Source organism: Myripristis murdjan, chromosome 21 (genome assembly GCF_902150065.1).
Source record: "Myripristis murdjan chromosome 21, fMyrMur1.1, whole genome shotgun sequence".
Lineage (NCBI taxonomy): Eukaryota > Metazoa > Chordata > Actinopteri > Holocentriformes > Holocentridae > Myripristis > Myripristis murdjan.
In genome coordinates, this window is record NC_044000.1 from 21,646,319 (window position 1) to 21,782,708 (window position 136,390).

Consider the following 136,390-nt stretch of genomic DNA (forward strand, 5'->3'; position numbering starts at 1 on the left):
GAGGAAGTGGTTTAAGCATAATTTTACCATCGGAATTTCTCAATTAGCATACCACATTTTCTCCATTAGATAAACTGCCTTTAGAGAGCTGGCTGGTTTAATCTGTTTAATGTCCGTGTAAACTATAATCTCCTGATTCTAAAAAGAAATCCCTTAAGGACATCATTCGCATACACTCTATAAGACAGTTTCTGAAAGACATGATCAAGTGCAGCTTTTAAAGAGGGATTGAACAGCGATGGGATGTTATGCCTATCATGCTTTTTTTCCTGTGGCGCGTGGATTGTGCAAGTTGTGGTTTCACTTGCCTGAGTTTAGCTAATCATAACTAATTGCACTTTTACCAGCTTGTCCTTGCTTGACTATCACTAGAACATGCAGCACATCTTCATTTGAGTTTCTTTCAGCTGTTTGTTGGGTGTTTCAGCTTCCTGAGTCTTCTGCTGAGTGATGATATGAGTGTCATGGCAACAGCCTGTTGTCTCTGAAGTCGTATGTCACGTTAAGTCACTCTGTCTTGAAAGATGGCAGTTGCCATTCTCTGAAGGATAGTTTAGAAGAGATATCACGACGTGACGTGATACATGAATCCAACTTTCATTTCAGATTGAATCTGGATTTTATGAGGAGGAGAACATAGCAGACAGACTGTGTGTAAATGTATATCACTGGCATTCATAATAGCTTTTGGCTGTTAGTGTATATGGATATAGAAATCAAGCTTCGGTGTTATCCTATTGAACGATGAGCAGAGAGAAATCAGACCGTTTACATGCATATCATTGCCCTCCATCATACACTGCAGGCTGTATGAATTAGGACCTGCAAACACAGCCTCATTCTCCTTGCATCACGCCAAGAGTCACTCCATTGATTACCCTTCCCCGCGCCCAGGAAATGGCTCATGCATCTCGTGTACATTATAACAAATGTTCTCTTTGCATTACAATTGAATTGTGATTGTTATGTTCAATCAATGGGGAAAGGTCACGGGATCGCTCCTGCCAGCGCTTTAATGGAGAAGTCGATGGGGATTCATTTTAATCACTGCGGCTGTGGCAGAATGAGCACAACACTGAGAGACTGTCAATGGCCCGGTAATTACCGCTGTTTATACAGGTTTCTGCTTTAGCAATTTAGATATCCACAAATCTCTCTGTTTCTCTCACCGCAGTTATATTGGAAGCTGCGTGGCATCAAATGAAGTACTGTAGGATGTGGGCCGTGACTACTCTAATTGTGGGTCTATCGGTGAGGCTGGCTCTTTGAAAATGAAATGAGCTCTATTCGCTCCTCTTTTGAGGAGTTACATTACCAGGGGGCTGGTATTTTACATACTGTGTGTGGAGGAGCATTCTGTTGGCTCAGCTGAAAAGGCTGGATTGTCGCCCAATCTCTGCCTGTAACAGTTGTCCTAAGAGGTGGGAGGCTGTGAATGTATATTATCAACCTTTACAGCACATGTCCATCTGAATAAACTGTACTACAGTATGCAACCCGGTATGACGGAGATTAAAACAGCACAGGTAGACAAAGTAATCACACTGTTGTCTTACAGAAATAACCTCTGATTCCCATTCTGTCTACATGTATGTGATTAGCTACATAATTACATGAGGACTTGCTTCTCATGCAAGAAAGAGATTACATATAACTTGCCTTGTTAGGAAGAATACAAAGTGAGGGCCTCAGAAGTAGAGTCAGACTTCACCTCCAGCCATGATTGATTTTCCTGTTTTTCCTTGCTTTGTGCTTCTCTTTAACAATATACACTGTATGTCTGAATCTGTGCTCAGAATTGCATTCCTTGTTGAATGATATATAAATAGCACCAGATAAGGCCTAAAGTACAGTTCAGTGTAGGATTGTGACTGAAATGTTACTGGGCGTTGCAAAAGTGCTGTTCCCAAATCAGAAAGCTCACAGAAACTTTAACTAAACAATCAATAAGCCAACACTGTGAGAGAAGCCTACTGTCATTCCTAACAGACTCACAATGACTGGAAAGAAATTGCTGTGTCCACTGGAGAATATTATCACACACCCTCAACCGTCAGTGTGCTCTCTGACATCTCCCCTTCACCCCGACTGGCATGTTTGTGTTGGATGGTGTCTCAGGATAGATGGGGTCACGGCAGTGTAACCTTGGAGAAACAAATATTCATGATCAATAAGTGCTTTATTCCGAGCATCTAAATGATTCTTATGTTTGAAGCTCCTTCTCTCCCCCTCATTAGCCCATGTGGAGGAGTGGTTTGATGATTTATGGAGGCTGGGTAAAAGGACATTTTAAAAGACTACACAATATCACTGCTTTCAAATGTCATGTAATCATAGGTTAGGGGAGAGTGCTGGGCACAGAGAGCTAAGTGATGTTGCTGATAATGAATTGCCTCTGAAATATAATACATCGTGAGTATGATTCTTTGTTCCAAGCTCTGTACACCAACTCTGTACAATTAAAGTTATTTATCTCTCTCGTTTTTTAAGTTCATCAATTATATTGTGATACACTTAATGTCCATAAGGGGATGATGTATGATTGGTCTAATTATTTCTTATTCACCATGCTTTCTAAAGCATATCAATTTTGTTAATACCATGTAATTAAAACACGTCAGTGTGCTACAAGTTGCTAGCTGTATTAATGACTATGAAAATTATTTTAATTAAATAGCCAATTATAGAAAAATCCTAACCATGAGAATTGACATTTAAATGAATTCAATTTAAATTGCTTTTCAACATTGTTTTATCAAAGCTTTATGGGGTGAATAAATTATTACATCAAACAATATACTGTGTCATTGATCATACAGAAGTCTTGTCCCATATCCATACATTTTCAAATACTTTCCTGATACCATACATCATGCAGGGTGATTAAATTCTGACAGTAGTCATTTGTTTGCTGCAATCTCATCCAGATATACTGTACTTCTGTGCACTTTTAGGAGAACTCTTTGCTAACTGTTGAAGTTATTTAGTTGACAAAGTAGTCAATCACATTGGGAACTGCAGTCATGATCTTAATCTTCACCTAGTTGTGCAAGGGCCATTTAAAGTTGCTGTTATTTAATTGTACCTGCCACAAAATGTTGGCCTTTTTATTTTATTTCCAAGCTTTGTTGGTAATGTGACACCTTACAGATTGAGTCTCCTTGTATTACTTTGCATTAAGTCTTAGACTAGTTGTTTTCACATTTGTACTGAATTATGTTAACATGCTATTGAAGTGATGTGAAGCAGAATGTAGCATTATAATGTATGACACACTATGAGGAAAACTTAACTGTACTGAAGTTAGTGAGGAGCTCAAATTTTATTTGTGCAGCCATGCTAAAAAAAAATTCTAACTCTCACCATAATGAAAGTCAAATAGCAAAAAACATTGTGGAGTACTGTACCAATATACGCTAAACCCTTTATTTTTTTTTTTATGCTGTGTTTTCATAACTGAGGTCAGACATGCAGAGCCCTCCCAGTTTGTTGAAAGGCCCTTGTATCTAAAACATCATACATATCCTGTGGTGCTTTGTAATACCTATTAGGCTACCCGAGCTCATATTTTTCCCCTTTCTCATATACTTTTTCTGCATAATGTTAATGAGAGTCATTTTTCAGACATTACAAGCTCAATGATTTGCAGTTAACCCATGCAAACATGAGAAATAGTGGGCAAACTATTGTGACATTCATTGTATATAATGAAATCTTAATATGGTGCATATTTAAGTGAAAGGTTAGCAACATAAAGGGCAAATGGATTGCCTGGCAATGAATTTTAAGCAGCTATTGATTTTACACTACAAGCTACCTCTTTCCCTGAATGATAATTTTGAAATGGCACACTGCTTATCTTAAAGCTGATCTGACACACAACAGGAATACACAGAATATTAAGGCAAAGGCAGGCTGTGTGATAAGCAGCACTCTTCTTGATGTGCACTGCACTCATTGAACCTAATGAGAATACATGATAACTGCTGATGAACTGTCCAGCGTCCAAAAAACACACACATATCTCATGGCAAACAGGCAACAGTGATCGGAGTCGTGTAAAATACTGAAATGCATGGGTGCAATAGCACACGCTGTTACAAGAGCGTGTCTCAAAAGTTGTGGTTATTTTGGAGTCAAAGGCAATCAGTGTATTTGAGTTGGTGTTTGAAAAGAAACTGAAGTAAAGCCATAACAGGTGTGCTGATACACTAAAATAATCTTCAATCATCATTTAAGGCATTTAAAGCGTCAAACAAACGCTTGTTGAAAATCAGAAACTGGGAAAGTCCACTTAAGGTTTTCAACACACCTTAAAGACAACATTTAAATTCAAAGCATAATTCTCATCAGCTGATTTCAGCTGCGATAATAATTAATTTTCTCACACTAAGTGGATGATTTGGCCGGAGAGCTCCTTCACAAAGTGCCACAGTGTTATTCCGTCCTCTCTTCCCTATTCATCTTTGCTGCACTATCTGAAAGTGCGGTCTGAGATTGAGATGGAGCTGGTGAGTTCAGTTTCCAGCTGGGTCACAGTTTGGCACTCAGCGTCATAAAATTATTGTTGGGGTACAGCCCTTCAACAGGCTAGTGCAGTGCCTGGGGGCTGTGCAGTCTGTGTGCTATGGCTAAAGAAAACACTTAATCAATATCTTTTCTTTTAACATCACTGATTTAATGTGTTTATATCATAGAAATTAATTTCATGTTTTTAAGAGTGTGTTGCTGGTCTCAAACACTATAAAATCTAAAAAAAAAAAAAAAAAAAAAAAAAAAAAAAAAATGTTAGAGGCAGTCAGTCTAAATATAACATTTGTTTGAGTACTTACCAACTGCCAGATGTGTAAACTCCAGCAATTTAAGAGTTTTCAGTTCCCTTAGTTGTTGCCTCTTCAGCTCCAGCATACTACATCTTGGGTTTTTCATCACTTTTTTTTTTTTTTTTAAACATTGCCATTGTTTTGACACTGTCAATGATATATTTAATATTTGCAAGATGAACAGTTACCATGTGTGGTGAGCTGGAAAAGGACAAGAGCTGAATAAGTGCTGTATTTACTGCTGGATTACAACACAGAAAGGAACAGGAAGACAACTGTCAGAATGTAATCTGTTGGAGATGTCTTATTGTGGAGTCAAACTGTAATTAGCTGTCTAATGTCTACCAAACACCATTTGATTACTCTTAGACACACATAGACTACCTTTATTTCAATGTCTATAAAATGTGAAGGTTATTTATTACAATAGGTATTGAGTAATCTAAGTTTGATTTGTATTTAGATTAAACCATTATTTTAAGTTGTGTAATCATGTTAATTCATACACAACATTTACACTTTGACTGTTTAAATACAATGTTCAAAGCAGAGCAGTTTTGAGACCTGCTCCCCTCTCACAGATGGGCTGTACCTTGAGCAGTGACTCATAACAGGCATACTCACTCAGTAATTATGACTTTACACAACTCAAGCCTGTCAAAAAAAAAAAAAAAAAAAAAACTTTATTAATTGCAGACTGTTAACAGGATTGATGCCTGGATGTCACTGCTGTTAAACTGTATAAAACCTCCTTCAAAGGAAAAAAAAAAAAAAGTGCAAAAGTTGGTCCAAACATTTTGATGCTTTTAAAGTTATAAACTCTAAACTTGTGATCACAGCCCTCATCCGCTTGCTGTGCTTGCATGCAGTGGGATAGCAGGTGCAGAAGTCACCACAGTCCTACTTCAAGTGTGATTAGTAGGCTACTACAAATCACATGATAACCTATCACACCAATGAACTGAATTTTAGATGCAGCAGATTACTGCGTGTTTATTTTGACCACGGGGCAGCAAATTCCAGATGTACTTGAAATTATCAATGATTATTATCTTATCTCTCTTATTTGGAGCAATACAAGATTTTAAGAGACCTGTAACATTTGAGTAGTAGCCTTATAGCCCAGTTATCTGTTCTTCAAAGGCTTCCACTGTCCCCTAGCTCCTCCCTCTCTGTACCGTGTGACAACAACAACTCATCCACAGAGCGGAGCTGCACTTTTCAGCTCATTTTCCTCCTGTCATTCCTCCTCCTATCTTTGATCATTGTCCCGCCGCTCACAGCCCCCCCTAAACCCTCACTCAACACGCCTTTTTCAGCATCTCTTTTTACTTCCCAACTTATCTGAGGAGCTAAACTCCCGTGGATTCTTTCATTAAGGGGTTTCTCGGCAGGCTGGGTTTTATACTTTGAACTTCGGCTACTCTCTTCCCCCTCCTGTAGGTGACCATGGCCGTACCGGCTGCTCTGATCCCACCAACTCCTCTGGTCCCACCGCCTCCGATCTCGACTCCTTCCGCGACGACGTCCCCTCCGTCGGCAACTTCATCTCCATCTCCATCCCTGGCACCCCCACCCGGACCCGGACAGAACCTGTTCCGATCGGAGCTTCTCGGCACCAGCAGCCCGGGCATCCCGACCCCGACCGGGGCTCTTCCCCCCAGCAAACCCGTGTACTCGACCCCGTCGCCTGTTGAAAACACCCCGCAGAACAACGAGTGCAAGATGGTCGAGTTGCGCGGTGCCAAAGTGGCGTCTTTCACCGTGGACGGCTGCGAACTCATCTGCCTTCCTCAGGCTTTCGACCTGTTCCTGAAGCACCTGGTCGGCGGACTGCACACGGTCTACACCAAGCTGAAGCGGCTGGAGATCACGCCGGTGGTGTGCAATGTGGAGCAGGTCCGCATCCTCAGAGGGCTCGGCGCCATCCAGCCCGGGGTGAACCGCTGTAAACTCATCTCCAGAAAAGACTTCGAGACGCTCTACAACGATTGCACCAATGCGAGGTTAGTGGAGAGCTCTCTCTCTCTTTACGGTATTTTGGTTTAAATGTCTTTACGCCCGGTCGTGCGTAAAGGCGCAAGAGCAAGGAAGGGGGAGACATTTTTCCTTTTTCATGTACAAGACGTTCAAGGGATATGATTACACTATAGTAGCTTCATTTTATTATTTGCTGTTGTGATGTATAGAGTAGGCTGTGTGTGCGTGTGTAGGTCAAACTCTACAAGTGCCTTCAAACAACCAAGCATGTGCTCGTGGTTGCCTGTTGGATTGGACGAGGCCAGTGCGCATCGCCAGAGAAAAGTTTAGAGAAAGTTTTTAACACGTGTAGAGCAAAGCTGTGCCATGATGGATAGCCTGTCTGCCCAGAGCAAGTGAGTCGATAGCCTGGGCTGCACCACGACTGAGTTTCACAACACTGTTGAATAAACTTCAGGTAGACCCACCGCTATAAAGATAATTTCAGAAACAAGAGCCCCGGAGCAAAAACTGTCACCCTCTCCGTGAAGCATGCTTTACTATAATTCCACTCTAATTTAAGGCGACTATTAGCTGAACTTTGTTATTAAACGACTTTGAAATAAAACTAGGTTATGCCTTATTGTTTGCCCTTGCCACAGGGGCAGCATGAATTCAATTATGATAACTTTGCCTTTCCATAAGTAAACAAGGAAAACACAGATGTTCACAATTAGCACACCATAGATCACACATAATGCTTTCTTTCTAGCAGTTATTTCCTTCATACTGATAGTCAGGACACAAATTCATTAGGAAGTTACACTCTACAACCTACACAGTAGGAGAGTTGCTGTTAGAGGACAATTTTACATAAATGGCAGAAATAATTATCAGACTCACAAATTCATGCTATACCTCAAGTGAAGCAGTCTCATGGATGCAGCCTAGATTTCATTAATTTAATGAAATTACTGTACAGTTGGGGGGAGCAACTACAGAAGTGAAAATTAATGCATTACCCTATATTATTGAATTCAGTTTTTAAAGCTTTATGTGGGTTCACATGGAGTGATTTAAGTGGAGATCAATATTTGATTAAAAGCCATTTTTACTGTCCTGTTGCTTATATGCTTTGATGTATTGCCCAGCCTCACAGGATGGTTCAGCCTGGTCAAATTTGCCATCTTACCTGTCACTATGATTGATTCCATATTGATCTCTTACCCAGAAATGGGCAGGAAATGCAAATATGATGGAAAGACTCACATCAGAGAATAGCAGTAAACATTTTAATAGTCACAAGGTATTCTCAGGTTAAAACAAATAAATAAATAAAAATAACACAGCTTTTAGGTAAATTGTAATCTATAATTAAACTTACTGCAGACCTGACCGTTAGATGTTTTTTCTTGCATGTGCACATATATACATTCATACCACAACCATGGTATGACCACATGCATGCATGTGCGTGTACACACACACACACACACACACACACACACACACACACACACACACACACACACACACACACACACACGTACACATACACACACGCACACACACACACACACACATACACACACACACACAAACCCACACACACACACACACACACACACACAATGTCAAATAAACTAAAAATAATGCACTGAAAACAGATTTTTTTTTTTGTCGGTAGTACACAGATACACTTGAATTTAGCATGAATAATTTTTTTAAAAATGAAAGTATTTTTCTTGTCTGCAAAGTTCACTATCATAGTTCACTAAATGAAATAACATAACACATTTTGAAGAAGACAGAAAGTAACATAAAACTGTCACAAGCATGCTGTAGGGATTAAAATAAATTTGCAGGAATTGTTGAGATGAAATTCAGGTATTTTCTAATACTTTTATGTAGTTTGTCTGTCCTTCCTACCGGTACAATATTAGCCTACTTGCTTTTATTAAACACAGATCCCACTTTATGCTTGGCTCGAAACAATTGTCACCACATAGCCTACACATACACAGTGCTCATAACTATGCTGCAGCTCCATATTTCCATTCCAGTAGCAGTTGTCTCAACAGCTTACCTGTGCTTAAGCATAATTTACATAGAGCATCAGGGGAGCAAAGATCTCCTCCCTTCATATAGAGAAAGTAGAGAGCTGAACGTACTGTGGAGTGTCCCTCCTCTACAGGCTGGCGTGGGGCTCCAGGTGACAGAGTGTGTGGTTGAACTCTACGGGTTGTCAATGGGGGGATGGCCAGCGATGGGGTTAAAGGATAATGCAGTGCCTCGCGTCGCTTTAATGACGCTAAAGTGCTGGGCTATTACGGGCACATGGACAGGACTGTAATTGTCTCTGAAAGCAGCCAGGTTCTCTCGGTGTTGGGCTGAAATCAATCACTCAGACCCGGCCTGCCTGTCTGCCTGCCTGCCTGCCCCATTTGGAGAATTACATCATGGAACAGCGAGGCATCCGCTGGATAAGAGGCTTCTGTTACTTAGAAAGAGTTGATTTTATTTGCTGGGATGTGTGCTTTACACTGTCTGTCATTGAATTGCTGTTGACAAAATGATCAGTCTCAGTAAACAGGACACAGGTTGCCCTGTAGGCTAAAACGAGTTCCCTCTCCTAAGTCGATGTTCCTTTTTGTAGTGACTTATTGTCAGATAAAAAGTATCTCAGTGCACCAGTTAACCCTCTCAGGTTACACAACAGCGGTCTGCTGCCCGAGATTGTTTAGCTTTTCATCTCGCCCCTAATACCACAATGTTGCTTTACTCTTTTTATACAGTGGCAGAGTGATAACAATGAGGTGAATAATACTCCTGTACAATGGGTCTCACTATTTCACATGGCGTTTTTTTCCTCTCAGGGTCTATTGTGTTAAAACAACACCACTCTCATTTTACACACAGTGCGAATGTGAATAGCATCACAGAGCACCGGCGCATCCCGCTGTTTTAGTTTTGATGCGGACAAAAACAGACGCTAGCCAAATTGTTCCCCAGTATGCTTACTTTAGGGTCAAACTTTTTGAAGACATTAAACAAAAAAACAACGCTTTTTGGAACTGCTGAATGGGAGAATTTCATTTATTTGTTTTATTTTATTTTATTTTATTTTGGAGGTGCATCTAAAAATGGCAATTGTTTTTGAAGCCTTCCTTTTACATTGTTCACTGAGAGGGGTGTTGAGCTATGAGTCCTTTGCCTAATAAGGGACCCAGTAATTATAGTAATTATTGTTCATCTTTATAGATACTAGGGATATAGTCATTCTTGGCCCCTTCATTTTCTTAAGGACTCTCAGGCCAGATTAGCAGTGTTCCCCCTCGCTCCCAGACTGATCCAGGTTCAGTAATCTCCCCTACATTATGACTCTGGCCCTCCAGGAGCCCTCTGTTCCAGCTACTTGTTTTCCTTTTCATTTTCCCTGCGGTGGGATGGAGAAGGTTCTTATTGCCGTGTGACACTTGAACTCTGTGAAAGGTTATTATAACATGGGGGGCGGTGCAGAGATATCGCATATCTCATTGGTGTGCTTTGTGGAGGCAGGCTATCCGGTGCTGGGGCGCAGAAATGCAGCAGTTAATTGACAATCATTGTCTACCCCTGAAGGTTAACCACATGCCCCAGACAATGTCCCACCACTGGGAATGGGACGGCTTTTCACTTACATGCCCTTCTTAAATAGATTTCTCCGCTCGTTTTAGTCAAATAGAACTTCCTCTGAAATGTTACGAGTGACAGGTCACAGTGAAATGGCTTTTGGTTCAGCAAATATATCTAATTGATACTGATATGACAGTGCGTGTTATGAGAGCCATCACCTCTCTTGTTCTTATTTCAAGAGTGTTTATGCCTAAACACACATATTTGCAAATGACGGTAATTGTTTTGTTTAGCGCTCAGTGTGAGCTGCCACTGAGGGTGCCAGCTTGTCTCTCTCCCTCCTCTCCTCTGCTGAGCTCTCTTATAATATATTTGTTTTCTACAAGGCACGGATGTGTTTACAGGTACTCAGGGGAGATTTCTGGATTCCATTCAAATCATTCCCAGTCAGAGTGGGTGCTAAGATACCCGTCACCCAGCAACCACATCCAAGAGGGAGCTTGGGCGATAATAACTTCAAAAACAGAGTGACAGATGCCTGATTAGAGAGAAAGAGAGAGGGGGGGAGAGACAGAGAGAGAGAGAGAGAGAGAGAGAGAGAGAGAGAGAGAGTGTGAGAGAGAGAGAGAGTATGTGAGAGAGAGAGAGACGATGGTATACAAAACTGTTTAAAAATCCAAATTTATTCAGGTACTTTCTTGAAAGTCAAATTGGCACTTACACTGTGTGTTGTTTCTGTAGTAAAGGAAAAAAAAACATGCACGCATTTTGAAGTTTTCTTTTTACATTTTTAATCCATCAGAGGGGCTCTGCTAAATTTGATTAGGTACAGTACATGTGCTCAAATCAACTGTGCAGTTGGCAGATGGCGGCAAGGTGTTTTTTGCAAACAAATAGAGTCTCCTTGAAAATCACAATTGCTTTATTGACTTGACATTCATTCAGTTGGAACAAGTGCAAATTAAAACAGATCTTTTTTTTTTTTTTTTTTTTTTTTTAAGAATAATCCTGAGACTAACTCAGTGCACAAAAGCAAAATAAATTTTCTCATTTTTCAAGCCTATACACTATTTTTGTTATATCTTACATTAAAGCTCAAAACAGACTCCACTTGTTAAAGAGGCTTTGTTTAACATTGTCTAATATCATTTGTGGATTTAGAGGCCATTAGCATGGCAAAGACGCCTTTATTGCGAATTTGCCTGTTGGATTCATTAATTGTACAGGCTCCCATCTTATTTGCATGCCTTTTACTGGATGGGCATCAGCAGTAGAATCAGCGATGATTTTTGGGATACTTCTGCCAAATAACTTACTTTAAAATAATTCATCACCATCAGGTCTTTCCCCAGTGATCAATACATTCAAATGACCTATTTTTACTATCTTAACCAACCATGAAAGATATATCAGGGTGATTTTATAGACAACAGACTTAAGCAGTTTAAAATCCCTCTGTCAATATGAATTACCTAGCATATTAAACCAGATTTGTTAACAGTGATTTTGCCTGATGATTTTGCACCTGAGACTGATTGCCTGACAGGCCAGCAATGGATTTTGGGTCATTCTGATTTCCGTGCTCTTCCTTCCTCACTCAGCTCTCCCTAGCTTGTCTTTACTCACGGGCTCCTTCACATTACAGCGCATTTAGGGAGCATGGCGGAAGTCACTGGTGCTCGGACCAGGATGTTAAATGCAACTGACAGAAGTTAGAGGGAGCAGATGAGATTTCCTGATTGGAGAAGGAATGCAGGCCCTTGCTTGGCTCTGTCTAATATGGTCACATAGAGAAATTGATTTTCCTCAGAAATTAATTAATTTTTCATATAGCCCAAAGCTGGAGTTTAAAAAGAGTGCACACTTGCTGGTTTCCTATTTTCCCCCCTTTTTTAAAGAATTATTGCCTAATCATATTAATACTTTTGCCCCAAGGATGAAAAGATAATTGTACAAATGCATTTGGAAATATGTATCACTGAGTATTTATGATTAAATTATGCAAATAACTCCGCTCCCATCCTTCGTGGGCCCAGATTGTCTAATTAGGATTGATATGGCGAATAGATGTTGGGGAATCTGAATACAAGCATGTCCAAAGAGCAGAAAATTGAAAATGACAAGGCTGGAATCCTTAAAAAGTGTGTAGGTTTTTTTTTTCCTCTCGGTCTAATTCGGCGTAGCTGTATCAGGAGTTAATTTTCCCCGGCTTCATTTCTCGTCTGAGCTGACAGGAAAAGGAATCCATCAGGGAAGCAATCTCAGATGGGATTCCACAAATTTCCTCCACTTGTTTTTTCTCCCCCTCTTCATTTTCGTGGAGGCTATCAGGGATGAATCTTCTCCTGAGTAAACACGCAGATGTTATTCCTCCTGTATCAATGTTTTTGGAGCTCTCTACCCAATACAAGGGACTCCTCCTCAATAATTGGAGTATAATAAGAAAGGAATGTCATCCAACAAAAAGCCCCTTGTACCTTTGGAATTTCAGTGAAATAATGCACGTCACATTAGTCAAACATTTTCTTTATTTTAATAAAAGTAAGGAAACACATTCCAGAGGTGTGCCATCTCTCTCTCTCTCTCTCTCTTTTTTTTTTTTTTTTTTTTTTGCTATTTCTCTATTTTAAAGCACAAAAGAGAGAATTTGGCCTTTCTCATTATATTCAGATGATTTCTTGGGTCGTCATGACATATGAAGATGTTTTGAGGGGGTCATGTTGTCTTTTCATGCCAAGTTACTGCTGAAGAAGGAATACATGAAAAGAGTCCACAGTTATGAGTAATGTGGAACACTTTTAATTGCAAAATAATCAAATTTGCATCTGATCGGGCGCTCAAATAACCCACCTAAAAATTCCAGTGCATCCACAGAAAAAAAACATAAAGGCCGTTCTTGAAATACAAGATTTTTAATTTTTAAATCGGAATAGCCCAAATGACTTGACACACATACGCATGCTGACACACAGAAACACACTTTTCTCTGCATAAGGATTTACTTATTAGAGCAACAGGCGGCCTTCTTTGGAGAAATCAAATAATTCAGTGTATGTTGACACTAGTTTAGGCCAGTAGTTACATGTAATTTAACAACAGGCCTGCTCCTTGCTGCTCTCAGTGGTACATCACAGAGGAGAAGCCAGGGAGGAAATGACATCCGTTTCCCCTCTCTCTTCTTCTGTTGTTAGCTTCAGAGGAACGGCGCAGCACAGGAATGGCTCCAGTGCCTCCAACAGTATCTATTAAAGGGCTGATTGTTATCTAATCTTTACCTGGCGCTAGCTGGAAAAGCCCTGAAGCTAATGACACTTGAGACTAGCAGCACATTCTATGGCTGTTCAAAGCATCTGCTCAGTCAATACCTTCTGACGAAAAAACCAAGAAAAGGCCCCTAAAGCTATTTTTGTGAAGACTGAATTCACTCAGACACCAGAAACAGTTTATTCAGTCAATTTGTTGCATTGAATTACAGCTAACACTGTGCCTAAATGTCACAGGGATGACTTCCTGTTGAGGCAGCAGGCGAGAGACTTCCCTGATCAGATGTGTTTGGAGTTTTGGAGACTACAGTGGCCCGACCCTGATGGGTGTCAATAAAGCTGTAAAGAGAAATTAATACGGAAATAAACGATCTAAATTGAATACGGCGGAAAGTTAAATCAATATTGTTATATAATGGTTGTGCTGAGACTCGGTGCTGATGTCACAGTCAAAGTCGGCTTTTTATTAATTTTTTTTCTCAGTCTAATCTCATCTCATTTTATTGAATCTTGTAATATCAATGTATTGTCACATTAGTGTGCTACATTTTCTTTAATTGGTAAATTACTGGGTTAGATTATTCTCATAATAAATTTTCCAGTTATATCAGAACAGAGCATCTAAGGGGTAGCAGTGCTGGACACAGATTGGCAGCTTTTCCAGCTTTGTCTTTCAAACGATGAAAAGAAGAAGAAAAAAAAAAAAACACTGTACCATTACTAAATATGTTAATGAAAAATTCAGTGATAAATCATTGATAAATATTTCTCAAATTAGAAACATATGACAAATTCACCTTTTTTGTCAATGAGTTACATGGCCAGCACTGAATAAAAACTATATATATATATATGTGTGTGTGTGTGTGTGTGTGTGCGCCTACCTACCTAATGCCATACAAAAATTAATTCAATTTTAATAAAGAATAAATCAGTTTTTATTGTATCATTTGGGCAGCAACTCTGATATTTTTCAGCATTTCAGAGTAAACAAGGCTGCCTGTGCTAAAATACTGTAAAATGATAAGGTCTGCAATTCTGGCTGTTTTCCATCGAGATAGCCACACCCAGAGCTGCTTCCTGACGGCGTAGCACACCTGTAGAGGTTATGAGCAGGGTATCAATATCACCAGGTCAACACATTTTCATCTAACACTGACATCTCTCTCTCCCTTTTGCCCTCTCTCCTCTCCCTCTCTCTCTCTCTCTCTCTCTCTCTCTCTCTCTCTCTCTCTCTCTCTCTCTCTCTCTCTCTCTCTCTCTCTAAGCCTAGTGAGAATATCGGTGGGAGTCTTTATTGGTTGCAGCGCTTGGGTTTCTCTCCTCGCAGACTCAAATGTCACCGTCTCCCTGATGTTTCTTTAAAATCGCCTGTGCCACCACTTGCTGTGGCGCCCGGCTATTATTACCCTACTCTTAAAGAGTGACAGTCGGGTCCTCAGAGACGTGACACAAACCTCTGTGGAGGGAGCCGCAGTGCTGTGTCAAGCTAACGCTCCCAGCCAATCAGATAGCAGGAAGCAGGCCCGTGTGCACCCGGTATGCTGTGAGGTTAGCAGAAAAGTCAGAGGATGGTGGGATTCAATTTTGTACTTTCAAAACAAGGATGCCGCTCACTTCCGCTGTACAGGGCAAACATGTCTCGACAACCGAACGCTGCCACAGAAACTGCTGAACAGAAATTAAGTTGATGCACGAGAGGAATTACGTTTGCCATGATCTAAAGCTGTTTAGCTCCGTCCATGCGTGTGCTAATGCCTTGAAAGCAATGTGTTGTAACAGTTAGTAGATGTTTTCCTAGTAATTCCACAGTAGTGCAGAAAATACAGTGAGACATGTTCTCTATGGAAATAAACAGGGTTTTCATAATAAAGCGCCCCTCCGCTGCAATGGTCTGTCCACATACATTAACCCTGTGTGACTTTCACATTAGTAGTGTGTGTGAATCGGCGTGCGTGCGTGTTCAAATGTGTGTGCGACAGACTCTCTGTGTGTGTGTGTGTGTGTGTGAGCGAGCGAGAGAGAGAGGGAGGAAGAGGGAGAGTGTGAAAGAGAGAGAGACTCCCTTACACAACTTCACATATGAATGGTCTTGTGTGAAAAGGAGGATGAATTGAGTCAAGCTGACATAGCATGCCAATAAGCTTTGTCTCATTTCCAATGCAGTATTCATTTGTGCCACAGAGAGATTTATTGCATGATTGACAATTATGAGAGGGTGACCTAGTTCTTTGTGATGGAACAAAAATGGTTTTCATCAGTTGCCATTGCTGTCTTTTGCATTGTGTGTCTGTGTGTGTGTATGTGTGTGTGAGTGAGTGTGTGAAGCTCCCCGGTAAAGAATAGGATAGCCTCCACGCTATGAGATACTTTTCCCCCTCCAACTATTGAAACTCATGCATTTTTCTGGTAATGGCTTCATATATTTTGCATAGAATCACATCATCCACTATGTCTGTTCCACAGTAGAAAAAAAATGAATTTCCTACCCCATTAAGCAATGTGAGCTGTCCAAATGGATCACACTGAAGTGACATTTTTACGAATGCTCTTCAATCTCTAACTTTGGTGTGAGAATATAAAAGTAACGGAAGTAATTTTTTTTCTGTCCAGGAGCATATCCCGAACACATGCAAAGCCTTTTTTTTAACGCTCATTATTGCAATGTGCTATTGTCTGTATTATTGCCCTTACTTGATCGCCCAAATCACAAATACACTCATCCCTTTGGTAGGCAGAAAGGGACTTCAGTTGTGCTAAACATCTCCTAATTCCTTTATTCCTTTATGGTTCATTCTACCTGTCTATTAGCTGTGTGTTTGTCAGCGTGTGTGTGTATATGTGTACGCGTGTGAGTGTGTGTGTGTGTGTGTGCGCGCCCTGTGAAGCCTAGATTACTACGACTGTGAGGAGGAAGTCTCTGCTCCTCCTGGGACTCCTGCTTGACTGGCCCCACAAATGATACAAGCCAGGGTTTAGTTGGGAGTTAATATCCTGCAAAATTGTCCTGCACAGCCGCGGCAGAATGTGGATGATTAAATGACACAAGCATATCAAAAACATTTTTCTCAGACTAGTGGCTGTTAAGTGTCGCGCCGGTGCAGTCCGTCTCCCAAGGTTACCATTAAAAAGAAAAGAATATTCAGGGGAAGTGGGTGTCATTGAGCTGTGATTGTGTGTGTGTGCATGTGTGTTTTTGTGTGTGTGTACGTGCATCCCCGGGATGTTTCATGTAATGCCCTGTTTAAGTGGTAATAATATCTCAATAGGATTTCAGCGTCTCATTGAGAGGTTTGGTAGAAGGTTGAGAGGACATATGCTAATTCTGCCTGAGAAGACTTCTCTTTCTGGGAAACATATCCCACTAGATTGTTCCTTGTACGTTAGATGCCAGACTTCCCCCAGTGACAAAAAAAGGCTTGAGGCTCCAAAGCGATCCATTTTATCCTTTCCTTTTCAAAGGATGCAATGCTTTGTTTTAACCTCCGCAGGAAAGGAGATGAAAGGGAGTGTAATAAAGCCAAAAGGTCTTTCTGTAGTTATCAAATGGCCTTTCACTCCTGACCTTTAAGATGCCACAGTAGGAACGGGAGACAATGCTAGAAATACAGATCGGATTTCAGAGATCAAACATCTCTTTGTATAGTTTACTCCCTTGCATGGAGAAGAAAGAACAACCTTTCACAGTCTATAATTTCAATAAAAAAAAAAAAGAACAAAACAAAACATTTGGAAAAGAATGTGTTCTCACAACCGCCTTTTCCACTGCCTGTGCAGATCAAACTGTTGTGAAGTTGTAGTTTTGTAACAATGGATACATTTCAGTGCTGAGGCATTTCTTTCTTTCTTCCTTTCTCTATCTGATATCCTCTTGCCACAGCAATGGGCTTTGTATGAGGGTATTCATAGTGCGACCAGGCCCTTGAGTGTGTGCGTGTGTGTTTGTGTGCGTGTATGCATGCATTTACTGTACTGTGTGTTGCTCATTACATTATGTAATACGTCCTTGACAAAGAAACCTTTTATGCAGCTGTGCCACTTGCTATTCTTGTTGTTGCATGCCAGATAGGCTAATATTATTTCAATTGATGCTGTCCCCGCGAAGGCCTTTTAAAATGCATGATTAGACGGACCAAACCAAACTGAGGCACGGCCAAGCTCCCCAGTACAATTGCCGTGTGGCTGTAAGATCTCAAGTCCACATTACACTTCTATTATTAGCTCTTGGTTAATCTTTAGTGTTCGAGCTGGAGTTGCACGGAGGCCTTTCGGAAACTCAGTCCTAATGATCCAAATTACCCAGCTGCTCTGTGCATGCAGATATTATTTATTTCTGTGATCATTCCACAGCAATATGGCCTCGGTGACACAGTTTGTAGTTGATGATTATATGTGTGACAAGGGAGGTGCAGGATTAGGTCATTTGAAATGACAAGGTGCTGGATTGTAACGACAGGCCTACAATACCCAGCAGCCCCTTTTCCCTGTCACATCCATAGATAGGCTGACCAGGCACAGTGCTAATTATGCTCTTAGATGCAGACTGTTATCAGGATGCATGATGGCACCCAGCATTCCTATCATTCTCAGCATTCTATCGAGCAACACCCGCACTTTGAGTGTGGAGTGTCGGTGCCTGCGGACCCTGAAGGGCTCTGCGTGAGAGGCCCAGTGGGGGCCGTGCCGGGCTAGGCCTGTTGACAGCTCCTTGGCGCTGTTGTCTCAGCAGGAAGACATCAGTTGGAGCAACAGAGAGGCTGTGGATGGAGGCCGTCTGGTCAGCAGAGAGAATGGAGTTGGAGAAGATTAGGCTTCACCCGCGGGTCATTGTGTTCCCATAGCAGGCCCAAGCCCGTCGGCCTCAGTATTGTTAGAGGGAAAGGTCAGGTCCAAAGACCAGGCTAAGCCTATTAAACACCCCGCACCGCTTCTTCCTGGAAACCTGACTGCACTTTCTCTTAACTACCGAGGAGGGGAAAAATCAGCATTGAACAGCTGAGGTCGGCCACATCCTGATGTGAATTTGACATCACCGCCAACTGAAAAGAAGATTACCATACAATCATAGCTAAACATTATAATCATGCCTCTGCAGAGATTTCAGCACATGTTTTGACTAAAATCTAAAAAAAAAAGTGAGGCTCTAATTGTTTTAGAGAGCCCTCCAGTCGGTGTGCTGTATGCACATTAGGCTGCTGGAGGTTTGCTCTGACAGATCCTACCAGTGTCAAACAAATCCTCACATTTATATCCTCTCAGTGGTAAACGCTTATGTACTGCATTCATAAGGTCGTCTGAGCCCCAACACACTCCCATAAGTCTCCTTTAGCCGTAGTGATGGCTGGTGTCAGGGATGTCTGCTGAATGAAAGGAAACACAGGCAGATAGCGTTTGATCCGTGATGGAGATGAGTCCACATAGGAGTAGAGCTAGTGATTAATAATGGTGCGTCTGGGTAAAAAGGATGTCATCCCCCTGGCCGTCTAATGAAAGCTCTTGAACATATCTGGGAGAGGCGATATGTTGACAGTGGATGATGCAAATGAGGCTAAATGTGAGAGGAAACCTGAAATGAATCACCCTCATGTCTCTGTGGCGTTTGTGTGTGTGTGTGTGTGTGTGTGTGTGTGTGTGTATGCGCCCCGACTAGCAGCCAGCCGTTTACGGCGTACAAAGCTCGGTGTGACACTCTCCCTCCTTTGTCTCAAACTGCTAACTGTATTTAATTTCACATCTTATCGGGCCGGGCTTTGTCTGTCTGTGAGTCTCTGCACAGTGGAGGCGACCCCCGGAGATAAACTCTGTCAGGCTCTGGGGTGATTTATTAAATTCTGATTTCTGTGAAGGACTTTAATGTCGAGGGGGTGGGGAGAGCAGGGGGGTGGGGTGCGGTGGGGAGGGGGGATTGGGGGAGGTGTGTGGGGGTGGGGGGGTAGAAAATATGTCGCAGGTGTCTCTGCCAGCTCCGGGCACTGTTCTCTCTCCATTACCAGCATTGTTAGGTATAGAGAGGCAGGAGAAAAGAGAGAAGTAGGAATCTATGCTGGATTTCCTGTCTTTGTTGTGGCAGTGGGCTTGTTTTTTCCCCCTGTTTCAGGCCAGAACAGCGGTATCAAATCTCACTTGTTTAGACTGGAGATAGCGAGCGAGGGAGGCAGCGTGGAACGTGGGTCCGTTTCAACGAGGACTCAGCCCAGCCCAGGTTAACAGTGCATATTTCCATGCAAATGTTCCCCAGGACACTTGAATGGGGCTTTAACCCTCTATCCAAATCTATTAGGTAAATCCTTTGACCTTATCGCCTTGGTTATCTCCCCTGACATTTGAATAAACCCTGATGTCAAGGCTTGTGATACATTTTTTTGACGACTTCAACAGATTTTATGGGCAGCTATTATCAGGGCACAGTGGCTCAATTTAAAGTATTTTCTTGTTAAGTACACTTTCCAAGTCAACTGTGACTGTGCCTCAGCAGTGGAAGCTCAACATGTTAATTTTAATATCATTTTATTCATCTCAAATGCATCGGCTTCCCCCCCCCCTTGAAACCTATTTTACACTTCTCTTTCATATCACCTTAATCTAAATTGATGCGTTATCATACATGGATCTCAGAGGAGGGGATCAAATAATGACAGTCAGTGGTGCATGGCGAACTGTTTTTGAACATAATTCGGCACTCAACATTATAAAATATGCTGTAAAGCTAAGTCACAAGGTTGTTTTCATATGACCCTTTGTGAGAATTGGTTTTTAAACGGAGAATAGAGCTGTAAAAGTGATGTGTTGCTTCCTCCTCTGTTATCTGTGAGGCAGTTTGATCAAAAGGTAATATTGGTAAGGGGCACTGCTGCTTCTTGTCTCCTACACGCTACTTCCCAAAGGGCTCTTTTCTCCGCAACGCCTCAATTCTCTAAAGTCATGAGTGGATGATAAAGAGATGTGGATTCCATATATTTATTTATTGCTCGTATTGAAGAAGTTAATAGAAGACTGTGGGCTGTGATGCGTGAAGGGCTGCATGGGACGGGACTTCTTGTCTTAGATGCACAACTATAGAGAGCCTGGGTGAACGCATACATCAAAACACAGTGACGTGCATGTGCACACCTGCTCACGCGCACACACACACACACACACACACACACACACACACACACACACAATCATACCCACCAATGCTCTATATCAAATAGTTTACCCGCCTCTCTTTCTTTTCCTCCCATTTTTCTTTGAAAACCAGGGCATCTCCCACTTGCAGGTTAGCTATTAAATCAAACCTGAGATGAGTTTGCAAAGCCAGAATCCCAATCCTATTTGTACTTCTCCAAAACTTAACAGTAACTCAGCCTGCTAAAAAAAAAAAAAAAAAAAAAAAAAAAAACAGTTCAACAACATCAGATTAAACATGCTCTCCGTGCAGAAGTAGAGTTTGTTTGACCTAGTCTGCAAACCGTGGTTAGCAGGTTTGATTGAACGGGGCTCGGGATCTTAGGGCCGGCTCCTCTGATACCCACGTCTCCCTGTCTCCATTGTTCTCTGCAAGTCAGCATCTTTTGTCTTTGCCACTGATTTGTCTTTTGATCTATGCGAGTGATTTATCTGCATGGAATCGTTTTTCTCCCTGCTCCCCCTCAGGAAATTTGGAATGAGGCTGGCCTAACCTTGCCAGGGCCAAACAAAGCCCGAGAGCTGATCTCATGTATTTTGATGCTGTTTGTGAAAACGACACACACAGCTCAGAATGTGAGAGGGGGGTAAAAAAAAAAAAAAAAAAAAAAAAAAAAAAAACCCTCATGATGTCCGTTGTTTTTTGTTTCTCCCCATCAGATGTAAGTACCTTTTGCACAATTTCCATTTGAAAGTGACATGTTTTCCAAACTCCCAATTATTAAATGGTAGTAAGTGGATTTAAGTGGATACTTCTCGCGCAGCCTGCTAGCCTGCTCCACACAGAGACCCTCCGGGAATGCAAACCCTCCACTCGCTGTGCCTGAGATCACCAGGCACGGCTGATGGAACGAGGACCGTAATGTCTTCCGACTGCAACAGTTTTCCCTGTGTTTGCCTGGTTAAAAAACGCCAGAGGTTGGGGGGATTGGAGTTGACAACCCTGAGGGGATTGGAGCTGTTTGCCTTGTGCGCTTTTTTCCGCCCGCCCTCGTGTGCAGCTGTTAGAGTCTCCTCCCTCCTCCCACCAGCTGCCAGTGAGAGAGAGAGAGAGAGAGAGAGAGAGAGAGAGAGAGAGAGAAAGAGAGAGAGAGAGAGGGAGGGAGGGAGGAAGAGAAGGGGAGGGAGGGGGGGTAAACACAGCCACTCAACACCTGCCGCCCGGTGAAGAGAAAAGGTGTGTGGAGGGAAGGAGGGAGCGGGGAGAAAAAAGATAGGTGGTTAGGGAGAGGTGAGTAGCGTACAAAAGCCTCAGATAGCGTGAATGTGGGAGTGAGGTTTAAAAAAACAGAAAGATTAACAGAGAGACAGGTGGGGGGATATGCAGGTAGGCTACAGTATCGCAGCTAGTATAATACCTTTGGTATTCTAAGTGCTCCCTCATGTTCACTGTCTGGATATCTTTAATAGCAATCTTGGAAAAAAAAAATCCTTGTTGCAAAGGCAGGAGTCTGGTTGCTCCAGATGTTTACGTGCTTTGATCAACATTGTTTTAGGGTTGAGGCCTAACATGTTTGTCTGAGATCTCCGAGAGAGGAAACTTTTTTTTTTTTTTCCTCCTCAGCAACGCTAATTATTTTTCCATCACCAGTCCGTCACTAGTGAGAACTCTTCATCTCCACATCCCCTTCCAAGAAGCAAATAGAGCATGTAAGACTAGCAATGCGCAAACCTGGTGTGAGTGTGTTTGCACAATTAATGTCACCGAGATAGCTTTCTTTAACTATTTACCTGGGAAGCTAGTAAATACAATAGTTTGATACTGCTCAGACATTAGCGATAAGACCCTTCTCTGAAAGTTTGTGTGGAAAGGTATTTGATTACTGTCCAAAATATGCATATGCATTTAAATCAAATGAAGGAACCAATCTTTTTAATCAGCCCATTTCTCTATATCAGAGAAGTGCAGAGTCCCCCCCTTGTTCCGTTTGGGACTGAATTGTCAATTGGCTGACATTATCTAAACAAGAAATATTAAAACTAATTAAAGAAATGTCCCTGTAAAATCTTGATAAGGCTGAGGTTATTTTTTTTCTTCTCTCTCTCTCTCTCTCTCTCTCTCTCTCTCTCTCTGCCTGCTCCACTGTGCTCTGTTAGGAGACTTGCCACAGGCTTGTCTGAGCGGAGGAAGTTATGAAACTCCTACTGCTGTATCATTTGCACAAGGAAGTTTCAGCCTGTTCCTTTGGCTCTGTTGACTGGAGTCCATAAAACGGCTTTATTAAAAATGACACCATTCCACTCTGTATTTGCTCAGTGGCCGCTCATCTAGATTAGGTCACATGTTGCTGTGTAGCGCGGCCAACAATAGCCAGAGTTTATGACAGATAGCAGCTGTCCAGGCTGACTGTGTTGAGATAACATATTGCATACTGTACATCTCTAAATCCGCTGCCCTCTCATCGAGATAATCTGCTTCTGTTTTCAACAGAAAACTGTCTCAACCACAATTCAATAGCAAGTCACCGCTGTTCCAATTTCCTGTAACCAACTGCACATGATGGTAAATCATGAGCTGACAACACATACTCTGTACCAACTCTACACAATCTTAGGTTTTTTCTCTCCGCTGGATTGATGTAATGGGTTATTTTGAATTGCACAAGTGCTGTTGAATACTTTAGTGAGGCAATGGCCCCACATTTCCCAACCCAACCAAAGAGCAGTGTCATCTAGATAAAATACCTAAAATCAGTACATTCAAGTTACCACAAAGCACATATAGATTGCATATACTATGTGTGCGTGTGTGTGTGCTTTTGAGCGTGCATGTGTGTGCATGCCCGTGGATGTATAACACAACACGGCAGAGGGAACACAGAAAGGGAGGGGTGGGCATTCGGAATTATGTTATGGCTGCCTCCTGTTTAGCTTTTTTTTCCTGGAGCCCCAGGCGACTGGAAGGCATCAAGGACACCTGGGTGCGACTTTATTAAAGTATGAAATGAGAGGTCAGTGACGCGACGGTCCCACACATGACATCCTGCTGCTGGCCCTTTCTTCCCTGCCTCCTCCCCTCAGCCCAGGGCTCTGATGACTCCTCTATGAAAGTCTGTTTCATTAATCCCCCTGAGGGACCCCTCAACTGCTCTTTCTGCCGCTGATACAAATTTAATTCCTGATAGGTCTGTTAGATGGGAGCCGCGTCTATCAAGGCTTTTAATTAATGTGGCGCTACTCTCGGCGTATCGCCGTGTTTATCTGAAATTCATGACCGGGGCGAGGACGGACGGGATTGTTCAAAGATGGCTTGTTTTCCCTTTTTGGTTGAAATGTGAATTTTAATTAGACACGGTTGTTACTCTGAGGGGTTGTAAAAGGGGGCTCTGTGCTTGTTACAAGGAGGCATGTGTGTGCATTGTGTTTGTAGTGTGTATGTGCGTGTGTATTTGTATGTGTGTGCGACTGTGTGCTTTATCTATTCACTTACTGTCACACCTTTCCAATGTGTTTATTTTTCTTTATTAATGCCCCAGTATTTTGAAGGAAAACAATGTTGTGAATAGGTCCAGGAAACTACCTACAAAGTGCAGTTGACTAAATTCTTTGGGCTTCACTGTAAATCCAGAGCCTGACAATGGGCTGGCCAGACAACTGTTTGCATTGGCAGGCTATTTCCAGCCTAATAGCTGTACAGTATCATTGTCAGCCTCTTATCATGGCAGGCACAGCCTTTTCTGACACACTGGCACCTCACACCACTGGTGTGTGTGACTGTGTGTGTTTCTGTCTGCACATGTTTGCATGTTTGCAAGTGTGAATATGCCTGTGTGCACACCTGTGCGCACCCCTAAATGTGTGCATGTGTGTGTGCACATTTATTTTAGTGTTTATATGTGCACCCATGCTTATGTCAGCCTATTTACCTGTGTGTGCCGCTGTGTGAGGATGTTTGTGAAAGAGAAAGACAGTGATTGAGGTGCTGAAGCCCAATAAGTCATTTTGTTTGCTTCCCCTTGTTAGCGGGCTCCCCCCCTCACAGAGAGAGAGAGAGAGAGGGATAGAGAGAGAGAGAGATGTATCACAAAGAAAGGAGAGATCATGAAAGGGCTGTCTCCAGCTGTATCCTAGCTCTCTAATAGTGTGGACGGTGCCCTGAGATGGATCTGATGGAAGATTATCATTTGCGCAGCGTACTTCTTAGTACCATCCTTGTCCCTGAGTCTCATTGGTACGGAGGCTAATTTGTATGCTGTCCTTAACGGTTGTGTTTGGGTTAGTTCTGAGTAGCACAAAGCCTTTAATTGTGAGGTTTAACATTTTGCAATTAAAATCTCCCCTCGTTGCTCTGAGGAATGAATGAGCAGTCTTTGATGTGCTTTAATCAGCCGAGATGTATTGTAGTTTAAGGAGCATAAAGATGCCAGATACATTTCTGATTGTAAATTGACACACTCTTCCACCTTTGAAGATGATAGCGCTTTTTTTTTTTTTCTCTTCCTCTCCCCTCTCTGGGTTAAAGCAGCGAAAGCTTGGTCCCTTGAACTCCTCTCTCAGATTCTGGGGCACAGATCTCTATCTCCCATTCTAAAGTGGCCAAACAGGATTAGGAAGAGGAGCGCTTCTATTTCACCAGGACCAAGGAAGCGTACACAATGATTCACCAGAGCTTGACTAAAGATCTTAGATGCACACTGTGACTGCATCAGCTGTTATGTTCTCACCTGTTAGAGGGGCTTTTAGACATCCTTTGCGAGACATGCTGATGCGATCAAAACTACATTTTTTAAGAAGCACACTCCAATACACATATTCTGATTTAGCTGCATGATTTGATGTGTTTTTTATTGCTATTTTCTGTTGCGCCATTACAGTGAAAGTGAGCACCGGAGAATGTAGATTATGGCATTTCTCCCCAGAGGTAGCCTTGTTTTGCTGTATTGTTGTTTTACAAAAAGCCTCATTAAGATCAGAAGGGGAAAAAAAGAGAAATGTTCTTATTGGAGAAAAGGAGGTGGCAGTTTGATGAGAGCTGATTGGGAGCATCTGGAGGCTGTTTCCAGAGGACTTAGCCCTGAGTGAGCAGCCCCGGCATTTAAATACGGCCAGCTCCTAGAAACTAAAAATCTCCCAGCAAGCAAATTAACGGGAGCAGGGATTCGGTAATAATGGAGGTTCTCGGCTTTTGTTTCACCGTGACAGATGGACAGTGTGTGCTCAAATTGAATTCGGCTTTAATTGCATTGTGGCGTTTATAATTTATCTGCTCCACAGATTTTGTTTACAGGTTTATGGGGTCTTGAAACGTGCGTCTGCTCTCTCTCTCTCTCTTTCTCTGTCTCTCTCTCTCTCCCTCCCTCTCTTCCACTTTCCCTGTTTTCTCTCCCTCTCTATCTCTCTATCTATTTTTCCCCTCTTTCTCTTTCTTTGTGTGTGTATGTGTGTGTGTGTGCATGTGTTGGCCAGATCCTTTTTCATCCTCCACTACAGCAGGATAAAGGACACTGTAATTCTCTGAGAGTGTGGTGTTCATTACCGTAGCAGTTTGCCCTCCAGGGTGAATGTGTTCAATAGGCGAGATTGTCTTTTTTCCAATATACACTTAAACGGTATACGATTGCAAATGTAAGCTCCGTACTGCCTGTCTGCTCCAATGCTCAATGTTCAAATCATTTGGATCACTTGGATAGGTGAACACAATATAATCAAATATCTCTCCTTTTGAATAACTCCTGCACATGCACACAAGAACACGCATATTAACAGATTCGTGGGCGCAGAGGCACACACACACACACACACACATGCGCGCACACACAAACAGACACATTCAGTCGTTGTGTACCAGAGAAAGAAAGCCTACTTGAGTTCTTCTCTCCTGGGTGCCTATGTAATTTTACATCTGTTGTAGTGCTTCTCCTGTATCCAGGTGGGCTCAGGTGGCTCGCTTCCATCCCTTTCATGGAAATAGGGATAGGCACTTGAAATGTGAATCAAATAGCAAAGGCATATTTTTGTTTCTCAGAACAAGAAATTCCACTCATTGTCTTTTTCTTTGAAACCATTATGCACGCAGCAGCATGATGTACTGCAGCCAGTCTGATGTGCTGAGATTGACAAGCCACTTGTCAATCTCACACGAGTCTCATTCCTGACATGAATATGATGCCCAGGCTTTGTATCATTAACCTGTGCCACATTTAAATTTTTTCCTTTTTTCCTTTTTTTTTTTTTTTTTTTTTTGCACAGACCTCCTGTAATATCTCGCGGTGGTGAAAAAGATTATATGCTTGTCTCAGGCTCCATCCAGCTCTGCTCTTCTCTCCTCTCCTTATCCTAGCCTCTGCCACCCTCTAATTGATGCACCCCTGCCAATTTACACTTCAGCCCTGGCTCTGACCCCTATTAACTACCTGGCCTCGCTCTCCCTGGGAAAGCACTGTGTTCAGGGAGAATCCTCCACCCCCAATCAACTCCTCTTAAGGCTGCTGCTAAACACATTTTCATGCGCCGGCCGGCGAGAGAACTCCACTTCACACTCTCTCCAACTTTTATCTCGATGAGCAAAACGGATCAGCCAAGCTGTCCTGTTTCCGTTGATATACAGCATCTCAAAACACAAGGGTTTATCATGGGCAAACCTCAGGGTCATTTTACAAAGGTTATTTTTATTTTTTTGTCCCTCTGTCGTCAGATTACCGTCCTAGTAATACTGCACCAACCACTTGTCATTGTCTGCTTTACGCTTGTCCTAGATTGGGAGTATTTTGAGGAATGTCCGCTCTGTTCTCTGTCCCTGTCCCAGAAGTCAGCCCGTTGGGTTGTGAGAAAGAGAGAAAGGGGTCCGTGTGCTGCAACAGCTTTGAAGTTGTGTGTCCCTTTCAGCTATGGGTTATTTGTGGTGGGCTTAGGCAGGCATTCCTACTCCGGGTTTCACTTGACCTGATGTTATGTCATCATAAATGTTCTCCGGGGGTTCAGACTCTGTGCTGATTAAAGGACAGCAGATAATCGTGTGTGTGTGTGTGTGTGTGTGTGTGTGTGTGTGTGTGTTTCTGTGTGAGTGTGTGTGTTTGTGTGCACGCGAGAGCAGCAGATCAGTCCATGTTTATATTTGGATAATATGGCCAATTGAAGTGGATATATTTAGAATAGCGATTGCTGGGACAGGGACACTTCAGAGGAGTTGGTCACGTAGTTACATTTTTGCAGCAGACATGGTGTGTGTACAGGGTAATGAAGTAGGGAATCATTCTGTGTTCTCGATTAACAGTAATCACAAAGCAATTGAAGCGTGAAAAATGAATTTGTTTCTTCCAATGCATAACAGTTTCAGAACGCACGGCAAACTTATTAATCATACAATGTTGTCAAGCGAGCAGAATAATATTTTTAAACGCTGTCATATTTTGTCTGCTTGATTGTAAGGTATTGCACATGTTCTCCTCGCATCAAGGTTGAAAAGAGCTTGAAAGCCAGTGGTTAGTTTTAGCTTTTTCCCCGAGCTCCACTGAGTGGTATTGTAGCTGTTTAGCCACTTTTCTCTGGGCAAATTGTTTTTGTGACCCATGGAATGTTAGAGGAAATGCTTCTTTCTCATTGGCGGTCCCCCGGGTGTGGAGGCCATGGCCCCTGTCATCGGCCCCAGTGCACACACACACAGACACAGACGCACACGCAGACACACACATACACACACACTCGCGCACATGCACACACACACACACACACACACACACACACTCATGCACGGGATCACTCTTTGCTGGAGGAAAGCAATCCGCCACAGGAGAGGGACCTCCAGGCCTTTTTATAGCACCAATACTTTCCCCCAGACTCCCAGACGTGACATCACAACAATCAGGGATCATTTTCAGTGGCATCATCGTAACCACATGCACATGTTGTGCACACACATACACAGACATACATGCACCGTCTCACATCCACCCACACACAATTAGGAAAATGCAGTCTATATCTCAATTTCTCTCTTTATTATCTTTGCGTCTTTGTGTCTTTGCACATTTCTTTCCCTGCACTGCATAAAGTTTATGTGAAGTTGGCATTCATTTAACCCTTGCTTTGCACAGATTAGAGAGTTCCTGAAATAGATATGTGACAGACAGAATGATTTTTTTTTTTCAACTCCTAAAAGGCAGAAGAAATAAAGTAATAATGAACAGTCCCAATTCAAAATGGATTTCCCTAGAATGCCTCACGAAATATGCTCCTCGGATCAATTAAGTGTTTACAGCCTGTAAGAATGAGCAGCACAATAGAGGAGCTGTCTCTTTTGGACCCCTGAGGCCACCGTAGCGATGTTTCATTAAGTGCACTCACTCCTGTGGCCCCCTATAAACACACATTAATTAAGGCACACAGAAACACAGTCTCTGAGCTTGCACTATGGTAATGATGATATGACCCCAAAAGGAGAGGTGCACCAGGGGTCAGGGAATAAAGCAGGGAGCGTTTAATGCCAGGGCTTGGCTGATCTGCAGAAACAGGGTCTTAACTGGTCCAATTCAAATTAGGCCAGGATTTGCTTAACTGGCTAATTTAGATGTGCATGAATGTAGATTCATTTCCAGGAGTGAATATGGCCAGGGTGTTTTTCCTCCTCCCATAAAAATAATGATGAGGGTCAAGATGATAATTTCTCTATGTCAGCAGTCAACGCCTGTTTTAATCATTTACACACAGCTGACAAAATGACCATGTAACAATGTAATAGGATGTGTTGCATTTTCAGGTAAAACTAGAAACGTTAATTGTGCAACATTGCATTACCAAATGCGAAACCAAGAAACCAAACACTGCAACATACCTTTAATACACAGAAGGGCTGAACATATGTTTTTTGACATGCTATGTGAGATTGAAGTTTTCCAGAGCCGAAAGCTGTATTTCATACGCTAATACAAAACTTACCCTGTGGACCTGCTGTAACTGACCCAAGATCAGGGCTGGAGGCTGGTCTCATCCTTCACATAATTTTACTTTCAATAGCAGTCACTTCCCATAGACAATTCAGGTAGATTTGACAGTGGCAAATGGGTGTCATCAATATGATCCCAAACATTGACATTTTCTTTGGTGGGCTAAGTGGAAAGTCCCGTCCCATCCTCTCAGATCTGCAGCTAGAGGCCAGGGGGCTGGTATCCATCTTCGTAACAGTGACTATGTTGGAGGAGGAGGTGAAGGAAGAGGGGGCGAGGAGATGGAGGGGAGGGAGGCAGCATGTCAATGAGCCTGCCCAGTGTCACTGAGCACCACACAGAACAGCCATCTGGAGAATCAAAGACTCCTACCATCTGGCTGCCTCACCCACTCTCTACCCCCACAGAATAAGAATCAACCAGATAATGCTTTGCCATAACACTCCTTGGCCTTTTGGAGTAAAAAAAAAAAAAAAGTCAGGTAAAACTGCATTCGAGTGAAAAAAATATGCCTGCCAACATTCATAAACTCGCTCGGAGAAAACAGACTTCAAATCTGTCAGGATGTATACTTATTTTCTTCTTTTTACTGAGGATAAATAGCATTACTACAAGTAGGTTTTGACTTTGATTCCTCATAATGTCTAAGTTAAGCCAGTCCTCATTGTGGAAGGTTTGCTAGAGAGAGTCTCTAGTGGAAGCTGATGTTCTGCTTAAGGAGGGAGAAATTGTAACGCGATGAAAACTTAAAGCTTAAAGGAGTTCTTTGACACTGAACCAATCTTGCTGAGTGGGCCTTCAAAGTCTCGATTTAAATTATGTATGCTCTGTAAGTATGTATTTGGCAGGAAAGAGTGCAGAGAGGAGGAGGGATGAACACTGAAAAGTAGTCAGCCATATACCAAAATGCCATTTCCGTGTTGCTGAGGTACCATTGTTTACAGGGCTTTGATGGAGAGGTGCCCTGATCGCCACTAGCTGTTTCTCTCCCTCTCTCTTTTTCTCCCCCCTCTTAGTTTGAGAGAAATCTCCTGACGCTGTAAAATGGGCAATGATGACATATGTGGATGCAGGCCTGTTCATATCTTTGTGGGGCCTTTAGGGAAATAAATATCTGAGAACATTCAGTGAAATGAAGCTCACTCAATAAATCACCATGACACAATAAACACTTCTGGCACATGAGCACCCCCCTACCCACCATCCCCTGGTGCCCAGCCCCCTCACACACACACACACTCACACGTACACACATACACACACACACACATGAATACACACATACACACAAACACACACATACACGTGCACACTCACACAAACTCCCCTCCCAGACACCACCTACCTCTCCCCGCCTCTTCTTGTGCTACCAAATGGTGCCTCCCCACAGGCCAGTAAATCAAATCCCAGCACAAATACAGTGGGAATTTATTTGGAATGGGCTTTTGTTCTCTTTAACGCCTGATTGTTAGGCCGACTAGGTCGCATGATAAATCTGGGCTGGTTGTTTTGTGCTATAGCCATGTGCTTGTTGCTCCCTGGACCTAAATGTAAATCACACTGCCGTTACACCCCACTCCTCTGGCCATTTACACATACCGTAGATAAACCGCTAAAGGTGAAGGAAATTATCTCTTGTGATCCATTTTTCACCTCCGACTCTACCTGTGTCATCACTCTGTCCATCTCCAACTTCATTGTAATACTTGTAAAAAAAAAAAAAAAAAAAAAAAAAAAAAAAGCAATAAAAGTCTTAGGTGCAACAAAGTAGATATGGCAAAACTAGTCACTGGAAATAACTGGAAAGGGTGACTATGTGATCGGCTTTTTTTAACCCAAATGGAAACTGGATGAAAATGGAAATACAACATACTGCTAAGCACTTGGCTGTGGCGCTAACAACGTGGCCTGACATCTCCTGTGTGACATTGTGAGAGAGATAGGGAGCTCAGGTTTTCCCTTGGCTCACAGACACTCAGTCAGTCTCCTATGGCAGCCGGTGTTTATGCAGGGGTAATATAAGCAGTAATATAACAGACTCTAATTGGTTTATCAGTGTTTGCTATGGTAACACACATGGAAACAGCCCTTTAAACAATTATATTTTTAAACTCCTCGGCCAGGATATATTTTGCTTTATCTATGGGCACTGTGGATATGATTGCTCACTGTTATAAATGGCACATAGTTTGTGCACGGAGAGAAAGACATTGTTTACACTAGGCCTCATGCGGTGAATCTGTCCAGTGTAAGGTAATCTGCAGTAATAAGCTCCATTTGTTTTGTTTAGCTTTTAAGCTGAGGGAGAGAGGAAGGGAGAGGGGAGAGAGAAAAAAAAAATCTCATTTCAAATCCTACCCACCTTCTTATCTCTATTTGTTCAGTTGTTTTTAATGCCACATACTGAAAGAATTTCAATGGCTGTTTTGCCATGAAGTCATTTGTTATCCTTCAGCGGGCTTTCGTCTCCCTATTGTGTGACAGCCCCTGAGTGCTCGAATCCTCCAGATGGAGCAGGTCAGACACACACACATGCGCGCACACACACACACACACACAAGGATACACGCACACACACACACACGCACGCTCACACACAGGTTCACACACTTTCTCTTCAATGCCTGACATAGATCTCCTTGGCTTGTGACATATACGGAAATGATAATGTCATTTTTGGCAATTTTTCTTTCCCTTACTTTTTTCTGTGAGTTGGAAACATGGCTGTTAAGATTGCCTGGCAGTCATACAGCCCACATCATGTTTACAAACAGTGCAAATGAAAATGTTTCACAACAGTATTCTCATTTTTGCGCATATTGTCAGTTGGCCTGTAATTCACTTACAGATTTTCCCTCCAAAAATTTCTGCATGCCCAACATAACAGATGCGACTGCTTTGTCTTGTTTGGCAATTACTCTCATCTTAGGAGTTATGCATGAAGTAACACAATGTGAGACTCTTTTACTCTGAAGCTGAAACACATTACGCTTCCTCTTGTTTGATCACAGCAAGTTTGCTTACTAAACACAATTAGTATGTGACACAATTTGATAGATATGTTACTTATATACGGTGATACTGGGCTTTAAACAAACTTGAACTTGAACTTGGACTTATATCAATATACTGACCTTATCCCTTGTTTGATTTTCTTTTTTACATGTGGGGACCTGCTCTCTTTCTCTGTGGATCTTCTAACATTCAGGTTAGTGATCTTTATCTTACAAAATCTATACCTAAACCACTGACAGATAACACAGTGCTCTACATTTTCTCTTTTTGTATAGCAGTCCTTTATCTATAACCATCAGTGGTACATGGAATGAAAATACTTTTTTATATATACATTGATTCACAATTGTTTAGTGCCTCACAATGTCTTTGTCTCAGTATTAAAACTTTTTGCTTACCGTTTACTCATGCCGGTCATTGACCACTAAAGCATTGTAAAGAAATTAAAAACATCTATAACCTTGTCATTGAACACAATTATCATGTATGTGCTCTTTGAATATTTAAAAGAGACAGATGGCCTGCAAGTGCACCTACCGTCTTTGCAAGAGGGAAAAATTAAATGTAGAGTTACAGGGAAATACACAATTATGTTACACATGAAAACAACAGGTGCGATTCAATGGCCATTCACTTTCACTTGCCAGTGATGGTAATAAAGGTAAGAGCAGGTTCCATAACAAGCAGAACGTAATAACCGTAACAGCCATCCTTAAATGATTTGATTGACTCACGCTAGACCTCATCGCTCCATTTTAAACCTAATGGAGTCTGGGTATAATTTGACCAAGGCTTGATTGACAGCCCCTTTCTCTATCTCAACAGTAACCCCTGACAATGTACATTAGAGTCGGATTAAAGCAAGGTGCTAACGCATATTAAAAAATTAAGCCAAGCCAGTGGACTGGCAAAGCTCCCTCTTTTCTCATTTTTTTTCTCTGTTCCATGTACCTCCTTTTGGATGGTCTAGCATTAAAATTCCAATGCAATTCAAGTGGTGATAGGGACTTGTTAATACAGCCACAACTTGCCCTTGTGGAGGAAATCAAATGACACAGTGCAGCGGGCCACAGAGGAAAGAGTGATAGGACATTATACTGCTTACGCAGAGCCACAGAGCCTTGCGAGAGAAAAGCAAGGATACAAACATCAAATATAACAATGTAGCCTTCATAACTAGATGCTTAATTTGTCAAAATGCCTCACTTTGTCTAGGGCATATTTTACTGTGCCTCGAGCCCTTGGCATATTTAAGAGGACCATGGTAGTTTTTCCTGCGGCAGGATACCAGCCTTATTGTACTGCTTCAGCTGCTGTAAATAGTAGTAAATCTTTAGCAGTACATTTATTTTAGTGTGACACCAAAGCCTCCCACTCAGAATGATTGAATGTAACTTATTTGATTCTGCTTCCCTTCATTTGGGGATTTTGTGAAGAGTCTGGTTTGAAGACAATGAACTAACAAAAGATTGTTTTAACAGCTGCATGTCTTTGATTACATGCTTCTTTGAAGTATCACTTTAAGTTAGCCTTTGAACTTGGATAGAGATCAGAAATGAATTGAGCTTCTTTTTGATGTAAGAGGAGGGGATTTTATTGTTGAAATGTTCATAAACTGCTTCCAACCGTTTGGAGAACAAGTTCAGTGTTGATTTTCAATTGAGGTAGGAGAAAGGGAGGGAGGCACAGGGTTTGAAGAGAGGGACGGAGGGAGGGAGGGTGCCGGTTTCATGTTCATGTGCACCTCGTGAAGAAAAGAAAAACAACAGCTTTTATGCTGCTCAATAGAGGAGTTTTCATAGAGATACAGTCTTTCTTTTTCTCCAGTGTCACACAAGCTCTATGGTTGCCTGTGTGGCTCATTAGGACAATATGCCATCCATATGTTTCACTAAACAAACATGAGAAGATTATAATATCACTTTCCGCCATGTAAAATTGTTGCACGCGCATGGACTCTGAAGAGTTAAACCACCCTGTAACAGTTATACTTAATCTGCTTGTTGCTTTTGACAGCAGTAATAATGTGCATTTGAGGTACTTGTTTTGGACAAAACTCAAATTCTATTAAAGGATTAAGTAATTGAACACTAATCTAAAGGACTTGAGGTTTCTGTTCTTTGGTAATGCCTTTAATCTTGGCGCAGTTTTAGAAAAGGCAGTGAAGTACAGAGTCACTGAGGGAAAAGCAGATTAGTTCAATTTCATGTATTTTAGGGGAGAACTACACTAGCTTAGGTGGATTACTGTTGAATCAGTGAATTGAAATGTAATGACACATCCATTTATCCATTTGCATAAACATGCAGCTTCATGAACCTTTTTTCCCTCAAATTAGCAGCTAAGACGGCATCATCTACACTTTGTGGATTGTCTATAATATGGGGAAAAAAAAAACAAAACAAAAAACAAACAATACATTTAAACAAGATAATTAGAGCAATGCATCATTTAGCTCAAAACTGAGCTAAATCAAATCTTTCCACTGGAAATTCACACATTGACAAAATTAGAAATGTAATGTATTATCAGTTGCCATTGTATTATTATTTTTTTTTTTCCATTTCTGAATTAATCATGATCTAGATCCACTACCATTGTTCAGTGTGACTGTTACCAGTAACAATACAGCAACAAAAGTTGAAGAACTTGTGTGCCCTATATCTGTCAATGTCATTGAGAGTCTGGGCATAATACTTGATTTATATTCTGCTCTGGAGATATGCGTTTTTTGTTGTAAATGTTCATTGATTCAAGGACAAAGAAATACAGTACATGGCCTCAGCACCCTACATGACCCATATAGAACAATATGAAATTCATGATCTATTAAAGCAACATGATAGATACAAATATGAATATAATGTATTTTATGTGTCTTAACTGTTGCAGGCAATTCACATTACACCCTGAGTGTTGTCCACTCCATCTCCTCTTTTCTTTTGTGCTTTCTTTGATATAAATAGAGAGACATTCAGGGGGCACAAGTGTGGAAGTTAGAAGAATAAAAAAGGGAAAGGAAATTTAGATATTTTTAAATGATGTCCTACATTTTGTCAGCTAAAATCAGGATATTGCCTGAGCGGGGAGAAGCCATGTTCTTCAGTTGTCAAAAGGCAGTAAGTAATGATTAAAATAGCAGTGTGAAACGCGGGGAGATTAAAGTGATGCTAATGATAAGTGAGAGAAGAAAAGGGCAAGCTATATTTTAATTCCTGGGAGAATGGTTAATGACTTCTATTGCCTGAGATTAAACTAAACCTGTCTCATCAGCTTTTTCTGCTCGCTGAGGAAAAAAAAGCCCCCTGCACTTTAATTTATTAAACTCTTTTAAGGAAGCACATTGATCTACATAGGTTAAACTTTCAAAATTTGGGCAAAAAGACGCCCCATAAAGCTGTCATGCAGGGCAAGGCTGTTGAGTTGCTCAAGGCACACTATAAAGAATTCATTATCTCCGAACTGCCACATTTAATCAGAAAATATCAATTATTTAAAAGGGGAGGTTTGCTCCTGTTTAGAGCATCAGGTTTTACTGACACACTGGATTATACTGACATGTTCAACATACTTTATATTTTTATGTTGTCACCGTGGCAATGCTGTGAACTTTCCATTTTCAAAACTCTCTTTTGCACCTTTGGCTGAGTGAATGTGCATTTGGCTACTTTCAACAGGCCCATGTAATCACATCAACAGTATAATATCATCCAACAAGTAAAATATTTATCTCCTGTTTTCAGCTGGCTGGAGAGACTAAGACTTGTGCCGTGAAATTTTTGAGCATGGCATTAACACAGAAGCACTGGTGACCTCTGTAATGAAATGTATGGTAGTGTTGACATGGCATTACGGCGATTCAACACCGTTCATTAATCTTTGTTTTGCTGGAACCCTTCTGGCATGTCCTTCGCCAAGGTACGGAGCAATGCCAGAAATTGTAAGGCTCAACACATATTTCTGATGGCAATTAGCATGCATTCCGATCCACTGAGCCCCTCGCATAACAGCCCAATCCTTACAGCGGCCAGAGTCTTTATCAGCACCCGGGTGATAGGAGTCATTGAACATTCTGCTGACAGCAGATTATTTTTGTTTTTATACAGATGTCAGGCTTGAGTAGGTGGTGTTTTCCACTCTTACTGTGGGACTGTGCCCCCCCCTCGTCCTCCCTGTATCCTCAGTCATTTGTGGACAGAGGAGAGAGCAACACAAACTTTTATGTCTGACTCTCTCTCTCTCTCCCTTGCTTTCTCCCTTTCTTTTTCTCTGTGTTTGTCTCTCTCTGTATTTCTCCCTGTCTGAACCCCTGTCAGTTTAGGCCTGGAAATAGGTCTGATATTTAAAGCACTGGTAAAGAGTAACTGTCATCCCTCAGAGGACGAATAACAACACTCAACCACCACTGAAACCTATGTGCTTCTAAATTCATCGTGGATCTGTCAGCCAGTACGCAGGCATGCAATTAACATTAATCTATTACGCCCAATGTCACAGTCCTGCCATTAGCTGAAAAAAAAAAAAAAAATCTAAAAAAAAAAAAAAAAAAAGAAGAAGAAATCCTTTGGCATAAATGGAGAAAACCTGTGAAAATCTCTACAAAGAGAGAAAGTGGGTCTTCATAGTGCCATTTCATGGTCCATCTATAGTCGTAGTAGCCATGATTCTGATCAATATCATCAGTGGCTACTGCTGCGGTGCAGAATTTGATCCAGGAGCTTCATGCTAATGTTCACGCCTGTGTCAGACTCAATGTAATCTCTCCTTTTGAATCAATGACACTTTTTATGGTCTCATCGCTTTTTAGATTTAGACGGTAACACTATGCTTGAATCCTGCTGAAACATACTGAGCCTGTGCCTCTCAAAAACCTTATTCCTTTGAATTTGCAAGGGAGAATTCACAGCAAGTCATGTTGTAACAGTGGACTTAACACTTTGATCGACTGGTCAGTGGCACAAACTAAATGCAGGTCACTCCTCTAAAAGGTCTCAGTGTGTACATAAACTTGCACAGTGTGCAAGGCAGTGTGCATAATCGCTCGCGTTTCATTTGATGAATTCAAAATTTCCCTTGGAATGTTAATGATTTAAATCTCCAGACTTGCCTGGAGTCAGAGGAAAATGTCTCTGTCTTATTTTGTTGACATATTCAGGATGAAATGATTTTTCTCCCCCCTTGTTGTGTAAAGTAATATCTCTATGTTTCTGGGGACACATTACAATAATGCATTAAGAAATCACATTAATAATGCACATATTTTGTCACATATTTATAACTATCCCCCAGACATCAACATGTCACAGTTGTTGTTAGATCCCCATTGGTTTCAATTAAAATCTCGCTGAGGCAATAAAAATAGCCAATTAAATTGGAGCAGGCTCTTCAGAGGTAGAATTGGTCTGATTAGATTAACCTTGAACATCAATTAGGGTTAAAAATAAGCTTAAATGTATATTTATAACTACCCACTAAATTTGATGCCAAACTATCCTACACTTATAATGGTCGTTTCCCCAGTATTGGTTGCTCCAGGGTCATTATTTTCACTTGATTAGTCTGCATTATAGTTTATTCTCTCTTATGCTTATTTGTAGCTTAATTATTTAGGCCAAAGCATTTCTTTATAGTGCTCTCATAGTGTATATTCAGTATGATTATCTAATTATTACAAGAGTGTGTTTCCAAGTTACAATAGACAATAGAGATGTAATGATGTATAGCAGGCATGGTTCTACATATAAATCAACACAGGCCTCAACAGCAGGGTCACATTGCTGCTTTTACAGCTGTACAACTTCTCTCTCACTCTCTCCCTCCCTCTTTCTCTGTCTGTCTCTCTCTCTCTCATACATACACACAGACACACACTCTTTCTTTCTCTCCTCTTTAATAGCTGTAGCGTGTCAAGCTTTTCTCACTGCTGCTGCTGCCTGGCTGCCTGCAGCGATCCCACCCCACCTGGTAACTAAGAGCTGAGCATCCAGACGCTAAAAATACGCCTGACGCTAATGTCACACCCCCCTGCCATTTCCAGCACCCGGCTCCCAAAGCCCAGACCAGTGTGAAGGGAGGGAGCCGAGCAGACATCTTTGTAATTCTTTTAATAACATGTGTAAATGGGCAAGGGGCCTATCGGTCTTTATCAGGCCTGGCGAGTGGAGCAGAGCAGCTGATACCACCTAGGGGCTGGGAAATGCCTGATTCATCTAACAGCCCATGAAGCTGATTAATTTCACTCTTCATTAAGAATGTGTTGTGGCATCTTCTCTGGACTTTAGCATATCTATCTGCCACACAGTCTCTCGGTCATCGTTTGCCCATTTTTTTTTTTTATAATTTATTTATTTATTTATTTTCTTTTTTTTTTGTTTGTTTTCTTGTTTTGTTTTCTAGTCCTCTTTCTCTCTCTGGCATGCTCCTCTTCCTACTTTCCTGAGCGGCGTTAGCAGCAGCAGCCACCCTCCTCCTCCTCGCTTTGCGCCCTTGGCAAATGAAAGGTCAAAGACGCTGCAGTGATTAATGAGCAGTAGACTCTGGGATCTCTCTGTCACCCCTCCACCCCAGCACCCCACCCCCCCAACTCCGGCCCCCCTCCCCTCTTACCCTCCCTGCTCCTTGCATTATTTCATCTGCTAATCTCACACCGCACTACTTAGTTAGTATGTCGCGGAGAAAACAATGTGTTGTGTGCCTGTACCAAGCTGCATAGACCCCAGTTCTGATTAACTCTGTTGTGAGGGTACCAACGCATGAAAGCAAGTGACGAGAGAGAGAGTGAAAGAGAGTGAGAGAGAGAGAGAGAGAGAGAGAGAGAGGAGTGGTGGGTGGGGTGGGTGGGCGCCCTCAAAATGTTTTGGGCCAAAGGAAAGGTGCTGTAGTGTAAATGGTGGGCTCTCCATTCGGCTTTTCATCTCAAGATGTTGCCACCAAATCTAATGATTTTAGTAGTGTGCTCTTGGCGAAGGAAAAAAAAAAAACTCCACTTCAGAAGCCCGGTGGTTTTTATGGTGTAAATGAATGTGAACGTCACCGCTCCTTTCACAGGATAGATGACACTCCATGGGCTCAGACCAACTGTTTATTTGAAAAAGTAATGAAATATTTACTCTCCATTGCAGTACAGATTAGCAGTGGTAATTGACTGCGACAGAGGTCTATGCGAAAGTGTGTGTGTGTGTACGTGTGTGTGTGTATGTGTGTGCATATGCGTTCTGGAGAGAAAGAGAGAGAGAGAGAGAGAGTTGGAGGGCCCCTCATGTTTGAATGCAGATCCTCAGCACACAATAGGCCTGTTAGTGAGGCTGAGTTTCTGCCTGTCACTTTCTCTCCACATGTTGCTTTTTCTTTCAGAGATAAGTGGGCCTAATGCTGAACAAATAGTGGAAATCAGAAGCCACTGAGAATCATTCGCCTCTCCTTTTCCCATGGCTCCCAAATAGACGCCCAGACTCACAGACAGAGGGAGTGAGAGCGAGAGAGGGAGCGCGAAAGGAAAAGGGGGGGAAAGAGAAAGGAAAAAAATCCTCTACGAGCAAAACAATTTTGTCACCACAAGCAGATCCAATTGAAAAGTCTCCTGGATGGGGAAGAGCTGGAGTTGTCAGATCAGGCCATGGCAATGAATAGATCCAAGCAGGCTAAATTGGCATCAGGTGTGGGCTTCCCTGGCCGGTGATAGGCTCCCACATTGTGCTGGCTAGACATTTGGCCATTTTCAAATATAATGGGAGAAATGAATGCAAATGAGTGAGTGGACTGAAATGTATTTAAATGCAGATTGAATGGGGGGCTCTGCGTAGCGCCTGATAACAAGTTGCTTTAGGAGAAGGGCCACATTGTGTTGGATCATCCCTCCAACCCCCACCACTCCCCTCCCCTCACCACCAGTCCTTTTCTCTCTCCCTCTGTCTCACTTGTGTCTCATAAGGGTCCATTGTTCACTGGGTAAACTCTCTCAAAACTATTTACATTGCTCATTTATTTGAATTTCAAATGTTTTGCTCTCTCTCTCTCTTTCTCTCTACCGTAGATAGCCTACACACACGCAGCCTGCTGCCTAGGGCTATCCAGTAAAACACTAATTGCGAAAGGACAGGGGGCTGTGGCAAAAAGAGAGGGAGAAATGAAGAGAGAGAGGAGGGAAGGAGGGGTTCAATCATTAATGATAATGTTGCTGTTGTCCATAGCCTCATTAGAAGCAGTATAGCAGCTAGTAGCATGTGTTTCACAAACAAGTTCTCCCTGCCCACTGCCGGCCGACCGCTAGCCCACGGCGATCCATCTTCTCTAACGTCTCCTTCCCATATTTAAAGGAGTTCTCGTTACAGCCTTTCCCAGACCTGTGAATTTACGGTGCACTCTGAGCCGTTAGCATAATCGCCGGGAAGGCAGTCATTTCAGTGGGAATGTGGGAATTAGGGCAGGAGAGAAAAGGAATGCTGTTGATGTGTTAATTGAATTTCATAAGAATCCTTCACAGCAGATTTGCCTTGTGAACAGGGCAATGTGGACACATTGGACCCTATATTAAATTTTAGGTCATTATATTATATATGTTTTTCCCTTTTCTTTCACAGCCCTAATGGAAAAACGATAAAGCTAAATATCTCCATATAGAAGCTTTTATATTAAACCGCAGCTAGAGAACCATACCTTACTTTTCCAAACTGTTTTTTCCACTCTCTGATCTCAGCAAATAGAATAAGTGAAGAGTAACAAGAGGGTGCGTTCTCCACCTCCAAAAACAGCTTTTTATTTTTTTCCCCATCTGCATTTAAAATACAATTTACATGCAATTAAATTTGATTAATTAGAGACACTAACCTCTGCCTGTCCTGTGTGCACATAATGTATCATGCATTTCAATGTCAACCAACTCATGTTTACTCCAACATTGTTTTTTTTTTTCTTTTTTTTTTATCTAGAGCCATCATTACATTTTTCCCCCTACAGTGGCATCGTTTGAGGCATTTTTTATGATTTTCAATTATTTGACATACTGAACCCCTCAACGCAGTGACAGTGTTGGCTCGAGGGAGTTTGCTTGGATAAACAAGGTGCCACGGGACTTAGACCACGGCTGTGCTAGAGGGGAGTCTGTGTTACTAACTCTTTGAAAGTATAAGGGATAATTTTCAGAATGCCAGCTATTTAAAGTTGGCCCTGTTAGCATGGGGGGCAGCCGGGGCAGCGGCCGCAGAGATGTTCCCGTGTCCAGAAGTTTCCGTGCAGTGATTAATAGGAGGGGTAATGTAGTGGGGAAATGAGTAAACACTCCCTTGCTCCTGGCTTTGTGCTTCAACGGCTTGATGACAAGGGCAGAGCAAGGTGAGAATTAAACAGACCCGCAGAAGAAGAGAAAAAGAAAAAAAGGGAGCAAAGGATTGGAGGGAGGAGTGAAGCATGACAGACCTGGCCAGTGAGTGGGAGTAAGGAAAGGGCGGCTGGGAAGAAAGAAGGCCGCCCTGACAAAAGTGGAAGTGGAAGTTTCTCCTGAAGAAGAATAATTAAAAGCGCTCAAGGGAGGGCAGTTTTAATTTCACATGTAAGGGGCTAAAGATTTCATTTAAAGGCGCGGCGAGCGGAGAGGAGGTTAATAAGATGAACAAAGCAGGGAATGTGAGAACATACAGTATGAGGAAGCGCGTTGGACTTTCACCTGACACGTTTTTAATTATTGAACCTCTGATATTTCTCTGTTGAAGAGAGGGGGTAAAAAGAGAAGATTAACTGATTAATGGTCATGGTAACCAATTACTCACTCATGGGGAAATAGATGTTACTTCAGTACAGTAACAGTTCACTTTAACAGCAAGCGCCGCAGAGTGCAGTGCTGCTCCTAACACCAAAGCTAAAAGCATACTCTTGGTTTTGCTGGCGGTCTCAGTTGCTGTCTACTGGGAACACAACAGAGCATTGCATAATGTCTCCTTCTAAAAAAGTGAACTTGCTTCTGCAGTTGAATATGTGCTCTTGATCACTGAAATCTCCCTCCATTAGTGCTATCTGAAGTTGATGTATCCCAATTATCATAATAAGATCAGCTTGGTCCCATACTCAATGGGACTCAAAACTCTCTTACTGCCACAAAATGATCAAAAGGACTTTGTGAACTAGACCCAAAGTCCCAATTGTGGGCTAGCTTGTTCAGTGGTGGTGAAAAAAAAGAACTTTAATTGAATATGATGTATTTCTTTTTCCTTTTGCTTTACTTTTGGACCCGCGCTTCCAGCATAAGTGAACAATAGCGAAATGTCAGGCAGTCTTATCTAAGCTAGATATCGACCCTGAAATACTTCTCTGTACTTAGATCACCATTCAAGGCAAAAATACTGTACAATGTTTGCCAAACTGCATCCCAGCTGCAGACTTCCACTCCGTGCTTCCATCAGTATATTTTCTAGCTTTTGATGTCTCCCTTCACCCCCCACTCTCCTCCCTCTTTAAGAAATCATTAATGTTGTCAGTCTAGAGCATGGGAATGACTGCTGCGCTGCAATCCCAAAATCCTCTTCCCCTCCCGTCGTCGCGTCACACCGCACACACACTGTGTTTGACACTTATGTATTATATGTTTATCAGTCTCTAATGAAACACTGACAAGTTCCCTGCACAAGGGATACTGTGTTCCATTAATAGCCCTTAACGAACCTTGGGCTCTCACAAAAGGCTGGTCCTATTGCAGCTGACAGCAGAGGGGCCCTCAGCCCTGGCCCCCTGGAGAGGGAAGATATTAGGCGTTAGCAACGTCTGCACTCTCTCCTTCAGTCTCTCTTTCATTCTCTCTCTCTCTCTCCCTATGTACATCTATCTGTCTCGGAAGTAAGAGGTGTCTTATTCTATTTATTCAGTCACACATTACTTGACCACGGTGGTTGGCGCGGAGCTTGACAAAAAGAATTGTGCCAGATAATTTGTCAGTGAGTGTTTTATGATTTATTCATCCAGGGGCTCAAAAAATGTTTGTGCTGTGATGTATCTCCTGAACTATAATTTAGTCTAAATTAATCTTGGACCCGCAATAAAACCCCTGTACAAATGTTGGTAAAGATCATGCACTCAAAGAGGCACGTGAACATGCATGTGCAATTTGTTAATGACACTGCAAGATTTATTTTTATGATTTCCTGAATTCATTAAGCACCAAAGTTCATTCCCAGCCGAGGAAGATTTCAGATTAGGTTATGAGAACAACTGCGACAGCCATTTTTCACTTCAACTTTGGTAATTTGTGTTGGATGACCTAACTGGCACTCAGTGTGGACAAATCAAGATTTTGACCCAATTAGCCTCAATTTTGTTGTGCCACAAAAAAAATTGAGGATTAAATTCCTGTGTGTGTGTGTGTGTGTGTGTGTGTGTGTGTGTTTTCACCTACATTTTCTCCCCCCTAATTTTGCTGGAAAACAGATTATTTGAGAGATCAACAGGAAATGTTATTTCTTTCCACCTTTAGTGTATCTTTAAAGAATTTACTGTCTGTAGTCTGAGATTATATTTTTTTACATTTTTAAAAAATGTTTAATCTGTGATATCTTATTATTCCCCAGCACTTGTGTTAAAAGCAGCACCTCCCACATGAGGCACACATGATCTCTCTATTAGAAAGTGACAAAACGTTTGGTCTCACTCAGAAATAATGGTCTGTAACATCCTCTAATGCGATTCACAGTTTATTTGCAAGTCCATCCCCGTGTTGAACAAGGGGTTATGGGCGCGTCACACATACGGATAATTTTAAGCAGATGCGTCTGGCGTGGCTACCATGCTATGATTAGTTTCCAGAGCATTTGTGAGTGTGTAAACCATTGCCGACACGGATGAAATATAGCCTAGGTTCACTGGGAGTGCAGAGAGAAGAAATGTACCCCATCTGTAATACACTGTGTAGACTAATATCAGCTCCTTTTCTCTGATATTGCAGTGAGATATCGATCTGGTAAAATTGTCCCATATTGGAGCTGTCTGTTGTGATATTCATCATGCTGTCACCTCTCCCCAGCACCTACGCGTTATTAGAAACCCGGGTTTGAAGAGGTTGAAGGGTTTTAGTCTCTGAGATGTAGCAAACAATTCATCATGAGAGAGAGAGGGTGAGAGAGAGAGAGAGAGAGGGAGAGAGAGAGAGAGAGAGAGAGAGAGAGAGATTCAGGTGAGGTGATGCTTGAGCTAAGATTTATGTCTAGTCAGGCTGTACATTAAGAATTATATCATCAAGCGAGAGGACACCAGGAGTTTCACTGCTATCTGCTGAGTAGGCCTATTTGCTCTCCTGCCAGGCTTAAATGGAGTTTTTTTTTTCTCTCTCTCTCTGCCTTATGAAGCTTTTAAGAGAAATCTGGAGTTTTAAGGAATAAAGTCACAGCTCGCCCAGAATAGAGAAAAAGAGCCTCACTTATTTGTGAAACACGCTAAAGCTTGTCTAAAGTAATTGTCATGTGTTTGGGGGATTTTAGCCTGGCTGCTGTTTCATTTTGCACTTGATGCCAATCACTCATCGGGAATAAAGCCTTAACTGGTACATGCCACCTTCAATTTGCCCCACTTCAGGGCGGGACTCGAGTTTGAGTTCCTATTATTTTCTCTCTTTGCTTGCATTCCCTGTGAGCACAGTCAGAGATTCTTCCGGAAGGATCACAGAGATGTACACAGACGGAATCCAATTCTTCCGCGTCTTGCAGAGGAGTCAGGCTTTGATTCCTCTTTAACTCAGTACAAATGCTCGTCTGGGAATGTGCAGGCTGGGGGTTCCTTCTGCCGCCTCTCTCTCTCTTCCCCTCACTCTCGGTCTCTCTCTCTCCCTCTCTCTGGGAAGGTGTGAGTGTTTGCGTGTGTTTTTTCGTTGTGTGTATGCGTGTTTCTGTGTGCGCGTGCATGCTTGCATGCTACGCTGTGCTCTGTTAGCTGTGATGTTATTGTTGTAAACAGCGTTTAAAGCACAGCTGGCCAAATTGATCAGGGTTTGCGTTGGAGTGAACTTGAGCAGCCGAGAGTGAGGCTGCATAAACAGGGCTGCTTGTATCTAAATATGCAAACACTCTCACAGCAGCCGACACTCAGGGGAACAGACACTGTTACTTCTGATGGGGAAACAGTGAGAAACAGGCCCGAGCCATAACCTTTCCATGTATACAGAGTGAGAGAGAGAGAGAGAGCAAGAGAGAGAGAGAAGACAAGAACATTTTTCTGATTATGTAAACATCTCTTTTCCTCCCCAGATCATTTTTGGACTCCTCCAAGTATTTACTTTTCATTAATTATTGAAAAAAAGAAAATCAGGAAAAAGTGAATAAACAGTAGATAATTTTTGTTTAATGTTTCACACAGGATTGCAATCCTCAGTGCAATTAATGCTAATCACCATGGTCTTCCTGTTTAGCTTGAACTTGGAGTGTGTTTGTCTGCGAGTGGTTCTGTCTTTCTGTCTACATGTCTGCTACTTTACCTCTCTCTCTCTCTCTCTCTCTCTCTCTCTCTCTCTGTCCATATATTCTGTCTCGTCCACTCTCTTCCATCTCTGCTGTTAGTCACTCTGTCTCCTCATGTTATGATTACATCACCCTTTCTGTCTGTTGTGTCCATTTAGACCTGAAATTAATCACATCCGACAATCTGGTCGTGCTATTCCTAAAGTTCAAAAGCTTGAGTGGTGAGAGAGAGATACAGAGAGAGAACATGCGAGAGAGAGAAAGAGAGAGAGAGAGAGAGAAAGAGAGGGAGATCACTAAGTATGGTGGAGGTACTTATCATTTGTGGAGTACAGTATATTAATTGCTTATCGGTTTTTGATTTCAGAGTCATTTTAGAGTCAATCGAACGCATTATTTTCACAGCTATTGTTCTTTGGGGTTTGTTAATTGTCACCCCACTGGCAGAACTAAAAGCAAATTAAAAGCCTTAACTATTGACTCCATCTGAAGTCACTCTCCACAACAATTTCACTAAACAATAGGGCGGATTAATGAAAATGCAGCTTGATTTCTGTTCTCCAAAGCTTTTGCTATGGGGAACCAATTAACTACCCTTCAGGATGACTTTCACTTCTAACTGTCGGTCTGTTCCACTGCCAGAAACTGGGATTAATTCTCAATTAATCCCTCCACCAGAACAACTCTGCCTTTGTCTGCTGGGGAGGACATGAGCATACAACACCGAGGTTACCCCAAGCCTGTTTGGTGGAAGAACTCCACCCCTCCTAAGATTGATACACCCTGTAGACTGGCTCTCCTCAAGCTGAAAATAAGAGCCATTAAAAGGGAATGGTTGACAATGATTTTTGTTTTAGGATTTTGAGCTTTATTAGCCATGCATATTAATGAGTCAATTAATTCCATTCGTCCTCGCGAGTGGTCTGTTTGTTTTTGCCTGACCTTTTATCTTAGATGCGTTCACGCTCCGCTTGGTTTAAGCACTTACTCCATACTGTGTTTCCCATAGCCTCCACGTCCAAAAAGGGAGTTTTTATGTGTTTAGCAGTAAGCTTCTCCCCCTCTCTCTTGTTTTCTCTCTGCCACTCTCTCTCATCCATCCACCCTCCCCCCTATCTTTTCCTCGCTCTTTCTCCCTCTGTCAGAATGCCTGCTGGATGTAGCCCTCTCTAAATGTGACAGGAAATATGCTATTATAGCATGCAGAATATTTGCCTGATGGGATTTGCAATAAAATTACTACATTTCCCTTCCATTAGGATCTCTAAAACCCTTCTCTCTAATTTATGATTACCCTGGCAAAAAGACATGTTATATACATAAAGACTAAAGTAGCCCCCAGTCCACATTTAGCCCATCCTGCTTTCAAAGTTAGTTGAGAGGACAGGAGAAATAATTGAAAAGTGCAGCTGGACTGTGTACAATCTTGTAAGGGATGCCTAGAAAATGAGATTAATCAGTGCACAGACATTGTGGGGAAAAGTTTGCAGTGAATGCCTGACAGTCGTGCTCTTTCTCTCATTTCAAATGTTGGCAGGCTAGCAGGCAGCTCCAAGGGAAATGCGCTCCTTTCATACTTGAGTAATTGATGAATTGTATGCAATATGCAAATGAGAATCCATAAATCTTATGAATGACAGCTTAATTTATGTGAGCCTTAATGAATGCAGGATTAGATTTTAATTAAATATCCTCAAAGGCACCCTGACTGGGTAAGTTTTTAAAGCCTTGTTTTGAAGACTTGTTTCATATGCATCGCAGTTCATGAAAAAGAGAGATCAGTGAGAGTGGTTAGATGAAATTTCCTCGCAGTTTGAAGATAAGACCTGTTCTGTTTTGCTAACCAAAGGCACTTGCAATTAATAAATATTGGAGCAAAATCATATCTACCAATCTCATTTAGGCTTTCCTGGAACTGTTCATTCTCATACATTTGATTAACTGCATTTACTTTAAGCACTATCTGATTTCTAACATTTGGTACAGTATCTTTTTAATTAAGAGAATCATCCATTAGGCATGGAAAAAGTCAACCAATTAGGCTTTCCTCATCAATTCCCGTGATGTAGAAAGTCTGCTTACTCATTATCAGAGTGTGTCGATGTGATACTAAACAATCTAAGACTCCATAGTTACGGGACATACAATTATGAAATCAGCTTTTAACATTAATGATGCATGGGAATAATCAGCAATTTATCGTGTTTTAGATCTTTTTTAGATTCTATTTCACAGCTGAGAGGCTTCAAACGGCTCTAATAGAATGTGATTACTGGGGTAAACTCTTTGTAGCTACTGTACAGCGGCTTTCTCCGCAAGCCTGGCTGCGGTTTCATGACAGAAGCTTGAAGACAGAGGAAGGAGCGTGACTGGCTCCAAGTTCCTCTGTACCATCAGACGATCTGATGGTCTCGCCCAGCGTGGTTCTAATCAGGCCTGAGCCCAGACAAAGGCACCAGGAAGGCACCCACTCTCCCAACTACTACTGATCTCTACCCTGCACATTGGTCCACACAGGGATCAGAGCACAGACAGCACTTTAAAAGGGGTTTTAGTGGGATTGATGCTAACTCTCTCCCGCCTTTGATTTCACACCATTTGATCTGTGATATATTGTTCCGTAACAAAGGTTCACAGTTTGCAGGCGGATGCAGCTGTTGCTACTGCTAATAAATAAAAGTGTGTGTGTGTGTTTTCCTTTTTTCTATTTAGTGTGCTCGCACTCACAAACTCGCTGTAATCCAGCTATCTAGATCAGATAAGGGCGATGTGGCTACCTGTGCGAGGCAGTGTTTGACAGGTGCAAGGGGAAACTGATTGAGATAATCCAAGAATAGGCTCAATGCAAATACAGACACAAGATGAGGGTTAGGATAGATGGATGCATGAAAAAGATGGATGAGTGAAAACATTCCCATGTATCACGCTGTGAGTCTCTGAGAGATTATGATCATCACAACCAGTAGACTGCCAAGGTCAGCAGGAAATATACATCTACTGTTTTTGTTGAAGGCAACATATATTCCAGTCACTTTAAAGTAGTTTTATTTTTTCATATGACTTTTTTTTTTTTTTTTCAAAAATTCTTACTGCTGTGTATCCATGACTATTGTATCCACTGACTGGTGTCTTTGAGAGCCAGGGTCATGTCAGTCAGGCAGCTAAAAGAAGGCTAAAGATACTTCACACTATACTGGGGTGTGATGAAACTTCATCAAAGTGTTGTAGTAATAATTCAATATATGTTGTGTTCTTTATGCAGAAATTTCTGATGAATAAAAGGAAGTAAAACTTTAACTTCAACTATAAATTCAAACTCCCATAATCTTTATTGTATGCAAATGCATTTAGATGATGTGACATAATGGCAGAACGTTTGGTACTTCTGGGTTCCTCATTTATTAGTTTGCATGGACTGCCGCCATACTAGGATGCTTGGTGATGTGAATTAATGAACACACTATGGCTATTTTGAAAGAAATGACACTGTTGTGTAAGCAGTGTTTTTTTTTTTTTTCATATCTATTATCACTTCATTGACATTAGCACCTGTTTTTTTTTTTTTTTCAAACAAAGAAAACAAACATCTGCTCTTGTTGTTTTCTGAAATAATTCATTTTTTAGAATTAAAGTTAAACATTTCATCTCTCTCCCCTCAGCCCACACCACTATCTTATCTGTGGGATTTTAAATTGGTAGTAATATACCACAGCCATGTTAACCCTGCCTTTCAACAAACACAGATAACCTCCCAGGAGAGTTGCATGCATGTTGTTAAACCGTTTGATTGAACCAAACCAAAAAAATACATAAACTCAGCATATTCAGGCCCCTCATGGTCTGAGGCCTCTGAATTTCTGCCTGACCTGGCACTTAAAAGGTAAGGAGCTGCTTTGTTTTATCAATAGGACCTTGTTTTCATGGCTGGTCACCACCTCAGCAAACCAATCAATGGGGCATGCTCTGCTATCGCTGTGAGAGAAATGAAAAATAAACCCCAGATAATCCTTCAGTTAAAAGGTTACTCAGGGCGATAAAAGCTATTTTGTTAATTTATTTACTCGCTGCACTGCAGAGATAAAGAAAAGGAACAATTAGGGAATTCTAGGTGAGAGATTTTAAAAGGGCAATGACATTGGGTTAATATTTTATAAGGCCTGATTGGCAGAGACCTGGAGAGGCCTTTTGTTTACACAAGCCCCAGACGGAATGATTCACTCGCTTGTTTTGGCCGACTGGGCGGAAATGGAATAAATATCTTCATCCTTACCTTTTAGAAACGTCAAACAAAAGACTGAGATAAAAGGTTAATGGCTCAATCAGAGCCAACAGGAAATAATATTATGCCTTTTCTCTGCAAACCAAGAGTCACTATTGACATTACCAGGTTGAATTCCTAAAGATATCCGAAGATGGGAGGAGCAGATGATTTTTGTGTGTAACCAAATCCAGTTAGGGAGAGTGTGCTCGCTTGGGCTAAACATTACATTTGTGGTTTCAATTGATTTATAACAGATCATAATCACTGCATTAACGGCTTTCTGGGTAATAAGATCTCGGTCACTGCTTCCGTCGACAGAAAAGAGTCTGATAGTGAGATGTCAGAATTTTGCCATGAGATCAAAAACCCCACAGATATCTGATGTGATATTTTACCTCTTATTATACGTATCACCTCGTGTTGGCTTCCTGTAAATGGGGTGAGAACATGAATTTAATTATTGTGCTTTTATTGCATTGTAGTGTTGAAATTGGACCCGTGTGGAGTGTATTGTTGGGCCCAGTGTAATCTGATTGCCTGTGCAGCGTAGTGTGTTGGATAGTATCAGGTTCCAGCCGACTCTGCTGGGTCAACACACAGCCGGGCCATTAAAGGAAGTCTGGTTCAGGGAAAGTTCACCACTATTTTCTTTTCACCATGGCAGCAAAACAAAAAAGAGAGAATAGATGTGTAACATATTTGTGGCCCCTGGCCCAGGGCTGGTGGGGCCTATTTTGTTTCCTTAATTGAAGCCAGAGATATGAGGCCCCTGAATATCTTTAGTATAAACATAAATAAAGGCAGGAATATAATTGTTTGATGATTGACCTCCAATATAGAAATATCATTATCCAAATAATCCCAACATAAACTTCAGCGCTACTTTTTTTTCTGAAACATTTCAAAGAATAGAACAGAAGACAGAGGAGACGGAAAAAATAAAAAAAGATGAGAAGATGGAAAAAGGCAGAGGATAAGAGACGAGAAGTACCAACCAAAATTCCAATCATAAATCCAGTTGTGCTATCTTTTTCTGCAATAATGGCCTAGTTTGGAGCAGTTTCTGTGCCAGGCTATTTAGGGAATCAGCATCTGCTGCTTGATAAATAGCCTGGCTCTTTTGTTTGAGGCCAGGTTGAGTTCCTCTCTGGACCGAGCTTATTAGCCTGGATGGCTCTGACCAATGCAGATCTGCATTGATGTTAGTATGCACGCCTCAGTGCAATGCAATGTCTTCAATGGAATTGGATCACATATTGTTGAGGACTGACATTGTGTTGAATAAAAGAAGAATATAGCCGTGGCACGCCCTCTTTTAAACAATGTAATACATTGGTACAAATTCTAAGTCATAAGGAAATGAGACAATAAGATTCACTTCTGAAAGGCATCCCTGTTGCTCCGAGGTTCCTCAGTTCAAAGCTCCCATTCAGTCGGTGTATTGCTTTCATGGTTGGCCAGTGTTATGTTGTCTACAGTTTGGCTGAAATGCTATCCTTTAAACACATAGACAGATTCTCCAGCAGCCTATCTAAACATTACCTCTGCTTAACTGGGTCTTTGTACCTGGGTTCAGATCCTTTGACGCGATCTAAAGTTGATATGACATTTTTTTGTCCATTTGAGGGCTTTTTTTTGCTTTTAGTATTGTTGGTAAAAAGCCTTTTACCCATCACATGCCCTCTATTGAGGTCTTTCATAAATAATTCAGCCAGAGTACAAGTGAAAGTGATGACAGCAAAACTGTCTGCGATCTCTCCCTCTCATAAGATCAAAGAGGTGCTTCTATAGAAATAGGAATTACATTTCCAGACGTTCCTAGGTTGTGCGGGCACTCATTTCTCTCTCTCTCTCTCTCTCTCACTCTCGCTCTCTCTCTCCCTCTTTCTCACACTCCTCCTTTCTATCATTCTATCATTTGTGTATTTTCCCTCCAAAGGGACACAGTTGGATGAAGGTCTGCTTTTAGTCCTAAAACCTCCAGAGCTGGTATATGAGCGTGTCAGCACATTCAGACAGATACAGCGAGTGCACTCTATTAGCAACACTGAGGTAAATAAACCTCACATAAAGACACGGCTGAATAAATTCAACTACTAAGACTGTATGATATCTGAACTAAAACACTGCATTGCCCTGTGGAGACAAACAGGAAACAAGTGGAATGTAATACAAATAGTGTTACATTCCATAACACAAATAGCTGTGCGGTGTACTGCACATGGTCAGTTGAACATGAATTGGTGGATAAAACCCAGTGCAAGCCATACTTATAAAAATAATCCAAAAACTATAATAAAGAGTTTAAAAAATAAAGCTTAAAGGGGCACTATGAAAAATTGCTGATGATTGAATGAGGGGAGACCCATTTAGACTAAACTGACAAAAAATGAATTAAGTAGAAATTTGATGTTTGACTCTACGTTGTTCTCATCATCTGCCTGAATCAAATAAACTCACTTCAGTCGACCCCATGATTTTGCATAGTGCACCACAACTCATGGAGTTTTCACTGAGGGTGCGACCACATTGAAATAGTTTCAGAGCGCCGTATGTGGTAGGAAAACACACAACAGACAGATTGTAACATTTGAAAACAGTTGCAATTTTATGCAATAAAATAACATTTTATGATACAAGGGACCACAGCAATGCATTAAGCACACAGAAATAATTAGTGCCTATTTAGTTATGCATATTTATTGCGAGATAGATATTATAGTACAGCCTCTGCACTTCACTCTCCGGACAGAAATTGTAAGTCCAGTGACTGACAGTGACACGATAATCTTATTGTCTCAGTATTTCATGCTATATCAAGGGAATCATAATTAACCTGAACAGTCTTTTGTGGAGCAGTGCAGTGGTTAGCCTGCCAGGTTCTATTTCTGGTCCTGTTTTTTTTTTTTTTTTTTTTTTTTCTTTGTGGAGTTTGCATGTGGGTTTCCTCCTACAGTCCGAAGACATGCAAATCAGGTGGGTTGGAGGCTCTAAAATGTGTATCGGTGTGAATGACTGTGTGAGTGTGTGTTTTGTGTGTGATGGACTGGTGATCTGTCCAGGATGTTTCCCTGTGTTCCTCCCAGTGCACTCCAGTCCCCTGCCACTCTGAATAGAATAGAAACAAGCAGGTAAAAAGCGTAATAGAATAACAGTTTTGTGACCTGATTTAACAGAATTATGGTACGTGTGATTATTTTAACGATGTGGTCAGTGTTGTATTTTTGATGTTTTAAAGATGGATTGAAACTCAGTTCATATTAGGAAGACGTGAGTTGCCCGGTAAAGCTTAAAATGGACTATTGTATCTGAAATAATGCATGAAGCCAATATGTCACCAGTGTCATGACACCGTAATTCATCTTCAGCAAAGACACCCAGCTCCTTGTTCATAAAGAATATACCTCTATAGAATCTGGGCTCCTTGATTATATGCTCATTGCATCTCTTTCACCCCATAGGCTTTTCCTTGTAACTATAAGCCAGCGAAGTAGGTATTGATTGCAACTCGAAGCTGTATTAATAAGTGAATGAGTAAGATGTGTGGAAATTCAGGGGTGTATCAGTTTTGAAGGCCTTTTCTCCTCCACAGTAAGGTGGCACAGTCATTTATCATGGCTGGATCTGTGCCCCTCGTTTGGTGTAATAAAACTCCCCCATCAGAACCGTCCAACAGGTCTGAATCACTCTGTCACACCACCTTCCAGCTAAGGCACGCATTAAATCAAGCAAGCAGAACATTTCCTAAGGCAGCCATTGCCTTTTAATTTCCTGAAGAACCTTAAAATATCATTCATTACCAGAACTACACATATTTGGTTTTTAAAAGTCTCATAAATCAATAGTGGCCTGACTGCAATAATTATAACAAGTTAACATGTAATTTCCAGGCCGAGGGCCGCGTACTGGATTTTAGCATATGCAAACGAGGCAATTCAAATAGTGTGGGGATATTAATACGGAGGAACAGGTAACGAGGTACGGGTTATGAATTATGCATCAAAAAGTGGTTGATCTTCAATAAAGGAAATGAATTCACCGTGTAATCTAATTAGTTATGGAAGTCTATTATGTTGAGCTGCAGAAAGCAACTGTCCTTGAAAAGAAATTTATTTACAGTACATGTTAGCTCTTTGGAATGGAATTGCATTCTGGAGTGGTCCAAATGTTAACACCCCCACCCACACACACACACACACACACACACACATACACACACCCTCCCCCTCTGCCAGTCTCCAGTGTTTCTCCGTGCCGCTCACCCTCGCTCTTCTCCTTCTCTGCTGGGTGTTTCAGCTCCAGACCGGGCAGGCCTCCGAAGAGGACCCAGAGCGTGACATCACCAGAGAACCCCCACATCATGCCTCACTCAGTCCCTGGTCTCATGTCCCCCGGCATGATCCCACCCACAGGTACGGTTTGTCTCGGCCTCTAGCTCTCTCTTCCTCTCTCACTGTTGCTATGGCTTTGTCCCACTCTCTGTCTTGGTTTCTCAGCCTCTCTCTCTTTTTCTTTCACTCTCTCACTCTCACACACAAACACACACACACACATACATAGCCTCCCTACCAGTGGCCTCCCTGCAGCTTGTCTTCGAAATGGCAACCAGACCAAAGTGACACATGCACCCAACCACCAGACACCAGCCGCTCACTCGTTTACCAAAAACAGATCCTCTGCTCAACCCGCGGAAACGAAGAGGGGGAGAATAAATTGAAGTGGAGATATTTTCTCTCAGATTATTCCAGTAGATGTTGCATTTTGCCTTGAGTGCATTCTAATTAGCGCGATTAAATCCACTCCACTGGTGTATGTACATAGGCAGTGGTGATGCTAAAGCAAGCTTATCGCCACAAGAATCAACAACAACCGTTTGTGCCCTAACTTACCTCAGGGCCAAGTCTTATTGCAGCTAATGCTTTTGTTCTATTTGTGGCTGGTTTCATTGTGACTGCTTTGATGTCGGTGGCTGTAAGTGTGCTGATTTGCATATTTTGCTCCCCTTCATATGTCTTTAATGATATTGTACTGTTGAAAAGGTCTCTTTGAATGCTCATTTCATTTACAGTACATATTGTATTTAACCAACCATTAACGGCACTCTTCTACAAAGAGATAATACACCACAGCTGGTTTTCCTGGTGTTCCTCAGTGTACAAGTCTGCTGGAGCAATTTTAACAGACTTGAAAAACATCCTACCTCTGCTCACATTTTTTTCCATCTCTGTAAAGATAGGGAGGGAGTGTTTTTTTTTTTTTTTTCTTTCTTTTTTTTTTTTTTCTTCCAAGAGGCAGCAAAGCAGCATCTGTGAGGTGTTTGAAATTCAGTATTACACACAGATTGGGCCATCCTTACGATTCAGAACAATGAAGGCTCACAGGCCAGTGCTTTGAACTCTGGGAATGGAGTGAGGTCACCGGCTATCTGTGCCTTAGTGTGGAAGGAGAACTTAAAGGCCGCAGTGAACACAGAGAAGGACAATGATGAGAAAGACCAGTGTTATTTAGTGGAACATAAAGCAACAGAAAAGCCTTTTGATATCATCCCCTTTAAGCCCAGAGGGACTCTATGATCTTGACATTTAGTCAGGGTATTCAGGGGACAGAGATAAAGTAATTGAGGTTTTTGGTCCTCTCATAACTGCCTCAAGCTCCCTAACTGTGGTGAGCCAGAACTTTTACACCAATTTCTGTATTATAATTAAACCATTTATTGTTTTGATTACAGTATGAGATAATAAATGTCATGGAAGTTACAGATTTTGACAGATTAATAATGATGTATAATTGACCACACATAAGTTGGCATCTAAGTAGGCGACTAATTGATCTTCCCACTCTTGTCCAAATTTATTGATTGATGATAAAAACTGACATCTAGAAACTGTCTTAAATCGTTACCCCCGTCATGTCATGTCATATTAGAACATTTTCAGATGAATTAGCTCATGCACAGTCAGACAGAATAAGGACTGATGGCTCTTCCTGAGGCTTTAACGTTATTCCAAGACCCAGTATCCTCGAAAAAAGTCACTGCACCATTTAATTTCGGCTCAAGAGAAAGAGCGAAACACTCCATGAAATGTTTTGTTCACAGCAGCATGTCATTTCTCTCCTGGTGCTAGATTTGCAAATGAACTACCTGCTGGTGCTCCCCCCGATTAGCCAGACCCCCCATCACCCCAGAGCAGCTGACTCTATTCAGCCGATTTTTGGCAAAAATTCTCAATTTATGATTTCATGCACAAAATAACAAGGAATTGTTCAATAACACAATCTCCTTGTCTTCCAAGGGAAGCTTGAGCTGACAGAACCAATGCCAGTGTAGTTCACACACTGTGATATTTATTTGTGATATTTATTCTATTTTAGGGGTTTTGTTTGTTGTGATTCTGTCATGCAAACTTTGTTGAGGTTTTTAGATATTAGTCTGATATTAAAATCAATCACCACATTCAATGCACTGGAAAGATGTGTTCTTCACACTCTAACAGGACCAGAGAGGCCTATGTGAAACACATTGTTAACATATGTATCTTTGCCCTTGACACCAGTTCCATTTAGGAAAGGACATCTTAATATGCTTAGGTTTCCATTTAAGGAAATACCCTTTATGTGTGTATGTGAAAGCATGTGTATGTGTATGTGTATGTGTCTGTCTACGTGTGTATGTGCTTGACTGTGTGCATGTGCGTGCACGTGTGTGTATGTGTCTGCATGCGCGCATGCCTGTGTTCATGCCCCCGGGGGGGTTGCTCTGGAGCCTTTCCAGTTGCTGATGCATTACAGGCAGATTGGCCCCCAAATCGGATTATTTGCTGTGGACTGACACCACACTGAGATGACATCTCCTTTAAAGTGGAGAGGGCCTCCACTCACACTCTGGCCACTACTTAAGCAGCAGCTTCAATATAATTCATTTATGTCCTGGATATGGCTTCAACCTTTTGAATAACGCAGGAGTACTGCATTTACCATTAGAGAAATGAATGTCACCTACGTCTTACCAGGGTGCATCCTGTACTTTACAGATAAAGACAATATTTTCCAGTGCTGTGTGATTCTGGCTTAGAAGTATGTAGATGCCAATTCTTGTGAGTGCTGGTTCTTTTTACAAGTAGATGGCATGTGAGCCATTTAATATTTACTGTTCTTTTGATGTACAATTAGCACGTCACTGTCAGGAGTGGATCATCTAATCCTGTGCCACTTCAACCTGCTTCAGAATAGATCCACTATACACTAGGTAATTTAGTATCATTTCCCTGCGCCTCTACCCCTCCTCTTCCAGTCCACTGCTTGTCATAAGGTTAGTGCGCTCTGTAATTGATACTAAATTTGTCATGATGTGAATAGCACAGTTCAAGTGGTGCAGTGTACCTAAGAGTCGCGTTGTTCCCAACCCCAGTTTGTCATTGCTGTGCTGCCACCAGTCCATGCATAAAATTAGGCGGCCATACTCATTGACATGGAGTGTCTCTCCCCTACTTATCCTGCGTGGCCGATAAATAAAGTGTGTTTTCATTGTTGCCCATGGTGCACTCCCTAACAGAGGCAGAAAAGGAACACAACAGATAAGCACTGGTAATTTTTTATCACGGCTCAAGAAAGCCGTAAAAGTCAGTCTTTTGTGTGCTGATGTGAAGTTAATCTGATTTTAATTTAATTATACTAGTTAGTTGCGGAGGGCACAGGCATTGGGGTGTTTGTTGTAAGAATGTTCTGACATTGGCGCAGGTATGGGGCAGCTAGCATGTTAATTAATGATGAAGATCCTGACAATATGCAGAGGCATGACAGCGTTAAGCCAGTCGGCTGCTGCTTCCTTTGCATATTAATAGATCCTTCATTATTATTTAATATGACAGCTGCTCCAAGGGCTACCATCAGACCTTGTCTCTGTTATTTGCTGTTTTGTGCTCCCCATGTGACAGTGCCATGCTATTCTCTATTTGTTGAAATGTTCCCTTTTCTGTTCTTTGACTGGTGTGGCTCTCTCTACATGCAGCCTCAATGCGCTGTTTGTTTTGTGGCCACAAGGATTCAGACTTGGCTGTGCGTCTATATGAGACAAGTGTCTGAATCTAAAGGTGACTTTGAAAGAATATATGAGGCAGGATTGTTTTGTTTGCATAGTAATGAATGCAGATTAGCATTGAGTGGGATTGGTCTTGTTGACGTTTAGACTTCTAGTGGCTTAATAAACTTGTTGCTGGGCGCCAACATCTCCCTGGCTTCCTTATTACGTCCGCAGTATTGAGGTATGTGTTATGTGGATGTGACAATTGATCCGGTGAAATGAAACAATTATCAGAACAAAGACTTCGATTTATGGAGTGTGTCACTTAGTCAAAGGCAGGGTGGAGACTAGAGCAGAATGATAGATGAAAAATGGAGAAGTGATCATTCCAGCTGTTTCACAATAGAACAAATCAATTGCTTAGCCTTTATTTACTAATGGAACATACATCCAATCAAAACCTGTTAGCTTCTTTTGTGCATTTTTATTTTATTCTCTATTATTATTATTATTATTATTATTATTATTATTATTATTATTATTATTTTATGTTTTTACTATTTTCCCCGGGCAACTATAAAGCGGCAACTGAGAGGTTACATATAGCCTGCAGTGTAATAACCTCTAGTGTGCTCACAGCCAAACTTAGAGCATCAGAAGGCTCCACTGCAGCACTCCTTTGAGCGGCACCTGATTTGTGGGGGGAATTTATCACACAAACAACCCAGAGGTGATTTCAATATTTACTCGGCAGTCTGTTCTGCATACGTCTCATTTGGAAAACAGTTGACTCTTGCCCATTATACACAAATGAAGGCTGACCTTCAGACTGGGCAGAGGCCACATTCATTATGTGAAGAAGTATCACCTTCTTATGAGGCAATGGCTTTTTTTTTTTTCCTCTTGCGCTGCCTATGCATATGGAACAGCAGCCAGGGCCCATTGCAAACGAGAGGGCCCACTCTGACATGATGTATACTGTATGTCAATATGGTACTGATGTATTTTAAGATGCAAACAAGGCTTTAAATTATATGCACCTCCATGTCAGCGGCTCAGAGTGACTCTCGCCATCTGCCTATCAGCTGGGGACGAGAGGAGAGGGTGCCCAGGCCGGTGTGTTCTTGCGTGTGTACATGTGTGTGTGTGCGCATGCTCGTATGTATCTATTAGAGCCACATGTTCGATTTCTACCTCTCCTTGTACTCGTGTCTCCCCTCAGATGCATGGCTAATAGCTGCTCTTGAGTCCCATCACGGAGATGTGACAGCTAAGTGATGATAAACGCAGGCATTGCCTTGTTCTACGTCAAACGTAAGGCAAACCTGCATATCAAGTGTAAGCAGTCGCGGTAAAAGGGCAGGTGATATACTGTATTGTGGATATGAGTGATTCCACTAATGGGTACATCTCTGTTTTTGTTGCCATGTGTCTTTGATGGTGTTGCTGGGCTTGGTGGGAAGAGTCTCGGGACTCTCCTGAGACATGGAGGCCTAGAGGAGCTTTAGCGGTATCTGTCCCTGCTGTTTGAGACCAGCCTCATGAATAAAGATTTCAGTCACGTTCAATACACCTCGAACCTTGGAACCACCACAATGACAAACCCATGGTTTATGATCTCTGCAGTGTGCTCAGCATATGTATGTCGGTAATCTCGGACTCACTATATCAAGTCCATTTTGATCTAGGTGGACGACCATGTCTAATGCACTATCATATGGTCAGACATGGTTATGTAAATATGAATGATCATTTACACACACACACACACACATCGCACACATCGCACACACATTGGCCTTTGTGTGTAATGTGACAATAACTTTTTGAATGGATATTACACAGAGCATTTTTAAAGGACTCTTCAGCTGCAGCTGCAAAAGGAGAATTATAACAGCCTGTGGCATTAAAAAGAATATATGTTAAATTGTCAAAGATGTTTAGTATCTTGTTAGAGAAATTGTCAAGTGGCATGAATACAAAGAAATACTACATCTTCTAAATATTGTAGTTTTGAGAATATAAAGCATGGTGTAAATGTCAGGGGATTCTTATTCTTATTCCTCAACAGCAAGAGACAAGATTTAAAAAATTGTCAGGATAAAAAAATGACTCTTTTAAATATATATTTTTTCCTTGTCAGTGGGTTTTAACTGCTATTTTTCAGGTTTTGTCTTAAAACACTTGTTTCTGCTGTTCCTCAAAAATAGTTTGGTTCTCAAAAAACAGGCAAACTCACATTAATGTGACAATCAAGCCTTGATTTTCCAGTGAATTTTTCTTGCACCCACATGTCCAACTCCATTGCCTTTTTATGAACTTTTTGGGGGCCACTTTAGCCTCTTGCACCATTAGCTTCCTACCCCAAGGGCCCGGAGTATGTGGTGGTGTAAGTATTTTTTAGAGAATGTAATAGAGATGATACTGAATGGAGGACATTGCTTTATTTTTATGTTTTATAGAACATTTTGTTTAGTTAATTTTAACACATGACCCTCTAAGTATTGAATGTATTCTGAGTAATTTAGAAGTATTAAAGAAAGAAAAAAAAAGGATTGAATCCTTGGTGCGTTGTTTATGATTTTCCATTCAGCAAGCTGACTGGCCTTGCAAGGCAATGATACTCAGAAGAGCCCAGTTATTATGAGGCACTGTGTAGCTATGAAGAATTTGAATACCAATGTTAGTCATTATTCAGTGTGTGTGACAGAGAGGTTAGATCTGTTGAATACATTAAAAGGTATCATTGAAATAGCCTCGATAAGAAGAGTCTTAAGGCCTGATTCCCAGACTCTCTATTTGTGCACACTTTGTACTTCTTCTCTCTTTGAATCTCTCTCCCACTCTCTTTCTAACCCCCTGCAACCACACACTTTCTCACTTGCCTCTCATACACACACACACACACACACACACACACACACATACATTGTAAACTGTAAGTTTTAGGCACGAAATGCTTGCATCATGCGCTATTATCTTGACTCCATCTGTTCCCATCAAGGTACAAATACATCAATACAGTGGTGGGAAACACTGGAATCAGTGAGACATTCATAAAAATCATACACTGCCACACACACAGGGATCCATCCCATCAGCATGATAACCTGCTGCGAAGATATCCCCTGTCAGAAGATGAAAAACCAAGCCATGATCTCATCACCGCTTATTCCCCAGTGTATAGAATTATTCATTTTTTTATTATTTCAAAAGCCCCCTGTGTTTTTTTTCTGCTGGTGCAGGTTTCTGAAAGGTGTTGTGGGTGCAATAGCTGAGCCCCAGCAGACATGTAGAGGTCTGTAAGAGCTCTGTCTCCTCTGCCTCCTCTCTCCAGGCCTGACAGCAGCGGCGGCAGCAGCTGCCAACGCCGCCATCGCCGAGGCCATGAAGGTCAAGAAGATCAAGCTGGAGGTGATGAGCAGCTACCACGGCAACGCCAACCAGCATGGGGCCGACGGAGAGAATGGAGACCTCAGCTCCAGCGTCGGTGAGGATGCCCTTCACACACATTCACAAACACACACACACGTTTACATAGGAACACATGCACTTGCACAAGCACTTTAAAAGAAGACACACATGCATGCCACAAATGTCTGTACATGTTTGTATAAACTCACACACACACATTCACACACACTTGACAGTCACCACCATCTCTTTGTCATCATACTTGTTGACTATAAGGGATCCTATGCATACAGCTCGAATTAAACCAAAGATTTGCATTTTCCTAGGATCCTTGGACTTATATTTATTAACAAATTTATTTAATTTAGTTAGACACTTCAGTACCATACTGCTATTTCTCTACTGTTCACCCAGGGGATTTTTCTCCCTGTATGTGTCACTGTAAAAACTCACCTTGGTAAGGTAAGTCTTGTTCTTGTTCTGTAAGTCTTGCCCTTTTGTCTTGAAATAAAAAAAAAAAAAAAAAAACACTTTCTTAATAGCTAAGTGAAACTGTGAACACAGTTTCCCAAAGCTATCAGCTTTTAACAGGGATTAATTGAATTGCTGTGAGCATTGGTTTTACACTATGTGCCATTTCAATTAATTATTACCCCTAAAATGCAGAAGGATTTTCGTAATATCGCACAGAGCCACTTAACGTGTTGCAGAGAATGATAATGCAGTGTGAATTCATGAGCATATTCCAAATTATAAACCAAATGTAATCCCAGTAGCTTTAGTTGCTAAATGGTATTTTTGATTCACTTACTGTACTAAATGGCTTGACTCTTGTATGCATTTTAACAGTAATACTTGACACCACAGAGCATACAGTGTACGGGATGAAAACAGGATGCGTTTCAAAGCAGATTTAACAATGCAAAATGCATAAAGTGTGAGGTCATCAGTCCCAGAGAATGGAGTGGGAAAAAAAAAAAAGAAGAAGAGCGAGAATACGAGTCTACGAGGTCATGGAAATAAAGATAAATGTGAATACCAACAGCAAGGCTATGGCAATGGAGCTAATAAGAAACTGTTTTATCTTTTTACAATTTAAATTGTAACCTTGAGCCCACAGCCAGCCACACAGGCTCTCGGTAGAATCATAATTCTGGCAAGGGGGAGCAGCTCTAGGTGTGGGTGCACGGGCCACAGCATTAGCTCTTTGAGTGAAATATATGGCGGTGACGCCTCTCGGCCCCATCCACAATCAATTGGATTCTTTTCCTTTAATATTTACTTGCAGCGATGAGATGCTCGTCTGCATGGTGATGAACAGTCTGCCACTGGCGTTTGAAGGTGACCTGTCAGTGAGTATGGACAAATCTCTCGCTCGCAGAAATGTAGAAAATAAATCATTAGGGGCAGGCAGGCAGACAGGGGCCTCTCTCTCTCCCTCACTCTCCCCGGATTTAAATCAGCTCAGATTTATGATTTGAATTAATGCTTCGTTTGGTCAAAGGAATGGTTGCAGAGACAAATGATGTTTGGTACTGAAGCCATCCTAATATTGATTACTGGGTGTCGCAGCAATCTCTTGTTTATATCAAGCACTCTCCTGTGACAGGGTGGCCAGCAGGAGTCATCCTGATAATACGCTGGAGAAATATGGCCCGCTCTGCACCGCAGGGCCATGAAACACAGCTAGCAGCGTGCTGTCTCCTTCATCTAGCCTCAGGCTTCCTCTCACATATTTATTTTTAATAAAAGAGGTTTGTAATTTCACAAAAATAAGAACTGACTTAAGACAAAACGTGATTGCAAAATTATTTCACATTACAAAACTGTCTCCCCCCTGGCCTGCTTTCACCCACTATTTTGGTGTTTGAACGCCTAATAAGTCCAAGTCTGCAGTTCATTATTAGAAATCCAAACTTGTAAATCACTTGACTGATATAGCAAAGGACTGAATTTGGCTGCAGCCTTGTTGGGACTGGACCCACTGTTGTTCACATTGCTGTGGAGGGCTGACTGGGGAATGACTTCATGCTGTTTTTAAGAGACCCAGAGCACAGCTGCTCTGAGGAAACGGACACATGCGCCGGAGTTTTATAGTCATGTCCAGCTTAAAATAAGACACACACTAATGGCAACATGAATACTTGTACAAATAATGTTAGCAAACAAGTTACAATTGTTATGCTAATGAGCTTGCTTCTCACAATACTGCTAAGAGCTTTGAAATTGAATCAGAAATAGCTACTACATAAAACCATTGAAAAGATTCCCTGTGGGCTAAAATACAGGTGCTTCATCTCAGTGTTGGTCTGAAGCAGATCTTGTATTGTGAACAGCTTAAAGCAGAGCACAGCAGAGCAAGCCAGTGAAGGACACTCTGTTCTGTTTGTAGAGTTGGATTGCCCGTCGCTGTCTTTGTGTTGATGTAAATTGAACAGGCTAATGTTTCTCCCCCGCATTAAATATTCATCACAATTAGACCTTCCTGTTTGCATCAATGTTATTAATTATAAGGAAAAACAACCAGTTCAACTCTCAGCCAAAATAACCAAACATCCTGAGTGAGGGAGGGGGGAGAGGAGGGAGAGGGGGGAGAGGGGGGTGGTATTTGTGTGCCAGAGTGAGAGCAATAGACAGAGAAAGAGACATTAAGAGAGAAATCGAGAAAGAAATGAGAGATAGAGCGACGGATAAAAATGTAAAGAGAGACAGAAAAGCAGGAGGTGGCTTCTCTGTCTTTGATTTTTCCCTTACACTCTTTAGTTGGGCAGAGGGAGCCCACTCACTGCACAATGTGGATTGTTCCCCGTGCCTCTCAGGAAATGCCACAATTACAGATCACAGACCAAGCAAAACACGTGTGGCGCTGGGCCTTGAGGGGGATAAACAGCCCACCATTCCCTCCCAATGCATTGACCCCAGCCACAACCTTCATTACTGGGAGAGAAAATATTGTCAGCTGCTCACTAACAAACACCTGCCAATTTCAAGAGAAGGAATTGCTTTCTTCAGTGGTGGAAGAAAAAAAAACAAACAGGAAAGTGTTTTAGACCAGCAAGGAGAAAGAATGCACTGTCTTCACCCTGGTCTCTTCTCCCATCTCTTTCTTTTTCTCACTGCCTCTCCTTTCTCTCTCCACTACTTCTCTCTCTTTCACCCTCTGTCTCTCTTTGGCCACTGGGTGCTGCCCTGCCACTCATCTGACTCCTCACCACACAACTCTAATGGAGCTGAAATCCTGTCTGTAATTAGATATGGGAATTCCACTGTCATCAGCCAGATGATGCCACGATACACCGACCAAACAACTTGCCAGCGGATAACACTTAAAAAGAAAAGGCACAGGAAGAAGAGACGATGCACTAGCACCCGCTTACTTTGGGATGTCCGTTTTGAATTTATCCCAGAGCCCTCATAACCAGAGTTACATTCTACAGCAAACTACTTGAAAAGCCCGAGCCCTCTGTCTCAACCCGTGGCTTTGGTCCAGGCTGCCTGCACCCTATGGGGAGTGCCGAGCCACATGGTAGGCTGTGGCTGGATGGTGGTGACAGGTACCTGGAGTGTTGCCTGACTGAGAGTTGAGAGAAGAGGTTCTGGGTGAGATGATGAGGAAGCATCATTCTCTCTTCCCGGGGTCATCAGGCTAATTTCTACGGGGCCCCCTCCATGTGTGGATGCTTGCTTGTGTATGTGTGTGCGTGTGTGTGTGTATATGTGTGCAGGCTTGCGTGAGAGAGAGTGAGACAGAAAGAGGGGGCCTTGGCCCCTGAGAGCGCTCTGTGAGGAGACCACAGCTGTACACTCCCAGCAGCTAATTGGTCCTTATCTAGCTGTCCCATTCATCTTCATTTTTTACCAATTACTGAGCATTATCTGTGTTCTCAGTTGGGTATGGGACTTAATCCTTTTTGGTTAAGCTGGTGCTACAGCTTGCAAATTTCAAATGGAGGAGAAAGGAGGAGGAGAAAGAAAGGAGGGAAAGGTGGAGGGGATAGGGGGGTACAAAAGTCATAGCAAAAACAAACTCTGGAAACTTCCCATCATCCCTCACTGGCAGGAAGCAATCAATAAACAATGACATCACATGATGGAGAGAGAAAAAAATGGAAGAGATCAATTATTGGCGTTATAATTCAAGTCCTTGTTTGCAAACGTTGCAGCCTCATTGATTAAGCTGTTCTTGTTGCACTCACCATTATTGACTTGTTAAAACCATATTTTCTCATCATCAGTGGTTCTACGTTTGCGGTCACACAGATAACAATGCTTTAAAGGGCTTCATTAATTATTCAACATGTATTCATTTTAAAGCACAGCAAGTCCAAATCGTCCTGTTTACTCTACAAACAATACAAGCAGAGTACATTGCTCATCCAGAAGGTACATCAAGACACTGCAATCTGGGGCAGTTAGCCTTAATTTTCTGAGATCAATGCATAACTAGGCTCCTCTCGATATGGGGTCTACACTTGGCCATGCTGTAGAGCTGAGTGGAGTCAGCCTGGAGACCATGCACTAATTACTGGAGTGTTTACAGCTCTGCTGGATAGCATTTGTACCATTTTGGATCATATCAGTGAGTCACTGTGCTCTGCACTAGACCGATAACTAAGACATTACAATTACCAAGTGTATGAGTGAAATTACAGAAAAATAAAGCGATCAAGCATCAATACAGGACAAACACAACAATCTTAAATGAATAAAAGTAACAGCCACACATGCATGTTTTCTGCAATTGTGGATCATGTGTCACACACACACACACACACACACACACACATGCAAGCATGCACAAAAGCATATAGAGACAGTGCTCCTGCTCTTTGATAGGGATCTGTTTGGTCACAGTCTCTGCGCCAGCTGTCAGCCCAGCTCCACTGCTGCGATTTAATTAGTCTGTTTATGTCCTTTCTAATAATAAAGCTCTCTGGGTGGAAGGACACATCCAACTAGCTAGCTGCACGCTCCAACCTGCTAGCTGCACTAGTGCTGGTGGCCTAGCACGGCTAAATGTGGGCCATGATGGAGGATGGTGGCTACTTCCTGCTACTCTAGACAGAACAATGGCCCTCAGGCTCAGATCTAGTATCACCCCCTCCTCAATCCTAACCTTAACCATTAGGGGATAAAGCACATACTGACCTGATATGAGTGTCTAGGGGCAACTTCATCCATCTTCCTCTCTTGCTCTCTTGTGGGAGCCTTTGTCAGCGGAGGCTCTGGAGAGAAACTAGATTGTAGCCATAGGCTGAATAATATTCATTCTACCAGCATATCATAGCAGCTCTTCCGATGCGACAAATTTTTATCTGATCTGATTTATGCGATTACAGTGTAGTTTGTTTTGCTTTCCTCCATCCTGATACCGTGGCTGTTTTGGGCAGAGGAAGGTCTCGGTAAGCTATTTGTGGTGGGGAAAGGGGGGAGTAATGGTGGTAAGTGAGCCAGACACACTGAGCTAGACAGAGAGTGGCAGAGCAGACAGAGGCAGACAGACAGCCTTCCAGCCTGAGCGAAGAGCTTGATGGGTCTCTGTCTCTCTCCTGGGCTTTGGCCCTCACCATCTCTCTATTAGTCTGCCAGGCTCATGGGAGCCAGGTGACAGATAAGTGAAGAACGACACACACATTTTAATAGACATTTCAAAAGATAAACTTGATAATCATTTCTCTTTTTAATGAAGTCTAATGTCCTCGTTCTAATTCCGGTTGCGTCGGCTGTTAAGCATCAGCGTAATATTTGAATATGCATGATTGGGAAAATGTGAGGCGCGCTGATGTCGCTACAAAATACACAAATGCAGACAACTGCAGAAATAGATTACAATAACAAGGGGAATTGATTAAACATTATTTCCGTAATGATCCATATCAAGTTCTATCATCTTTGAGTGGCAGCAGAGTTGTGGCGTTATACAGAAAGAGAGAGAGAGAGAGAGAGAGAGAGAGAGAGAGAGAGAGAGAGAGGGAGGGAGAGAGACAGCACGCTAGACAAACCTCATGTCATGCAAATATTTGTTTGACTGTCTCTTGTGGTTACTTCACAATAGCAGGAGCAGAGCTATAAAAAACAACTGACCAGTCGAGTTGTCATCCCTCATCAACATTAGGCCTCATTCTTCATTAATTGGATAGATTAATTTGGAGCGCTTTGATGCGGGGGTGATGCATGCGTTTGGCTGTCCCCTCCTCACTATTCTCTGTCAGGTTGAATTTAGCCAGGGAAGGGGCTGACCTTTGAAAGTGAAGAGATCAACACAATTTGAAAAGACAATGTCACTTGGTGTAAATGTGATACGTGTAATAAATGACATTCAACCTTTCAGTGATGATGAGCTTTCGCAGGTTCGAGTAATGTGAAATATGCACGGCCTGTAATTGCACTGAATGCGGAGCCGTTTTCACATACACAGCTAAGATGGTGCGGCATTAGTGTTAGCATATTGTGCTCTCATTTCACCATGATTATGTCTAAGAGGACACATTAGCATGGAGTAATAATATTACTGTGTACATAATAACGGTAATGACAATACAACGATGACAACAACAAAATGACAATCTCTTTTACTGTGATTACATTGTAAAAATCGTTCCATTGCGTGTCTATGTGGCAATCAGAGGAGGAATCGAAAGCATTTGTGGGTGATAGAAATAGTTGGTTCAGTTCCACAAAAGCACTCTGTTTGTTGCCCGGTCCTAAAGGTGTTTCTACTCAATTATGATATGGGAACCCTCATCCAAATAGAGCTATCACGCCATACTGAGCCCAGACATCTTCACCATCACACAGCCTCTCCTCTGGGACCAAGATAAAGAGAGAGCAAGTTCTACCAGTGTTAAAGAATTTCACAATCTCAGCATGTCCTTCACAGTTTCAACAAACAGAGGAAGGTATTTCTTTAAAAGTAGTGTTTAAAATTCCTAAAAAGAATACTCATACCAACAAACTATCAGAGGAAGGAAACTATTTTAGAAACCATTTCAAAAATACACACAAAAATATAGAGTGAAAATTTTAGGGCTGAGCAGTAAATCAAAATATAATTGAAATGGCAATACGGCCAAGGGCAATATCTACAGGAGGTGCACATTTTTGACAAAGGTAAAATGTGTGACAAAATACCATTTTAAATGAAGTATTGCGGTGCTACAGAGATGTCCTGGCCTATGAGTCCTATTCTCCAGATCTAAGAAAACATGTTTGTTTGGTGCTGACCACAGCGAACGTCAGACCAAGAACATCATTTTAACATTTTTTTTCTCGTGAAAATGAAATGACCATTCCCCCTAAAACAGTGAATCATATCACAATTGCAGTATCTGTCAAAATAATTGCAATATGATATTTCTACCATATCATTTAGTCCTAGTAGAGTGTCCAGACTGCAGTGAGTTACAGTCAAATACATTGTGCACTCCACACTGAAATCATTAGCAGTGCCACTGTAAACTATACACTGCATTACTGATTTTCCCTCATGATGTGATTGTAATGGAGGAAGAGAGAGCACAGGAGGTAGTGATGCTAATTTTGTAATTAAAACGGATGATCTGATGACCACATGCAAACTGATCCCCCCGCCAAAGTGATATGACGGCAGAGTGGGCTGTGATTGATAACACTCGTCAATATATTTCATTTCAGGAGCCTTAGTCAAATGACAACTGGTTGTCATTGACTGAAAGCAATCTTTTTAAAAGGGGAGCCTTTGCTAAGTATCAGATGAAAATGATTCCTCTGTCTGCTTGGGTGTCACTGCCTGTAGGAGCTTTATTGATTGGGCTTGAATATATTGCACCCGCAGTAGTAACAGCTGCTAGTAATGTCTCTCCTCTCCTTCTGCTCTCCTCTTCTGCCCACAGCACTTTCTGTGCCGCAGTTTTTATTGTTGGTGATCTGATGTGTGCGTGTGTGTGCTCACATGTGAGCGTGTATGCTGTGTATTTATCAAGAGTGATGTGCGACAAATGTAAAGTGAGCCCGGTTCCGACCCAGATTAGTGAAGTGAGCACTGTTTGCTAATGTGTCCTGAAGGCCTGGCTGTCCTGGCTCCCCCCTTCAGCTATGTGGATGATTGCGCTAGTTAAACCCACCATTGTATCCCTGCTCTATACGCGCGGCGTTATCAAGCACAAGGATGTTGGCATTGGTTGGTAAAGGTCATTTACTGTAATGAGATTTGCCACATGCAAGCATATGGCTTGATTATTGCCCTGTTCGTTAACATTTTCAGCAAAGAGACAAATAGACAGCTGAAACGGGAAAATGTGTGCGTGTGTGTGTGTCTGTTTAAGTGTGTGTGTATCTGAGGGAACGTGTTTAGCATTTTCTCCTCAAAGATAGGATGAACTTTTTTCACAACGTATCTGTCACAGAGATGATTGATCTTTCAATTTTCCTAAGGAATGCGTACCATTAGAGCTGAGGATTTAAATTATCCCGTAAAGTTGCCTGCTTTATATTTTATATACTTAAAGGACAAACAACTCTGTCTGTCTCTTTGATAATTTCTACCACGTGTTACACTCCAGTGGTTTGGGTAGGAAAGCAATTATGTTACCTCATCAAACGAGAAATGTTTTCTTATCATGATTTCTCTTACATTACATTACATTAGGCATCTTGGCAAGTAATCTTTGCCCACCTGAATCATAGGAAACAGTGTGTGTGTGTGTGTGTGTGTGTGTGTGTGTGTGTGTATCAGTCACAGCATGCTAAACACACATATTTTGTTTGTTGCTGTGAATTAGCTCCTAATGTATCCAGTCGCTGTGGCTATGGGAATGTGAAGCATATTGTTTGCATGTGTTTCTGTGTCTGCTTGGCTGCATGCGTGCTCGTACCTATGCACCGTTATCTGTGCTGCATCGCCGTCTCGTGTATCCACATGTTTTCATGTTTACCTCTCCTTGTTAGTTTATGTATTTATGTGTTAGTATGTATTCTTTTTATGTGCCTCATGCGTCCATTCGCAGGTCTGCTTATGTGTTTGTGTGTACGTGAGTGTTCAGCAGGTATTTAACAAAGGCAAGATGTTTGCTTTATTATCAACATTAACTGTGTAAACACAAAAGGCTTCAAAGTTTCACTCAATGACACTGAGGGGCTGTGGGTGGCTACATCAAAGCCCACTACCTTCCTCTCTCCCCCCTTTTAATGAGAAACAGGACTCACCAGCCTTGACTGAACCTACCATCTGTGTGTGTGTGTGTGTGTGTGTGCGAGTGTGTGCAGATGCAGGAGCATGTCAGTGCATATGTACACTTGTGTGTATGTGTGTGTGTGTGTGTGTGTGTGTGCGTGTGTGTTGTGTAAAGTGGCACCACTATGCCAGACAACATGTTTATGGAGGCCATGTCTTATGTGTGATCTAATGGCTGTAATACCCCTTCCATTTCGCATGGTTGGTTTGTTGATTTCTACGCAGATTAGCAGTTATAGTAAAGATGAATGGCAGATTAGTGCAACGCAGAGACCTCTAAATGTCTCACCGCATGACAGACACTTTTTCATGAGCCATTCATTTCCTTTTGGGATTCGTGTGCAAATCCTTGATACGACCACAACAAAGACTCACCATGTGTGTGTGCCGCCATCTCACCTTTGTTGGAGAAATACATACACGACATGGGGGCATTTTACAAGAGCAATTAGGAGGAAAACTGAGATTGTTTTGCAGCAACAGACAGCACATGCACTGTACAGTGAGTCAGTCCATTTAGCTGCGTGACTGGAATGGTCCTGTTCAGTTTGACAGATCAGAAGAGGAAAAAAATCTCCACGCCATGAAAACCAAAGGCTTAGTGCTGAGCAAATCAGCCCTTTGTCTTGTTCAATTCAAATCAAAGGATAACCAGGAATGTTTGTTTGACAACAGCATTTACCATGCATTGTTCTGAAGCCCAGAGCCTCCCAAACAAAGACAGATAGGCTTTAAACAAGTCATTTAATTAGCACCGGATCCCCAGCTTTGGCTGCGCCAACCAATTATACATTCCTGAGGCATGTGCAGGTCCTATTTCACGGGAGCGAGAGGCAGATCCTCTCCAGCCCTGTCTCTTACAGTACATCTCTCCCCTTCCATTTAAGAGAAGGTAAATAGCCCAGACAGACAGCTTCATTAGCCAGCGTCTGAAGAGCGCGGGGCCGATTGTCGCTTAAATAGTGCGCTTTTACTGCAGGCCCAGCCGGCGACCTCCGATCAATTACAGCTGACATTATTGTTTGTCGGGAGCTTTTTTCCTGGACAGAGGGAGTAAAAAACGAGATCAGGCCTGAGCTTTGGCTGGAAATGTAATCTTCCCCCTCTCTTTGGTTCTTTCGCTCCACAAACAATAAATCATTCAGTTGAAGAGATAATAAAGTGCCAAGTAGGAGCTAGTTTAATTTTTGTCAGGGGAAATCTGTCCACAACAGAGTTAAGGGGAAGGGGCCAACTGCTACCTCTCTCCCATTCTCCGTGACAAAGGCTTACTTTCTTTTTCCTATTTTCCTCTGTAAAGCTAGGTGGCCAGAGAGGCTACACTCCTGTTTAGATGAAGATTAACAGCAGCACAGATCACTGCAGGTTATCATTTTTGTCATCAAAATGAATTACTGCTCCCTTTTTAATCATTTTAAAGCAGTCATCATCAAATCTTTTTTTTCACCGTGATTCTTTTAAGTGTTGCAACTACCGACAGCTGTGTGGTTTTCCAGTTGTGTCTGATGTAACAGCTTTTTAATCATGTTGTATCCAAGGGCTGTTTTAATTCATTCAATTCATCCTCCATGATTCAGATCTTTGCTTATCCATGCATGAACTCCCAAGCACCACACAACATAATAGCTGAGCTGTTTATATTGGTATTAAGTGATTTGTAGTTTTAATGATGGTAAATAGGAGTTCACCTTTGCAGGTCCCTCAGGCTTACTCCAGGTAAATTACTCCAAATGCATTGTTTATGCCCTTCAGGAGAGAGGGAGCTCAAGGGAATTCAACTCTCATCAGGTCTGAACTTCTGTATCGGAGATAAACAGAAACTGACAAATATGTTTCTAGAGGTGTGCCCACTGGAATATCAACACAATATCTGAATGATTAATGAGTAAGTTTGACTAATGTGTTTTGATTCTGTTTTTGTAATAGATATACATGAAAAACAGCATATTGATGAACACAAATTGCAGAGAAACAGATGATCCAATTATTTGATAGAGACCAACCTGAAAAATCTCCTGGACATATTTTGTTTGTGAGTAATTTGTTTTACAAGGCTCGAGCTATAGTCTATGGGACGAAATTGCATACAAATGAATGTAAAAGACTTGACCACGTTGCAAAAATGCCAGATACCTTGAATAAAACTGATCTCACTCCACCTGGCGCCTTTCAGCTACAAATAAAGGGATTTGGTTGGCCCTTGTCGGCCTATGCCACATTCCCTTACAGTGAGCTGAATGGGCCTTTATGAGAGAAACACCGCTTTAGTATAGGGGGACATGAAAGGGGCTGGACAGACACTGAGAGCGAGACTAATACCCCCTACAGTGAACAGAGGTCCACTGTTTCCCCACTGGGCAGTCGCTCTATCAGGTGGAGATATATCACCGTGTCATGGTGCCAAAGAGCGACGAGACACATCATTCACTGCAGATTGAAGTAAAATCGGAATGACAAAAACAAAGTCATGTCATTCAAGCTGTCTCTCCACCTTTTCCGTATGTTTTATCGATTTTGCTGAAAATTTTTGGGTGTGCGTTCACATCCGTGTAGCTGTGTTAAACCAAATGGATGTGTCTACCTCAAAGGCAGGATAAGTCTCTTCACTGTGGCCCTTGAGTGGCTTTGAAAGGTAGATAGGTAGCCTAGACCTCTCCATGTTGTCCTATAGTAAGTACCCCCGCAATCAGGCCCTCTGTGGCGTTTTTTAATTGAGCTTAGCCTGCTGAGTGGTAATTGATTCAGTCTGAGCTCCGGGAGAGGCGCTGATACAAGGTGCTGCCTGGCTTCCGCCTTTCTTTAATCTCCCCTGCTTTATATTGTTTGGGAATACTCGCCACTGAGAAACTGCATGCCATCTTTCTTATGGAAATCAATGCTTCTTTTGGAAGGGGAGGAATGACAGAGAGGAGTACTTCTCATGTCCTTTCATTTTCAACCAGTGTCCTTCTCTTTAGAGGCTTCGCCATGCAGATCTCCTTGCCCTTTGGCTACTGATGTTTTGTTAGAAAAGAAGAGTAGAGTTGTTTTGTGGATCAGCTTTCTGTAGTGCTGTATTTTTTTTCCTCTCTTTCTTTCACACAGCTTTTTACCTTGAACCAGGCTGCCAAGAAAAGCAGAAAAAAGGAATGAAAAATCAACAGAGAGGCTCAATCAGATCCAATAGTGTCTATGAGGTTTTCTTTAAAGCAGTTGAGGAAAAGCATCTGAGTGGCGAAGGAATGAGACCAAACTGTTCCCAGTCACTTTTGATCCTGCCAGTTCAAAGTCCCCATGGAGCAGAGGGGGAGGGAAGGGGGGTGCCGTGTTTGTGGGGGTACAGACACCTAGCTTTGACCTTCTGTGTGCGCTCATGTCCTTTGAAAGTTGGCTTGTTTTCATTAAGCCATTCAGAAGCATAGTGCAGTGCTACACTGTGCCTAACTAGTAACCCCCTATGGTATCTTTATTAGACATTCTTTACATTTTTGAGCCACTAATGCCTTCAATTTTCCCAATTAGACGTCTATTGCCATGCAGCAATTGAATAATTTAAAACATTTGTAAGATATCTCTGATGTTGTAATGGAATAATTTGTGTGCATATAAAAGAGAAAGAAATGAAATCCCATTATTGTAAAGGCTGAAAGTGACTTTACTGTTTTTGCGCTCTCTCTATTTCTCTCTCTCTCTCTTTGGTCTAGAATATAGGCTGCTATAATTAGCCTAAAGTCATTGCCATACTGAAGTCTGACGGTACTTGTTTGTCATTAGCACATTTAACTAGTCATTTGGGTAATGGCTTTTAAGATTGCCTTTATTTTTACTGATATTTTTTATATGTAAATATTGAAACAATTTCCATAATGTGCCCTTTTTATTCCTCATAGAATAATTGATGCATTTTTATTGCTGTGTAAACTTTGGTCTTTGGTCTTTGAATAACTGTGTATATAGTTATCATCTCCATTTTCTTTATTATTATTGCAGCTGTATCTATTATTAACGTATGTTGTAAAACATTTATGTATATTATGCTAACATGGAGAGACACCCCGCAAAGCGATTACTTAGAATTATTCCAATTTTTTTCTAATGGACAGCGCTATAGTGCCACAGTGTTACTGGCCACCAATTTAAAACTCATCTCAGTGGTGGGAATTACGGGTTGGCGGATTAACAGCACCAGGTTTTTAGTTTCCAGCCAGAGCGGCACAAGTTTCCCCTGTGAACGTCTAACTCATAATATGCATCATTGAGTAACCAACGACCTCTTCCTGTTTCTTAGGCCTGGAACTCCCCTTCATGATGATGCCCCACCCCCTGATCCCAGTCAGCCTGCCCCCTGCCTCTGTCACAATGGCGATGAGCCAGATGAACCATCTCAGCACCATTGCAAACATGGCCGCCGCAGCACAGGGCCAGAGTCTGCCCTCCAGAATGGTCACCTCTGTTATAAAGGTAAACTCCAATAGAGACCGGAACAACGTCTGCATGCATAGGCCCTCTCGATGTTCAATTTTTAATCTGGCATGCTTTTTTAAAATTATTTTTATAGCTCATATATTCAGATTTGGGCCTTTCCTTTCATCTAGTGTCTCAGTGCATATTTGATTTTATATGAGATTTATTTTGGGTGTGTGTTTTTTTTCGCTGCTGGGGTTGCAGGAACGTGTCCCGGACAGTCCCTCCCCTGCTCCTTCCTTAGAGGACAACAGGAGGCCGGGCAGCCACCCATCGTCCCACCGCAGCAGCAGTGTGTCCAGCTCCCCAGCCCGCACAGAAAGCTCTTCAGACAGGATACGTACGTCTCCGTGTTACCTCAGCACACAATGAGACAGACTGATTAATTAATTGCACGGTTAATTGTGCAAGGAAACAAAGCAACACAGCTAACCACCAAAGGAAATGTATATTGCAGGTTGTTGTTGTTCTGTCTAGGACTGAATGATAATTCAGTATTATCATTTACTGTCACTCAGCAGAAACATCTTATGATGAAATGGTGATTTTGGATACCATGACACAATCTGCTGTGTAAACTGATGATATCAACAATTTTTTTTTATTTATAAAATCTATTACACTCACTTTAACAAATATTATTTGAAAATTTTTAGCATTTCCTTTGACATCATACCCGACATTACCATTCAGTTCAATAGGATATACACTAATCTGAACATTTCACATGGTTTTGCATACATGTGCCATATCATAATACATACTGATAGAGAAATAAAATCCATATGAAAATTGTGAGTATCACCCAGTCCTCGTTCTCTTTTATTTTCAGCACAAATGTGAAAATAGGTGCTCAAAGTCACCGTTCTGCCACACTTGTTATGCTCTTCCCTCTCCAGCGGCACACCACAACGGCCTGTCCATGAACCAGGCCCTGCTTGGCCTGTCCCCCAGCATCCTGCCCGGGCCCAAAGAGGGAGACCTGGCCCACGACATGAGCCACGAAGCAAAGAGGATGCACGCCGACAAAGGTCAGTCAGGCTGGGTTTAGAGAACGTATGATAAAATTTGGTAGAACAGTCACCCACCCAAAATTCAGAACCGACCATTAAGCCAAAAGTGGGTAATGAGCAGAATTTGTGGGGTTGTTATGCTCATTATGTTGTCAGTAGTTGTTTAAATTTCCTCCTTGACGCATCCTATCACAGGCATGTTCACTGCAAATTCTGTGCAGGAAGTCTGGCATGTGTTGTTCGGTGTATTTTAGTCACCCAAACATTTCACCAGTTTGTGCTGCTTCCATTTTTGAGGACTGCACAGAAGCACAGTTGTATTGCGCTGTAGCATCTTACAGTAAACATGCGATTATGTGTCATCACATCTTACACGCGCTACCTACCGAGCTGTAGATGGTTTTAATAAATGACACGTAACGCTGTCATGGCGGATAAACATCACTCTCATTAACAGAAAGCATATAGAGAAATAAATATAACACATTCAGCCTCAGACCTCAGACCTCCCATGGTAAATGTAAATCTCTTATTATTTTTTGGCATTATTTCATTATCCTTTCACTGTGTGTGTAGAAAAAAAAGAAAGAGACAGATGGAAATCTGTCTACTAAGCGCTGTGGATTAAATACAAAATTAAGCAAATAATAGATTTTAGTATTCTCTGTTGGTTTTGAGCAGAACGGGGGTGGTTGGGTTGTGCTGGGTGATCTAGGGTGGGGTGAGGTTGATAATGATATTAAAACCACTATGGAAATCATTGGGCTGTGTGTTCCCTATTGGCTAGACTGACGTGAAGATCAGTGTTAGACCTTCACTCACAGGGTGTGAAGCAGTGAATAGTAATAATTAGCAGGATCATGAGCTGAATTTATGGGTCACAAAGTGTACGTGTGTGTGCGTGTGTGTGTGTGTGTGTGTGTGTGTATGTGTATGACAGAAGGAAACAGAAAGAAAGAGGCAAACATAAATCAACACAAACAGAAAAAGAAGGAGGTGTTCTCCACATTCTAAACTAATATCTAGTCAGCATTACTTCTCAACTGTAGTCCATCCTCTCGAATTAGGGTTAGGAACACAAATAGATTGTAATTTCCTTAGAATATTAGAGGAAAAAACAAATGACCTAGCAAGCCACACCAATTTTCGCTATTTGCCTCGCACACATCCACACGCAACACACACCATGTTGTTGTTGAGATTGTCAATTCCTAATATGTCACTGGACTTGATTAGGATTCTGGGCTCTCCAGTGTGTGCACCAGAGGTCTCGGGCTGTGGAAAACATTTTTATAAAATAACCCATTAATGCAGAGGAGTGCAACTAAATTAGTTACCAATTTGCTGAGCATGAATTAATGAAGAGAGCTTCTCCCGGCTCCCACAGTTGTAATTTTCATAATAACCCCAGACCTTTATTTGGCAGGTTGTTTAGTTTTTTCGTTTGAAGGTTTTCATTAGTCTAATGAGGACTGTGCAAGGGCGAGCAGTCAGCACAATTTACATGAGGAAGCTATCATAATAAATGAGGCAATTTGAATAACACGCACAGGTTTATGCAGCGAGATAAGAGAGATTGTAGCAGCCAGATCCAGAGGTAACCAATACATTAGAACCAACTAATAACCAAAGTAATTCCAATAAAAGCCTTAAGTGAAGGGAATAAAATTAATGATAGATATATTGAACTGTAATGATATGATACATGATGCATTAGATTAATAAAATAAATGTGTTCATTGTTAAAGAGGGGAGAGGCCCCACGATCCGGAGCTTTGTTTATGGCGAGCTTTTTAATTAGGCTTGTTCATCGCATCAGTTTGTTTAGACAAATGAGATAACATTCCAATGGTTTAATGATATCTCTCCACTTGTTTGATCTTTATGATCCTGGCAGAGCATTAAATTAATCTCATGCAATGCACTTTGAGAAGAGTGTGCAGTCGACACAGGAAGGATGCAGCGCCCTGGCTCATATGGAGGCTATTTAAATAGCCTAACACCTCAGAGACAGCCACTATAATGTCACATCACTCATATCCTATGAACATGTCTCATCTTTTTCATGTCATCTGTGTTGATGAAGGACAAAGACTGTTTGTTGTCATTTAAAAAAGACTGTTTCTAAAGTTGTGTCACCCAGTGCAGAGGAACCAGATGGTAGTTTTTGGGCTGTTGTTTGAACTCGATTATTTTTTGTCCAAATTTTAGCCTGAAAAAAAGGAGATTAGATGATGTTTGAGAAAAAACGGCTAGTAGAAAGCTAACTGTTATCTCACATGTGACTAATTGAATTGCTTCAAACAGAAAGTCTGTGGCGATAGCTTTCGACAAGCCTCTGTCTCATGAAACAGCAGGTAGCTGACAAACAAGGGGAAATTTGAAAGGTACGGAAGCCTTTGGCTGTAAACTCACTTTGGACATCAAACACTTGACATCATTTTATTTCCTCAGGGAAAAGGTGTTTTAAACACAAGCCATATGTATGTACATCGAAGCATAAGAGTTTCTGCGAATACCATGTGGCAGATTAAATACTCAGACAAACGTTTTGCCAACAGCAAATTTCACCACTTTACCCCAGTCATCCCGTTGCAGTTACACATGTCATGTCTCTTTTACACCGGGGTAAAACGCCTGACCGAGGCCAATACAGTATGTAAACTGATTCTGTAAACCATATTTTAAAAGGGGGTGATTCACTGGTAATACGATATTGGCACTTCCCTGCTAAACGTTATATATCCTTGTTGACACAACAGGAGATGCACTCGTAATGTCCTTCCTAGCACAAATGGGCGCTTCTGGTGTATTATGTCACCTCGAGGTGCATTCTTCCATACCTGCTATCTAGTGAGCAATCATTGATGTGTTGAGCACTCTTGTGTGCCCGCTATGGAGAAAGCTGATTCGCCACGCCTTCTCCTTGTGGGATGCTCAGTCAGGATGCTGCCCTAGATGTCCAGTTGCTGTCCTCAGGGCTCCTGTTCTATGCACTGTCTGCAGTCCTAGTTTACAGTCTGAATGATGAAGTGCAGCAGGTAACAGTATCACAGTCTATTACCATACAGCTGCTGAGGGCATGGACCTGCACTCGCTGACAGGCTCATGTTACGTGGGGAGATATTGTTTGAAAAAGATGAAAAAGGCAAAAAAGTGATTTGCAGCCTTTGTAGTCTTGTTCTCTTGTGCCTTTGCATATGCATTTCTAATGATAAAAGGGGGTTACATGACTTTTGGTCAGACAGAAGTTTCAGCATCAGTTCCGAGCTACTTTTGCGGTGTAAATATTTCACTGACATTGATGGGTATCTCTGTACAGTATCATTAAAAGTTAGATATGTTCAGTGTAAGCTTCTTCTCTTCATCTTTCTGACTTTAATGCATAGTGTTTTGTTCAGTCCTCCCGATGTCCTTGGCGTTGCAAGCTTCAAACACATGCTGACTACCTGACTTTCCCTAAGTCAGGAGGCAAGATCATTAGCCATCACAACCCTGAAATGTGACTTGGCAGACAATAATGCTTTATGATCAAACAACTTGTCAGTGCGTCCTGTTGAAATGAAAGAGTGCAAAAAAATAATTCAATAGAGGATCAATCAAATTTCCCCAGCCCATGTGAGAGAGATTGCTGATGGTGCAGAGAGGGGCTATTCCTCCAGGACATGGGAGTTCATTTGGATATTTGTTCTCCCCCTCATGAATGTTCCATTGCGTGACACCATCTCCCGCTAATCACATTTCACTGAAAAGGGGGGATGCTTTTAGGGACGTTGAAAAGAGAGAGGTTCTTTTTAATCTTTGAAATGCCTCAAAAGTGACAGAATGCTTTCTCCTGCCAAGACGTGAGCCTCGGATGGGGAGATAAATATGCTGTGGTCAGCTAAGTGTATCTAGTGAGCAGAGAGGCAAATTTAATAATGCATTATCATTCACTGGCGAAGGTGAAATCTCCCTGTCCATCAGAAGGCTGAGGCCTGTTTCATGTTACCCTTCACTGCAAACGAACAAGTGCTTTACTCAGCCATACCAGAGATGCACAGTAGGCACCAGTGCTCTACTATGTATGCTGTTCTGGACTGTCAGGAAAACATGTCTGTAATCAAAGCCTTCATCTGTTGGTTTTGACTGGAGACATTAATGATCACAGCACTTATTCTCAATAAAACCGTTTTGAATAATAACCTTTTTTTCCCCTTTCTGACAACGCAGGGTGCATTTTACATATCTGAGCATCTGCTATTATGCAGATTATGGAAACATATTTACCCCAATGCCCTTGGACAACAGCATTAAACAATTATGAAGATTATGTACAATGCAGAAAATTTGCGATTCAAAACAATACGTATCTTAGCGGTGGCAACTGTTGCAGTCAGATAAGGTTGACCCTGAATATGTATTTCTGTATTTTTGGAGACATTCTGTGGGGTTGTTTGTACAATTTAATATTTACATGTAAACAGTAATTAAGTGATGCTACCAACATGCCAGGGCCAGGCTCTGCCAAGGTAAACACCAGCCTTAGCAGTTTGCCACAGTCCATCATGTTTACAGACTTGCAGTGCCGAGTGCTATTTGTGTGCTCTTCCTTGGCAAAGCCCATAAAACACAACCAATTGGAGGCCGAGTGTTGAACACAGTCTCTCTTATCATCTGGCAGTCTGGTAGCTGACTTGAGGACATTGTGAGTCAAACCTTTAAATTTTCACTCTACGATAATTACGCTCCTATACTTGAGCTTTTATATCCTTTCACTGAGAAAGTAAATCATTCCTAATAAAGAGAGGAAGAATAGGGGGCGGAGGGAAAAGTGCTTGAGGACTAATTCTCTTCACTCCCTCCCTCTCTGCTCTCTATTCGGCTTTTTTGAAAGCCTTTCTCTGAGTATTCCAGTCACCTTGACTTTGCAGCAGCAGCCTTATAGTCTGTTGCTTATCCTGCCTAACCCCAGCCTGTCAATTAGGTGTTTAAAAATTAATCTCTTTAACTGGAAATACCATGCCAGCTTTCTTCCGTCTGTAAATGAAGTGTTATTAATTCACACAGTGCAAAGCCAATGTTATGAATAATGTTATCAAAACAGATTTCCACACGTTTAACACGTCGCTCCTATTAAAACCCCTTAAGTATTTTTATAAGTGTGAAACCAGGACTGCAAATGGATTTGCATCCATTTTGCAGCTTCTACACCAGACGGGCACAGAGCAAGTGCTCTAAAGCCAGGCCTTTTAAAGTTTACATTTCCCATTTCCTCTTTTGTTCTTTCATCTTCATTTAAAAGCAGCTCAGTATATCCAGCCTGGATTAGCGCCAGCCAACGTCGACGATCGTTCAGCAGCAGTACAACAGCAGAAGCCTCTCCCGGTAGGATTGCAATGCCAGGCAATGACATCAATGTGTCTCCCTGTCCCCCTCCCAAACCCAGCACAGCTCTCATGTAGCAGCGGGCTATCTGGCCAACCACACCAAGCTAATACTTTTTCCATTAAAACCTGGTGATTATGGGGGATTTCCTCTCTGTTTGTTTGTTTGAATGCTTAATTATCAATATGTAACTGGCATGTGTATGTGATGTTTGGTGCGCATTCGGTGGCACATTTTACTGGAATGCACATTGCTATCGGGTAGAAACAGGACTCCCCAGTCACTATCTGAGTTAAGCTGCATGAGAAGTTGTTCTAATGAATTAATAACTGCCAAACAAAGGAGAACTTAACAATGAGTGAGAAATAAATGGTTTCATGATTAGTGGGTCAGGGAGATTAGTGTGGTATACAGTACAAATGATCCCCTTCTGAAAGTTGAATGATTCAGGCAAAATACCCAATCAATAGTTGAGGCCAATTTAATCTCTGGGATTCTTCTCCCAGGTCAATAAATGGACCAAGTCAATGGAGGTCAATATGCAAAGACAATCTAAACACCCTCAAAGTGTCTCTCCATAATGTCCTTTACCAAGTATTATCTTCTTGAGAGTTTGCTCTCATAGTCAATCAGTGAACTGCAATGATCTGTTCAAGCCACGACTGGCAATTATTATCTCTCCTGAGCCACAATTTTTGTTTTCTTCCCTGCAAAATGAACCCTAACCCCTTTGGTTGGGCTAAATACTAAGTCCACGGATTTAATGTTGTGATCTCTAACCTTTCAATCACCTTGCTCCATTTTCTTTCGAACACTGTAAGTGATCGTCTCTCTACAAAACGCCATTTTGTCTTCGCCAGTGTTCACTTTAAGAGCTCATTTGAAGGTGTGCGCTGGCAGAAACAAAAGTCCTGTATGCTTTTATGCAGTCATCACAGTCAGCCAAGCCTGTAATCCTCAGAGGTCCGATAATGACATAGCCCCTGCATTTATTACATGGAGGAGAGGAGAGAGGGAAAACGCTGACTTTGAACAAATGAACACCCTGACCTTTATGCAATAAATATGACATGGGCCGCATAAAAAGACAAGATATCTTCCTCCTGAATGGAAGTCAACACGGATTCTGCTCCCTTGCCTCCTTGCTCTCTCTCTGTCTGTTTCTGTTTCTCTCTCTCTCCCTTTCTTTCTCTCCCTGTCCCTCCCTCTCTCTGTCTCCTCTCTTTCTTTTCCTCCTTTCAGTCAACATTCAGGCAAATGATGAAATCAGTTTAGAATTGTTTGCACGACAGAATTATAATTCATACTCAAAAACCACAAATTGTATTTCATTGTTGTGCCTGCTGCAGAATATACGCTGCATTTCAGATTGTTATGGACAGTCGTCTGTCAGTATTCTCATCTTAATCCGATTCTTAAATTTTATCATTAGTGGGTATTTTCTCAGCAGTGGTACCAATAAAAAATTATTCTGTATCAGGGAGTATATTTAGTCTGTGCCATGAAAAGACAGCTTTAACAGGGAGCATCAACCTTTTACTGTATCTTTTGTAATCTCAGTGTGATCTCATTTGATTATCGCGATTGTCTTTTTTTTGTCACCTCAGACCGCCTCTCTGACAGTAAAGGATTTATGGTTATTTCCTCCATACAGGCTGTCCATCTGTGGCTCTATCTTCATATGGCCTTGAGAATACGATTCAATTTATTAAGGCAAAGCAACGGACTCATTACTTCAAAAAGGTGGCAAGAGAGAGAGTGGGAGAGAGAGAGAGAAGTGACACACTGAATTGGTTATTAATGGAAAGGCACAGCCATAGGGCAGTTGAAATTTAATGATATCCTACAAGAAAATATGAGGGTGTCACTTTCCAAAAAGTCATGCTAAATGTCAACGTTTTAAGGTCCCGGCGCTAATTTTATGCCTGTGCACAGTAATGTTTTGGAGAGCATTTAGGAAACACGGCCCAGTGGCCAGCCTGATTATCCCGCTCACCTTCTCTCCTCTCTCCAAATGGGTTTGTGCAGCAAGCGATTTCATCTCTAAGTGAAGGGAACATTAGGGAGGGGAGAAAGAGAGAGCGATAGAGGAAAACACGCGGTTTGATTTTCATGCTGTGATAAGAGAGTGGGAGCCAAATGTTACCTGTTAATCTAGCCCAAACCGACCGGGGCTCTTGACTTTGTCCCCCAGCAGGGATGGGGCAAACACTCATTTTCCTCTCTCCGTGATGAAAAGGAAATTAGCTTAAATGTGATGAGGGCACATTAGTGTGTGTTCTGTGCATGTGTGTAATGAATGTGTGTGAGTGTGTGTTTGTGTGCTTTTGCGTGCATGTACGCGCATGTGTGTGTGTTGTCTGTGTGTGTGTGTGTGTGTGTGTGCGTGTGTATATTCCCTTTGTCATAGTGCATACATTACATACACACAAACCTGCCCATATGTACAACATATGCAAGTGATAGTCATTGTAAAGGAATCTCCCTTGCATGGATCATCACACACATTTTCACAGTATGCTCTGTATCCACATACCTACTTTATGGAAAGTGACATCATTCCGTCTTTCCACTGCAATCTAACCTTCCAGTGTCTAGATTGTGTATTTTACTGTATAACCTTTCACTACAGAAAATGAAATTTTATATAAGTGAGTCAATGTATTCTGTACAGGTACTTATAAATCTAATGGGTAAAAACATTGCAAAATATACCCTTGAAAAGTGTTATAAATTTAACGTTTCCTGGATTAATTTTGCCGTAATGTCAAAGAGCTTTCAAAGTGCAGACATCATTTGCAAGGTAAGCCATGCTCATGTTTTTTTAAGTGCTCAAATTGCATTCAACTACTTTTTTTGCCCAGCTCTGCATCGGTGCATTTGTACCAGAAGACAGATATTTCCCCTGACAAGATTTTCCAAATCCAATGCTTTAAGTGCAGGTGGAATAATGCTGTGTTGGCTGCTAATGGCTGTCCGAGAGGTCATAACTACTCCATTTGAAGGAGGCTGCTTTCTCTGCAGCACTGGCAGGTCAAATCAAATGTAATTGTGCAGTGAAAAGCAGTACCTTGCTTTGTGTCGGCTGTGCTGACAACCTCCAGGTTTAGCATTCACTTCTCCTGCTGGGAGGAACACAGGTTTGCAAGGACAAAGGCTTCACCTGTCAATATATCACACTGACTGGCCAGCCAAATGTAGCTCTTCTCTCTCTGTCTCTTTCTCCCTCTCTCTCCCTCTCTCTCTTCCTTTCTGTCACTATTTCATTCCTTGCACACCCATTCTATTCCTGCCTCTTCTTCCTTAGACCCTCTCTTACCTATCTATCCATCCATCTTCTGTCTTCCTCCACCTATCTTTCATTTCTGGCTTCCCTCTCTCTCTCTCTCTCTTTCTCTCTCTCTCTCCCCCTCTCTCTCTCTGTCTCCCTGTATCTTCCTCTCCTCCTCCTCTCACACTGCCTTCGTGTGAGGACTCAGCTGAAATGTCCTGGGGGACCCAGTTTCAAACACAGGAACCAGAAACATATGGCACATTTTCAACTCCCAAGGTCAATTACAGCTATTTATCCAGAGATTGCAGCTAAATTTCCCAAGGTTTCCTCTAGATTTACCACAGATTGCAATGCATGTCTGTCACATTTTAAATCAGGCCAGTTTGCTCTGTCTCTCTCCGCTCCCTATGACTCTCCATCAAATATTTCAAAGGCTTTCAAGTGGGTTTTAGACATGTTTTATCTCTGGTTATCATGTGCCCCATCTTTTTTGCCTCAGCATTGCTAGGTCCAAGTGCTGCTTGCAACACAAATCTAATAACATGTAAATTGGAGATAAGCCCAGATCCCTCCAAGTGATATTTTTTACATTCATAGTTTGTCAAGTCAATTCCTGGGCCCCTGTTTTAGCAGCACAACACATGAGGAGTGAGAAAATTAACTGGATAGGTGATTCATCATTGCTAGCACACTGTCAAGGACTCCCTCTGCAGCTATTGAGAGCAGCGTGGAGGAGGAGGACGGAGAGAGGAGGGGGGCGTTGTTTTAAATTATGGCATTTCATTCAGAATGCATTGTATTTACAGCGTCCCATTTTTATTTGTGGCTCCTATTATCCGCCGAAACAGTTGTGCATGAAATGTTATTTGTGACAGGGGTGACCTGCGAGTGTTTTTCCACACAGTATTTCATAGTTGGGGCCTTAACTGTGCCTTTACCGTACGGTAAGCACAAGAGGCTGTCACAGCTGCTGTTGGCAGCCTTGCTAGTGGAGAAATATCACCTGGAAACAGAGTACTCCATTCCACCGGCCCCCATCACTCCAACGCCTGTCGCTGTAATTAAGTTGAAGTCAATGATTCTGGAGCGATGGTGAGAAATAAACATGCAAACACATGCCAGCTTTTGCAGCCAGGCGCAGGGAACGTGAGGCGGGGCTGTGTGTGTGTGTGTGTGGGGGGTGGGGTGGGGGGCAACATTAGAAGCATGAAAACCACAGATCTAGATCGTGTTCTCAGAAATTTACATTTGAGTTTCATTAAGCTAGTTTTGATTATATTGATTGAATTAGCCATCTATTAGGTTTGCGTTCCTTTTTTGAAAGTGCCGGTGTTTATGCATAGCTCCTGGTGGAAATGTTATCTGACAAGGGGTGCTGTACGGTAGTTGGAGTCTGTCGAACAAAACACGCTGTTTGCTTTTCCCAGAGCATGACAGGTTGTTTCCCCTGCAACAAAGCCATCAAATATTCTGTGTGATCCAACATTGTGTTGGAGGGGAGGTCTGCTGAGTGGGAAGCCGGAGTTTGTTAAAGCAATGATTTATGATTAATGCCAACACTAAATAAGGGACAAAGTGCCTACAGTACAAATCAATTACAAAGCTACAACGGCAGACCTTTCCCCCAGGTCTACTAACGTCTGTAGTTGTTATGGTGATTTTATTGGAGGTGGGTGATGCATGCATATAATACATGCAATACATCTATATCAGCATGAGTTGGAGCCAACTGTAATGCTTTTGATCTTTGATTAGTTATTTTATTGAGATAAAACGGGAGTCTCACACTGTACCACTTATACAAGGAGAGCTCTTTTTATTTCCTCAACCCAGACACCCACCTCAAAATGCAGACAGGAACGCACCAAACAAAACAAATTACCACAGGAGTGGCTTCTTAAAAGTAGGCAATTCATTATTTTTATGAAGTCAAATTATAAACAAATTTTAATCCATTAGGCAACCATCCATTCTAATTAATCAACAGGAGTGAACTCCATCTGAAAAAGGAGAAAGGTTGTTTACTCTCTCCACGGACCAGCGGTGCATATTTCACCATCTTTCCTTCTCAGAAAAAAAACACTCCAAATTACAAACCTAAACTGTGAATCCTAACACTCGACTTTTTGGCGAGTAGATGTTTCCAGGGCATTTGCAGATGCTTGAAATAATCTCCAATGTTTTTGCTCAATCTGCTCTGAGGATGGGTGAAATAAATACTTTAAACTAATTAATGTAAGACCAGCTGTTCCCACCACTTGGCTGGCGTTGGTGAATATTGATGGGAGGGAGAGGCAGGGCTGTTCAGCTCCACTCGCTGTTTGTACAAGATTCAGCCTGCCACATAAACACATATGAATACTGGATGAGAGCAGAGAGGGGCCTTTGCACAACACAGCCTGGGCTCCACATTACAAATAAAACTTTTTTTTTTTTTTTTTGGTTTTATTATTAAATTAACAGTTAATCAGCTGATGGTGCACATATTCTACAGAGACACTTCCCATCGGATTAATAAACTGTCTCTTTGCAAGATGTTAGCATTTGCAAATTGGTGACTGGCTCATTGGACAAAAGCACGCCTCAGATCTTAAGGGGCAAGCGGCACTGTTTGACATACTGTAATGGTTTGACCAGTCTGTATTTGTGTCTGTCTATCTGTCTGTTTGCCTGTGTCTCCTCCTCTCTCTCCTTCCCTCTTCTGCTCCTCTTCTCTCCTCTGAGGCCTGGTGGAGAGGCTGGACAGCAGATGGCAGGGCCCTGCCCCTCCACTGGTGATGAATGGTGGATGATGTCATCTTAGGTTTGACAGGCACCCGTGCGTGCATACACAAAGGAAGCCCGAGCCTCTGGGGTCGAACTGTGGGCCTGCTTCTGATTTTGGAGTCCACATGACATCTCTTAAATGGGAAAAGCTGGATTTATGCCCTGGTTGATATTGTTTAACCCCCTGCTCAGGCCTTGAGAGAAACAACACAAAGGAATCTCCCAGGGACCAGACCAGTATATTTCTGAGTGGAGAGCTGGGATTGGCTGCTTGGGATCAATACTGATCCAGTCATTGCTCCTGGTCAATTAGTCAGGGTCAATGCTTGTCTGTATTGCCAAAAACCATTTGTTCAACTATTCCTATCAATGAATGGTAGAAATATGTGAACATGTTTACCAGCGGTTTCTGTTTACCTCTGATGATGAATTAATGTCCATGTTATATTATTTGTCTTTTCAGAGGATAACCCAATGTGCACACCAACGGCTAGAGACAGCTATGAGAGGTTGTCATTGGCTGGGCAGGCTCTGCCTCCTGGCTTCCCCTCGCCCTTCCTCTTCCCAGATGGCCTGTCGTCAATAGAGACTCTCCTCACCAACATACAGGTAGTTTTCTCCAATTTTGACTTTCCTTAAAAAGATACGGTCAGGCTTGTCCAACTGAAACCCAATATCGTATAATAAGTGTGTAATGATTTTGTACTGAAACCAAATACTGTTATTCTGTAGTCCTCAGTTTACTGAACCGTACATGTGTGGTAAACCATAAAGTGTTTTTATTTTTTCACAACAGTTTCTGCACATAATGAATTTTTTTTTTTTTTTTTTTTTTTTTTTTAGCATGATATGAAATTACAATGAACACATTAAAAATGTAGAACATTCAGCACTACTTTTAAGTAATAATAAGTAATAATAGTTAGCCCTCATAACTGACTTTTCTTCAAGCCACATACGGAGGCTTTCTGTTGCTACATTGCACAGTTTACAGAACATTGGCAAAATCACCATTTAACTTTTTGTATTGAATTGTTCGTATCTGCTCAAATTAAAAGGCAAGAAGATCAATTCTGATTCAGCTCAATCGCTCAATTTTTTCTAGCCATGCAAACCGAACTGAGGCCATAAAAGGTGCAAACCGAACCATGAAACGGGTAAACCATTGCACATTTAATATACAGGTCAAACCAATAGAGGATTTCTATACTACCTTATAGGTAAACCATACAGTTTTCTCCGTAGTTAGAGGCTCTTAAGCTAATGCATATTGGTAGTTCAGCCTTAACATCATGGAGACTTCCCAAACCACAGGAATACACTTCAATATAAAATAAAATGAATAATTAAATAAATAAAAAACTCAATAAAAACGACCTCACCCGTGTCCTCCTTCCAATATGCTTAACATGTATATTAGGACCACAAAAGTACTCGCTCTCTAAATCTGCAGACCTTAACAATACTCCTCTCCTCAGAGTGCCATTTAGGCTTCAGTGCAAACAACCTCAGTCAGAAAGATGAATGTATTTGCCTTGTGTCTGAGTGTAATGATGTGTATACAGCGCTGCCCTTCTCATTGCACTTGTACCACTGGCATCAGAGTCCTGCTTCTCCTTTGGCTCTGTGCAGTAATTAGAAAGCCACAAGTAAACCCGTCTCGAGCTCCCAACACTCCACTAAGTCATCTCTGATAATGATCTCCGCGTTGAATATTTATATACAAATCAACAAAATGAAACCAAGCAGAAAATTAAGATAAAGCAAGTTAGTATAAATTGGGGTCACAAGAATCAACAATTAGTAAGATATAGCCCAGTGCATTTGATATAATTGTGTGTGGATGGGGAATAATTGTTATGAAGATGGCCACGATACTGTACAGCTTCTGTTTTGCGGAGGCAGTATTTTTCAATTCACGACTGTCAGAAGTATATTTGGAATGTCAGTAATGTGATTGATACATGATGAGATACTTGTCATTCATATTATTCATTCACGCTGCACCATGTGAGGAGCTTACAAATGTGCCGTGAATGTAAAAATCCAAAGTCTGATGTGTTTTTGCCAAGCCTGTTTCAATCATCATCCCCTGAGTTACAGGGGAAAAAAATGTTAAAGAGTGTAAAGAAACATAAAATGTTGACATTAGCCTTGTAAACCTTTTACCCTCTACTTAGTGGACTGGAGCTTCTGCCAAGATAGTGAACTTAAGCTTAACCTACAGTATGGAAGTTCACAGTGTTTTTCTGCAGCTATCTTACATTTTCTCATCCATCCTTTGCAGGCTAAGATACTCCTCTCTGGGTTTGGCTCTGATTGCTCTAACTTGCTCTCTCCACTTGTATTTCACAGCAGTGACCAAAAGGGGTCAGACAAAACTCAGCACTCACACACCAGCTATCACTGTTCGTTATTAAATCAGTTATTACAACTCTAACACATTCTTATTATTGGACATTTGGGGAGCTTTGCAGCCAGGCTCCTCTCTAAAACTTATTGACGTCTTCACAGTAGAAAACAGACAGATAAAAAAAAAAAAAAGAGTACCAGCGAGCCGGTAATGTGTCTGAAAGAAATCGTGTACCACTAGTCAGGTTTTTGGCCCAGTGTTTCAGTCCTGTGGGCAGTACAAAGAACTGCTGTGACATACTTTCAGTGTGGCTTGCTGTCACTTCATCTTGAAGCTCTTAAATAGCTCACATCTCTCTCTCTCTCTCTTTCGTTTTCCCTCCTCCTCTTGTTCCCTGTTGTGCGTGTTTGCGTGTGTGCATGCGTGCGTGCGTGCATGTGCAGGGCCTGCTGAAAGTGGCGATTGACAACGCGCGGGCTCAGGAGAAACAGGTGCAGCTGGAGAAGACGGAGCTGAAGATGGAGCTGTTCAGAGAGAGAGAGCTCAGGGAGACTCTGGAGAAGCAGCTCGCTGTGGAGCAGAAGAACAGAGGTACTGCATGATGACTACCTGGCACTGCATCCTCCCTGTCGGGGCTTAGTGTGTGTGGGCATGTGAGTTTAGACTCTGTAGGCCTGCGCTCATGTAGACAGGATGCTATTTAAACATACCTACAAAATAAGACATCAGATATTAAGCCCCATTTTTGCATGCTCCTCAGCCATCTTCTTTCTTCTTAACACTGTGTTCCTACTAATTCAGATAAGGTAATTACAAATACACATAAGGATCCCAAAATAAATGACTCCGGGTCACTGCAAACAAATGTGAGACAAAACTCTCTCACCAGTCTCATGTTCTATGCATCAGCCGCATATATTTAATGCGACGTTTATGTTTAATGAGAGAAATTCATGAAAAATATCCTAATAAATGTTTCAATTTGCTTTAACTCCCCCTAGCAATTTGCTATATCACAGTCAGTATTTGCACAGATTTTTTTTTTCCTCAAAGATCTTAACCAATATTGAAGTGCCTTTTCTCTATGCGAGGACACAGGATTTTGAAAATAAAGAAAGACATTGTACAGCTTAGATTATTATTGCTTTGTTTGCATTGTCAGATTTTGATAGCTGCTGCGGCAAAGACCACATCTCAATCCAAATCAGGGCTGCCAGTGGATTACACCTGAAATTCTTTACTGACAGTGTCCCCTCATGGTGTTTTCTCATCTCTTCTCTGCTCAGCAATCATCCAGAAGCGTCTGAAGAAGGAGAAGAAGGCCAAGAGGAAACTCCAGGAGGCTCTGGAGTACGAATCCAAGAGGAGAGAGCAGGCTGAACAGACGCTCAAGCAGCCGTCTCCCTCTGACAGCATGCGTTCGCTCAACGGTCAGACACTCGACAGTAAAACCCCTTCACACACCACAGTGCATAACCCGGGCACTGTTACATTTAGCTAGCAACTCTTCCAGAGATTAAGTGTGGTGTCTCAAGAGGCAAATGTGAAAAAAGCAAGATGAAAAAAAAAAAAAAAACATCTTGATAAATAGAATTGAAGGGTTTCATTCAAAAAAAAAAAAAAAAAAAACCCTGAAGAAAATATTTTGAAGACTCCATCTTCAAAAACATTGGAATTTTGTAAATGATTTCTAAACATAAAAGGCTTTACCAGCAATAATTTGATCGGTTTTGATTTATTCAAATTATGGATATCATTGGCTTCCTGTTCACAGTGTTTCCTCTCATGTTGTGCACAGAACAAACACAGCACAATATCAAAATGTTGCCTCCACACCACAATACAGTCAATTATAAGACAATTCTATAAGAAGCATAAAGCAGCAGGATTTTATCCAGTAGGCACTATTCAGCTAGGTGTGACCGAGACACAGCGAGAAGGCGTCATCTCTTGTTTTGAATGAACGATGCTGTGAAACTGGCATTGTGATAGGTCGGTGTCAGGGATGTTTAACGGCGGTGATCCCTCTCTTCTCGCAGACTCTCTGACCCCTGAGATGGAGAGTGACCGCAGCAGTGGAAGAACAGATGCTGAAAGGACAATACAAGGTACAGGGGCTCAGATGAGACAATAAATCTCTCTCTCTTTCTCTGGCTCTCACTCTTGCTCTCTTTCTCTGGCTCCCCCTCTCTCCCTCTCTCTCTTTCTCTCTCTCACACACACACACATACACACGCGCACTGCTACAGTTTATGAACATTAGTGTGTCTGTGCCTGCTGTTCAGGCATACAGCTCACCATCTGGGCCACAGCACTAGGTCAAGATCATTGGTTTTCTGCAGACATAATATTGTTCTTTTACTATAGTAGTTATGGCTGCATTGCTTTTTGGTTTCAGATTTATCTTTTTTTGGAATATCTGTGTTTAGTGTACAGTAGCGCGCTGTTGTGAAACAGCTAAGATAGAAGGTCGCAGAGAAAGAGCGAAGGAAATAGTTTGTTTACAGCTCAAGAAGCATTAATGAGTCATAAAACCACAAAAAGCTGTGGAATTCCCCCTTTGATAGTAATAAAAGGAGCAAATCAATCCATTTTATGAATAAGCCTTGTACATTTTTAATGGTTTGTTTGTTTGTTAGCCTTAGGGGTGCAGTATGTGTTTGGGGAGGGGCGTTCGCATGATAACCTCTGTAGACTGCCTGCTATCTGTGTTTACCCAGATACAAGACACCTTGCAGAGGTTGAATATCCTCATTATTACTAGAACGTCTTCCTTTAATATGCCTCTGCTGCGTCTGCTCAGAACCATCCTTATCAGTCAGAGAGGTCCCAATTTATCCTGGAAAATACCCCATGTACTGTAATTTGCTATGAAAAGTGGAAAATATTCATTTTTGTATGCAGTGCTAAGTTGGGTCCCTTTAACTCTTTAATGTTTGATTAGTCTACTTGAACTGGTATTTTGTTAAAGGGCAAAAAGAAAGACTTGGGCAAATTGTATTAAAAGAAATGATGACTCCTCCTTAATTAAATGTCATTCAGCCACAGAAGGGATCTGAAAGGGGTTTGATGTCCAAAAAAAGGAAATCCATATGTCATCATTTAAATACAAAGATAACTTCCAGATACAGCGCAATTATAGCCCCCTATTTCATACCAAATTAATATATTAAGCCACTCTAATTTCTAACATTTTACAGTAATGTGAAGACTCGGCTCTTTGTAGTATAATTGTATCAAATTGAATGTCTTTAACTTTTACACTTCCTCATTGTGTTAGTATCCGCTGCCTTGCGTGCATGTATAATGCAGGCTAGCACAGAGCAGAATTGAACTTGCTTTGATTTCCCAAACAGAGGCTGCTGTGCGCTAATCTGTGTTTAGAAACGTATGATGTGGCCATGGAGCATATCACTTCTGCGGTCTCTCAATAACACTGATCATTGCCCTGAAGAGTGGAATGAAGGAGGAAGCAGAATAACAGGCTACACTCTGTGTTTTTGTTCAATTAGAGAAGCATTTGTCTGCCACCCATGTCTCCTCTGCTCTACTCTGCAAGCCTTGCTGTATAATTAACCTCAAATGGCAAAAAAATGATGTTGATAAATTACACAAGCAAAGAGGGAAAAAACAAGCCTATCATTCGCATGAAAGCTGAGAGAAATGTGTGTTATATTCTCAACTCCAAACTCAGGGAGGGGAATGGAGAGAAGAAAAAAAATTAATGAGGGCATAATTTTAGAGAACTAATTATTTCTATTTGTCTTTTGTCACACTTCTCTAATTCTGCAATATTAACACAGTCTGTGTTTATTAATTGCTTTTACAGTGTTTTGAATCAGGTCCAAGAGGGAGCGTGGCTGTTTTCACAGGCAGGCAAGCTACTGGGACTGTACCTCGCCAGTACTGCCTGGCAACGGTGCACATATGAATATCTTCCCCAGTATCTTCTCTGGTTCCCTCCCGCTTCCCACTCGATGTGTTCGGCAAGTTTACACGACCCTGTGCACAGAGATAAAGTTCTTTGTTGCAAGATTAAACATCAAAACAGTTAAAGTGAAATTAAAATTAAATGAATGAATGTCACTGAAGCAAAAAAGACTGTAATTAATGGATCCCTTAATTGTCTTCATAAAATATTTGCATGGGCATAATTTGCATAATTTACATGTATTAATTAATCTTTCAAAGGAATTTTATGCTGAGAGAAGCCAAAAATTCCCTTTGTTTTATTTAGCATCTAATGAAATATTTATTCTCTTTAATGAACTTTTCATCTTGATTTGAATATAAAAATACTAAAGTTTTAACATATTTTAATGAGACATTCTTTCATAAAACAACGTGTCAAGACGTCACCGATTTTTCTTATTCGCGTATGTAAAGCAGATGTTTCAACATTTGCAGTACTATTGCACACCGACTCTCTTGGTAGCGGATTTGAATTAGTGAGATTTGCTTATCAAGCCTCTCCGCTGATTCCCTGTCTTTCATGATAATTTTATCTCCTCCAAGTACAATGCCGCAATATCTAACATCCTCCTCACAACTTATTAAATGTCATCATCTGTCAAACAATCAAACTGCCTTCGTTTTCATTAACATCCCTATAAACAGCTCCGGCTGAGGCTGGCCAGGAGAGTCAGGCAGGCAGACAAACAGGCAGACAGCGAGGTGAGCTCGTGATGCTTCATCTGCTCTTGTTATGACAGCTCGGGATGTGTGTATCAAGTCGTGCATCCCACCCCACACTCTTAGCGCTCTCCGGCCCCCTCCTTGGCTTTATTTTATTCTTAGCGCTGCATTCATGCTGTAATGACTTTTACACATAACTCGGTGGTGTTGCTTGAATAGAGGCGGCCAGAGTGCAATGCCTTTGAGACCTACAGCAGTGCTGGGTAATTAGCCTGTGTTTGTACACCCCCCCCCACCCCACCCCACAACCCCACAACACACACACACACACACACACATACATACACAAAGCCTTTGTTGTCTCCACTCTGCCGACACGACAACACATAAACCACAATCTGGAAACAAGTTCGGGATGAATCATGGGACTAATTGATAAAACACTGATAAGGCGATGAGAAGATTTGAAATTTTGCAAGAACGAGTTCAAATGTGGAAGGGTTAAAAAAAGAAAAAAAAAGAAAAAAGAAAAAACACAACGCAATGTCTTTTAAATTAAAATACACATGCAGCCCCTCCAGATGCTGCATGTTATGAGTGTTTGCCAGCAGCAGAGGTAAATGTAATGTAAGACAGTGTAACTAGATGTATCTTGCGTGTCTCTATAGAATTGTAGGGAGACGTGTCTCCTCTCTCATAGCCTGTCCGCCTGACGTCGTGTCATGTCCGACTGTGATCAACACCTCGCCCCCCTCAACGTGTCACCACTTTGTGTTGGAGTGTGCATTTCCCTTTAACATTGAATTATTTAGGTCCTCTGCCATAGAGAGGTATGCTTCTTAAAGGCAGTAATGTAGCATTCTCCAGCAGAGGAAATGTGAGGGTAATAAACGTCAAACATGCTCCTGAGCTGTGCCTAACAGATGCTTTTACCAGCTCAGCGTCGGAGCAGCGCTGCTCGCTCAGGCGAACACTCAGACAAGAGTGTTCTTTGAAAATGGACAAAGCTCGTTAGGTTGAAGGTGTCTGGAGATAGCATCGCAGAGGAATGTCTGTCGTTTTCAATAAACACTATTTCCATGCTGGAAATGTCACTTATAGAGCGCTTTACATCACAAGTGCAATATTATGTTCAAACAAGCGTATCAGGAGAGATGTCTTAAACACACGACATGCAATTCAGATGCCTCAAGTGGAGCGCACAATTTGTGTTACCACAGCTCCTTTCACTGTTTTTTTGTTTGTTTTGTTGTTAATAAAACATGCATGCAACGGTACAATCATATTTTTATCTCCAAGCTTTTAGATGTGATCTTAAAGGCAAAGACAAAACAGATTGGTAATTTCTTGGACACCACAGGATGGCCCGGATGAATTACTTAGCCTACACATGATGGTGTTGTTTCAAGTAATGAACTGAGAATATTATGCCAAATTACAGTACATCATGCTTCAATATACTTGCTATCATTATTGCTCACATTATTTCTTTCCTCATTTTACATTATCCTTATATTGGTTTTTAATCCCATAGTAATGCTGCTAAAAGTGGAAGACCGGGGGGCAACGTTACGAGGCTGTTGAAAGTTACGTCTCATCAACAATCACATCCGGAATAGTGCATTTGCGTCAGCAGGATGTTGGCTGTTGGCTAATCCTTGGCTCCTGTGTGTCCTCTGTTGCAGATGGAAGACTGTTCCTGAAAACCACAGTGATGTACTGATAAGGCCACGAGGAGAGCTGGAGGAAATAAAAAAAAAATAATAAATAATTAAATAAATAAAAATACCCATGAAGATTCTCAAGAGCCCTTAACCAGGCCGATTTAGTAGTGGAGAGAAGTCAAGCTGCTTGTAGGAGTTCAGTGGAAGTGCTGTGTTCAGCCAAACACTGGAGTCAGGTTGTGTCTGAATGTAGAATAAGAAGTCTTTTTCTCACAGAGGCCAACAGTAAATAGTTTGATAAAGAGGCAAGTCTTGACATAATGGGTTGGCTAAACTGAAGGATAAAAAAAATATATATATTGAGCACAGTAAAACGTACCAATGGTACACTGTTGGTAATAACTCGTAAATTCACAGCACTGAAGATTTTTATACTGTATCTCAACCAGCGAGAAAGCTTTGAAAACAATTCGACTCTCAAGTTTTGTTTTGTATTTCAAATTGCGACGATGAAAAAACAATGACACCTGGACATGAACCTTGTGGAAAAAAATGTGAATTTATCCATGTGTTGATCAAAAGACAAGACTGATGTTTGATTTTAATGTTTTCTAAATTAGATGACAATACAATCAAGTTTCCTTTTTGCCATTGTTGTATATACAAGATCTGATGATAATGATAGGAAAACTCACTCTATCAAAAACGGAGTGGATTGGTAAGGTATGTGTATATAAAGTTAAGAGGTATTGTGTATGCAGTAGAGCTATTAGGCAAAACAATACCACCATTTATATAAACTTACAGTTTTGTTTTGTTCTATTTCTGAGCCATCATTCTTTCAAATAGCTGCCATTTTGGTGAGAAAGCATGCAGGCATGTAAATGTTTGTCCTGGAATTATGATATTTAATAAATCCTATATTGTGCTGAAGAAATACTAGGGTTGACTCACTCAAGCCCAAATGATTTTGAAAACATAATTATCAAACATTTCACTTTCAAATGACGACTTTTTGCTGTTAATAGTACTGTAATCTTTGTAACAGAGGTAATATTCCTTTGATTTTACTGTACATTTTGTTTGTCATGAGACACGCTCCAAATCAACGCCTCTCAAGGCTTTTTTTCTAAAAAAAAAAACAAAAAAAAAAACAAATCCAGTCTATTAATTATCACGTGTCAGCTTGAGAAACCGAAACAATCAGTCATAACACAACTTTTCAAGACGAAATGCCATTTAATTACATCGCTCAAATCCCTGTTCAACATGCACAAACAGAGATGCTTTTCTTTTCTATTTTCTTTTTCTTTCTTTTTTTTTTTTTTTTAGAATGTGTGTTTCATGCTATCCTGATGGAAAAAAAATAAATCTCATCCTAAGTAATCATTTGCTTGTTACTTTCCCTGCAGACGATACTTTTCAGACTGAGGTGCTAAGGCGCCCGTGCGTAGGTGTGTTCTTTAGACATGAGCTGACGTCACAATCTTTGGACGGCCAAGTGTGTTACAATCAGGGGAGGAGGAGTATCCCGTGTTCACCGTGTGTTTGTTCCTTTTGTTTTCAATGGAGTGTCTAGGTCTGTTTGTCGACTTGTCACTGATAACTTATATAGCTTCTCTCAAATCATTTCTTCATTGTATTTCAAATTCAAATAAAGTTAACATGTTGATGATAAACAATGTGAGTTAACTGTGTTGCCAGAGCTCTCGGGCAAACAGCCGTGCAGCACTACGGTTAACAACACCGAGGTTTTTTTTTTTTGGTTTTTTTTTTACCGACAGTTACAAGTCACACATGGCATTAATTTATCATTATAGATACAGATTTAGAGCGGAAAGGCCGGTTATGTGTAAACCGGTATGACATGAAGTCTGTATCACCATCGCTTTGGGTGCAAATCATAATAGTACAAGATGGACTGATACAAATGCAGACAAGATTTGGGGCAGCTATTTCTTTTACACTTCTGAGTCATTGTTGTTTTTTCTGGCATATTAGAAAATTTCTTTCTGAGCTGTGACCTTTACCCTCAGCCCAGTGAGGTGAAGTCTTTTACCCATTTCTATGTATTATGTATGACATAAAAAAAAAAAAACATGCAGGTATTCTGTACTGTAGAAAGATTAATGAGCATATTGTTCTTCACTTTGTATAGCAGCAAAGAAAATGTCTGAGTAATCAAACGATGTGAGTGTCCTGTGGAAGTATGCCTTTCTTTTCAGAGTGAGGATGCGAGTGTGTATGTACTCATGCTTGCATGTGTGAGTTTTTTTTTTTTTGTTTTTTTTTTGGTTTGTTTGTTTTTTATTCATAGGCTAATCCTACATAAAATATGTGTAAATGAGGGTTTGACCAAGCTCACTGTAAATAAATTATTTCATGTGTAATTTCAAATGCAAGTGTATGACACTAATTCAAAGTATCTTGCTATAAAATGAACAACTCTGTATTCTTTTTGATCTCCTTTAACCAATTGTACATAGACTCATGCATCTTAATATTCTCCTAAACACACCGGCTTTGAGGTTTTTTTGTTAATATGAAGATGTTTCTGTTAATGTTGCAGTCTTCAAATGATCTGTTCTGTTTTGTAAATGTAACATTCTCCATTGTTGTGGCACTTCCTTGTCTTGAATACTGGTGATTTTTCATACAGATTTCCTTCCTTTCCTCTTGTGTGGTTGTAATAATTATTGGCACTGACTGTTGTCGAGTGACTTTATTTGTTTCAGCTCTAAAGGTGCAGTAGTGATCCACAGGGATCACATCACCAGTAACAGGTACAGCCCTTAAAACGTTCAAAAAAAAAAATATGGAATCGACATTGAGAGACAAATTTCTCTAGTAAGCATTTCTGAGTGAAATGTGTTGACACAGCATTGCTTGGCCCATTCCCATTTTGCATGCTTTTTAAAGCATGGCCGTAACATAGCCACAGAGATGAATAATTGACTGATTGCTGCATAATTCAACGCTGCATTGTAAAAATTCAAGGCCTGAAATACTTGAAGCTTTTCTTCTTTTTTTTTATTAAAAATGAGGTTAAAGTTTCAATCAACCTTGAAAGAACAATATGACACACAATGGGCAATCAATCATGCCACGATACTTCTCATTGAGTTCAGACTCCTACTTACTGTAGCGACTTCTCTTGAAGCCGGAGCGAAAAAACTCTGACATCACGTCCACTTTATCCGCCTAATGACTCAATCGTTCCCCCTTTTTTGCTGCAGTGAGAGATTCACTCCGCTCGCTTTCAATGAGCTCGTGAGATGTGGGCTGTTCGCTGATATTACTCAGATATTCTGTTTATTTCTCTTTCTGATGCCTTTTTCTGCACCGGCAACTGAGAGGAAAGACCCTGCAGCTACATGTTTCATATCAGTGCACATTTTGTAATAAATTCAATTCAGTACAAATATGACCATGAGGCACAAAGACTTTAAATACCAAATGTGCATCAGTAGCGTGGTGTTGCACTGTGCTGCACCGTGGTGTGAGAAGCACAATGTCGATTCCATATTCAAAGCAGCGGCTGTGTCTAATATAAGAGCGGTGTGGTGTATTTGCTTGGCTTGACATGGAGACATGCTCATAAAGACATCATCCAGAGATGATTATTCCACATGATCCTGTCTCTATCTCGCTGTTCTTTTGCCTAACTTCACATCGCCCAATTTATTATCGCTCAGCCCCTGCTTGGCTAGTGGAAGACACGTTCAGGCGGATTTCCTTCGGCGCTGAAACCCTGAGAAGTTAAAAAAAAAAAAAAAAAGTTTTGCAAATACAGATGAACTTTTCCACGATTTATGCAACACTGCGGTGTCAACTGCATTGTTAACCTCAGCTAAGCTAATTTCTAGATCATCATCGTGATCAGGAGATGGCCATTTAGTAAAGGAGTAATATTGCATGTCTCTTGATAACTTGGTGCCCCGAGTCTGTGGAAAGGCATTAGGAAGGTGCCGACTGATCAGCTGAAAGATAGGACTAATGTCACCTAATCAGATAGACCATTATGTATTAGTGAAACTACAAAACAGTTTTATCTGACAAGGGCCAGGCCACATTACCTAAATTAACATTTTGCAAGCGTGAACATGGAGGACCACAGAGGCGAGGGGAGGGCTATAGGAGTGCGGCCTGCGCTTAGACATTCGGCAGTAATTATTAATTTATGATTGTCTCTGGTCTTAATGAAAATGAAAGCCAGGAAAGAGAACAGGGAGGGATAATGTGGCGTGAAATTGAGTTTCATTTGTACAGGGGCCACCTTTTAACTCTGCGCTTCTTAGGCGGAAATGGAGCCGAGCGCTTCTCTCCGTCTCTCTCTAGAGAATGTATTTCAGAGGTGGTGGTGTTTTTTTTTTTTTTTTTTTTTTTTGCACTCTCTCTCTCTCTCTCTCCCTTCAGTCTTTCAGTCAAGGTGTGTTCATATCCTCTTATCCTTTTGTGATATTTGGGGCCAACACGCCCTTTAACATCTCCATTACTCTCATAAGGCCTTTTCAAAATGACACAAGGCGCTTTGATGTCTGATAACTATGTCAACAAGTTTCTTGGATAGAAATGTCTCCGCGCAGTGCCTCTTTAATGTCAGCAAGGGAACTCAGAAAGGTCTCTGTGAAGGATTGGAGCGGGAGGAGGGCGGGGTGTTGGGTGCAAAAAAACAAGTTAGATTGATTCGTACGAGATTGTGAGGCCCATAATTCCTTATAGATAATTTGCAGACATAATCAACTGGCAATGTTTGTTTTTTTCTTTGTGTTTTTTTTTTTTTTTTTTTGGGTGTGGGGTGGCGGGGGAAGGGGGGGGGGGGGGGGGGGGTGCTCACAGCGCTGATCCCTGATGAGGATTACATGATGCCGTTTAAAGGTCTAACCTCCATGTGTTATATGAGGTGATAATGGTTACACAGTAGGAGTGATGGAGGTGAAAAAAGGATTTGCATACATATACACAGTCTATGAATATAATGGGTGAGATGCTAAGTGGTAGATAATTTATACATTTATGTGCAATTTAATTAATATAAAATAATTTATACGGCTTTAACATCATCAGCTTAAATTATGCTTGCCTATTTTTTTTTCTCACATTTTTGAATGCATTCAATTTTAGCCAAACTGAATTATACAGTGTAGAGATCTTTCAAATAGACCATCTTGAGTCCTTTCTAATCTTTTTATAAAATTGCTCACAGCCAGAGTATCCAGATCACCGGTGTTAGTTATATTAGTCAATTACATTTTTACAACTGTGAGTGAGGGATAGTTAATTTAGTTTGACCCAAGAGCCCTGACGTTCCCCCAGATAGCAGATGGATGAGACCAGTGACCACAGGCATGAGGGAGCGTGTGTATGTGTGTGTGTGTGTGTGTGTGTGTGTGTGTGTGTGTATGTGTGTGTATGTGTGTGTGCGGTAAGAGAGAGCCCACAGGATTAGTCTTCATTTGGTGCCTCTGTCATAAGGGAGGGAGGACTGAATACTGCGTGGCAGAGCAAAGACAACACACAGGGTCAGTCAAACACACACACAGAGAGAGAAAACACACACAAGTGCACACACACACACACACACACACACACACACACTCGCACATACACTATTAACCCCCCCTCCCCTCCCCACAGCTCATCAACTTTATTTTGCAATCTTCCCTCAGAACCATTAGAATACCCTGAAGAAATGACTTTCCAATTAAAGGGGATCTAGGAGAAGAAGGTCTTTTTATCTCCGGCTCCTGGAGTTCTTTATTCCAATAATTTAAATTGGAATTGATTTTTCAATTTAGCCTCTGACTGCTACGGACACACAGCGCAGGACCAAATAGAGTTGCATTCCCGGAATATTTGTCATGGCGGTACGCTGCACGTAAATTTGCGGCGGCCTCCTACACAGTAATGTGTTTCCTCCTGCTGGAACAATCAACCAGGACAACAAATTTCGGCCTTGTGTGATTATGGTGTCAGTTAGGTGGGCAGATTCTTTAAATCCACACACACACACACACAGTCTGTGTCTGGTTTTCTGTGCAGGGGAAAAAAAATGATCAGTTGCCTCTCTCTAATTTCCCCCTTATCTAGCAGGTCTCCACTAATTATTCTAATGGCAGAGAGCATTTTAATAATTTTTGATCTGATCAAACACACATAATCCCACGTGTCTAATTAGCTATGCACAGTCTATTAAGGTCAGTGGAAAGATGTTCGGAGGTATGCGGTTTGTTTGGGAGGAAACACACTTGTAGATTTTGAGTTTATAGGGCCTCTGTGCAATAATCAGGGCCGTCACTCTGTCCAAACATTACCATAACAGCACATTTCCCATGCTCCTCCAGCAGGGAATAAACAGTAGTCGGGGAGCTGGAGCCTCACATGTGTAAGTTTGACAAACTGGGCCTATGAACTCTGCAACAACATCAGTTCCAGCTGCTTTCTAATGAGCACTTATTGTGTCCCTACTACGGCTAGCACTTTATAGAGTCCGCTTCAAAGCCAAGCGAATTCTACTCGAGCTGTTTTACAGATGCGTCTAGAAATCCGAGGCCGTTCTTCTGTGGACGAATGGTTCTGTCTTTCGCTCCTGACAGCTGCGCGGGCTTGTTGTTCGCTCTCTCCTGAGTTGTTTTAATAAAGTTGTGCTGCAGGAATAGTGGGAGAAGATTAATGGACGCACAGGAAGTGTGGCAGTTGTGAGAGGATGCAGGACAGAGCAGGCCAGCAGCCATCTGTTCCCTCTCCTTTACAGCTCTCTTAATGGAGAAGCAAACCAAACAACATGGATCTGAGCCCTGCAGACACACGCGCACGCACACACACACACACGCACACACCCGCACACAGGCGCACACACGCACACCTCTATTGCACACAGCTAAACACAAAACATCACTTTATGTGACAGAGATGAGAGCTAGGCTTTTGTCATTGTATTCCCCCTTGTATTGTGTGTGTGCGTGTGTGCATCTGTGAGTGTGTGTGTGTGTGTGTGCGCGTGTGCCTGTGCTTTTTTGTTTTTTTTGTTTTTTCTACCTTTCAGCGAAATAAAGTTGGGTGTGAGCCACGGCTGTGAGATTTAGATGAAAGACGCAGCCTGGATGGAACGTGATTAAGAGATATGTTCTTGAGGCAAAACAGGACTTGGCATTTGTTGAGACAAAACCTAATCAAATTAAAGCAAAACATGGCTATTGTTGTGGAGTGTGTTCTCTCGTTGTGTCACGTTTGAAATGAAACGGCGTAAGAAAGATACGGGCTCGCGTCTGCACAACATCACGAGCGGAGTGGTTTTATTCAGATTTACACACAGGCACTGACTAATGACGGCTGTGCCCAACGATGCCTAAAGCACTTTATAGGGCTGTTCAGGCTGTAAAAAGATGTTTACAATGATGGAGCTGAGTGGCTGGCTGAAAGGGAATCATTGTTTACAGGTTATGTTATTGTTTCATATTAATTCGCCTATCAGAATTGCTAAATTCTCTGTAGACACCCAATAGCCATGACCACCCTCCAGATAATTCCTCCATCAGTGACGATTTGTTGGCGAATACCTTCCTTCCATCAAATGATTTCCTTACCAGCGCCGCATATGTATTATTAGCGCATAATGGAATCTATAGTCCAACTGTTTCTCATTTTGTTTGTTTTGAAAGAATGCAGACCATGTCAAGTTAAATGACAACATGCCTCGTCTCTCTCTTTCTCCCAGTGAAGACATCTGTACGACATGATGAAGTTTCCTCTCTGAGTATCAATCCTGTAATTGAGCTCAGGGAGAGGCGACGTGATGTGCACACCGAGGAAGCGAAAGGCCTCTGTCACCCCGCCTCCCCATCCTTTCCCCTCCTTCCTTCCCTGTCTCTCTCTCTCTTTCTCTCTCTCTCTCTCTCTCTCTGCCAAGGTTTACATTGTGCCCTCTGTTTTCTCAGCCACACACAACTCCTCCACTCTTCCCTCCCTCTACCTGGGCTCTTACATTCAATTTGTCAATCAGCTCTCTTTAGATGCACATCAGGTGAAACGAGTGCATTAGGATCCGCCGCAGTAATATCACTTGTATTCTTCAGGGTGGCGTGCTGTGGTGCGGGCCTCAGCAGAGAAATGCACACGGGGGACATGGGTGGGACCGCGAGGCGTTATTTGGGAACTACAGCACCTCTGCTCATGTCTTTTTAGCCACGATAGCACGGATCATGGGGAAGCTGAAGTGAGGCTGGATTAAATATTAACACAACCTGACACAGTCCCCACCGGAGCCCCCATTCCACTTCACATGATACAATTAAAAACATTCCCCAACGCTTCAAGCTGAACACTTGAGAACACTGTCAAGAACATGCCGCTTTACTGACTCAAAATAAATCTTATACTAATCTATGAAGAACCTGACAAGAGGAGATCAAGGTTTCCAGGCACTTAGCTGAGTAGAGAGTTGGGGAGGAAAAAAAAAAAAAAAAAAAAAACAGGCCTTACATTATTTATATGTGCTAATGGTGCTGCGACTGGCTGTGTGTGTGTGTGTGAATCAGCAACAGGACAATCTGCTAAAATAGACACACAGCTGTAATCAAGGCCATACATTTCCTCTCCCTCTCCAGCGCTGTGCTAACTGCAGGGTCAATTGGAGTCAGTTTGGTAGCGTTTGGCACTCTTGCAGTAGATTATCTCCTTTTAATGGAGACAAAAGACAATGCAGTGTAGATTTCAATTGCCAAAGGAAAAGATTACCTCTGAGTAAAAATGTGGAATACCTCACACACAGTTTCTACTGCATCGAAGGCATTACTGTGAATGTGCGGTACAGCAACCACAGATAAGAACAATAGCTCATGCACTTAACCTAGTTCAGTCCACAACAGGAATCCATTAGTCTCGTTGCACAGCCCTTAAACTGAGCATCACGGGGGGGCAACCCGCTGGATAGACACACATGTGCCTCTCATTTCCTATGGCAGTCCAGAAGTATCCTTCAACATCCTATTGTAAAGTTTACCAGGGGAGAGGTTCTGTGTATTAAAGTGCCCTGAGAGAAACGCTAAATGATGTAAATGCAGGCAGCTGCTTGCTGCTAATGCCATACTGTAGATAGGGAGGCCCAGGCGAGGCTGGACTCTGCTCCACACAGCACTGCCTGTATATATATATATAAAATTATTATAGGATCTCTTTCATGTCCTCATGCACTCTAATGGGAACAATATGAAGACTAATAGTATAGTAAAAGTGTAGGAGAACAGTCCTTTAAACCTAACTGCGACGCTGTGTTTCCACTGTTTTTCGGAGCACAACAGCATGCTTGGGTGGCACAAATCTGCTTTAGTTGTGTGTTTTTGAGGTCGTGGTACAATATAGCCATTGTATGTCCCAAATTTGCTCACATGACAACACCGCTGTAGGTTAAGCTGTCATTATCCTCTATCAGCTTGTGGTACACTGCAAATTCTGCATCTTAACAAGTCATTTAGTTTTACATTCAGTCTTGTTCTTCTTAAAACAAGGGAAGAAAAAAAATTGCCGGTGGGATGAGATAATCCCACTTGTTTCCAATGCTAATCAACCTGTTTGGAGTATTTTATTGAATCAAGTCTCATTTTCGTGATACTAGTGGGCTGAGCTGCCTTATTCTTTCTTGTTTCAACATAGTGATACTTGTTTCCAGACGAATCCCTCAAACAAGTGAAACTGCACTGGACACAAGTGGGATTATCTCATCCCACCGGCAGATATTTTCACATTTTAAGAAAAAAAACAAGCTTTTCGAGACTCAGTATGAAACTAAATGACCTATTAAGATAAAGGTTTTTTCTTTTGCAGTGTATGTTTTTCGAAGTCATGGTACAACACAGCCATTGTATGTGCCATATCTGCTCCCATCACAACGTTACTGTGGCTTAAGCTATCATTATCTTTCATAGTCTTGTGGTAACAGATGATATGGTTTTGGTTGTGCTATATAATGTTTACTGCGCTAGCCCACCACCCACTTTACGATGTGAGGGGGTGTATTTGTCCCAAATGCTCTCTAAGTTTCGAGATAGAATGGAGCTTATATGAGCAGATAAGACTTAAACTCTGGAGAAACACTTTGAATCATGGAAGACAAATAGCCCAGCAGAGCATTATTTAGAAAACAAATACAGGAACACTGTGTCTGATCATCGTTTGATAGTGTGCTGACACGCAAACTCTATTAAGCTGTCTTCAAATATGCAAAAATGATATGATTTTACAATGATTACATATTCACTTCCCCAGCTGGCTGGCTCCGAGCGTCTCCATTTGTCATCGACTATTGTGTCCAATTATATGATTAGCTTTGAACACTCCAGCACTTCGAGAGCTCTCGTGTGTTCTGCCGCGCAGAGTGATTCACAAACAAAGTCATTACAACATGTATTCACACATATCAAATAACAAAACAGATGGCCACTGCGCTTGCCGCCTGATTTGTTTTCCACACGAGCGGTAGGAAAAAAAAAAAAAAAGTATTTTCTCTGAGCTTTGTTTAATGCTGACTGTTTTTATTCCCAAAGAAGAGCAGCTGGCTGTCGCGCTGTTAGATCAGCTCCTATGAAAGACAATCTTGTTTTCATTAATTTCTCTACAACAAAGGCACTTGTTGTGAAGATTTAGAATTACAGCGGGTAAAGCTTCCGGATAATTCATCACAGGGACTTGACAGGAAACTTAATTGTTTTAAATGCCAGTTGCTGTGTGCAGCGTGGTTGGTTTGTCTTTGATGTCTAACAGGTGGGACAGATAGACGACCCTCTGATGTTTCATTTGACCTTTGACCCCTCGGTTATAAATCCTCTTGTAGTCCAGGCAGACAATAAACCTATCATCATATGATAAACTGCAGTACCCAGAATTCCATGTGAAACAAGAATCGTGTATTCTGCCTCCTCTTATTTAACACGCCATAACTTCATCCCTCTACATCCTCCAGCCTGGACAGTTTTTTCCCTCTATACCTACCATCCAAATGCAGTCTGTTCAGCACCGCAGTGTAGTGTGACATCAACATGCTGTTACGATATACATGCAACCAAAAAATCTTTTATGTATGGGGTGTAAAAAAAAAAAAATACCATTCAATATGGTGCAAAACCAAACTATAAAAAAACGTATTGTTCAATGCACAACACACCCTGCAAAGTGCGGTGTTGCAACCACATCCCCTGCATGAAAGCCGTCTAACCACTCACTTAGCTGAGGAACATATGAATATACTGAAGGTATTATTATGTTTGTTTTAAGTAGACATTTGCCTTTAAGGAACATTTGTTGATTTCATATATCCCAAATTTCTGAATGAAAAAAAGTTACTTTTGCAAATAAGACAAAATATAGAGAACATTGGATTTTTTTTTATTTTTGTACCGAATGCACAAATAAACCGAACCGACACCGAAATCGTGACTCAAAAACTGCAATACAAACCGAACCGTGGGTTTACTGAAATGTTACACCCCTGCTTTTCTGGTGTGTGTAACACAGGATATTTACTTCCCTGTCTGGACCACAACAGCTTTCGACAGTGGTCACGGTGTGTATGGCTACACCACAGAATGTTTTGACCGTCTAATTGTATGAGACACCACATCGTCACTCAGCTACAATGACTCACTGTCTAAGCCAGTTAAGACTGCGTAAATGAGACCAACACACTCGCTCACTCAACCCATTCGTTTCAGTAACTGGCAACAACAAAGCAACACTTATCCTTGGTGAGATGATCATATTCAAACATCTTTCCCCCCCTTTTCATTTTAATTGAATAGTCACTGTCTGTTTCTCAGCAGAGGCAGGACTGCCATACATTTAATAACTCACACCTTGTCACTTGTCTTTCATCGGAGGAATAAACTGAGAATAAACTACAGGATCTTGCAGCGCTTTAATTTACAGCCCTTCAGCTTTGAAAATACAAGCACAACTAAGAGCTGATACGAAAGTATTGCAGTGGAGAGAAGATTTTCTCTTAATGTTGCTTTAAATGCAGGTGAATAGTCCCTCTGATACCTCTTGGGAATATTACTGTAAAAGCACTTAAAGTGACTGAATCATTTGGCGTCCGGTCAATATTATTTGCATTTGTGCATCACGTATTTCATTCCTGTCTGGCAAAACTGCTGTCAATGTACATCCTCTTAAGGTGGGATATGGAAACATGTTCACAGAACAACAGCTAAAATGTTCAAGATTCATTGTTGTGTTGCACAGCTGATATGGCATACAGAAAGTTAATAAAATGTTAGAAACAGTAAAAAGTACTCGATTGCACGGTAACAAAAAACTTCCACAGTAGCCACTTTAAATGTGGAGAAGGCACTGGAGACAAAATCTTCCTCTTGGTCTGGCAGGTAGATGGGATCTAGCTGTGTTTTCTGTGACATGCTGCCATCACCTGGTCATAAAACAAACAACAGCTTTTTCATAGACTGTGGTTATTATTTCCTGTATTAAGGCACCTCCTTCTGGTTGGTTTAAACTCATCACCACAGTGGTTCAAGTGGCATGACACCGAAACAGATGAACAAATACAATAGAACAAACTCAGTTTGGTTAATATGGTTTTCATAAAAATGAAATAATGTAGTGACTATGTTTAAAATTACTCAATCATCATGAGGGTGTACACTGAAGTTAGCAGGAGGCAAGCTGAAACATACTGTAGCTCAAAGACCAAAAAAAAAAAAAAAAAAAAAATGTGACCTAACCTTGTTCACATCATTTCCTGTTTGTTTCCTCTTCGGAAAGCTGTCAGGCCTTTTATGGTTTAGACACCGTCATAAGGTTGGGTGAAATTTCAAGATCTAGACACAATGCTGAAACAAACACGAGGATACAGAGGGTTTATTTTAGCTTTCATACATTACACCTGAGCCTGAGACACTTGTGCTTTGTCTGCCAGAGCAAAGATGTTCTGAAATCATCTCAAGTCTCATGGGTGAGCCAATCAGCTCTGAACGCAGATGTTTATGCCACAGCAATACTCCCATACTGTGAGTGTGAATTTACATCTAGGAAATTAATTACAGTTTTTGATCCGTATGATAATCAGCGCTTAGACCAGGTAAAGCATTCAGTGTTCCAGTACATTGCACACAAGCATGTTAGAAATCAGTGTCACTTTCTGATGTGGAGTTAGTAGCTGATTTATATCATTGCACTGGTCAAGTTACTCATTGATCGTACGCTGCCTGTGTGTGTGTGTCTGCTCTTCCTTCGTACACTTCGCAGGTAGTTCCTGTACAGAATCACACTGATCACCCTGTCCTGGAACTGCTTGGAGACGATGTAGTACAGAATAATATCTAAGACCGTGCTCAGGTTCATCAGGAATGTGGTGAAGGCTCCCCATGTGCTGTAGTCCCCATCTTCACCTCTCCTCAGCAAAAGCACCGTCAAACACACATGGAAGGGAACAAAACACACCAACACCTGGATGATGAGCGTGATAATAATCCGGATTGACTTCTGCTTCACTTTAGGTTTGAGTTTAGAGGTGCGGCCGTGGATCAAGTTATCCACAATGACACTGTAGCAGCCAATCATAATACATATGGGCACCAGGAAGAAGAAGATGAGCCTCACAAAGTTGACCGGGTTGTCACGGCGCAGGTGGATGATGTCGCGCATCTTGATGCAGGTGGTGAAGTTGGAGGCGCGGTCAGGGTCATCCATAGTGAAGAGTAAGGGCACAGTGCTGCCTAAGGTCATGATCCACACCCCTACACTCGCCACCATGGCCTTGGGGATGTTCTTCAGCTCCTTGCCGTGCTTGGGCTGGACGATGGCCACGTAGCGGTCCGCACTGATCAGAGCAAACAGCCACAGAGCCATGCAGGGGTAGAAGATGGTGAGGGCTGCACTGACCCGGCAGAAAATGTCTCCGAAAGGCCAGTAGTCCTGGTGCTTGTAGACCATCCTGAAGGGGAGCAGCAGGATGAAGGTGAGGTCCACCACTGCCACGTTGATCATGTACACAGTGACTGAGTTCCTCTTCTTGGTGGTGAGGGCAAACACCCATAAGGCAGTGACATTGACGATGACTCCTATGATGAAGATGAAGCAGTAGAAGATGAGGCCTGATATGCGATACTCCACTGGCACCTGCTCCAGCTGCACTGGACTGGACTCCACGGTCATGTTGGAAATATTCAGGTCCAATTTCATCCCCCAACTTCCACAATTCAGCTGAGAGAACAGAAAGTTTAGACTGTCAACCACAGTGGCGTATGGGAGAACTTCATACTTTTTTTTTTTTATTTTCTTTGATCATACATTAAGACTATCTGAAAGTATCCCTTGTTATGATTTTGGATGGGATCCTTTTAATTCACATATTTTGACGGGTCATGCTGCTTAGCAGATTGCAGCAAGAAAAAAAAAAAAAACTTGAGTGAGTTTGTACCATCTGTGATGTCCTTTGATAAACAATGTGTGTGAAATTAATAAAATACACCTATCTACAGTAAGCTGAAATATATTGTTTAATGCTGGAGTTCTAGGAACTTACTTGCAAGCTACAAAAATACCACAGGTTTAACTAAAAGATTTTCTGATTGATTTGTATTGACTTGAAATCTGATAATGGCAGATTTGATTGTGATTGTTATTTGAGTGTCAGCCAATCATGAGAACAAAAGATGGTAATGACCTGCTTTTCTTTATGTTTTACACACATTGTTCATTGGGCTGCATTCACCAACAAAAGAGATGATAAAACTCCATGATACAATGTAGGTATTTTCATTTCAGCCAGGAAACAGAACCCGCTAAATGAAAATTTCTTTCTTTGAGTGAAAATTGGAAAATTGTATGAAGCGAACAGGCTACCAGAAGAAGTACCGAGTTTGAAATGGCCAGAGGCTGTTTCTAAATATGTCTGCATTTCACAGTTTGCAGAACTTGCTGCTAGATCATTTGAATATTTATTTTTAAACAGCTGCGCAGCTGCAGAGTGAAAGCCAAAGGAAGATAAAGAGAGCATATCTGTCTAATTGTGTTATTCTATAGCATTGTATATATTGTTATACACACAGACAAATGCACATAAGAAAAAAAAAAGCCTATTAGAGCATCTTCACATTATTTGGCAAAATGGAGAAGCAACTCAAATCTGCATCCTGGGTAAAATATGGAAGTGAAATTATTATCAGTGCCTTGATAATAAATCATGTGACTTCTACTATTTCTTAAATACTTCAACTGATTACTTTTCCCCGTGATAAATGATACAAACCACCCGTTGCTGTGTTGTATGATGTGAATTTTGGCCAGTCACAAGGAAAGAGCAAATTACTGACAACAGTCTCACCAAAGAAAACAACACAGCAAATGAAGTAATATGTTACAGCCTCAGCATGACAATGCATCCAGCTTCTGGTTTCTCATTTCAAAAGTCAGTGAGATCAGATATAATTTCCCACGTAAGAAATGACTGTACTTACCGGCGAAATGTTTTTAGTATTTATCAGGCATCAGCATCTTGACAACAAGACCTCAACAGCGGGTTTATGAAGTGGCATGGCCATTTGTCTGAGTGCTCGGCTCTACAGCCAAAAGCGGGAAGTGAATACTTAGTCTTTTGCAGAGCAACACCGATGGAAATGGTGGTGACACAGAATGGAGTGTAAAGCCCCCATAACTTCCTGTGTCAACTGTGCGCTGTACTTTCTCTACAGTACCTATACAGTATCTACATAGTCGGAACACAAAGGGCTGCAGCTTTCCACGCTCTGCAATTACACCCCCTTAAAGAAAATGATGTGCCATTAGAAGTGGGAGTGTGTTTGGCAGGCAGAGAGATGGCAGATTTAGGGCAAGTTATTGATTGGAAAAGTGGGGTCTGTCACAGCACATTAGTTCTCAAGGGAGTAATCCACAGCAGGTTGCTGTGAGAAGCATCTGCTGCTGGAGAGAAGTAATTAAAAACAGGATGTTGAGGCAGTTGCCATATAAACAGGAAATAAGACGGTGGTAATAGACACTTCACGCTGATGCTGTGAGATGGTTTTACACCACGTCGACTTAATGGATGCAAAGCACATACCTCAGGTGAAACGCTCAAGGTCAAGCTGAACCCGGATTGAATACTAATGGCGTGTGTGTGTGTACGTGTGTATGTCGCAAATACCATGTTTTTGTGCACAGAACTTCGTCCCGTGCTCTCCTAAGTAATACTTTCCGTTACTATCATAGATCTTGTAAAATAGAAACTCGGTTACATGTTCCCACGCTTTATGGCATTTCCCTCTTCGCCTCGCCACTGCCTCCACACTCTGTTTGATCTCCTCAAAGGTTACAACTATTTGTCACATATTTTGTTTTTTTTTTTTCAATGAGCCAAGTTTCTCACTTGGCTAGCTCGGATGCATTTTGTTTATGGCACTATGGTTGAGGAGCTTCTTTCCAGGGTCACAGATCAATTGCTGTCATCCCTCCCTCCCTCTCTCTCTCTCTCTCCCTCTCTCTCTCCCTCTCTCTCTCTCTCTGTAAAGTGTGGTGTGTTATTGGCACGGTGCTTGTAAAGAGGCTGTTTATTCAGTCTAATTCTTATTCCTGAGAAATAATTATCTATCTGCTCGTCCTCTCAATGTGTCTTAAAAATCTCTTACCAGATGGCACTTTGCGTTCATCGCAATATGTTGTTATGACAACAGTCTGTGTGATGTTTTCTTCTCTTTGATACCCATCATGTGGCTGCTTCTGTAAGGCTCCCCCTCCATAATGATTCTCTGGTCTTTATTAATCAACTCCGGTGTAAAACCCAGTGTAAGTGAATTTTTTTACATTTAGGCCTGATGCATCATAACACCTAAATGTGTCTCTCCCAAATGCCTCTCAAAGCATTTCCCCTCAGTAAACTCTGGAATTTCCATAGGACGTCTGGGAGAGAAAATCACTTTGTAAAACAACATTCATGAACTGAAATGCTCTCAGTATTTAGTTACTTCCTCCAAATATATAGAGGAGCATGTGGTTGTCTGTGAAATACCCACTCGACTTCCTTTACTGTCACATTTTCACTCTTTCAGGATTATGCTGTCTTGGCTGAAAATAACTCTTTGCCTGAGAGCTAAACACCAAATAACACCACACCAAATAACACCACAATAGAATATAAGCAGTTTTAATGTTTTTTTTTACTTTTTTCTGTACATTGTCAAAACATAGTTTTGCATAGTTTTACATTTAGATAAAAAAAGGAAGGCAGTGAATCTCATCAACAGAAGTGGAAATTCATATTTACCATAGTCACAACAACTCAAGAGCTAAACTGTTTTCTCCATTTCAATTTTTATGTTACAGTGCACCGTGTGTGCTCTCAAACCATCTATAGATATTAACATGCTCCATCAAACAATGCTTTTTGTTCTTCAGTTTGTTGTGATGTTACCTGCATTCCTGAGTAATTCTGTCATCAATACCAGTGAGAGAATATGTGGAAATAGGAAGTGCTGCATTTTCCTTGTCCATAAAATTCTCAGTTATTCCTTTGATGCCTTTTTTCCTTTTCCCCCTGTGGAAGTTGATCTGGTCTGTTACAGCCACAATACAATGTTCACAGATGTTGAATAGCTGTTTTGGATCCAAGATGACTTAAGTTTGTCCACAACTACTCAGTTCACAGTTTCATTGGTTCTTGCCACGGTAGGCCCACAGAGATAGGAAGGAGGAAGTTTATACACCCTTGTGCAGTTTCTCACTGATTATACCTGGAAGTGCTGAGTGGGATTTTATTGCTGTCAATCATGTCCTTGGAGGAACCTTCAGGAGAGGTCCTCACCGCGCTGGAGAAGGACATACTGACCTGCATCCTCAGCAGCTTTCGAACTTTCCTCTTGTAGCCCTTACAGGCAAAGAAGTAGATGAAGGGATCCAGGCAGGAGTTGAGGTTCATCAGACAGACGGTGAAGTGTAACGACTTCTGGAAGGATGTTAGATCGGCACAGTCAGGGTTGGACACCAACTTGCGGATCATGTACTGCAGGATGTTGATGTGGTACGGGCTAAAACAGACGACAAACACCAGGGACACACAGCAGATCACGCCAATGACCTTGCGGCTCCGGCCAGACCTTTCAGTCAGATGGTTGGTCTTAGCAGTGAGACGGAGTTTGGTGCACAGGACAGAGTAGCACACCAGGATGGTGACCACAGGGATTACATAACCCAGGAAAACTGCGCCTATTAGTATGAAGGCAATGTTCTCCACCTCCTCAAAGCTGGGGTATTCCATGCAGGTGATAAAGCCATCTGGTTGCGTGGTGGTCATGGGCATGCCGAGGAGGGGGAGTGTCTGCATGAGGACCAGCAGCCACACACCAGCACAAATGTACCGGACATTACTGACCTTCCTGAAGCGGGCAAAGCGCAGTGGCAAGACCACGGCAATGAAACGGTCTACACTGAGGCAAGTCATGAAATTGACCCCTGCGTAGGTGTTGATATAGAAGACCAGGCCTGAGATCTTACACAGTGCCTCAGACATAGGCCAGTGGAAGCCCATGGCATAGTAGCTTAGCCTCAAAGGCAGGGACAGGGTGAAGAGAATGTCAGAGATAACCAGGTTGAGAGAATACAAGGTGGTAGAGTTTATCTTTTTCAGATTGGGACGGATGACGTGGAGGGCAAGGGCATTACCAAACAGCCCCACAACAAATACAATTGAGTAGAAAATAGGGATGAGGATTTTGGCATAGTCCCGATGGTCATAAAGGGTGCCACAGGTGTCATTGGTGCTTGGAGTGATGGTTTGTGTTAATGGCATTGTGGTAGAGACCATCTTCATATTCAGGGAGCCAGCACCTGCAAAAAGACAAATCCCATTTTAGTTTTTTTTAGTCCTCTTTGGGGATTTTCCACTACCTTTGTTTTGCTTTTGTTTTCATTTCCTTAAAAGGTTATGAAGAAAATTTCACTCAGAGGAATAATGCATGTTCTGTATAACACAGAAGAAATGGCTAAACGTCTGCACTGATGTGAAACTGTTTTGTGGCTCGGATTTTCCTAAGATTGTGCCAACACAGTCAGAACACACCTGTAGGCTGTAGATATCTAAAACAAGCCTTTCAAAAGGGAAGTAAAACAAATTGTTTTTTTTTTTTCAGCAGGTCACACAGTGTCATGCTGAAAAGTTACTTCCTACCAAGCAGTGTGACTCTCATGAAAAACAACAAAATCTGATAAGCTGCTGTTAGACATTGCATTTGCATCATGATCGCATACAACCTTTAGGGAAGTTTTAAAAAGCACAAATTCAAATGTATTTGTATTCAAAGAAATAATCCAGTATTGTCTGTCAAATTATGTTACTTGTGAGAATATGGTACACTTATGTTTCTCTCAGAAAATGGCCCTTGATAATGAGACTTGTAGGTCAGCAGGCAAGAATTAATGAATGAGGAGCATGTAACCACAAATTTGATTCTCCTTCCCCTTCAGTTAACTGAAAGCGGTTTGTTCGTTTCGAATGATAAAAAGGGAACACTGAGCATGAACTCTTGGTTAGGTGAAGCCTCGCCAGAGCCCAAGAACACGCGCTGAGTGTGATAATGGAAATTGCTGTGTGGTGTGCAGTGCCATCTTGTGGCGAAATGTTGTCAGTGAGCAGAGCAAGAAGTGAGCAAACTCCTCATCACTAGTAAAGCATTTGCATAACCCAATTTTCACATTTCTTGAGAAGAGACTGAATGTGGTAGCTACATGTGTGGGTAGGTGTTGTTCACTCAAGTTGGGATTGAGAATTATTGCAGCCTGATGGACACAGTAATACACCTATCATTTCTTCAATCAACACTACTCATTTTTGACATATGAGAACATGTAGTTCATCAGGTGAAGATAAAACCACAAAAAGCTGATTGTTAGAAAATTTGACGTATATTTATATGTAATGATGACAATAAAAAAAAAAAAAAAAATCTGTGTGCCTGAGCACTGATGTATTTAAGGGAGGCATCTGTGCTCCATTTAAAAACTCCTGCTCTGTTTACAGCCAATAACCTGTTTGGCTTACAGGATATAGCTGTTCGTCCATGCCCTTGTTTGTAGCTAAAAGTGACATGACGGAAATCTGTGAACAATTCCAGGGTTTTTGTGTGATTGTGAATACAGCTGTGGCACTCTCTCTCACACCACAGAAAGCGCAGTGTTGAGAGACAGTGTGTTGTATATGAGGAAGTCAGCTTCCCCAGGGCGTGCTGCAATAGAATGGCCGCCAGTCGGAAAGCCACATTATCTAAGCCAAAATCATGACCCAGTCCAACTGCGGCTATCTGCAAGAGCACATGGGGCAGTGAAGAAATATGTTTCCCGGCCCATTAAAACAAGTGAAGGACTCTTGATGGCTTACACAGTAACTCTAACTTTTCTTATGGTTTTCCCATAAAACTCAGCGTGCTCTGCCTTTGTTTCATCAGATCCATGGGCAAAGCTTTACCTGTAGTCCTGTCAACACATGCAGATTTAACATGTAGATTTAATGTCCAACATATTTCATTTCTGTTTTTGGACTGATAAAATGTAATCCACCGATCATTGCATGAAAAGAGGATCCACTCTTTATGCATATGAAAACTAAATATATTATTTTCAATTTTGTCATATTTTTTGTGGTTATGTGGTAAAAGTAAGTTTTTCCTCTTTTTTCTAGTTTCTTCTTTTTTCAAATGGTGAATATCAAATTTTAGAGCATAACTCTTCAAACATTTCCACAACAATTTGGATCCACTCTTGTAAAGAATACAAAAAATAAATATTACTATTTTCAGTTTTGCAACACTGTTTGTGGCAATGGGCAATGTGGTGAAAGTGGCTTTTTTTTTTTTTTTTTGATGGTGAACATCACATTTTAGAACAAAACTCTTATAATATTTCCGCAACAGTTTCCACAAACACTGAAGATAAAATAATATAAGAATTTTTTTTGTTTATGAGTCAAGATAAACAAATATTATAACCAGTATGGTGCAATATTCACCTACATGTTTTGCCTCAGGGCTCCTGGTCCTCCAGAGCTCCAATCAGTGACAGTTCAGTTTACCTTTCAGCCACTGACTTTCCAGCTTTATTCCTATCTATGTCAGCAGGAGCGATTAATGATCAATTAAAATCACACTCCAAAGAGGGAACTTACCAGAAAAAGAAGCACGTTATTCCACAGACTGACTGGAGTTGTATTAATCCTGGCGGTGTGACATTTCTCCGGTAAAGTTGGTAAGATTCAGTTGGAGCTGCTACTGCTGCAAGACCATGCTGGCCTGAGAGTAGCGTGACACACAGAAGTCTAGTTTCAGTCACTGCCAGTAACCATAGTGACAAAATATCCTGTTGTAGTCTCTCTCTCTCTCTCTCTCTCTCTCTCTCTCTCTCTCTCTCTCTCACTCACTCTCTCTCTCTCTCTCTCTCTCTCTCACTCACTCTCTCAATCTCTGTGTGTGTGTGTGTCTGTTTCTGAGGCTCAGTTTGGGCTTTTGAAACATTTTCCTCTGGAGGTACATGATCACTCACGCATATTATATTGATTATTTGCGTTCAGAAAGTGCCAGATATTTGACACCAAACTTACTTTTGCAGCATGGAGATAATGAGCGTCTAATCAAGGTTCCCTTGAAATTAATCATTCTCTTGGTGGCATTGCTGTCCAATTAAGTCACTGTAGAAAAACAAATCTAAATTTCAAAACAATGTGATGTACCCTGTGCGTGTACCCATGGGAGGATGTGGCTACAGCTGCATAGATGAGATAGCCCAGAGCCTCTTTTTTTGTTAATTTCAAAGGAGTTTTCTTCATGATGAGATCTTTTCATCTGATTCGAATCCAGTGAGAGTCTGTTTTTTTTTTCTTTATTATACTGTCTGTCTGTTTACCTCTACAGCGCACAAATGAGGAAGTCCCCCTTCACTCCAGAAGTACCTAGTATTTGTTTTAACATTTTAGCCTCTGAATGACTATCAGCAAGGAAAGCCCCATGCAAAGCAACCAGTTTACTCGAATTTCACTTCTTTTGGGTATAACAGGTATTGTTTTCTTTGAAGTGTTACCAACAGCGTGCTACATCAGGATCTATCAGTAGTAAAAACACCAAAGACTTCTTCCCAAAATTGACAGTCATAGTGCAAGTAGTGCCTAGTATATTGATGCTTCCATGTCAAACAAACCACAAACTGACGCAGGCGACAAATAACCTATAACCTAGTTTGAAGCACACAAGCATAACAACACACTGAAAGGGAAACATACACTGAATTGCGCGAAAGAGCAAAAGCAGTTTACACCATCAAAGAAATCAAGTCAGCTGAAGTGTCACCTGAAACTTCAGAAGAATAATGTTAAGACCGCCCCGGTGAAACAAATCCAACTATACTCTTTTGTTTTGGTGAACCTTCATTCACACTGATCATTTGCAAAATGAACAAGAAAATATTTTATTCCAACAAGTTAAAAAAAAAAAAAAAAAAAAAAAAGCTATTTCGTTCAAGCAGTTGTTTCCATCACTGAGGATTTGATCAACCTTTTCACGTGTCTCGGTAGTGTGTGCCTTGAACGAACCGCAGCTGTCTGTGTGTCGGTGGTTTTCACACCTTGGAATCACTTATGCACCAAGTAAAACACTAAAACAGCATTTCTGCTCTACAGGATATGTAGGAAGACATTATGTAGCTTCTGCCATCCTGTGCAATAACTGTCACCAAGATATCATAACTCAGATGTCATAGCTGCTTCACATGTTGCTTGTTTCTGCTTCTCGCATCTTGTGTTAGCAATCGATGTATTGACCACAAAGAAAAAGGCAAGAATGTGAAGCTGCAGTATGTGCCGATAGTTCAGTGGTGCTGAACACTATCAAACTACCTCGGTGAAAAATAAATCTCTACGCCGCGTTTTGTCGCAGACCACACATTTACACACACACACACACACACACACACACGTTTACTTATGTCACTTTGGGGGACATAGACTTACATTCATGTTCTGGAGACTTACCCTAACTCCAACCATAACGACGACATACCTAACCCTAACCCTTAACCACTGACTCCAAAAAGTAGCTTTTAACCAAATGGGGACCCAATTGGACAAGCCAGTTACCGGGTCTTAAGTCTGGTGTGTGTCCCCAAAAGTAGTCAAAAACAGACCCACACACACACACACACACACATACTCACTGACACACACACTCACTCACATTAATTTATTTACTTATTTATGTATGTATCTATGTATGTATGTATTTATTTATTTATTTTTATGTATGTATCTATGTATGTATGTATTTATTTATTTATTTTTATTAATGCAACACTCATGTTTGTCTCATGCTGCAAGTGGCGGCGGTGGCGCGAGTGTGAGTGACAAAGCAGGGTACATCTTTCAAAACAAGCCCAGTGTTGAGGCAAGGGAAGCACTTCCTCATGAACCTGTCCTTGTGGGTCTGACTCATTGGGCCTCAGACAGCCAGATCACACCCAGTGCTGACTGGCAACAGACACGATGGTTTGCCAAGGCTATTCATAGGACACAGAAAGGCTCAATACTGAACAATAGTCACGTCTGATAGCTTAGGATTCTTTACCTGTGGTTGTTGCAGTCTAATTTTCAGCCAAACATTTAAATTAAAGCAGGCCGGAGAGCACATTTTGCTAATCAAATGCATGCTGTCCAAGAGAGCTTCAAAGGTACATCTAGGGTCCAGACAAAATTCCTTGCTGAGTGCCATTAAAATGATGTGATATGAGCTCATGATCATTAGATGTTTGGAGCTCAGTGCTGCTAGGCAATGGCTGGCTGCTTAGAAAATTTGGCGCTGATCAGTGATCTGCACATCCTGCAACGACTATAGGAAGTTCTGACTACAAGGATGAACTTCAAAAAGGATATCCTCTTGAGTAGTATCTGTTGAAATATAGTGCAATGCAGCAGACAGTGAAGAAGATATAGGGCTGTTGTACAACTGATGTTTCAATTTATACTAGGTTTGCAAGTGGTACGCACAGGAAATGAACAGAACAGTGACAATTTCAAATGCACTGATACAGCTGTTGTCTACTGGAGTCAAGTAATAGACTGTAATCCACTGTTTGATCAGCCTACATTCAGTGATTTTACAGCTACTTCTGGTTCCTTGCCTAATCATTTTACCAGCTGGCTGAGATACTGTTGATTTGAAAATAATAATAATAATAATAATAATAATAATAACATGAAAATACCTATAAAGCCTGAACTATGAAAGAATTGGCAGAAAAATCCAATTTTTTGAAACTGAACCCTTTATTTAGTCCTATAACAAAATACATATATATAAAAAAAATCAAAAAATATGTTATTACACAACCTTTCTGGTGTATGATATATGATATGTACTTGAAGTGCCAATGGTATGGTCCAGGGTGAACAGGGGAAGTGTTCAAAGGTATACAACAGTATTTTGGTCAAGTATTGATTAAACTGAAAACAAAAAACGGAACTGAAAATGTGTATCATATATAAAACAAATGGCTTTATAGGGTTAAAAGCCATGATAGTGATTTAAATGGTACTCTGCTTTCGATTTTTATGCCAACATTTTCATCACCTCTCACATTATTTCTATAGAAGCACTGCTGTCAATTAAAATTAAACGGCATCCTGTTTAACGGCCATAGTGTGAATTGACTCCCCAAATAGCAGATATACTTTTAATACTGTGCATGTTCAAAGGCAAAAATGCTACTGGTGTAAATGAGAGGCCTGGGTTGTGCCACACGTGGTTAAGATAAGATTGCAACAGTTACACAGGAAACTTCACTCTGTGGCTGTTCTTGCTTACTTCTTCAAAAACAAATTAGGTTGGGTAACAGCGTTAATGTCAGACTGATAACTTGATACAGTTTTGTATCAGTTTGTCTCAGTTGATTTATCTATAACAAAGAAAAGGTCGCCCTACATCCTCTGCATAATCTGTGTTTCGCAGCAGACTGGAAGACTTTTAGGTTAAAGGTTCAGCACATTAGAACGACATATTTAGGAAAACAAAGCAAGTGTAAATTCTGGGTGTTGCTAAACACAGAGGCAGACATTCATGCCACAGCCTTTTCTCTCTACATATAGATCAAGTTCTGCCATGGAAAGTTTGGAGAACCAGATCATATTTCATTACCTGTTTCCCATTTGCTGTTTGCATGGACCTTCTTGCTTTCTATTAACCCTTTGGCGCACAGCGGTCACTACAGTGGACAGCTGTTTAAAAGTCATTTTCTCCTAAATGCAGTGGTTTCTATGGTGGAATTGCATATCATATATGTTAGAATGCTCTCTGCTGCTCCCCCCTATTGAGGTGTATGCAGAGACTGTCAATTCTTGTTGCTGATAACATATTAATACTAGTATCATGACATGGTAATACCAGTCCTGCATCCTTAAAGAAAAATGGAGACTCACAAAAGTGTTCATGCCCTAAGAAGAGTAAAAACACATAAGGAAAAAAATCTTGACTAAGGCTTTCATAATTCATGCATCAAAGGGTTAAAATGAATACAATAAGCAAACACATCTCTGCAACACTTTGATCAGATATCGTTTGTATGTCTGTCACCGTTGATACCTACACTGTAACTCATTGCCTGCAACTACAGCTGTGAGAGTGCTGCCCTGATTTGTTTTCTTTTTCACCAGCCTAGACCACTTATTCCTCTTACTGCAATAGAACAGTGCCAGGACCATTGTGAAAAATTATAATTGGTTGGATATCATATTGTACAGTATATCTTTGCTAACTGGGACTACTTAGTATTATATGATAACACTCAAAGGTGGAGTGGCCCATTTGAAATTTCCATTCCTCTGTGGTACAAATTATGTAACATATCAGTGGCAGTTTTCTCTCAAGAAATGCAGCTCAGAGTGCTTTACCGAAATTACATGCACGGATCACTTCACATGCAAATACATCAGAACATCCGAGGTTCTTATCAAATTATCAGTCGTTTCACAGAGGATACCGCAACCTTTGGGGTTCAGTGCATTCACATCACAGGAAAGGATAAGGGAGCAATAGAGCTAAAGCAACGGATTTTGCTCTTGATAACTTTGTCTTGCATGTTGGCACCTGTGCTGTAAATTCAGCATGACACAAGATGGCAGTAGTGTCTTTACTGCTCCATGTGGGAACCCCCATCCAAATACAATGGGGTGGGCTGGTTTATCATGTAGGAATGCAATATGCACTCACCTCATGCAGTCTGTGCATAAGTGTATACCCAGGATTAACATCTACCCAACTGTCACAGATATAGACTGTGGACTGTGGTGCGTGCCTATGGTTTGGAAAAATATCATGTGACTCATCTAATCAGTTTTACCATGGAATTTAAGCACAGATATCAGGCTAAATTTGAAGAAATCATAGGCGTGCAAAAGGTGCACAAATAGCCTCAAAATTCTGAAAATTACTGAGCACGCGGTAAACGGAACTGAAGATCATGAGAAAATCAAGAAAGGCAGTGGGTATTTTCTGAACCTGCAGCAATCACAATCATTGAGAAAGGTGTAGTTACAGGATGACTTGACACAATCCAGCCACTCCACACAGTAGGCTAGACTGTGCAGGGGTTCTACAGAAACCGTGTTTTTCAGACTGTTCTGCAAAGAAAAGAGGATGTAGCGCTTCAATATCCTCTTTTATTTCTGTGTGTGGTAGCATTAATCAATGGCTGTTGATTTAAGCTGGACTCATTGACTCTGCATAGCCTCCTAATTCTTTCCATACAGCCAAATCTGTCTCTTTTTTGAGGTCAGAATTGAAAACTCACTTCTATAGAGTTGCTTTTAACAGATTTTATTAACAGTTTGAATCTGTTTTTTTATTATTATTACATTTTATTCATCATTATCAGTTCTATACATTTGTGTCTTAGAATCTGTTTGGTTTTGCTGAGAATAAACGCTCTTTTTCCGCAAGGCCCTGCTTCACACTTACAGATTTACAGACATTCACACCTATTTGGATCCACCCAGTACTACCAAAGATTGACACTGTTGGCCAGTGAACAGTAAAGGCCGGATTATGGTTCTGCGGACACTCGACGCAACGCACACGCAGTTGCCACGCAGAGCGTGTGTGTCCAACATACCTCTGCGAAACACGCTAAGCAATTCTCCACCAAAACGGTATGGGGCACTCCACTCCACTCACAGGGTCTACGTAGACCCTGTGAGTGGAGTGGAGTGCTTTGCGTTTCCTGCCCGTCTAAGGGATCAGAACAGCAACCTTTAGTTTATAAAGCCATTTATTTAACGTTTAGTTCACAGCAACCCCTCATCTTGTTTAATACAATTATAAAGCATGTGCAGGACTGTGCAACTGTGCAACACATGTTTTGAATGGTGGCATTGCTATCATCACTCATTTTAGCAAAAAGGAGTTCCAAGGCATTTTTTTGTCGCAGAAATATGTAAAAAGGTTTCATTGCACAGCTAATTCAAAAGTACATATTAAAAAAAAATGTGTTTGCCCATGCTGTGACCTCAATCAAGGAGTAACACATCAGTTTAAGTGTATATAAAGAACAAGAGGTTGTATGGAGGTTTTTCAGTCAAAGCTATCATGCAGGTATTACCCTCTGCTAATACGACTTTCTACTAGATTTGATGTTGGATGGTGTGCAAAGCGGATGTATGTGTGTGACAACTGACCAGATATTATAATTTGATTGCTAGCAAGGTCATGATAGCTTAAACAAAATCGATCAGATCCATAACTGGTGAATTCATCAGTTTAATGTCAAAAACAGCACAGAAACGAGGTGTCTATTCAGCTCAGTTGAGAACTGAGATGGCCAAATTGCATGTTTAGAAATGTACTGGGCTGTTATCAGGCATTATTGAGCAACAGCTGACGGATCCACTGTGTGATAGGGTGCATTTTGTCACCACAGAGCATTCTGTATGCAACAAAAAAAAAAAATAGCATGGCACAATACAGGATGTAGAAACAAATACAAGGAGAGCACACAGAGATCGCCTACAGCATAAGCTAATAAGTAATACTTTACCCATAATACATAATTTTTGTATCAAGTACTTACTGTGTGCTGCCTTCATGAAGCACACAAGCACGGCTGTCCATGTGACTTGTCCACTTTAATGAACACACTTGTGCGCACACGCCTCATCACCACACATGAGAGAATTTTGAGGAAGTGCTCTTTGCGGCAAGATTTGAGCCAAAATACGTGTTTGGGAAGTACTGAACATACTACTAAAGGCGAGAGACTTTACAGCATGACGCGTGCGACCTTTTTAAATTTAAGATAGCCTTTAGCTGTTGTAAAACCATGATTTATTATTTATTATTTATTAGTATTTATTATGGTCCCATTTTTTTCCTTTGGATCGGAGGTAGCACACGGTGAGTACTTGTTACAAAAATTATAAATCATAGGTGAATTATATCAAGAATACTAGGAGGACACCCAATGGGAGGATCACCAAGGTCTGTCCTCTTATTTGCAGACCAACCTCAAATTCTACCATTACTAATAGCAAGGATAAGGGACCATCGAGACAGTCACTCACACTTTGCTCAAGGAATCCACATTACACATCAGCCTGCCCATCACATCCATGACAATTGGGGACATCACCATGCTTTAGCTGCCTGAACCTCCTGGCTTTAGCATGCCAAAGCAGGGCCAGCAGGGCCCACTGCCCTATTCCATGGTGCTAAAGCAGGTGCCAATCAGGTAGCCCAGGTTGTCTCGCACCTCTTCAACACCTGAGGCTGAGGAGGGTGTTGTGGAAACTGTCCTGACTTGTCTTGGTGCCTAAGAATGGATGCTGTTGTTACATGGCACTAACCTCTAACTGAAAGAGTGCATTTGTGAGGCCAGCCATGGACTTCACTTTCAACTCTATTGTCTCCAGACATCTCTATTAGGAGATGCATCAGTGGGGGCAAAGAGGACAACTACAGGAGTCCAGTGGATCTCAGGTGCAAAGAGAAATATCTGCAGCTCTATGTTAGTAGGCCACAGGAGTAGTGCATTGTGACAGAGCAAGAAAACACACCTGTCACCTGTCACTGTCTAGGGTGTAGAAGTGGAGATGGTACAGTCCCACACGGGACTGAGTGCATGTCAACAATAAACTTGAGTAATAACAAAGTGTGCAAGAACGGGCAGAGGGGAGTGCCCTTCCTGAGGAGGCTCACAGCCTTTTATGTATGCAACAGACTACTCTACACATTCAGTCATTCAGTGGCCAGTGCACTATTATCTGTGTAAGATATATACACAACTGATACTGATAACTGCAGTTTAATGGATAGGTCAGAGGGAGAGAGACTTGTCAGACACAACCTCCGCGGGCATCCTTTTGAACACCCATAAAACCAAAACTGAAAATGAATGCTTAGAAGAGACATGTCACGAGAGGAATCTGAGGGAAGAAGAAATGATTGACTAATTGCAAGATGAGTTCAAATTAGTCTCAAAATCCTTCTGATATGCCCATTATGAGTGGAAATGACAATCTTACTGAATCATTTCCAAGTATATTGATTTTCTCATAAAGCTGATTTTTGCCTTCACTACCAGGTTTCATCCAAGACAACGTAGGTGTTTTAAATGAGATTCAAGAAGTACAGTGCAGTATAGTAATGGCCACTGCAGATGTTGAACTTCTATTCTAAACCTAAACAAAGGCTGTCAGGCACCGTTATCTCACTGTGAAACTGAGAGCTGACTCATTACCTTGTGAGTTCATGCTTAATGGCACAACTGGACACTAAAGGAGATTAAAGGGAATTGGGTCTTACTCCTCAATATCATATCATATCACCCCCAGTGTAAAACAGCTGTATCATTTGAGCAGAGTCAAAACCATATGCACTTCCTGAATTTGGAGCTTGGCAGGTAACATGGTCTTGTGCACAGATCTGTATTCACAAGGCTAAAATGATTTTGATGTAAACTCAAGTATGTGGGAGACTTGATTCTAGGGCAGAGTTAAAAACAAACAAACAAACAAAAAGTTTTACAAATGAAAAAAACTGAGGTCCCAACTGGAAGGATATTTCTAAAACAATCACACAACCAGAGACTTCTGATAATCTGCATTAAGTTATAAAATCATTATCCAAAGCAATCCCTCTTTGCATGGTATTTCTGTAAACCAGTAAACTCTAAAATCATTTTGTTAACTGTAACTTTACTGCGCTCTCACAACAGCATCACAGAATTCTTAGCTAAATAAAACGAAACCAAACGGCCTTTTCAAATGTGTGAGTTTCTCTATGTCAATGTGTGATTCAAGGGTTGTCGCTTACCACTGAAACCCATGACAATGCCCATATTATTTAAAAAGTGTGAGTGTGAAAAAAAAAAAAAAAAAATTGGTCAGATTTACATGACAGACTGATCACACTCCACCTTCATTACAAGGTGTAACCCAGAACAAAACTAGTGCAAAATCTAGTGTATTTTTTTTATTATTATTATTCTTTTTAAGGTTGTTAGTTGTTGTTATCAAATGCATATTATCTCTTCCTGTTGACTTACATGGTGCCTCCTCCCCCTTGCAATATGGTATTTTGGTAGGTTTCTGTATTTTTCCAAAATATTTTTCACTGATGTTGCATTGCCCTCATTAGATGACTTGCTGACCTGCTTTCCTCCACCACTGTTTGCATTCTACTTTCATATGAAAGCCACAGCTTTTTGAAATGGTAGTATGAAATTGTGCTAGTGTTTCCTCTCCGTTCAGTTAAAAGGTAAGTTTGAAAGAATATTTGGTATGTGAATTTGACAGAGATTCTCTTGCCATCCCTCTCAGTCAATTCAATTCAGTTCAATTCAATTATGCAAAGTATGTCAACTGAAAACCCTCAAATAGACATGACAATGTATGTAATTATGGATGCACTGCAATATATTAACACTTTATAATATGACACAGTTTATGTACATTACTGTCTCTGCAAAATACCATGGCACAGGTTCCACAAACTCAGGAAATGATCAAGGTTAAATTTAGAGATGGGGCTCTGAATTACACAGAGCGCACTATAAACAGACACATTGCACCTGCTTAAACTTGTAAGACACACATAGCAGCCCCACCACAAGATGTGGATCTGAACAAGGATGGGGCCTCTGAAGGGGAGCGGGAAAGGTGGGTGAGGAAGTGGTGATGAAATTCACCTCTGTACTCCCACACTCAGTTCAGATGTATATATATCAAACAAAAGAGATATATGACTTGTTGTTCCGCTTTTTTTTTCTTTTTCTACCATAGCTGAAGTTCACCTGCGTCCTTGTGTAGTATTGAGTAAGTGATATTCTTGGAGCATATGCATATTTTGATGGCTGTACAAAAGCACAGATTACAGTGGTTAACTAATACTGGAGTTTGACTGACATGTGTCCCAGCTGCATCAGTAAATGACCCAGAGCTGCGTGATTAATGTTCTTGAATGCACACTGAGGAATCATCACATCACATTGTGTATGTTGAGATTTGAGGATCTATGTTGAATCTCAAAAACATGAACACTGACTTGTCTTGACTTAATGAACTTTGGGTCTGTGTCTCATCAGAGTGAAAAAGGAAGAGTAAAAGAGTGGAGAATTTATTATGTCCAAGAAAAAACTACTGACATCCAGTCATATGCTTTGCTAAAATTTAATTGTTTCCACTTGACTTGGCCCACATATTTATATAACATAACATATTTACATGACATAACAAAATGATATAACATTTCACAGCCAGAATATGGTTACTTAATTATATATGTCAGCACACACACCGGCATACAAGACTACCAACATAGTTACATAGACACTGATTAGCTGGACCTCATGTTGATGACTCTTCTGTCGGCTGGTTATTATATCACACACTACCCAATACAGACATCAAATCTTGTCAGAGACACAGCGTAACAATAAAATACATCATACTGGAACAATATCAAAGTATACAGTATATAGTGAAAAAAAAAAAGCTCTGCTCCACAGTCAAATGGTTTTATTCTCATTTATATGGGCATCTGTATTTACATGCTAAATGTCAACACATCTTAAATGAAGGCATTCAAATTAATTTCCAAAGCTGGCATCTACACTAACTTATAACAGCAGGCATTTTTGAAATTTGAGTTGAGTTTCCAAGAGCAAACGAAGAACATTTGCCACGTCAACCAGAAACTTTCTGTAGTCGGCAATTTTTCTCGTCACTTCGGCTGTGATCTCTCAGGTGTTGCTGCTGCTGTTTTCTGTGGTCATTTTAGTGGATGCGCCGGAGGCATACAGATAGTCCTTAAACAGACTCATCACTCTCTGCTTGTAGGTCTTAATGGCAAAGAAGTAGATGACTGGATCCAAGCAGCAGTTGAAATTCATGAGTGAGACTGTAACCTGAAGGGAGAAAACTCTGGATTATGACTGATTGTGATGAGGGAATCACATGGGAATTTTTTTTTGAATCAATAAAAATGTAGCCCCTACCTGTAAAGACACCTTAAAATCCCTGAGTTCCTGACAGGATGGCTGGTGATGTATCTTCTTGATCATGAACTGCATGACATTGAGATGGTAGGGACTGAAGCACATGATAAAGGTGAGGAGGATGATGAGGATAATGGTGTTGACCCTATGGCCCCTGCGAAAACGGCAAGCCAGAGAATTCTGCCTGGCTGCAGCTCGCAGCTTCAGGTTGACTTTGGCATAGCAGGCTATGATGACCATCAGGGGACAGCAGAAGGACATGGTGCAGGCCATAAGCAGGAGGTAAGGAGTGGAGGGGGAGCCTTCAAAGTCTAGGTACTCCATGCAAGTTCGTCTTCCCTGGTGTTGGTGGAGCAAACTTCTGAACAGCACTGGGGATGTCTGCAGCAGCACCAACACCCACACCAGGCAGCAGACCCTCTGCACCACTTTCACTCTCCGCAAGCACTGTAGCCGGTGTGGATGCACCATGGCTAGGTAACGGTCCAGACTGATACAGGTCATGAAGGCAATACCTGATGATAGACATGACATTTTCTGTATACATAAATGGCCATCCAGTGACATGTATAGCCAGAATAAAAGATACAGAGTCAGAAGTATGGAGCTAATATAGAAACAACACATAAACACATAAACCTCTGTTATCTAACTGGAGAAAGCAAACAGACATTTGATCTAGAGGTGTCAAATATATATATATATATATATATATATATATATATATATATATATATATATATATATATATATATATATAGAAGCATCATAGTGTCCCACAGCAGATTTTGTGACTTTACCTGCATAGGTGTTTGCAAAAAAGAGAAGAGCTGTTAGTCTGCAGAGAAGGTCACCAAAAGGCCAATCAAACCAGCGGATGTAGTAGGTAATCCTGCCTGGCAGCGCCAGTGTGAACAGAGTATCAGACAGAGCCAGGTTGACCAGGTAGATGGAAGTGGAGTTGAACTTTTGCTTCCTCTGGCAGATCACATAGAGAACCAAGCTGTTACCACATAGACTGATGAGGAAAATCAGAGAGTAGAAAACAGGGAAGAGTACCACTGCTGCACTTTGGTAGATAAACACATCGCAGCTGCTCTGGTTGGCAGAGCTGTGGAAATCAGATGTGTCCACAGTGATGTTATCAAGAGCCATCCCACCTGTCATTTTGGAAAAAGATCATGTTTTAAATGATGAGTCATTAGAGGAAGGAAACAGGTGTGTAGAAGCAACTGAGTTCACTAAGACAATCTAGATATAAAGGTGATCATAATAAAAAAGCAGACTACTCACATAAGACGGACTGACGCCAAGCTGTTTCTCTGTGGATGGGCTTTTGTGCCTGTCTGGTTGACTGTTGATGGTAAATTAAGCTGGAGTACCTGAAACATCTCTGAAAACATTTGTGAAGTGTGCCAAATCCCACCTACACTGACATCAGATGTGTGTCACACTCAGCCACACTGTGGTGATGAAGACTTTCATGCCCTCTGCACTGATGACATTACCTGTCTGCAGTATTTTCTCTAGAATTTTCTTATTTTTTAGCATTTATCATTTATTTTCCTCAAGTTACAGAATTTGAAGTCTGACTTTGGTGATCTCCTGCGTCACTCAGTGTTTGTGTTTTTATGACTGCTGCAAAGACAACAGGAACTTCAGTCAGATTCACATCAGTCAGTCTGTCTGTTAATTAAATGGTACTGACTCACCTCATACTGAACAATACTCCCTTGACCAGAGTTAAAATTACAGTGCATGTTTGTAAATGCAGTAGTTAAAGGTGACAGAGGCAAGATTTTTTTGAAAAAAAAAAAAAAATTATTAAAAAAAGATTTATCAGTGGGAATTCCTTTAAGCTGCAGATTAAAAAAATAAAATATATTGACTGGGTTCTATTTATTTTTGCCAGAAACTTAAGTGCATCAGCTGACAATGTAGCAATACAGCCCTGAAAACACACCCACAATTGGGGGCAGCATTGCAAGATGTACAATACTTATTGTATTTGGATGGTCATTTTGGCTGTCTGTATAATGTACAATCAATGATAACAAAAAGTGACCAAAAGTACGATAATTTGGCTAACAGCATAAGCAAACGCTTGCAAAATAACAAAAAAGTAAAAAAAAAAAAAAAAAACTAGCTAAGTCTGCCGCTGGCTGCTCACTACAATAGTGACAACAGTGACAGCAGAATTATTTCTGTGATAAAGCAAGCATTTCAATTCCTGATCAACCTTTCCCTATTAAACAAAATAAACCACTAGCCTTAGGCGTCCCATTTCGGGGTTAAAAGCCATTGCTGTTCTTTCAGTATGTTGTTTTGCATTGAATAAGAAAACAAACAAACAAACAAAACATCTATTTTCCGGAACTATGACCTGGAGTCAACCACCATGTGGTGAGCAAGTACAACTGGGTGCTTGGGCAATGCCGCCACAGCGTGCTGGAGTAGCTCCAGCAAGAGGGTCAACGGGTCCAAGGCTCTCGCTGACATGATCAAAAACTGCGGTTGAAGACTGCTCACAAGCACCCGACCTTCAGGTGAGTAAGATAGAAAGCTTTGTGTTTAAAAATGTTTCCGACACACAGCTTACAGGTAAAATGTAATGTGTCACATTGCATGCCAGTGCATTTTGAGCTTCTAAAAAATCCACAGCTGTCCATGGACTCAGAATGTGAAAAGGCCTTTATACCCCTGTAGGTGGCCCTGAGAGCTCAACAGACTGCAGCCTAAGAAAACACATGCAAATAGACAAAACACAAGCAAACGACATGCACAGCATTTAGGAAATGCACTGCAAATTCAGACAACACAACACAATACAGAAGCACCTAGAAGCATCTAGAGAACAAGCTGCCATTACACCAAACAGCACAAGTATCATATCATATTCATTTTTTTCAAAATCAGCCAAGGTTAGGAATATTATGATCAATAATTTGAGTGTCTGCACATCCATTTCTTAAAGCGAATACAAGGAGTATGAAATAATATCTCAATTTAATACCGATGCCTCTTAATGACCTACATAAAGAAACAAGACCATAAGTGAGAAGATGAGCTATTTCTACATATTTGCTGCAGAACTGAATTAAACTATTTACGACATGCAAACTGGGAGTTCAGCGTGATACAAGTCAGAATAACATGATTTTACCTTATGTTTATTTTACTAAAATCAAGCAAGAAAAGCAACTTACAATTATAAAGAGACCTACAGCTAATTTTTTTGGAGGAAAGAAGCAGAAAAGCATTTGGACTTAAGTTGGCAGGCCCTGCACATGTGTGGCTTGCAGGGCCTGCCTACTAATCATGTGACTGACAAACACACTTCCACTTTCATGTCATATGCTGTACTGAATTGTACACCAAGCACCTTACATTAACAGGGTGAGAAGCAACTCTCTATGAAAAAAAAAAAAAAAAAAAAAAAAAAAAAACAGTATGAAAGTAGTCGGCTGGAAATGTGATATCTGGCCGGCAGCTGCCACTAATGGAAAACTACTGGGCTAAAACGAACTACGACAGTTGGTGTCATTATGCTGACGTCTTGTGTAACCAGCAGCAAACTTTAGCACCCAATTGATGTAAATGTGGTGAATGTGACAAAAGCCACAAAAAAAAAAAAAAAAAATCTGAGATTCTAGTTTTTAATTTTTTTTTGTTAGTTTAGTTATCCTGATAATAGGGTTTTAACTTCAACCGCATTGCCAGTTGATGCTCCTTGTTCACAGAAAAACAAGCAGAACAATTCAAAAAAAGTATTTGTGTCGATGCTTAGTCTTTGTGCTGTGTCAGAATCAATTTATCATTTATTGCACCTTAAAGGATCCACTGTTGATTTTGCATGTTCACTAAAGTGCATGCATACTATTTTACTGAACATTTTCCAATGTATAGCAAACCATACTTTCCATTCTTTATTAGATGTGTAAGTGTTTAAAATTCAGTGTTTTCAGTGATGGATTTTAAATTTAAATTCTCTGGAGCTGAGCTGAGTTAATTCATAAAACCTTTATTAGGGCCCGAGCACTGGAACAGTGCGAAGCCCTATTGTATTTCCTTCGTTTTTTATTATTATTCTTACGTGTCATTAGGCCTTAATTTGACCCCCTAAACATGCTCAAAAACTCACCAAATTTGGCACACAGGCCAGGTCTGGTGAAAAATTGGATAAAATGGACAAACGGACCCCCTAAGTGCAGAAATGGGCTCGGTAGCGCCACCTAGCCACACAAAGGCAGCCGCTGCGGCCCACAGGAATGTGCTAGAAAGACCAAACCAATGCCGAAATGTAGGTCTCATCAAGCCCTACAATTCACGCGCTGACACCCCCCCTCTAAAACCAACAGGAAGTCTGCAATTTGCGTTGGAATGTTCACGTTCTCGCCCAAAGTTCCGCGTTGAACAAAATCTATCTCCTCCCAGGGCGTAAATGGCAGCAGCTTGAAAATTTCACAGATGATAGAGGACACAGTGCTTAACAAAAGTTGCTAAAAACTCCGTCATTACTCGATTCGTTTGGATTTTATAAGCCCTCAAAGTCGGAGTGGCCAGAGCCAAAACCTCATTTTTTCCCATGGAGTTTGGTGTGAAGAGGCTGACTTTTACCACTAATTAAGCCCCTGGAGTCTAAAGTAAAAGTCTGACAGCTTTGAAAACTATGCAGATGGAAAGAGGACGAAAATTCCTACAAAAATATGTAGTTTTGATGTGGATTGGACCAAGTTTGTGGGAGCTGTGAAGAGTTTTCAAACGTTTTTGACTCTGGTGTGCTCTGCTCTGCACTCTGCCTGGACACTGCCAGAGCAGATCATGCCACAGCTGCCACTACTCAAGTCAGTCACTAGGACATGCTAAGGGCGCCATCTGCTGGAGGGGCGCTGCTAGTTTCTGATTTATATTTTGTGGGGGACATATGCATTCTTTTGTATGGGAGCTTCTCAAGCAAAGTGTTTCAAGCCCTGCAGAGAGTATAATGGTGCATTCAAGTGTTATAGGACAAATAAGGAAACAACAAACTTCTCACTTGGCTGTTAGCCAGACTATCAAAACTTTTTTGTTTTGTTTTGTTTTCTTGTTTTGTTTTGTTTTTTTGTTTTACAGCAAGAGGAAGCCTCAGCCACATCATTTTTATATTTATTATGTCCTTGAATGCGTATTGTCAGGTTTGACTTTTCAGCCATGAATGCAACACTCTCGTACAAGTGACTTCAAGGTCCTGGATGTCAGAGCTTTTCACCAGCATGTGGGTAAAAATAAACTCAGATCAGTGCAGGAATTACCACACAACAGTAAGGCAATTTGACAAACTTTCACTGCAACTGATTATCTCAAGCAAGTTTCAAATCTTTGCAAGATGATTTTCATACAAGGTTATACTGAAATGTTAGGAAATGAATGGCTGCCTAGAGGCTAGGAAAAAACATATTCATCTAAAAGGTATTGCATGCTTTGGAAATTTGTCTGTGGTAAATTATGAATAAATTGTAATAGATACACTAAAACATGAAAAAACACTATATATGTGTGTGTGTGTGTGTGTGTGTGTGTGTGTGTGTATACATATATATATATATACACACATACACCCACACACATACCTACACACTCTCTTTCGCGCTCTTTCGCTCTCCTGAAGAAACCAGTAAAAAACAGACAGGCTTCTGAGGATACTGACGATACTGTTGCAGATGCACCCTCCCCCCCAACACACACACACACACACACACACACACACACAGTATGCACGTTTCTCACATGCATCTATTAACAGCGAGCATAGGTAGTTGCTGTTTCACACACTGTACCAACTGTTGTGTACAGTAGCCACAGCTTAATGAAAGGTATGTGCACTGCTGGGGGTGCTGCTGGTGCAGTAGCCCAGATAGCAACACGTTTCAGAAAAGAAAGGTTAGATGTATAAGTGATACATCTAAGGTTATTGTGTATCTGCCTGGGGTTTTACAAGGCAGCGTGCATGCCGAGGTTAAGGCAGGCAGGCCTGAGGTGGAGCTGATGGGAGATTAGGAGGAAGCTGAAGTGTTCGCTGGTGCTGGTAAAAAATGTCACGGGTCTGTGATGTCTGGATGAATCACTAACAGCATGAAGACAGGCACATCTATAGCTCAACCACCAACCACCAAGAAAGATTAAAAACATGCTTTAAAGCTGGAATGAAAAAAAAAAAAAAAACAGCAACTGTTATATTCTGAGAATTACATTTAAACTGTAGTACTGTGTGTACTCAACTTCAGCACAAAGAGATGGAGCAAATTCACCTTTGTGAACAATAGTGATTCTGTTTCGAATAACTTTTTTTTGTGTGTGGGGGCGTATCATATTTTCTATCGCTGAAATTCCTTTAACATCACGTGTTATCTGATCATACTTGCAGATGTGTCAACTGAAAGTAAGACATTGATACAATGAACACATTCAAATAATAATACACAGTAAGTGCATAGATATTGATGTGGTGCTCTCAATTGATTATATGCAATAGTCATTACTAATTTATCCTGCTACTAGTTCATGATCCCATTTGCACTTGCTGGTGTCAGTTAAGACATTACCACAAAACTATGTTCTGCCACACAGGAAGTAATGCCTTTTACATTTCCTGCTGAAGAAAAAGCTTTTTGTGTCTGTGTGGAATAAATGACTACACGTATGACTACAGATAGCTACTACAACTCAACAGACAAAGAAAAGAGCCATGCTCACAGAAATCCAAACTTCATGAACAGAAGCTAAAAAAGAAAAGAAATCAAAAATAGATATTAATCCTGTAGAGCAGCGGTGTCAAACTCAATCACTAAAGTGGTCATATTTAAAAAATCACAATCAGTTTGAGTGACAAACAGGGCCTATATCTGTTGAATGATTTGGACAAAGGTTGGTCAGCCTTTTGTTAAAAATATGTCCTGTAAAAATCATGAATCATACACAGGTATGAACTTGACATGCATCATTCCTCCTCCAAGATATCTTTTTATAAAACAGAACGAGGATATCTAAGACCAAACTCATTACAGAGTGGGCAGGAGCTTTGCTGTGTTGGCTGCATGAGACGTTGCAGTGTATGCTGCAGCATCCGTGCAGTGGCTAACATGAACCTCTGCCACTAATAATAGAAAATAAAAAAATAACGTTGCAGACCAGATATAATTGTGCTATGGGCCTGATCTGGCCCCGGTCCTTGAGTTTGACAAATGTGGTGTTGTGGAAGGCAGGCATGCTAAGACAGGAAGTGTCTGTGTTCAAGCAAAAAGTAGAGGGCGATTCACTCT

The 136,390-nt window shown here is 41.3% G+C and overlaps 4 protein-coding genes across 5 annotated transcripts; 1 reads left to right on the plus strand and 3 right to left on the minus strand.

Annotated features, from left to right (window-relative positions):
* The first annotated feature begins 5,973 nt into the window (after window positions 1-5,973).
* On the plus strand, window positions 5,974-97,781 carry dachd (dachshund d). Of its 2 annotated transcripts, none has more exons than XM_030081419.1 (11): window positions 5,974-6,829; window positions 54,715-54,830; window positions 61,776-61,928; window positions 75,331-75,503; window positions 75,702-75,846; window positions 76,406-76,537; window positions 88,390-88,535; window positions 90,723-90,870; window positions 91,566-91,709; window positions 92,319-92,387; window positions 96,600-97,781. In XM_030081419.1, the coding sequence occupies exons 1-11, from the start codon at window positions 6,273-6,275 to the stop codon at window positions 96,635-96,637; spliced, it is 1,821 nt and encodes a 606-aa protein (XP_029937279.1). In that variant the 5' UTR covers window positions 5,974-6,272; the 3' UTR covers window positions 96,638-97,781. The 2 variants fall into 2 exon arrangements, with proteins under 2 accessions (XP_029937279.1, XP_029937280.1); XM_030081420.1 differs by having other exon boundaries at window positions 75,711-75,846.
* An 11,544-nt stretch (window positions 97,782-109,325) lies between these two features.
* Window positions 109,326-112,156, minus strand: gpr18 (G protein-coupled receptor 18). Its single transcript, XM_030080866.1, has 2 exons — window positions 112,046-112,156; window positions 109,326-110,789 (listed from the first exon to the last, which is right to left on the minus strand). The coding sequence occupies exon 2, from the start codon at window positions 110,766-110,768 to the stop codon at window positions 109,749-109,751; it is 1,020 nt and encodes a 339-aa protein (XP_029936726.1). The 5' UTR covers window positions 110,769-110,789; window positions 112,046-112,156; the 3' UTR covers window positions 109,326-109,748.
* Window positions 112,157-113,737: 1,581 nt separating this feature from the next.
* gpr183a (G protein-coupled receptor 183a) lies at window positions 113,738-117,924 on the minus strand. Its single transcript, XM_030080066.1, has 2 exons — window positions 117,736-117,924; window positions 113,738-115,406 (listed from the first exon to the last, which is right to left on the minus strand). The coding sequence occupies exon 2, from the start codon at window positions 115,387-115,389 to the stop codon at window positions 114,301-114,303; it is 1,089 nt and encodes a 362-aa protein (XP_029935926.1). The 5' UTR covers window positions 115,390-115,406; window positions 117,736-117,924; the 3' UTR covers window positions 113,738-114,300.
* Window positions 117,925-128,837: 10,913 nt separating this feature from the next.
* Window positions 128,838-130,259, minus strand: LOC115380230 (G-protein coupled receptor 183). The gene is made up of 3 exons (XM_030081320.1): window positions 129,893-130,259; window positions 129,093-129,607; window positions 128,838-129,002 (listed from the first exon to the last, which is right to left on the minus strand). Exons 1-3 carry the CDS (start codon window positions 130,257-130,259, stop codon window positions 128,838-128,840), a joined length of 1,047 nt encoding a protein of 348 aa, XP_029937180.1.
* Window positions 130,260-136,390: the final 6,131 nt, after the last annotated feature.

Excerpts from the sequence above, each read along its gene's own strand:
- LOC115380230 (XM_030081320.1), bottom strand. The coding sequence starts at position 130,259 with ATGACAGGTGGGATGGCTCTTGATAACATCACTGTGGACACATCTGAT. Across the intron at positions 129,608-129,892 it reads TTTTGCAAACACCTATGCAG|GTATTGCCTTCATGACCTGT; the intron begins GTAAAGTCACAA and ends GTCTATCATCAG. Across the intron at positions 129,003-129,092 it reads ATTTTAAGGTGTCTTTACAG|GTTACAGTCTCACTCATGAA; the intron begins GTAGGGGCTACA and ends TTCTCCCTTCAG.
- dachd (XM_030081419.1), top strand. The coding sequence starts at position 6,273 with ATGGCCGTACCGGCTGCTCTGATCCCACCAACTCCTCTGGTCCCACCG. Across the intron at positions 61,929-75,330 it reads AGACCTCAGCTCCAGCGTCG|GCCTGGAACTCCCCTTCATG; the intron begins GTGAGGATGCCC and ends CCTGTTTCTTAG. Across the intron at positions 92,388-96,599 it reads TGCTGAAAGGACAATACAAG|ATGGAAGACTGTTCCTGAAA; the intron begins GTACAGGGGCTC and ends CCTCTGTTGCAG.
- gpr18 (XM_030080866.1), bottom strand. The coding sequence starts at position 110,768 with ATGAAATTGGACCTGAATATTTCCAACATGACCGTGGAGTCCAGTCCA.
- gpr183a (XM_030080066.1), bottom strand. The coding sequence starts at position 115,389 with ATGAAGATGGTCTCTACCACAATGCCATTAACACAAACCATCACTCCA.